This window comes from Tigriopus californicus, chromosome 12 (genome assembly GCF_007210705.1).
Source record: "Tigriopus californicus strain San Diego chromosome 12, Tcal_SD_v2.1, whole genome shotgun sequence".
NCBI lineage: Eukaryota > Metazoa > Arthropoda > Copepoda > Harpacticoida > Harpacticidae > Tigriopus > Tigriopus californicus.
The window spans coordinates 3,588,598-3,728,035 of NC_081451.1; the positions used below are offsets into that span (position 1 = coordinate 3,588,598).

The 139,438-nt window shown below is 40.5% G+C and overlaps 3 protein-coding genes and 1 long non-coding RNA gene across 6 annotated transcripts in view; 2 read left to right on the forward strand and 2 right to left on the reverse strand.

The window, feature by feature from the left end:
* Positions 1–5,779: 5,779 nt before the first annotated feature.
* On the forward strand, positions 5,780–7,272 carry LOC131891606 (uncharacterized). The gene is made up of 4 exons (XR_009374432.1): positions 5,780–5,910; positions 6,475–6,787; positions 6,873–7,043; positions 7,119–7,272. It is a non-coding gene; the product is annotated as an uncharacterized LOC131891606 (long non-coding RNA).
* Positions 7,273–8,680: 1,408 nt separating this feature from the next.
* On the forward strand, positions 8,681–12,094 carry LOC131891582 (venom allergen 5-like). The gene is made up of 6 exons (XM_059241196.1): positions 8,681–8,856; positions 9,175–9,312; positions 10,552–10,686; positions 11,250–11,564; positions 11,649–11,819; positions 11,895–12,094. Exons 1-6 carry the CDS (start codon positions 8,701–8,703, stop codon positions 12,018–12,020), a joined length of 1,041 nt encoding a protein of 346 aa, XP_059097179.1. The 5' UTR covers positions 8,681–8,700; the 3' UTR covers positions 12,021–12,094.
* Positions 12,095–23,629: 11,535 nt separating this feature from the next.
* Positions 23,630–74,241, reverse strand: LOC131891730 (uncharacterized). Of its 3 annotated transcripts, none has more exons than XM_059241365.1 (5): positions 72,996–74,241; positions 25,375–25,578; positions 25,071–25,305; positions 24,919–25,000; positions 23,630–24,844 (listed from the first exon to the last, which is right to left on the reverse strand). In XM_059241365.1, exons 1-5 carry the CDS (start codon positions 73,864–73,866, stop codon positions 24,626–24,628), a joined length of 1,611 nt encoding a protein of 536 aa, XP_059097348.1. In that variant the 5' UTR covers positions 73,867–74,241; the 3' UTR covers positions 23,630–24,625. The 3 variants fall into 3 exon arrangements, with proteins under 3 accessions (XP_059097348.1, XP_059097349.1, XP_059097350.1); XM_059241366.1 differs by lacking the exon at positions 72,996–74,241 and adding an exon at positions 49,576–50,522; XM_059241367.1 differs by lacking the exon at positions 72,996–74,241 and adding an exon at positions 26,821–27,885.
* A 13,526-nt stretch (positions 74,242–87,767) lies between these two features.
* Positions 87,768–139,438, reverse strand: part of LOC131891732 (uncharacterized) — a 54,496-nt gene continuing 2,825 nt past the window's right edge. The window contains exons 2-7 of the mRNA XM_059241368.1: positions 121,260–121,379; positions 110,379–110,459; positions 103,593–103,774; positions 99,420–99,609; positions 90,799–90,905; positions 87,768–89,122 (exon numbers count right to left, since the gene is read on the reverse strand). Coding sequence (XP_059097351.1) covers positions 88,991–89,122; positions 90,799–90,905; positions 99,420–99,609; positions 103,593–103,774; positions 110,379–110,459; positions 121,260–121,314 — 747 coding nt within the window. The 5' untranslated portion in view covers positions 121,315–121,379 and the 3' untranslated portion in view covers positions 87,768–88,990. The remainder of the gene's footprint in view (positions 89,123–90,798; positions 90,906–99,419; positions 99,610–103,592; positions 103,775–110,378; positions 110,460–121,259; positions 121,380–139,438) is intronic.

Consider the following 139,438-nt stretch of genomic DNA (forward strand, 5'->3'; position numbering starts at 1 on the left):
TAACGTAAATTACATTCAAGAGCTAACTAAGTGTGCTCCTAATTTGTATTGAGTAGGTTATTGAAAATTTTACTTTTATAATGTTTTTAGGCATGTAAGTTTTTTATGTGGGCTAGAATTTCATAAAACAAGAAAGTCAAAGTTGTTCCTTATGACTTTTTGGGGTAGGAAAATGTCAATTTGTGTTTGGGAATTTCTCTTGAAACTTGATAGGGCTTTTTGAACACCGTGAGTTCTAAGTACTTTCTTTTTCTATTCATCTTTCCCGGTAAATGCGTCCATTTCACAATGGAGTCAAAACGAGAAGAACTCTTTGCGGTCCTTGACGCTCACCAAGGAGATCACAGAGCTCCCCATGACCGTAATAACGTCAAAAAGCGTCGTGAATCCGGCCAGGACGTTGAGCATTACAATGGAAGTGGCAAAAAATTAAAGGTACATCTGACGAGTGTTTGATTTGGAAATGATGTTCTTGCTTTTTTCAAAGAGCGTTAAAGGTTTTGCGAAGTATCAGGAGGCCGCAACTTCCAATCCAAATTCCACAGTCCCGTCCATTGCACAGAATCTGGGGGATGGCAATGCCGACAGCGTCGCTCCGGATAAAACAAGTAACCGGCAAATCCCTTTGGAGAGTTGAAAGGTCTGATGAGAGGAAACTACAATTGACATGCTTAAGGTCCTGGCCACTTCCTTCGCTTTTTGACGTCGTAAACGGTCATGGGGGTCGAACTGGAGGAACTCTGTGATGTCCTTGGTGAGCGTTAAGGACCGCAAAGATTTTCCTTGTGTTGATTCCATTGTGCAAACGGTCGCATTGAGGGGAAAGATGAATAAAAACATAAGTACTTAAAACTGTCACTGCTTTTAGTAGAAGTTCAAAGAATCTCTCTTTTTTTTACCTAAAACTTGAGCCACAAAGCTGTCGGGATATCAGTTTCGACGACTCAGTACCAACATGAGAATGTGAAAAAACATCCAATCTACGACATTTGTTTTGTATGTAAGTAAAAACTGCTATTCTTATGGGAGGTCCTTCTATTGGCACAAACTTTTTTTTGGAATAGTCATATCCTAGTTAGAAAATTGGATCAGACATCCACGCATCAATTTCATTCCGCAAAACATCTCCTTGAACTGGGCCATAACAAAAGAAGATCGTAAGTAAAAATGGTGAGCAAATTTACTGTGATGTTTTCACCTATGCAAAGCATCTTGTAGAAAGTGACATTTGCAATCATGTGTTTTGTCTTTTCTATATATTCTTTTTCCGAGTAGTATTGATAGGTTTTAAACTTAAACAGACCATTTTGCAAGTTTTAAACATTTCATCCAAGTTTTGGATTGTTAACTTGCCACATATTTTTCTCCTTTCTTTGCTTTTTGGCATTGTTTGCATTTTCAATTCCCATGTTTGCTACCTTAAGTTAACCCCTAAGTAAGCCCCTTTGGGGCATAGCAAACCCCTCGCTTCGCTAGAAATTTGCACTCATTCTAGTAGAACTAGCTTGAGTTGTGGAGCAATGAAGACTTTTAATAAGAAAGGTGACTTTTCCAAATTTGCCAATACGTTTCTTACACCTGTTTTTCTCACTTTTCCCATTTTTTACTTTGTCGGACTATTTTTTGAGCGTTGCCTTTGGGATTACAATGCTGAATCCTAAAGTACATCTACAACTGATAAGAGATAGAATTTGGAAACTTTATTAATAAGTGAACATTTTCGAGCATTTTCCGTCTTGCCAAAAAGCCATCAAACCAATTTTTCCATTTTTAAAAACTGTCTCATCTTTACTAATTTCAACTGATTTCATCCTTTCTCATCTTGTTTTAATATTATTTATCTCATCTGATTTCCAACAAAATCAATATTTTATTGAAAGAGTTTTAAAAGTTGTCTTTAGGCGCCTCGTAAATTAGGTTTGGAAAAATAACTTGTTTTGCCGTTGGAGGTGATTTCCAAATGGTTGTAAAACTTGTTTTCCTCTCATCATTATCATGATCTATTTGTACTTGCTCTTTTTAAGCTCTCGTTTTGTCAAACCATGGGTTTGGAACTTGGGGGATTTGGGATCATTGTCCCAACTCAAATCAAGTGAGTAAATTCCAGATCAAATCTTCACCAGGAATGGGAATTACCAGCGTCAAAATGGTTTGCAATGACGCAGGGAGCAAAGAAATCACGAGTTCTGATTCTAGTAAGGATAGTTCTTCACATGAATACTTGACTTGCTCTGAAGGATACACTAAGATTAGAACAAGATGGCAAACGGAAGGAGGCGCATTTGTAGGTGAGTGATCGACTTCTTTTTCCATATAAAGTGTTAGCTACATAACAAAAGATGGTAAACTGAGTTTTGTCTGCAAGTAAAACATAAGTGGATCGAATTTGTGAATATCGCTAGTGTTTTTATGTTTTTTCTATTTTTCTGTATTGTTTATTAGAAGGGAGACTTATTTATTTATTTGTACCTTGGAACAAATAAGTAAGCGATGGGCATGCACCTTATGGATTTAAAATTGTAAAAGACCCGGACCTGCGCTTTAAATTAAAAAAGAAGCAGTTCATCTGCAATTATAATTGAGAACGACCATTAACAGCTAGACACGCGATCTGAAGATGTCTCGACCTCAAAAAGGTGCGGATATTATGTGTTTAAACTCGAACGACTGAACTATGGGATGGTTGGATTAATAATTAAAGTACATCAATAATTTTAACCCTTCATTTAATAGTAAGGGATTGCTTTCCCTTAAGCGGTTAGAAAAGCCCGTGAAAACACAAACCAAATCATAAGAATAAGAATACTGTCATTGCGAATTCCTTCCAATGACAGTTACCTCATTTTTACCTTGAACCACATTTCAATTCCTGTGAAGCCTAATAAAATCACTTAACTTACCTTGAACCCTCTGCTGGTTTGAAACTCTTTTTGAATTACTTCATCCAAAACATCATAATTTTGGCCACGGCGGCACCTTTTGGGACTTTTGCTAAGTAAACTGAAGGAAATCAACTTTCCTCTGAAGGTTAAATTAATCAGAGTATGGATTAGTCCATGAACGGTTTATGTTTCAGAATTGAAACTCAAAGCGATGTCTGCACACTTTGCTTCTATCTCGGAGGAAAAATGTACGCGTATAAACATTAATCAGGATGTAAAGTTACTCACTCAATATGACAAAGGGAATCGTGAAACCTTTTCCAAAGTATTGTAAAATCTTAAATTTGACTTTTCGGCGTTTATTGCTACTTTTAATGGAAAAATGAATTCGCACAGAACATGTTTTGTAAAGGAACAATTCAGAATTGGTCAAAGGTATCGAAGATGGAGGGCAAAAGAGCAATCCATGACGCTCCTTGGGCTACAAATATAATGTCAAGAAGAGAACGAATTGTGGAATAGATCTGAAGAGGAAGCATGGAAGTGGCTTGAATGTCAAGAATAGAATTGTAGGGTTTTTAGAGGGCCTCAGGAAAGCCATTGAGGAGTTACCCATAATAAAGCATTAGGATCCATGCCAAGATTCTTTTGGTCATTGACAAGACCATGAGAAACGCATTAAGTCGTAGGGGGTCTTGTGTTTGGCTCCCAAATGTCGTGTTCCAGACCACCAAAACGATTAGGGTCATCAAGGGTAAGAGGCTGCCTACCTGACTGAAGCGCAAGTACGCAAACCAAATTTCCCTGCTAAAAAGAAAGGTATGTGGATGAATCCAGGAACTACATGAATGACAGGTGACTTCCCTACCACTTAGAAGAGCTGACCCCATTAATGCCACCAAAAACCGACCATCTATTATTATTCTTGGCGTGGTTGTCTCGGACAGAAATCCGTCCCCACTTTGCTTCCCTAATGGCCTCAAAATTGGTACCAAGAGAATACTGTATAGTCTTGGCTCAGACACAAAGTCAAAATCATCAGGTGTGCGGAAATATGGCCAAATTTTGATCATGGTCAATGTGGCCCCCATTCCTCCCAGATTGCAACCCTCTGGACATGGCACTTATGGGGCACGTTCAGAAGAAAGCCTATACCACCACTCAAGTGAATTTAGAGGCCCTTAAGGCCTCCTTCGGATAAGAACGGAGGGGTATGCTTATCAGAAAAACCGGCAGGCCGATCAGGCCGAGGATCGAGTCCATTCTGGAGACCAATAATATGGTCAATCACCAAACACATATTCATACATATTTTTTCTATTTTTTCTGAGGTTATCGGGCTCAGATATATATTTTTATTATAAGCAGGAATTAGAAGGCTAGTAGCAGGAACCGATCCAGATATCTAAGAAATGTTTTCACGATTCCCTTTCTCATACAATACAAGCAGGTGTTCGTTTTAGAACATGAACTTGGCCAGACAAAGTTTCTGGCTGGTCTTACACTACCACCCACCGCATTTACGAAAAACACATGAACATACTTGATCATACCCGGCATTTTGTCGTTCATTTTATGTTTTTGGTTGCAGACGACAATGGATTGACGTGCTTTGAGATGTTCTGTTCAAGCATCAAACTGTGGCAAACCCCATTTTGCGAGGATACTAATATTAGCCCACTGGAAATCCGAACATCAGTTTGTCCGGGTGGCCAAACTGTATGTGGAATTCAAACCAGATCATTTTACCACATAACTGATAGCGTTGGCATTACCGACGTGAAGGTTCAATGTTGTCGTCTACCACTATTAGGAAACGAAGGACACTAATAAAGACATTGTATTTATAGTGCAAGTTTTGACCTGGATGTCCGGCAAGGATGCATTCAGGACAATCCCACACTTGGTTGTGGCTTTGTTTGGTAGAATCACTGGATGACTGGTCAGTACGTAAGTAGGGCGGTCTGTACGAGAATGCTGATGTTGTGAAACCAATTCAAAGAAACCGTTTTCGTGAAATTCATTGTATGCTTCTGTTACCATTTCCACGTGTTCCGGTTTTATATTTTTTATTATATTTCGCCACATGGCCACAGCCCTGCCTAGATTAGAGTTTAGGGTTCGTCCCTCTGGCGTTGAGTCTTTCCACGGTAATTCAATGGCCCAAAACTTTTCCGCTTCATCGTGTTTGGCGCTTAACTGCTGATGAAATTCCGCTTTTAACTCTGAAGCCGTTTTGTCCACAATGTGGGACTCATTGGGAGATATTCCTACATTTTCCTCCGACCAGAATTTCCCAAAGTCAAAACATTCGACCGTTTTTTTTTGGGTTTGGTTTTTCACGGGCTTTTCTAACCGCTACAGGGAATATAATCCCCAGTACTATTAAAATGAAAGATTATAATTCGTCTATTTATTACCTTTCAATTTTTATATGATATTTGGTCTACCAACGAATTTGAGTTGGCAGACCGAGCTAATTTATACAATGTATAGTTCTCTGTTGATCCCTATTTGGACGTCAAAGTTGTCTGTAATTATACCCTAATAGGATCTGACAGGTCTCTTAGAAGGGTGATGGTGTAAGTATCCAGGGTGTTAGAATCGATCAGCAATAAGTTGTTCAGCGAAAAATACCGCATCATGGACCGCATTCTTGAATTTGTTTTTGCGTTAAAACCGTCAAATTGATATGTGCTTGTACGACAGAAAACGAAGCTTTGATTAGCCTACGTATGTAGTTGAATGATCACACGCGGTAGTTTGGAGTCGACTACCCAGCAACAGGAAGGAGCTCTAAAAGAGAGAAAGGCTGGCAGCACTGGCTTCTTTTTGTTTTTTACCCATTTGCATATTACTTTATTACTTTATTTCCAATGCCTACCATTTTTTAGACTGATACTTGCTCATCCGATACTGAATTCTACACCAAACGTACCCATCTACTACTAACCACACTATGGTCAAGTACGGGTGTGAAGCGGGAGGAAAATGTCAAGACGCCTGCAGCTATGGATTTTCCTCACAGGTAACTAATCCGGAGCAAAATGGGTCCAAAATTTCCCCTTTTCCAGCATTTCAAATTTCAACTTCGGCTGTATAGAGCATTTATGAGTACATAAAACTCATGGCAATTTACATTTTCATGGTCGATTGCAATTGTTTGATAATTGAAATGGCCTTGAAGGATATGATTATGTAAGAGAGTCTTACGGAGGCCATCTACTTCACGTTTCTGTTTTAGATGAATAGGGTACAGAGATAAGTTCGGTTTTGAGACATAAGTTTGAATGCAGACAAGTCCAAGAGCCAAATAACTATTTTTAAACAATTTCAAACCTAAACAGATATCATAAATCCACTTAATCAGAAAGTTGTTTTCTTCCCAATTTTGTTTTTCAATTCACTATGCCCTTGAAAATAGCCTTGCAAAAGCCATTCAATGCTTGTTTCAATTGTGGATTAATAACAACCAGAGCATATTCATTTTTTCAAAGTTGGAAATGACAATATGCTCGCCAAATATGTGTGGTAGTCAAAAGGGAGTTGAAATGTTGGCTGAAACTAGTGCTTTTTGAACTTTTTCCAAAAGGCCGAAATTGATTTCATCGTGGACAAGCACAACGAGTTACGAGCCAAAGTAGCCAATTGTGAAGAGGATCAAGCTTTTAATAGCACCAAAGGGCAACCTGCGCCAAGAACATGAAGAAACTGAAATGGAGTGATGAGCTGGCCAAAGTGGCTCAAAGATGGGCTCAAGCTTGTGATGGCTATCATGACGAGGACGGTGACAGGTAGTGCCCGACTTTCCTGACGTGGGACAAAATTGGGCTCGCTATGAGGTGCCAGGTATCGAATATCTTCAGGGATCACATGACCTTCTAATTCAAATTTGGTACAACGAGGTGAGGAGACAATATTTCTGCGGCCTGAGCTTGAATTTCACATTTTTGGGATTATCAGCGTTCATTTGCGTGATCTCCATTTCAGGTCAACGATTTGAACCCTGAGGCTGTTTCATCCTTCCACAAGGCTGGGACTTCTCGTCCAGGCAAGCCTACTGGTCATTACACCCAAATGGTTTGGGCTGCTACCACCCACGTGGGTTGTGGTTCCATCTTCTACAAGTACCCCAAAGACGACAGCACATGGTTTGGAAAGGTCTGCTGCCGTTTACATATACATAAGAAATCATGACAAAACCGAAGTGTGAAAAAAAAACTTTTTATCATATAGGTGCTTGTGTGCAACTATGGACCTGCCGGGAATTTTTTGGGAGATTCAATCTATGATATTGCATCCGATCCAAGTGAAGTTGGCACAGGCTGCACGGGAGAAGTAGAGAATGGGCTTGTTGTCTAAGTGATCGGACGCCAGTTTCATATTTCTACGCTGTTTGTCTTTTCATTTATGTCTAATAAAGTATCGAGCAAAGCATTACAGATAACAGTCAAACTTCTAGGTCGCGCAAATGAAAGTTGAGCGAAGCCAGGATTGATATTTAGGAATCTTGAAACGCGTTTCTAAGGGCATTGGTTGCATATTTATTTACTCACAGAATCATAATTCCTAGAACATTTACACTCACACTTGTGTTTATAGAAACATATGCAATGCTGTAGGATGTACTAGGAGTTACGTTCAATGAAAAACAATGGTCACTATTAGGCCCTTATATCATTTATAGCTCTATTACTTTTGGACTCATTCCAAATACATTTTTTGTTGCAGTGTTTTGCTTTGGATTTTCAAAATATGGAAAACATAATTAGGCAACTTTTGCCTCAAAACTAATATAATACATGAATAACCAAGCAAATAAAAACCTTTTTCCAACTTTTGATAACTTGTTTTTACATTTTCGAAAGTTATTTTGGCTGAGTTTCATAACTTAAAAACAACTACTCTGATCGGATATGGGCTAGCTCGGATTTGGCTCAGCTCGAACTTGACTCAAAATATGTACCCGATCAACCCAGCTCAGCTCAAAACCTCGTTTTTTTTTGGCCCAGCCCACCTCGTGATCTGAAAACTGTCTACCCAGCTCAGCTCGAAATAAGCAACTTTCCTCCTAGCCGAGCCCAGACCGAAAATTCTTGGCTCATTACACCTCTATTTAAAATACGTGTTTACAAATAAAAATTGCATCCTAAGTGGACGTCCCTCTCTTCTAACTTAGACTTCCAAGCGTCATTATAATCCAAGTGTTGGTATTGCTCTTACAATTCAATAGCAGGTTTGTTCTCTTTAAGGTCGCCATTTACCTTTGCATTTAACAGGAAGGATTCAAGCACAAGTTTTTTGCCCCATAAATATTAACTCTTCCTTTTTTGGACAAGTCACCTGGAACGGAGTAGTATGGAATGTATTTTTTCAAGTTTTTTTCGTCGAAGTGTCATCAAATAATGAAAAGGGGGAAAGATGGACGAAAGATGACAAAATGTGGGCTGGTTTGATCTTATGGCTAAATACTTCAAAGTGGATACCTCTAAAAGCAAAAATGATTCTCGTGGGTGATACTTTTTGATCATCACCTAATGTTATATTTACAATATTTTTTACCTGTCCACGTATTTCATACTACTCTACGACTTTTGACTATTATCTTGTGCCTCTTTTGTACATGTGGTACAACCTAGGTAGGAGAGATGTCCAACACAATATGGCATTATTAGCTCTCACTGATGTTATCACCATACCTAAAAAATAATATTACAAAGAAGGCCAAAATTTTATCTACTACATTTAGCGGCGCTCTCAATGATATAAAAGGAGACCACCTTTCGCATAAGTCATTCACTATCGAAATCGTGACAAAATGAAGGTCTTTGGATTATTTTTCGTCTTGCTCTCGATTTTGACACCCAAAGCTGTCAACGCCGATTGCTCGGATTGTTTGAAACTCGAGACATTTTGGAATATATATGGCTCCAGGATCAACGATGGGCCCTGCTTTATTAACGGAAACAACAAGGTAAAATAAGTCATCTAGTTAATAGCGAAAAAGCGCTAAATGTCGAGTGAAGGTGCTGTTTGCAAGGATCGAATGCTTCAAAGAAACCCGACCTATTCTCAATCTCAGTCAGTCTTCTCTAATACCGGATCAAATTTTATTGGCTTCAGTCCTATGATATTGACAAACATTGTACGAGGCTTCACGAGCCTGCTTCTGAAACTTGCCTACATATATACTATATATACCTTATAATGATTTAGGGGTCCATACTTTCGTTACCCTTTGTACTTGGTTATTTGGTTTGTAATCCATTTTTCTCATGTCTTTATATCATAGGTATGTTACAAAAAAGGTGGCGGAAATATGTATTGCAATGAAAAAGATCCAAAGTGCAATATATCTGATGATGGAAAGCCTCAATACCCTCCCAATAGCGGAACCCCTGAACAATGTGATTCAGTCCCAACAGTTGATGTAAGTAATGAGCAAACCAGGCCAAATGATAAGATTTGGCAAATCTATACGATTTCACTCACCTCTTGGCTGATTCTGAACTATTGACTTATCAAACTTTGGCTTGTTTAAGATTTTCGTACCTAATATTTCGATCTACGTACAACGTATAATTCAAAAGTATATTTTTCTTCTTTTGGGGGACCGTACATTTGACGACTGATGTGCTCAACTTGAAGAAAAAATGACAAAGAATTATTTAGCTGGAACTCTAGAAATATGGCCAAAATTGATGTTGAGATCGTATACAGCATGTGGATATGACGACTATGGATTCTCGAGATTTAACCACAACAAAAACAAGGATGCCCCTAGCGTAGGTTGAGAACAAAAAGTGCGTCCTCTAGAGCCCGACTTCAAAGGAGGACGCTCTATCTTTGTCGTTAAACCGGAGTTTGACAAGTCAATAGTCCTTTTCATTGAGCGGATGTAGCGCCCTCTGTTTCAAGTAGGTGCGGACAAACAAACGTAGAAGCGAGAAAATATGCTCTAAGATGCCAGACTTTATCAAGAGATTATGAAATGAACAATGTATTGCCCAAGTACTGTGACACAATGAATAAGCCATCAGCTCTTCTGGGAGACGTTTCAAATTCTCTAAGGGTAAATTCCTTACAATAATGACTTTGTAATAATCATTTTACAGGAGTTTGGACACTGTATGATTGATAGCATTTTTTAGCGACTAACTTTAAATACGTCACTTTTTCTACACTTACTATTAGCTTTTGCAACACAAATTAACGGAAGAATATGATGACAAAAAGTCGCTGGTATGTTGCATTTATACAATGTATAGTTCTCTGTTGATCCCTATTTGGACGTCAAAGTTGTCTGTAATTATACCCTAATAGGATCTGACAGGTCTCTTAGAAGGGTTGATGGTGTAAGTATCCAGGGTGTTAGAATCGATCAGCAATAAGTTGTTCAGCGAAAAATACCGCATCATGGACCGCATTCTTGAATTTGTTTTTGCGTTAAAACCCGTCAAATTGATATGTGCTTGTACGACAGAAAACGAAGCTTTGATTAGCCTACGTATGTAGTTGAATGATCACACGCGGTAGTTTGGAGTCGACTACCTAGCAACAGGAAGGAGCTCTAAAAGAGAGAAAGGCTGGCAGCACTGGCTTCTTTTTGTTTTTGTACCCATTTGCATATTACTTTATTACTTTATTTCCAATGCCTACCATTTTTTAGACTGATACTTGCTCATCCGATACTGAATTCTACAAGCAAACGTACCCATCTACTACTAACCACACTATGGTCAAGTACGGGTGTGAAGCGGGAGGAAAATGTCAAGACGCCTGCAGCTATGGATTTTCCTCACAGGTAACTAATCCGGAGCAAAATGGGTCCAAAATTTCCCCTTTTCCAGCATTTCAAATTTCAACTTCGGCTGTATAGAGCATTTATGAGTACATAAAACTCATGGCAATTTACATTTTCATGGTCGATTGCAATTGTTTGATAATTGAAATGGCCTTGAAGGATATGATTATGTAAGAGAGTCTTACGGAGGCCATCTACTTCACGTTTCTGTTTTAGATGAATAGGGTACAGAGATAAGTTCGGTTTTGAGACATAAGTTTGAATGCAGACAAGTCCAAGAGCCAAATAACTATTTTTAAACAATTTCAAACCTAAACAGATATCATAAATCCACTTAATCAGAAAGTTGTTCTTCCCAATTTTGTTTTTCAATTCACTATGCCCTTGAAAATAGCCTTGCAAAAGCCATTCAATGCTTGTTTCAATTGTGGATTAATAACAACCAGAGCATATTCATTTTTTCAAAGTTGGAAATGACAATATGCTCGCCAAATATTGTGTGGTAGTCAAAAGGGAGTTGAAATGTTGGCTGAAACTAGTGCTTTTTGAACTTCTTCCAAAAGGCCGAAATTGATTTCATCGTGGACAAGCACAACGAGTTACGAGCCAAAGTAGCCAATTGTGAAGAGGATCAAGCTTTTAATAGCACCAAAGGGCAACCCTGCGCCAAGAACATGAAGAAACTGAAATGGAGTGATGAGCTGGCCAAAGTGGCTCAAAGATGGGCTCAAGCTTGTGATGGCTATCATGACGAGGACGGTGACAGGGTAGTGCCCGACTTTCCTGACGTGGGACAAAATTGGGCTCGCTATGAGGTGCCAGGTATCGAATATCTTCAGGGATCACATGACCTTCTAATTCAAATTTGGTACAACGAGGTGAGGAGACAATATTCTGCGGCCTGAGCTTGAATTTCACATTTTTGGGATTATCAGCGTTCATTTGCGTGATCTCCATTTCAGGTCAACGATTTGAACCCTGAGGCTGTTTCATCCTTCCACAAGGCTGGGACTTCTCGTCCAGGCAAGCCTACTGGTCATTACACCCAAATGGTTTGGGCTGCTACCACCCACGTGGGTTGTGGTTCCATCTTCTACAAGTACCCCAAAGACGACAGCACATGGTTTGGAAAGGTCTGCTGCCGTTTACATATACATAAGAAATCATGACAAAACCGAAGTGTGAAAAAAAAACTTTTTATCATATAGGTGCTTGTGTGCAACTATGGACCTGCCGGGAATTTTTTGGGAGATTCAATCTATGATATTGCATCCGATCCAAGTGAAGTTGGCACAGGCTGCACGGGAGAAGTAGAGAATGGGCTTTGTGTCTAAGTGATCGGACGCCAGTTTCATATTCTACGCTGTTTGTCTTTTCATTTATGTCTAATAAAGTATCGAGCAAAGCATTACAGATAACAGTCAAACTTCTAGGTCGCGCAAATGAAAGTTGAGCGAAGCCAGGATTGATATTTAGGAATCTTGAAACGCGTTTCTAAGGGCATTGGTTGCATATTTATTTACTCACGAAATCATAATTCCTAGAACATTTACACTCACACTTGTGTTTATAGAAACATATGCAATGCTGTAGGATGTACTAGGAGTTACGTTCAATGAAAAACAATGGTCACTATTAGGCCCTTATATCATTTATAGCTCTATTACTTTGGGACTCATTCCAAATACATTTTTTGTTGCAGTGTTTTGCTTTGGATTTTCAGGGCTTTTCAAGGCAACAGGAAATGTAATCCCCAGTACTATTAAAGTGAAATGTTATAATTCGTCTATTTATTACCTTTCAATTTTTATATGATATTTGGTCTACCAACGAATTTGAGTTGGCAGACCGAGCTAATCCTTGAATGTAGGGTTGATCTGGAATGCTATCTAAAAATTTGTCCAAGTCTGACTTGAAAGATGCAACCGGATCAACAAGGCCTACGTATTCCCTACGAATATCAGAGGGAAGCAAATTAAACAATGAAGGAGCCCAAGAAAGAAGACATGTGGACTTCATTGTTCGAAATAGCCTGGATTCTCGAGGGCTTGATGGTGCTCTCAAAACGCAAAATGAAACCCTGTATATGACTCAACATAACTGATCTGCTTTCATCGCTTAATAAATCAGTTACCATTGGAGGTTTATGCTGTTCACTTCACTTTGCGCCGCTTACTGCAAGTCAGGACTAAGGATCTCGAAATTATGCACAAAAAAGGAAACTGAAGATGCAAATACACAAGCCCAGGATGCAAATTGGAATTGGAAAACAGGATGGAATTATTCTTCAAAGATTGTTCTTCATTTTTAAAACATATTAAGCAATTTTAAGCAATTTGTCAAGGTGGACACATGTATTTTTATTACAGTAAGCTCTGATTCAAAAGACACTTACGAGCACTTCAAATTTCGTGAATGGTGTCAGGGTGTCGGTAATAGGTACTGTGATCATTGGATGGACAGGAAAATTCAAGTCTCGCCCGGAGATGACCAGGTTTTATAACTGAGGAAATCTCCTTATTTCTTAAGAAATCCACTTAAAGCAACGTCATTCTTTGAAAGTTCTCAATGGTTTGCCTTTTGTGGGATTTTGTTTGATGAAATAGGCTAATTCACCATTTCTAGTGTGTTGTAGGCAGGGCTTGAATAACGGGTTACTTTTTGAGTAACACTGCCGGTAACGTGTTGCTTTTCTGAAAACGTAACGGTAACGGAACGGGTTTTAGCCCTCCCGCTATCGTTACTTTTTTATTTTATAAACGAGGGAAAGAAAAATGCGTAAAGGTTTCCTACCCAATTTGTTCATTTATTTTTTAATGCAATAACTTACTTGCCACTGATGGGATCAAATAAATAATTACCGGAGTCGTTTGTTGCACGTCATATTTACCAAAGGTAAAAAAGTGCATATGCGCACTTTTTGTAGTTTTAGGCTCTCTTTTTTGCAAAAATAACGGGCAAGGGTAACATTAACGCGTTACCTTTTTCGGTAACGGTTCATGCCCAGGTTGTAGGATCAAATGTGTGTCCCAGGCAAGAGATTGCAAGCGTCACCTCGAATTGTCAAGTGTAGACATGTGTCAGGGGTGCCAATTTTATATCAAAATAGTGAAAATCCATTTTTTCGACCTACACAAAATCAGCCAAAAGAAACCTTAAATGGATAGAAATGTGAAAACAGGCCCACGATGCAAAAGATGCAAATAGGTCTAGGATGCAAGAAGATGCGAATAATTGTGCAAGATGTATGTAAATCTTATTTGTATCAGCTTGATAACATTAGTCATAACGTAACTATTAGGAAAAAAATAGGTCCTTCTTTCACAAAATAGTTGGTCCTAAGTAAGTTCTAAAAGTACTCCAACGATGAAAATGGGTTCCCAATTGGATCAGATATGGAGAAGACTTTGGTAGGAGTATGTTATATATCTTCACATCTGTTGTGTCCTCCACTATCCCAATAAATGAAATATGCACTCATCAAGAACTAGAGTACGGCTGGCAGAGCTCAGTGCTTCATTTAAACTCCACAACAATGGGATTATTTCCCATCTCCCCAAGACGAATACATGCATTCACAAATATCGATGTTATCATGGATTTTGCTATATTACATCATTTGGCAAGCGGCGCTCATGGAACTGACATATCACGGATGATTTTGTCGTTTGGGGACCAGCCAGCCTCTTCGTCGGTTGTCAGCTCCACCAGCCGAGAAGGCATCGGATGAAGGGCTCGACAGGACCTGTTGTGGTGGGCGTGGGCCCCTACATGGGCCAGATTCGCCATGTCTTATGGCGATCAAGAAACTCCCAGAAAAAAGGAATCTCCAAATGGCAGCATCGGGAATGATCTGCCCGCCCGCCTCCTTTCAAAGAGGCTACTGCTGATCATTTCCGACCATTATGCATCAGTTTTAACTTATTGATCTGTTTATATTTCAAGATTATTGATGTTGGAATTCAAGGAGTGTGAAACTGTTGGCACTTTTCTTCTCAGTCGCAGTTATAACACCTTTGATTCACTTTCCAGGAATGCTTGGGTGCTTTTGGCAACCACCAACATAAAAAAAATATATTTGGAGCTTTTCACGAATTCATCTTACTCGCAATTTTTATTCGCGCAAGTCAAATGTCTTTGTTCGTCCATGTTGCATCAACCGTTTAGCTAAAAACTTCAATCATAGAAAAAATACAGGGTTGGCGAGAATTATTCTATATACAACACTTCAACTTGCCATGCTCTATTCTACGAATTTGAAGGTATGCGTGGCATGGATAGCCTGACTAAGATTTTTCAATTTCTGGCGGTCAGGTTCATTTCAATGGCTTCTAAATTTTCTATGATACTTTTGGGGTACGAAGAGTCGCGACATTTACTACGGCAATGGAACAAGATACTGGTCGATTGGACATCGCTTTGCCTGACCGACAAAATCTCGAAAGATTAGTATCAAGAGAAACGTCAGACCATGACGAGATCCATTAGGGAAGATCCAGGAGTGGATCTCAAATACCCGTGATCGAGTGGTAAACCCAAGTGATAGTATGTTGGTCGCAAGCAGTCGTCATTCAGGTTCATCAAAATGCTCCCAAGCATCATCAAGCGCCAGGTTGGAATTGTCGAAAAGACGCGCCGAGCTTCAGGCTCAAGGAGAGTTGAACGACCAGGTCCAGAAAATCCGCGAGGAAAAGCGGAGAGCTCAACGACGAAGGGAAGACGAAGAGCTGAAGATTAAGAGAGCTGCTGAGGAGGAGGAAGATCGATTTCAAACCATGGAACGAGAAGCACGATCATCTGCAGCCGCCAAAGAGCTCGGAGCCGTCAAAAAGGTATTAGATCAGTATGACGGGATTTGTGATAATGCTGACGCACCAGCGCCTAGCCGTGGAGCAAAAGCTTTAGCCTCAGTTCATCTCACCGGAGAGCAAAATAAAGCTCATGACCAAGATATCAACCGTCAGATCAACTTTCTTGCGGAANTTGTGATAATGCTGACGCACCAGCGCCTAGCCGTGGAGCAAAAGCTTTAGCCTCAGTTCATCTCACCGGAGAGCAAAATAAAGCTCATGACCAAGATATCAACCGTCAGATCAACTTTCTTGCGGAAATATCCCAAGGGTCGTATCTCCCGAAGTCGGAGCCCAAAACTCTCGATGGTCAAGACCTGACGGCGTACAAGACATTTGTCTTGTCTTTCGAGCGACTGATCGAGAGCAAAATCAAATCCGATTCAGACAAGCTCTACTACCTTGAAAAATATACGAGCGGAAACCCAAATGAGTTGGTTCAGAGCTGTTTTTACTTAAGCTCAGAGGATGGATATCGAGTGGCGCGGAAATTGTTGCATGAAAAGTATGGGAATGAATTTTTGGTCACCAACGCTTTCCTCCAAAAGCTTCGCGATTGGCCAGCAATTCGACATGATGACCGTCAGGGCCTTGAGAAGTTTAGCACCTACCTTCAGTCATGCCGTAACTTCGTCGTGCAGGATATTAGTGTGCTTACTCAACTCAATGGCCCCAATCAGATTCAAGAGATCGTCAGAAAGCTTCCTTACCAAAGGAGGATAGGCTGGCGGCATCAAGCATTCAATATGTTAGAAGCAAGAAGATCTGTTGGATTTGATGATCTCGCAGCTTTCGTTTCTCAGCAATCAAGATTAATATTGTTACCAATTTTTGGTGAAATCGTCGATGGGACTCAAGCCAAGGAAAAGAAGTTAGTGCATGGTTCTACTCCGGTGAACAAAAAGTCTTTGTCAATGGCAACTGGAGCTATCCAAGAATCCACAAATCAAGAATCTTGACCTGCTTGTAAGAAATCAAATCATGCTTTGGAGGATTGTTTTTCCTTGCTAAGAGATCCGTGGAAGATAAGCTAACGTTCATACAGGAGAAAGGACTGTGTTTTAGTTGTCTTCGCCATGGCCATATGGCTAGAAGTTGTAAAAATCGACTAGTATGTAAGAAATGCAAGAGGAGACATCCAACCTGTCTTCACCGAGCTGGAAGCGGAGATGATACGTCTTGCAATCAACCTCCGCCTGTTGTTTGAAAAAGATGAGTTGCCAAACAAGGGCCGTTCAATCGAATAAAGTAGCTCTTGCTCTGATTCCTGTCCAGGTACGAGCCGAGGGCAGCTCGAAAACTGTTATTACGTACGCCGGCTTAGATAACTTTCCGACTGATTGTTTCATTGCAGATCAAGTCAAGTGTTGCAGGAATTGGGAATTTCTGGACCCGCGACCAATATCAATCTATCAACGATGGAGTGTAAGAATAAGTCGGTACCGACACGGGCTATCAGTGGACTCGAAATATTTGATCTAAGTCGTCTACCAGTTGTGTTTTCAAAACCATATTTGCCAATATCTAAAAAACGATGTGACCACTCGAGATGAATGCGAGCAATTTGATCATCTCGCTGATATTCCTTTGGACTACGTGGATACTGATGTTGGGTTAATGCTTGGAGCAAATGTGCCAGAAGCCCTCAAAAAAAGTGGTTAGTGGATCGGTATCTGAGCCTTATGCATCCAAACATAGGATGGGATGGGCAGTGAATGGTGCGATTGGAAAACAAATGGACACTCGAACCAGGGTCAAAGTGAATTTCATCCAAGTTGAATCCCAAGCCATCAAGAACGAACTCCAAATGATGTACAGTATTCAGCCGATTTCAAAGATTGCGGAGAATATGGTTATGGACCGTCCATAAACGACCAGAATTGGTTGAAAAAGGTAGAGAATTCTATTCATAAAAATTCAGAGGGCCATTACTGTATAGCTCTACCCTTTAAAGAAGACGAGCCAAAATCCCTGACCATCGGACACAAGCTCTCAATCGATTGAGAGGAATCAAAAGGAAGCTGGAAAGAGATCTTAAATTTCGTTCAGATTACGTGGAGTTCATGACCATGATGACGGATAAAGGATACTCCCAAAAAGTGCCAGTGGATGAATTGGATGTGAGCAGGTGTGAAAGGTGGTAGGTACATTGTTCATCATGGTGCATATCATAAGCAAAAACGCAAATTGCGAGTGATGTTCAATTGCTCCTTAAAATACGGAGGGTACATCGCTGAATGACAAGCTATTTTCCGGGCCTGATTTGACGACCAATCTTGTAGAAGTACTTCTTCGTTTCCGCCAAGGTGCCATTGCGATCATGGGTGATGTAGAAAAAAATGTTTTACTAGGTTCGAGTGTCCCAGAAAGATCGAGATTTTCAGAGATATTTCTGGTATCCTGAAGGCGATCCTGATCAAGACCCGCTGGAATATCGTCTCAAAGTACATGTTTTCGGTGCAATTTCATCCCCATGCGACAGGCTGCCATGGATTTTGGAACTAGATCGAAGGCGAAAGCCGCATATGTAATCAGGAGTGATTTTTATGTGGATGATCTGCTCACATCTGTGGATGGAGAAGAACAGGCTCGCGAACTTATTCGAGATGTTCGCATGATTTGCGCCTCTGGAAAATTCAATTTAACTCAGATGATATCTAACAACCGGTCCGTTTTAGATTCGGTTCCCGTCAATGACCTCACTATTGGAACACAGTCATTGGATTTCGAAAAGGATGATCTTCCAATTGAACGAGCCCTAGGGATCATGTGGATTGTTCAGGACGATGTTTTAGGATATGAAATCAAGATCAAAGAGAACCCTAAGAGGAGGAGTTTTGTCGACTATCCACTCGGTTTAGAATCCCTTGGGTTGCGTGGGTCCAGTCATTTTACCGGCTAAGCACATCCTTCAGGAGCTGTGCCGACAAGAATGCGGTTGGGATCAGGATCTACCACAACCATTGAGAGCGTCTTGGCATCGATGGTTAGAACAACTCCCTCATTTGAATCAATTTTCAATACCCAGGTGGTATGGATCAATCTCAAACTCTTGCGGTCAGCTACATGTCTTTTGTGACGGCAGTGAGACAGGATATGGAGCAATTGTCTATCTTGTCACACATACGCCCGGTGGTGGATTAAGAAGCGCCTTCGTTGTGGCAAAGTCTAGATTAGCACCCCTTCGGAAGGTGTCTATCCCACGCCTTGAATGAACGACAGACAAATTAGCTGTGACATTAATGGTGACCGTCAAGAAAGAGATCCAATCATGTGTCAGTAGCTGCCATTTATGGACTGACAGTGAAACCGCACTCAAATACATCAGAAATGAGAAGAAAAGGTTCCAACGATTCGTCTCTAATCGGATTTCATTCATCCGAGAGAGAGCACAAGTGGATCAGTGGAAACACGTCCCTGGTCATTTGAACCCAGCCGACCTGCCAAGCCGGGGGACCACCACTACCGAGTTTATGGATTTCAAACTCTGGAAAGAGGGACCATCCTTTCTCAGTTCCAAGGAAGAGACGTGGCCCAAAAGCGTGGACATTTTGGACTTGGATGACGACGATTTAAAAATCAAGAAGCCGCCCGTGATTTTCGCCACGACCAAAGTTGAGCTCAATGTCGTTTCTGTATTACTGGAGAGCATTTCCGATTGGAATGTACTTCTATGTACAGTTGTTGAACTTCTTAAGTTCCAATCCAAGGTTCGAGGAAGGTTTCCAACCCCGAATTCCATATGAACGATATGAATGAATCCGTGGCATCCACCATTCGATTTGAACTTGTTCAAAGAATTTTGGGGAAGAAATCAAACTGTTTAACAATTCTCGGTCTTTGCTCAAAAAATCCAAACGAAGAAGATTTTTACCGTTCGTGGATGATAGAGGAATATTGCGAGTTGGTGGAAGACTGACCAGAGCTGAGAATATGATTTACGATCAGCGCCACCCAATCATCTTGGCGAAGGGCCATGTTTCAATCCTGCTGATCCGAAAAACCCATGACTTGGTCGGACACATGAGAAAAGCGTGTGTTATTACGAAGTTGCGAGAAAAATATCGAATTTTTTGGAGAGGGTGCATAAGTGAAAAAGGTTGTACGAGCGTGCATACATTGTCGGAGATGTCAAGGAAGAGTTGAGGAACAGATCATGGCCGACCTTCCAGAAAATAGAGTTTTGGGGGGCGAACCTCCCTTTACCAACACTGGAGCTGACCTTTTTGGCCCCTTCAAAACTACTCGAGGAAGAGCCCTTCAAGATCGCTATGGTCTCATTTTTACTTGTCTGGCAAGTCGAGCGGCTCACATTGAAATAGTTTTCAACAAATAAACCGACTCCTTCATCCAGGCTTTGAGACGTTTTATTGCCAGAAGAGGTCAAGTGAAGCGTTTGAGGTCGGATAACGGGACAAATTTTACTGGTGCTGAACGAGAATTACGTGAAAATCATCTGGATCAACTGAATCAGGATCAAATCAAGGATGACATGATAACCCAAATCATAGAATGGTAGTTTAACCCTCCTTACAGCCATCACTTCGGGGGACTTTGGGAGCGTGAGATTCGCACTATTCGGAAGATAATTTCTGGTCTGATGGATAGGAATCACAGAAGGTTAAGCGACGAGTCATTAAAAACGCTGATATGCGAAGTGGAAGCTATTTTTTTAACAGTCGTCCGCTGACAACCCTCTCCGACAATCCCAATGATGTCACCCCTTTAACACCCAATCATCTACTATAACAAGAGATCGGACCAACTCAACCTCCGGGTGTATTTCCAGAGTCAGATAATTATGCCCAACACTGTTGCCGCCAAGTCCAACACTTGGCCGATTTATTCTAACGGCAGTGGTCCAAAGAATATGTAAGTGATCTTATTAGGGAGAAGAAGTGGTCCCAGAAACGCCGAGATGTGGCTGTTGATGACCCTGTTCTTCTCGTGGTGGAAAATTCCCCAAGATATCAGTGGCTGTTGAAACCTATCCGGATTCAGATGGACACGTGAGAGTGGCATAGATCAAGATAGCCAAGAATGAACATCGTCGACCGATTGGCCAGTTTGTGTTGCTACATCGGAGTGAGGATAATTAACTATGATTGTAAATGTCAATGACCATTTAAAGGGCCGGTGTTAAGGTCATCAGTCACCTCGGTTTCTTTTTCTTCGTCCGTTGTGGTCACCCCTTTTCTGACTCGCAAAAGCTCGCCCACAATTGGGAGGCAGGCATCGGAGAGAAGTAATTGTGATCGCCATTTTGAGACTAAGTGCCCAATATGTTTGTAAGTTTTTTAGTTTATTGTGTTTGATTTCGTGTCTTTATTTGTGTCTTTTACTTTTCAAATACATGAAACCGTTACATAAGAAAAAAGCGTATTCGACATTGGGGGCGATCTTTATACCATGCCCTTACCAAATAGTACAGACGTCGGGGATTAAAGGTGGCGTGGGTGGAGAGTACTTGAAACCCAGGATGACCCAATGATCAGCTCGTGAAAGCCCCAGGCTCGGGAATTATTTGAGCTAAAAGAAGCTAGATTGCCAATCTAAAAAGCCATTCTCATTATTGATATATTCCTTACCTTATTCGTTAATAACATCCATTGTTAACATCAGTATTAGCCACTCGACTTGATCAATATTTTCAATGAATTAATAACTTTATTTGTAGAAGCATAGAGTAACAAAGCTGTCTGCAGTGTGTAGAAGCAAAATTAAGACTAATATTTCTTTGACTTTCGTGCCAAAGCCTGACAATTTCAACCAGCCATAATAATATCAGCTCAATACCGGAATAAAAACGAACATATTTTGTCATGGAGGTGGTAAGGCTATTCTTCGTGCGGCTCTTGAGGTCGTCCCAGATGTCATCAGTCCGCTTTTTCTTGAGGCCATTACTGCTTTAAACCACTGACACCGAAAATCTTGGCGGCTGCCCATGGAGGAGATATGACAACCACCTTCGTTTTGCTTCAGGCTCAATCATGGTTCACTTCTTTGAGAAACCCATTTTACGAAATATGTTAGTTTTTCTTCCAAAATTGAGGTGATACGCATCATGATGGCTGATAGAAATTGCCAGGCTTTGGCACCCACCTTGGTCGAAACTTTGGTTCCACGCCCTGTATGTTCTAAAATCACGAGATTTTATGGGCGGTGGGAACACCAGCTCTTGATGCCCTCTTTTGGATTTCTCCGGATTCCACAAGCAGATCCACCCTTGGCACTCTTGGCCGAAACTTGCCTTGAATTTCTTTGATCATGCCTCCACGAAGACCTCACGAAGGTAGTAAATATCCCATCCCAATGATTTGCAAGCCAAAAATCTAGCAAGCTTGTTTTTGAGGGGACAGGATTGCCGTTTTGACTGTCAAAAGACGAGTGAGGATCTTTCGAGTACATAAAACTTTTTTACATTTCCACTATGCTTGCGTTTTCGGTTCTGGCCTGGATTACTCGAGTATACTTAAGTATACTCAAGTATAGCTATGTAGTGAGACCATACTTTCGATTTTTTTCACTCTTAATGAGCTTGACATTCCACTTAAAGTTTACATTTCAAGTTGTTCATGAGTGATGGGTGCTTCGTAAAGAATAAGAATTTGGAACCAAGAAGTATGAAATGCTTACATCTCTGCCAAGAATGACCCCGATATGGTCGAAATTTCATTTGAAAGCTCTTGGGTAATTAGTCAACTTAAGATATAAATCAGCCCTGCTCTTGGTGTTCATTTTTGTCTTCAGATGATGACGTAACACAGAACAATTGTTGAGGCTGAATAGGGCGTTGAAGCCCCTTAAGGTGTGAATGAGTTTGACCATCAGAGAGACGGAATTCTTTCTCATACCAGACAGGGTTGGACGGCTCCTTTGCTGGTTCTAGGATCCCAAATAAAGCCGTTGGATGCAATCACAAAGGCATATTGACCCAGCTTTATTCCCGCTCTTTTCTGGGGACTAAAAGCGGATTTTCCTGAAATTCTGAGGGTTGTAACTGGTTGTAACCTCAATCAAAGGCAAATGTCTTTTGGTCTCAGTGAAAAATGATTGTGCCAGCATCCAAGCCTTTAATTGTGAATAGGATGACCTTGGTGGGCAAGATTAGCGCTTCACAGTTATTCATCAATCAGAGGCTTTCCCTCTTCCTAAAACTTGACCAGCTGACGGATTTGATGATTTGTCCAATGGCAAATTTTAGCATTTCGATTTGAGCCCCAACCGCTCAGGAAATTAATTCTGGATTTCCTTCCAGACGTTTTTCCATTCCTCTTGTGAATCAAAAAGTCTGTAAGAACCCATTCTTTGAGTCAACACACATCTTTCACAAGCTTCTTCATGCCAAAAATGCACTCCAGCTTACCCCAATTACCTTAAAAGCCTCGGATGCGGGTAGGTCTGCACGGAACAGGGCACCAAAGGCTTCCTGTTTGGCATTTGCCGTGGTTAAAATCAAGTTTTTGAAGTTTTACTTTTGTTCATTTAGCTTCCGTCTAACGCACATCTGTCCATTTGTTTTTGGTTTCGTCTCGCTAACTCATTTAATTCCGGAAGTAGAACAGAAAGAGTGGAAGTTGTTCTTTAAAACGCACTGGGTATAATAAAACATGCATCAATTGTTTAAAAACAAGACTTTTATCGTAACCACTACTTGAAATATCGTTTCTAGTACTGTTGAACAACTAATAATCTTTCTTTACTTACTTACAGTTTGCTTTGCATCCAAAATTACTTCATAAAAACGACCATTGCTTGGAAATGTAATTTCAATTTCGTAACCATCACTTTCTCAGAGATCTTCCAACTCACGGCAATGTTCAAAACTTTATTCGCTTTATTAAGTTTTAAACCCAAACCCAAACTTAAGAATAGGTTCTTCACTTACACAAGATGAAGAGTGGAGCCTTTATTTTTGGATCTTTCAACGACTTGACCACAATCAGGTTCGGAGAAGCGGGTAAAAGCCCAATAACTGTTTTGATCATCGTTACATTCGTTGCCTTGTTGGAGACCTGGTTTGTTAACCGAGTGATGACCATTCAAAGAGAAAGTCCGGATAAGGTTCGATTTTATTTATTTATTTGTTCGAGTTGTATACAAATTGGAACAATACTAAGACGAATTAGCGGGGGAGGGCTTACGGAGTAGTATAGTAGTAAAATAGAAGTTGGCATGATCAGGAAAGTAGGATGATTGCAAGAGAGAAAGAACTCTCATCCCTTTATCATGACACCAATAATAATACTGAGTTTCCATTGATTATTATTGCACATTGATTCAGTGGATCAGTTACGTTACATTCTTTACTTAAAGCGTTGGTCCCAGAATACTGTCTGAACACATTTCGGTTGCATGTGAGGAGCTGGTATTCGTATTGCACAGATTTAGTAAGTGAAGAGGAGATGATGGCATAATACTGATTAGATCACAGATGTACCAAAAAGAAGGAGAGGAAATGGTTTTGTATGGCGAAGGGTTACAAATTGAAAATACGCAGAGTATCAAAAATTAAAGAATTGGAAAAAACCTAACGGGGGCATTCTATAAGGTATGGAATTAGAATTACTATGCTTGACATTATTTTTCACAGATGAGTTTTCTTTTAGCTGCTCATTGATATGTTGTGGATCCTTATCGTCAGGGATAATGATCACTTTTTTACATTTATATGGAAAAAGGAAGAGGCTGAGGCGTTTGTAAAACATGTAGCTGCACAGAAAATACATGTGAGATTCACATATTATGGTTGTTGTTTTTCCAGGAACAAGGACGTCAACCATCGAAGTAGTAGGTGCGTGCTTTTCCAGGAAAAAGTCAACTTGGCTAGATATGTCATCTTTCATTTTTTTTAGGAATTGGGGGTTTTGTGTTCCAGGCCCTCCAATGGAAGTTTAAGTCTTGGGAGAATACAAATCTCTCCCACGAATCCATTTGCAAACCATACCAAAGGTAAGGCTTCATAACAAGAGATAAAGAGTATGATGAAGAGAATGGGAGAAGATCGAAAAGAGTCAACAGACAGACACATGATGGGAAAGTCGGCGTTTCCATGGCAATCGGGGGTTCTTCGTTTGGAACGAGACGATCTAGATTTCATTGTTGTCGAGGGAGGCTTGAACCTCAGGACTGTACTGCTCAGAGCCGTCGCTTGTGTCCTGGTTCTCCACCAGCTCGGGATTGACAATGAGGCGTTGCTTGTTGGTGTGCTCATCAGCGAACTCGGAACCGGCGTCCAACTCCATGCGGAGGGCCTCGTAGCTCATGCATTCCTCTTGAGCGTTCAAGCATCTCTTGACACGACGAGCCTGTTGAAGGAGCAGAAATTGCGTGAGTGGAAACGGGTCATACATGAGTATTAAAGAAGTTGTTGTCTTGTTACCTCTGGGATAGTCATGAGAGCGTTCCAGACATTGCCGAATCCACCGTGGAAAGCCATACGGAACATGGTCTTTTGGAAAGCACTGGAAAGAGATTTAACGGTTGATAGGGGTGTGTGGGCTCCCAAAAGAGGGCGGTTATTGTGTGTCTTACCCGGAGATACCGCCGGGTTCTTGCATGTAGTGGATGGAGCCCTTGGCGACCTTGCCGACGCATCTCCAGAACTTGGTGCGGCACTTGGCATCTCCAGAGAGGCTCTTGACAAACTCATCGTCTTCGGCGGTTTCCTCCAAGAATTCGGCATCCTCATCTTCCAATGCGCGCTTAGAAATGGAGTGCTCAGTGACGTTGGAGGCCACGGTGGAGTTGTCAACGGTCAAAGTAGAGTCTATAGAATGGGAAGCGCACACTTTGTTAGGGTGATGTTTGGACCACATATGAGGTTGAATCTACGTACTGTTCTCGGAGAAAAGGGTATGAACATCGCCCAGACCCCACTTGTCGTCAAGGATTGGGGGCTCCAGACCGTCTTGCTCGATGGTGTTGCCCTCCACGCCCATGAAAGATCCCTTGAACTTGTGGTAGAGGTTGCCAATCCATGAGTTCTCATCTCCTTGGCCATGGGCGAGCTTGTCAACTTTGTCTTCGAACTCCTCAAGACCTGGAATAGTGCAAGAATGGCCTGCGATCAGTATCGGGTCATCATAAGTATATAAGGTCGGTGAAGATCACACGGGACCTTGACACCCCACCATCCGAGAGGAAATAGTTTGTGGGACAGTGTTCTCAAGACGATTTCAAACCAGGTGAGCAAAGTTGTTGTTTGTTTCATTGCCTGGTCAGCAACAGCAGCAGCAGCAGCAGCATGTGTGCCGTGTGAAAATGTGAGTTTTGTGATTGAAAGATGAACTTCAATCAACAGCAACGTACCAATCCAGAATAGTTTGTTTAGACCAATATTAGCCATGTCCTCTTCCTCGTCCTCGTCGACTTCAGTGCCATTAACCTTTTTGGTTGCCTTTCCAAATGATCGTCGGCGCTTATTTGTGCCCATAGTCAATTGCACAAAGATAAAGTAAAAAGCCAAGACCGCAGCGGCGGCAGTGGCAAAGGCCACCACAAGGTTAATGCCAGTGTAGCACGACGACTTGGACTTATACACATATTGGACCTCGGGTTCATTGTAAGCCACCTCAGAACCCGTCACCCCAATGCGAGAAGTGTCATCCCCGTAATCATAATCGGACGTAGCCGCCGCTCGGAGAGCCTCAATCTGCTGAAGCCGCAAGAGTTGTTGGCGCCTCAATCGACGCTTCAACAAGAGCTTCTGGCGCATGGTCAGCCCAGCCCTTGGAGCTGCCTGGGTCTCCTCGACCTCGGGATAATCCAACTCCTCTTGACGGTAGTCGTCATAGTCCTGAGTCGAGGTGGCCAATGAGCTCTTGCCCAAGGACGACCCTTGAAGACTGGCCGCTCCCAATCGAGCCCGATAGTTTTGCCTCCGGCTCCGCAACATGCTGTCGTATGCAGCGGTCATGTCCGAGGACTCGGTGGGCATCTCCAAGCTACTGTAGCGATGTTGAGCTTGGAGAGATGATGATGGGGACGCTGATAGAGATAACGATGAGGACGACATGCTGGAGGGTTACGGCCTTTGTTTTCACTGTGACAACACTTAACCAAGTAAATAATCTTCTTCATACATAGAGTTGGTACCTACATACAACAAGATCTTGCTCGACAACATCTTCCAGAGTTGATAATAGTTGGTTGAAGAGACAGTTTTAAGAAGAAGAGTATCTACTTGAGTTAAGTGAAGTCGGTTTTAGTATGGAAGAGGGATTCGACGAAAAGTTTAAGAATGAGGAACGATTAGAGAGAGCAGAAGTGTGGATGTGTTTACCCCCATTGACAATATCTGTGAACTTGTCCAACAACGTGTACACGTCAAAGTCAGATTCCTCTTCCAAACCAGCCGGGCTGCTCGTCAAGCTCCTCTTCTTCCTTCTGCCCATTGTGATTTTGGTAAAGAGAGCGAAAAACATCACTCCAATCCCCAAAAGGGTGGTGAGGAGCAAGCCCAGACTGATGCCATTGTCACACTTGTCATGGTAACCCCCGGAATAGCTGCCAAAGAGACTCGAAAACGAGCCCAGCATGTCCGAGCTTGAGGAGACGGGTTTCTTGATTGCTTTACTGGGCAGCTTGCGCTTTCCTACGTACAACTGACGTCTAGCCACGGCTGGAGCCGCAAAACGCCCGTAGTCATAGTCGTAGTAGTCGAGACTACGGCCATGATCAACAGACTCGCTGGCCATGAGGTCATCGGTTGCTCCAGTCATCTTCCCTTGAGCCGACATGATCAACAACTATGTACACAAATTGGACTTGGTTTTCACTGTGACAGACCTGCTTTGAATCTTTTTTCCTTTCTGTTTGTAAGTCCCGCCTTCTCATCTAATCTAACATGTGACTTTAATCGCACGTGGGGATAGGATTAGAAAGAGGTGAGTAAGCATTCGGAAGATCCAGCAAGTCTGTTAGCATTCGGAAAATTCAGTTAGGGCCAAAATATCTCCCTTAAAAATACTCTTAACGGTAAAGTAATTAGAAATGAAAATGAAGTCAGCATACCCCCAAGAACCAGGTCCGGAAAGTGACCCAAAATTAGAGACAACGGTTCGCTGTCCAAGGTGTCTTGAAGACTACGCTTCTTTCGCCGCATAACGGCCATAGTGATCTTAGTGAAGAGGGTGAAGAACATCACACCGATTCCCAAGAGAGTGGTGAGGAGTAAGCCAATGCTGATGCCATTATCACACTTATCGTGCGGGTTATAGCCACTCGCATAGCTTCCGTAGTTAGAGTTAAAGGACCCCAAAAGAGAAGTTTTGGCGGGGGTGGCCGCCTTGCCAACGCCTAAACCAGCCTTGGAAGTGAAGAGTTGTCGACGACCCACCGAACTACGCACAGAAGGCTGCTGGTAGTCATAGTAGTCGTAGTAATCGACCCCACTTTGGCTACCCAAAAGATCGTGGTGCTTGCTTTTCGATTGAGCCGAAGAGCGTCGTGCTTGGGATTTATGAGTGGAGGGCATGATGGTTCTATTCGTTTAGATTGGGTTTAGATGGACCTGAATTTGGTACGTTGTTGATGATCTTTAACTGTGACGTTTCGTGTTTGCAAATGCTGATTGATTGCACTGTCATAGAATGAAATGGTCAAAATGGATTGGTGCCAACTATGTTCACGTGATTCAGTTCAGCAAGTATCAAACACTTTTCACAGTCACATGGTCATTCTGTACAACAATGATATCTATATATAGTGAACTCTCTCTCTCTCTCTCTCGCTCGCTCAATTTATCTCGCACTCTCTTTCTCGCAACAGAAATTGAGTTTGGTTTTGTCTCGTCTCGTTACACACGCCTTACACGTTGTTATGAGTTATGGTTTTAGTTGGAAAGGGAAACATGTTTGCACCATGGAAATTTCGTGCTGAGAAGGAGACAGATTTCGAAGACCATCCTACCCGAGAAAAGAATATCAGACAGAACGACAGAGATGGAAGGAGGAGGAATGTCTAGGATGTCTTGAGCTCCCACGGTAGCTCGCAAGTCTCGTCGACGTCTTCTTGGCAGCATGGTCAAGGCCATATACAGAGCCAAAGTCAGTGCGGCCCCGATTGCGCCAAAGGCCGCCACTAGGAGGTCCGGACAGATGGGAACTTCGAAGCAGTTCTCGTCTTGGGTCGAGGGTATGATCCCGTACTTGACGTCAGTGTTGCTATTGTCACCAAAGTTATGTATATATACAGGCGTTGTTAGTGCAAGAAAATATGGAGTTAGTCTCATTGGGTTAACAATTATGTACACAAGTAACACAGGATAAAGGCTGAAGATCTGGGAAGCAAGAACCTAGCGGACAGGAATCCTAGAAGGCGATGGAAACCCTGCAGGAGCATCAGAGCTTACATGTTCGTTGTCATGGGTGTGACAAATGTGTCAGCCTGTTATCTACAGATCGTTGTGGTGTGGTGGCTGGACTTTGCAAGGTTACTAAGGGCAAATTACCATACCAATGACTATTGCAGGATGCAGGCGGTCTATAATCCAGTCAGTAAGTGTTGCTTTCGAATCAACGCTTCGTTTCCGCCGCCTTTTCATGGCCATTGCGGTCACGGCTTGATAAAGGGCTAGGAAGGCAACGGCAGCAAAAGTGGCCAATGCACCCAGGAGAATGTCTGGACAAATATCAGCGGTGAAGCATGAGTCCATGGCTGGATGAATCTTGCCCATCTTGACTGAAGATTGGCTTGCACTGTGGTCTACTTTAAGAGCTCGACTGCTAATGACCGGGGTTCTTTAAATCAAGGAGGGGTTATAAACATGCAAGAAAACCGCCTTAGATAAGGTTAATTGGCCATGGGCGAGATGATTTGATCCATAGATAACTGGCACTCAACACATAAACCTGAAAGCCTGAAAGCTCCGCCCTTGACAAATGACGACTAAAAGAGTGGCAGCCTACCCAAGTAAGTTCCCCCCAACGACTGGGTTAGTTATGATTTTTAATAGGATCCCTTCGGCTACAGATGAGCTAAGGTAGTTAGACGGATGAGTAGTAGTTAATGACCAAGACAGATGCCCTTCCAGGATGAGGAGGAGATCAAAACGTAAACAACCAAATACCTATCCAATAGAGGTCTTTAAATGAGTTCCATGTTCGCTCAGATGATGGCAGTTCCATACTACTTCTCTTTCGTCGCCTGCCCTTCATGGTAATGGCAGTGAACAGGGCCACAAAGGCGGCAGCACCAAACAAGGCCAGACCAGCAATAATGAGGTCCGGGCAAATCTCGAGGTCAAACCCGTCGCAATTGTCGTCAACGATACCAAACTTGACGTCTTTGTTGTCACTCCCTGCACTGGCTACAAGTGTCTCATATCTTTTGACAGCACGAGCAAATGAATGGGCGTTTTGTTGCAAGAAAATGGTTGATTCTTTTTCAGATATTAGGTGGAATGACAGAGCAAGAGGACTTCAAATCCCGTGGGTAGAACCATGAAGCGAGATGTGGTGGAATGGCAAATTCATTGCATTAGACCTATTATGAATCAATTCTTGGCACCAAAGCATGTGGGCTGCGAGTGACTTATTTTGAAGGAAAATAATGATAAAATGGTGCATTGCAATTTTGCCGGAATGATAGAAACGAAGACCCACCGATCCCTCCGGTGGAAACAGGAACATGAAGATTAGTTTGAAAAATACCTAAATGAAACAAGTCCTGGAAGCTATCCCAAGACGGCTTGGGTTCGTTCAAAGCAGATCGCCTTCTCCTTTTACGGCCTTTCATTGTGATGGCTGTGTACAGGGCAGCAAAGGCTGCTGCACCGAAGGCAGCCAGACCGGCTAAGAGGAGGTCAGGGCAGATCTCTACATCAAACCCGTCGCAATTGTCGTCAACAATGCCAAACTTAACATCTTTCTTGTCACCACTGCCAGCACTGGCTACCATAATTTCATTACTAATAAGCACCAAGTAAGATTGAAGTGGCAAAACAGATTGCAAGAAAATGTTAAACGTATCCTGTCCTCCTACCTAAGTATGCCAGATCAAGTCCCCACGAGAGGGGGCTCATGCTACGTTTCCTCCTTTTTCTTTTCCGCCGTGCGTTGGTAACGGCAACGAATAACGCGGCAAAGGCGCCCACAGTTATGAATGCCAGACCTTGGAGTAAAGTGTCCGGATGAATATCTACAGCCACACCTTCGCAATGGTCGTTCACAATCCCATATTTGACATCCTTGCCTCCTCCATAGCTTCCTCTAATTTGGTGAGGGGGAGGCCGGAACCTCCTTGAGTTTTGACCACTCTGTTGAGGCACTATCGAACTCCTTTGCAAGAAAATGCTATGTTCAAGCTCATATGTACTGTATGTAAAAAACACCTTAGATCCCTACTGTCTCTTTCACTGTGGATAAAGAGGGAGCCCTCGCAAAAGGTCGCCTGGCAAGCAACTGTACACCGAATACACCGCAAGGCTATAAAACAGAGGCAAGCTTTTTTTTCATTAAGTTCAAAAAGTAATAAGTAGGAGCATGCCATGCCGTCAAGTACCTAGCCAAAGAAGGTTCTGGCCGAACTCGTACAGTTGAACAGGTCCGCTGGCTGACACGCTTCGCTTCTTTCGGGCCATGGCCGTTATTGCCATGAAGAGGGCCAAGAAGGCTCCAGCCGAAAACACGGCAATGCCGGCTAACAACAGATCGGGGCAAATTTCCAAAGTAAACCCGTCACAATTGTCCTCGACAATACCGAACTTGACCGTCTTGGTGTTGGTGAAGGCCTCGCTCCCTACCAAGGGGGCGTAATTTTGCTTTTTCTTATACCCCGTTCTCCTAAATTCAATCATGTTAGGAGCAAGAAAATGCCAATTGTTCAATATTACGGATAGTGAAGGAAGAGGTTCCAAAATGCTCTAAAACTCTAAGGTACTGTTTTGTGTGAGAAAAGTTAACTGTGACAACGTCTATCTCCTTTCAAGTTCGGACTAATGTTTCCTTTTGGGACTATAAAGTCCCTGTGCTTGCTCTACAAAGCTATAAACTACAAATCAATATCAACATTTTCTTGCACTTGGTTATAACTCCCTTTGAGAGCCAGAGGCAATCATTGAGGCTGATGAACCCAGCTTCTTCCTGAGACTGGAGCCACCCTTCTTGATTCGGCCTCCTCGTGAATAATAGCCTCGAGCCTCAGAGGCCGAGGCCATCATGTCAGAGGGCCCATCGGTCTCGCTAAGTAGCTGAGTGGCTGAATTGATAACGTTGTAGAGAGTGTTCATTTTGGCTGTTTGTCAATGAGTATCACTAATTCGGATCGAGACAAGTTCAGGTGTCTGCACGGGAAAAAGAGAGACAAGGGATTGTAGAGATATCTTTCAGTTACCAGCAAAGTTGAGTTTTGAAGTACAAGACATAAAAAAAACTGCGTTCAATCTGAAGCCTTTAAATGGTATAATCATCCCAAATTAAGAATCCGTTTAACTTAATATTTACAGAATGCATCATAGATCACTGCCACCACCATTGTTAGTGGTTCCATCCATCAAGCCATCTATATCACAACCAAGAAAGGGAATGGGGGATGCTAAGTTCCTACCAGTCGTCAAATAGTCCAACAGGAACGATCCAGACGTCATTATGGGTGAGGAAGAAAAACTAATGAGGGAGTCATTTTGACGCTTCCGCCGAGCGCCAGCAGCCGTCAGGGTTTGGAAAAGGGCCAGGAAAGCCGCAGCCCCAAAAGCGGCAGCCAAGGCCAGGACCAAGTCCGGACACACCTCTACCGTTCCAAGTCCCATGTTCATATAGCTACTTTTGCTGGAGCTTCCCCCATGAGAATCGTATCCAAAGTGGTGCTCATAGTCATAGTGGCCACCGTGGTGATCCCCGCCCTCGTAGTAGTAGTCTTGATAGTCATAATGAGGGTAGTGTGCTTCTCCTTTCGAGGGGGTTTTATGGTCATGGTCTTTGTGATCATGTCTTTCAATTGGGTTTCCTTCTTTGTTCACTGGACCATTGAACTTATTGGCTAACAACTCTTCATAGTAGTAGTAGTAATCGTCGTCGTAAAGGCTGATGGGGTCAGCCTTGGCCTCGATTATGTCAACGTCGTTACTATTCGGGGTCATTGTAGGAGAGGGAAGCTCCTCAACTTGAATGGGTAGCCCTTGCTCCTGAACATGACCTCTTTCTTGCATCACAACCACTCGTGGGTAATACAAAGGTGTCTTGGTCGAGCGAGGGTTGCCGGACACTAAGGTTGTTTGTTTATAATTACGTTGGTGTAAGTGCCTATCATCTTGTCGAATATTGGGGGATCGTTGTTTTGCGTTCAAAAGATCAACCTCAGACGGTTGGAAATGGCTTGGTTTCTGCCTAGATCGAGTGGTGTACTTCAAGGGTCTTCCCTGGGGCCTTGGAGTTACTGGAATAGGCCCAATTTTTGTACTGGCCTTGAACTTTTCGAGGCTGAGCTTGTATATGTTTGAGTCAGTTATCGCATCATTGGTCGTGATAGGGGAAGTCGTGGTCGAAACTTGTGTGGTGATCCGTGCCAGATCCAGAGTGTCAAGATAAAGATCGGGCAAGGTTGCCATGCCTTTGGAAGTAGTTTTTAGTGGTCGGAGTCAAAAGTCCGTCAAAGTAGTCATGGAAAAGTGGTGAGTGAGAAAATTCTTGTGAGGGGATAGAAAGAGAAATCTTTCACCTGGACAAAGTCTTTTTGGCTTGGTTGTGTTAACTATTCTTAGATTGACTGTTTGAAGCGTGAGACGTTGAACGTGTTTTCTTTCGAGAGAGTGAGAGTAAAAAGGAGGAGGAGGAGGGTTTGCAAACATCATCAACAACAAAAAAAAACAATACCTAGGACAAGATTTGGAACCAAAGGTTCCAATTCAACGTCGCGTCGCTTCCGTCGTCGTCGTTTGCCGTTGTTCATGATGGCATCGTTTAGAGCTAAGGCAATGAACAGACCTGCCAAGGCGAGGCCATTGATGAGGGCCTCGCCGTCTATCCAGATCTGTCCGCAGTTATCACTGCCACCTTTGCCACTCCTCCGTTTAGTCCTGTTCAGAATTGACCGATCCATCCTGGTTTTATCTGTACAACACTTGCGGGTCAAATTTACAGAGCGATCTTCCACCCGTGACAATCCTGTACAAAATTTGTGGTCCGACCCGTATTCGTCGTCGTCACCTACCCCACCACATCAAGTCTGCTGCTTTGACTTGCAGATCCTCTATAAAGTTGGTGCTGACATAGAGAGCTGATCCTTGTCTCGTCGAGGAACGACCTCCACCGGGTGGAGGGGGGTCTGTGATCATGGTAACAGCACGAAATAAAAAGCCGAAAGAGGCTGCAAAGGCTGCAAGAAGGCCGAAGAGCGCCTGTTCAATGGGGATGCCTTCTGGGCAGTACTCCCCATAACCAGAGGAATATCCGCCAACAGAGTCGATAGCTCGAATGCTACGAGACAAGGTGGCATTCTCGAAGAGGTGGTGGTAATAAAATTCAGAGCCACCGGACATTATGATTTTATTGCTTCGCCTGAGACGATTTGCCGATATTTTGCCCAAAAGTTGGCTAACAAAAAAGGCATTGAGAAAGATCTTTCACCGCTACTACCAATCATGAACAACACACTGGCTATCAAGTTTGACTTGTGGCTTGTGAAGGAGGTAAAACAAACAGGAGAAGAAGACAAGAAATCGTAGTATATACATGGTTGTGATTCACCTACCCCACCAGACAAGATCATGGGCTTGCAATTCCAGCTCCTCCGTCCAAGAGAGCTGGGGTTGGCCGGCCAAGGATCGACGCTTCCTTCTGGCTGTCGCCAGAGTCACAGCTCTGAACAGAAACCCGAAGGCAGCGGCAAAAGCGGCCAAAATGGCAAAGAGTGCTTGCTCGACCGGAATGCCTTCGGGGCAATACTCGGCATAGCCATGGCCAGACAAGGCTCCCGAGAGGTCCGAGGCACGGACTTGCCTGGATAAGGCTTGACTATTTACAGGCTGACGAGGCAAGAGAGCTTGCTGGAACGCACCCATATTTACAACTTCCCAGAGGAGACTCTATGCACACAGGGAGGGACTTGGGGGGGAGTTCTATACAAATTGGTAGTAGCAGAGTAGATCTTTCACCAGTCGTTTTAAGATATTTAGAAACACAATGGTTCTAGGTTTACACTTTAGTTGCCATCTTTACACTTTAAGAGGGTTCAATGAGAGTAAAACAAAAACAGTAGAGGAGGAAAGAGACCCCTGAAGACTACCACAAACATCCCACTTTACCTGGTTAGTCCCCTGTATCAGATCCCTATTGAAAACGGCAAAGAGAACGACCAAATTTAAGGGCTTCACTGATGTGGAGAGGGTTTAGTACTCACTTGCCGACACCAAATCAGAGCTCCAAACGGTCCAATCGACTGCTTCACTACTAACACCCAGGGCAGCTCCACGCTTGCGCCGCCGCCCTTGCCGCATTGTCACGGCAGTATACAGAAAGCCAAATGCGGCTGCGAAAGTGGCTAGGATTGCGAACAAAGCCTGCTCCACTGGGATCCCTTCGGGACAGTACTCCGGGTATCCATGATGGTGTGCATCAGCTCTTTTCGTTCTCTCAAGGGGGGAAAGCCTTTCGGCCACTTCAACTGAATGCTCTAAGTGTTGTTTCAAGGATGACATGACGTCTCTAAGATGGACAGAAGACTGAAGAGACAACACTGCTTCCCTTCTGATCATACAGATGAGAATGATTTCCCAAGCCCCCAGTCATCTGTGGTTAATTCTTACTGTTTCAATGATGAGAGTTAGAAAGTTCCTCCCTGCCTGAGGCGGAGGAAAGTGTGTTTACCTGCCATTACATGTTGCCGATTCCCAGGGTATATTTGAACGATGCTTCGTCGCTTTCTCCTCCTCTTTTGAATGTTATCGACGACAAATTGTTTGAAAACCAAAGTGACCACAACCACTGTTGCCATGGAGGCAAGCAAACTGAAGGCGTTCACCTTGCCAAGACAGCACTGACCGTTATTTTGCCCATCCTCAGAAGCTACCACTGTTTCAGGTAAGCCTTGGGATTCCGCGGCCATCAAATCCTGCTCAAAGTCTAGTCTATAGCGTTGCGGGGCCATTCTTCTCACCCAATTGATGCCTCTGGTCTACTTGAACAGATATCAGATACTGACAATTGACTTGAGGAAACTCCGTTACTCTTGAGCAAAGGGAATCATTGACTCGTGCTTTGAGGCTTGAAGTGGCAACAATTACGACTCTCTCTTTTGTTCCAACCATAGAGCAAAACAACCTACCTCTTAAAGAGTCCAAGATGGAGAACAACATCTCCGCGCTTCGCTTCCTTCTACCAGGGATGCTATCAATAACCACTTGTCGGAGACCAACTGTCACGGCGGCAATGGCCCCCAAGACAGTTAACAAAGTAAGTGGATCGATCACTGGAGGGCAACACTCTTGATCCTTGGACACGTAAGCATATCCCCCACCATGTCCACCTCCACCACCACCACCTCCATGTCCGGATCGGGCAATGTTGGCAGCGGTGTACACTTGGGTGACAGCAGACATGTTGATGAGAATGAGTTGACTAGATCTGAGGAGGTCAGATGTGATACTGATCCTTTTGGATATGTTGGGTCATAACGATAAGTGTGAAGGCTGGCCCGGGTTCACACCTGAGGGCTCAATCCGCGAGCAATTATTGCAAGGATGAGCACAATCAAGCAATCGAGCAGAAACTGCATTCTCGAAAGTCGGACAAATAAGCGGTGGTGAAAGGGTGCTTTGGATCAATAACCTTGGTGATTGCACTTTCACCCCGCAATTACGTAATTGACACGGAGGTCTTTTACAGTGACCATTTGTGGATATTTGATACCGTAGAGTCGAAGTTCTCATCACAGATTTGATCCCCGTGAGAATACAGGTAAAATGTTGCCTATCAAGGCTTGAGAAAGCTGTCACCTCAAATTGAGTTGCATTTTCAGAGGAAGGAAAAAACGGTTTTTGCTTCGGAATATCCACACAGCAATTTGTCAATTTTGCACTACAAATTGCATTCCACCTTCACTTGGATTTCCCTTTCCACATTGGTGTTTTTACCCAGCCCATCACTCTCCATAAGCTATCTTTTACGTGTATCATCTTTAGCCCATCTAGCTGATATAAATGTGGCGATGAAGATTGTCACTGACTTTCTTTCCAAACATCGCCCGGTACAATCTTTTTGCGACATTTTTGAACCTACCTCTGATTGAGTTCAAGATGGAGGTGAGCATATCAGTGCTTCGCTTCCTTCTACCGGGGATGTTGTCAATGGCGACTTGTCTGAGACCTACGGTCACGGCAGCGATGGCTCCAAGAACAGTGAGCAAGGTCAAAGGATCAATCACTGGAGGACAGCACTCCGTATCTTTGGAGACGTAGGCGTAACCTCCCCCATGGCCAGATAAGGCCGCAGATGAATCAAGGGTAGCAATTGTACGAGACATCTTAAGGTGTTATAGTAACAGCACTTGAAGAAGTGATCCTGATTATAACTAGACTGGTCTACAGAGCAGTAAGAGATCGAAAGGCACTGAAGGAGTTGGCTTGAATATCACCAGAGAATGAATGAACTGTGTGATCAATTCGCGATCGAGGATTGAACTGAGGACAAACAATGCGAGATGCAGGCAAGAAGGCCGCCGTCACTTATATGTACGGCGATGAAAAGCGTGGAAAATTGCGACTAAATTGTTCACATTATCTTGTGGCGCAAGCCGAAGCGTTTTTTGGTAATGACTCTCTTCCATCACTCTCATTTAAAGTGCACACACCGCGGGAAAGGATGGACAAAAAAGTCAAAAAGGCATTTATGTTGTGGTCCAACCACTGCTACCAAAGGTACTAGTGAGGGGGGAAAGTTTTCAAAATGTCCATCAGAATGGCGGTGGTTATTGCAAGTTTTGTATGGTAATGCATGTTTATTGGTGGTAGCTTAAAACACTCGCCGTTTTAGTTTTAACTGTAAGTTGGTTAATGAAATCTAATAAATCTCAAATCTGGCAAGGATAGGGTCCAGAGAGAGGTTGCGGGATTTTATGGAAATGAGTTACTTTTTCCGAGAGAGGTTGCGCTATTTTGTGGAAATATGGCAATACTTCCGAGAGAGGCTGTGTGAATGAGATTTAAAAAACTCTCAAATAATGAATGTCCGAGCCAAGAAGCACTGGATACAATAAATTTCACGCACTCAATAATCTGTTACTTTGGAGTCTACACTTAACACAAAAAAGCATACTTTTTTCATGGCACCAAAACTTTTCATCTGAACAGGACGTGAATAAATCCAGCTCCCTACCTCGAGGTTGACTTCTCGTGACACTGCCTCCGCTAAGAAGAGCGGCAATCAAGGCATTCTTGTTTGGGGCGTTCGTCAAAAAACCAACTGCGATCTGATTCACATTATCGATGACGGCTTGCCTCAATATGGCCGCAATAGCAGCGATAAAACCGAGGATAGTTAGAAATGTGAGGGGGTCAACCACCCCGTTACAACATTCTTCCTCATGAGCACTAATGTAGATAACACGAGCACTACTTTCTCCGACTAAATCGTAATCACTTTCAGCCATCTTCCCCCATTTAGCTTCCAAACCTCACTGCCTCAAAAGTGATTTGCCCATCATCAGTCATATCCCAAAGTGAAATTATTGCCTATTCATTGTCAATTCAAAAGTCTTTAGGACATATGGCACAAAATGGTACTTACTGTACATCTGTACACGGCCCACGACAAAGGCGATATTGCCAAAGCCCAGCGCGTCCTACCATTCTCAATCATTTTGGGCCAGCTTGTTCGGGCATTGGGGCCTATAACTTCTGTGAGGGGAACTCGGAGGGATCTCTTTTTTCGCATCATGATATTCATAGTGATCACGGTGTTCAAGAAGGCCGTTGCTGCCCCTACAAAACCGAGGAGGGCAACAAACGTGAGGGGATCCACCACGAGAGGGCAGCACTCCAAACCACCACCGCCCCCTCCACTCATGTATCCTCCTCCACCACTGGGGCTTGCATAGCCTCTAATTTTTGAATACCAGCCAATGGATTACCAATCCAGGATCCGCAAGCCAAACAGTAATACGTACGTTTAAGAAAGGATTCTGGATTGGTAAATGGGAACTGGGGATCACTGAACGTACTGCATTTCGTAGTCCATGCTAGTCCGCCTACTTAGGGCACCTTGAGATCCGGTTGTGTCGTAGAACTGATCGTATATGGAATTGGGCAAGAAGTTGCTCTTAGCTTGAGCTTTCTGACTTTTCCAACGCTTGGCCATGATTTTACAAGATTTGCGACTAAGACAGGGAGATGCTCACAAGTGGAGTGTTTGTACTAGACTGAATTATGATCGATTAGGTTTGGCGTCTTTGGAGAGGCGAAAGAAGGCAACAAAGGATCTATTGTTGTTGGTTGGAATCAATGGAAAAGAAGCGTCCATCTGGCAGGCAATGTATGTGTGTCAAAAATGCTCTCGTTACCTGTTTCAATCTGATCTACAACATCTGACAAGAGATCCCCAAAGAAGGATGGACTTTTAATTGTTTGATTGAATGGGGTCAGTTGTCCAAAATCTCGTCTCCGCTTCCGTCGACGTCCCAGAAACATTATGATCTGCCCATTGAGGAAGAACACAACAATGGGAATGGCAGCCAAGAAGGTGAGGAGGGTCTTGGGCCACACCACATGGGGGCAACAATGTGGATCATGGTAGCCACTACCCCCACCGGGGGCCAGGGCTTGATCAGTATACACCCCTTGGCGCCTTTGAAGTAAGGGTTGTATGGAGTGGGATTGATAGTAGTCCCTGTAGTATGGATGCCGCTCAATCTCCTGAGGAGCCAGACCTTCTTCCGGGTCGTATGGTTCATAAGGATCCAGACGGTCCCGAACTCTGTACTGTCTTCTGGATTTGCTCATGACTCTCTCGAATTTTACTCCAAGCTCAGTGTTTGTTCATTTGAAGAGAATAATTACAGCTTTTTATAGGGAGATGCTGGTTTGCACGTGTTTCAAAAAAGAGGAGACAGGAATAAGACTACCAAGACCCAACAAACGAACAAACACAATTCAGAGTTTAAAATGGCGAGCATTCTACTAATACTACAGATTAAACAGAACCAAGAAGAACGACTAATAACAAACCCTTTTCTTTTTTACCACAAGTCACTCTCCATGTGGGCAACCAGACCCCCGAAAAAAATCTCGGGCAAGTAGGTCTAAAGTGAATTTTAATTGATACCGCAATTGGCGTTGTTAGTGGTTTGTATTTGATTCCCTTGTTCCTACCCTCAAAAGCGACTTGTTGGAAGGGGTCTCCGAATGTTGATCGTTTTTTGCGCATGAGATTCATAATGACCAGGTTATTTAAAAAAGCAGTCGCAGCAGCTATGGCTCCCAGTATTGCAACTACAAGGAGAATGTCCACAGTCAATGGACAACAACCTGTTTTGTGGCCTCCCCCACTGCCATAGTCTATTTCATCTCCATATCCAGATGCAGATGCGTAATGATTTGACCCATAAGCACTCTTGGGATCTTGATACTGACTAGGATAATAATCACTGTAATCGTTGCTCGTAATGCCGTATCTTCGTTTCACTGCCAAGGTATCCATAGTGGTTGTATATGTTTTGTGAGGTACTGTACTGCACAAGCAACTTGAATTGGAGATGTGAACAGCTCAGGTGCCCAATGTACACTGACAGTCCTTTCGTGGAAATGGGTGTTGGGGATATGGGTAAAGAAAGTTTCAATTGAGGATTGTAAATTCTTATCGCTTCGAATGCCGCTCTAGGCAACCAAAAGGACCAACTCAACTCGAGATAAAGATAAGATATTGGAAGAGAAATGGGGAACCGCTATATTATACTGGTCAGGCTAGACTCGCTGACAAGATATCACTACCCTGAAGTCGTAGATGAGATACAGCTAATGAATTCCCCACCTACACTGCGTTGTTTCTGCGGAATAAGGTCAGAGATAGATTGATGCATATCTTTCTCCATCTTGGATGATGTAAATTCCGTGAAGAAGAAGAGGCTAATGAAAAATGAAAACACGGTAAAAACCAAAAGAGCGTTTTCTACTCTCTACTTTACAGCCCACAAAGGCAACGGGAAGTTGAGGTTCAATCTGCATCTCATTGAGTGACAGTGGAAAACCCTGATTTTACTCAACCTCAATTCAAGCTTAATGTCTTGAGACAGCAATAATTCACATGAAAAAAAGAAAGTGCGACCATAACGGCAAATCTCTTACATTTCCCTGATTCACACCCTTCGCGATGACGTCAAATGAAGCTCTATGGACAATTGCAATTAGATCTCCTCTGCAAGCAAGCCAATTCCAGATGTTCTTTGTACAGCTCGGTCTCCAAGAGATCGAGAGGACTCTTCTTACCCTGAGAAAACCATTCGAAATATGATAGAGTGCCATTACTGTGGCGATCTTCTGACGTAATTAACTGTGTTCGGAGAGACCTTCTTTTTCTAGCCTCTACGTTCATTGTGATCAAGGTGTTGAGGAAAGCCGTGGCCGCACCAATGAACCCTAGTAAGGCAGTGAAGGTTAAAGGATCCACCACGATTGGACAACACTCCAACTTGCCGTGGCCACTCCCATGGCCACTCCCATGGCCACTGCCGTACCCTCCATGGCCACCATGACCACCATGACCTCCATAGGCACCCAAAGCATTGGCTTCATAGGCTGTATTGGGATATCCAGATGAAGCAGCTGCCACCATTTCAGATCCAGATTTGGATTGGGGCTTAACTATGAATTTGGAAAGACCGCTATCACTCGAAGAGTGGGAAGCGGGTTCCTTATTGGCAAATAACTTCTTTAAGTATTCAGCCATGTTGGTAAGAAGCACTGTTGAGGTTTGGAATTGAAACTAAGTTGACTGACTCTTACTGTAGGACTATTCACTTTTGACTAGTTGGAACTAAGAGCGACAAAGGCAAAGTGAATAATGTGGAGGAGAGTGGTCACTGGTCAAGTAGAATGTGTGAACTGACCAATTCCTGGCTATGGCACACGCATGACATCTCACAATGGCAAATCATAGTGAGCAAAAATCATTTTTGGAACATGATGTAGCCGTTTTGTGACGTGTTGTGAGTGTCATTGTCCACTTTCTTCAACCAAAGACAAGACAAATCCATATCTGTGTCAGTGCACAGACACACCTGGTTGGATGTCATCTCCCTAGTCATCATCTTCATCAGTGCCAGCAATATTACAATCATCATCATCATCATTTTTTTTCGATGTTCTTCTAAGCCTCCCTCCCACCGTCAAGTGAAAGTGAATCGTTATTCCTCGTGCTCGACCGTCACTATTCTGCTCAATCTGAGGTGCACACGGATCGGAAGCACGTTAAAATCAAATCACGCAACCTTTGAGTAGTAATTGGAAAAGGTTTGTTTTGCCGTTCCATAGTTCGTTCAGTCTTTTGAAAAATAAGCGTACGTTATGAAAAGATTTGGTGATACGTAGCCTGATGCAAATATAGAGACAGGAAAGAGGGGAAGAACATACCTCTGTGAAAGAGTTCCATAAATCGCCAATTGAGGCTACTTCCCATTGTGAGTGCACTGTCTTGTGAGGAGTCATTGTCTGCGTCTGAGTTGTCCAAGACATCTCGTCTCCTTCGCTTTCTGCGCAAGTTCATCGTTATGGCGGTATTGAGAAAAAAGGTCGCCCCAGCCAAGGCTCCTAATATGGCAGCTAAACACAACACATCGATGACCAAAGGACAACACTTTTCCTTGTGACCGTAGCCACCACCGCTATGACCGTGTCCGTAACCTGAATGGCCGTAGCCATGACCACTGTAGCCCCCATAATTGCCCTCACTTCCCGTGATTTCTGAATTTCTGCGGGATAAGGACCCCGGGGATGGCACTGCGTATGAAAAGTAATTGCTAGCTAAAGCCTTCATAGTCAGAGCTGACTCAGCCATGTTGCAGTCCACCTGAACTTGCCCAATCCTTTGGATATGTTGGGGGTATGTGCTATCTATGTGAAGGTTTCGACAAGACTGAAGAGCAATTACGGCGACTAGCGGAAAACTCCGTGCCAAAAAGAACTCTCCATCCAGCATCACAACATCAAAGGAAAGAAAGAGAGCGAGAGAGTCGTCATTGGTGGGAAAACCGATCCCACTTAGAGCAATCTATTGGTGCTACAAGAGCAGCTACTCTCCAGGCAATAATTTGTCTCGCCATATCTAACGTAGAGAGGAAAGACCGTAGTGTCTGCCAGTCTCCAGATTGATTTCAGGCACCGATGCTCAAGTGCACAAATCAGTTCCTGTCAACTGGAGAACTAGGCTACTCGGAGTTAATTGTGATCATTAATCGAATTTTGCCATTTTGTGACATCTTGCCAATCTATCGATAAATATCAATCCAGCCTTTGGATAGAGGGACGGATCAATCTCTATGAAAATAGAAATTTTCACGAATCTAGAGTAAGGCACCTGTTTTCCTCCTCTCACACATTTTTGTTTGAACTCTAAATATATAGGTTAGGTGCTGAGATTTGTTTAGTGCTGCCCTCTACCGAGTTTAGTTGTAGGTGTTGTTGGGGTGAAGCGGGGAAGCCATTGATAACTTGGGCTTGATTCATTGCTTGGAAGCAAATAGCTGGCCCATAACTCAAACAATATCAAGCCGCCTCAAGTTTTTTTTGCCGCAAACCATTTTGTGTATGTTTGGCCATCCTTACAACGTACCTGGAAAGAACAACAAAAAACATGTTATAGTCGATGAAAAACAGCAACAGATAGATGATTATTAGAAAAGAATAGATCATCGAGATATAGAATCTGGAGCACAAATCCACCCTAAGTTATTGTCCAAACAACTCCACCCGTCAAGGAATTGTTTAACTTTTTGGGCCTTTTTTTCTCCAATCCAACAGCTGTCATATTTGAAAATGCACACATCTTCAACTTGTAGTTTCACAACCCAAGACTAATGTTTTTTTCATGTGCAATGATGGGTAACCATCAGGGAGTGCAGGCATGAATGAGCGAACGGATTGGCACATTACATAAAAAACAAGCATCACAATATGCACTGATTTGGAAGCACTAGGCGACCATATCTTTGACAACCTCCAATTTCGTCATGACTTGCGATTCCTTTCAACCATCCAAACTAAGCACTAACCATTCAAAGAGGAAGCAATGGTCGTATCCCGTTTCCTTCGTCGTCGTCCCACGTTTCGGAGACAATCAAAAAAACTGTTGTTATCAGCAATGTCCCTACAAATCGAGTTAAACAGAAAGAGGGATCCTAAGGCTGTTATGCCTAAAACGGTCTTCAAACTTAGCACATCCACTACCAGAGGGCAGCAATCGTCGTAGCTATTGCCCTTATGGCCACTATGGCCATAACTCCCATAACCACTAGAGTAAGAGGACATTCTGCTCAAGAACACTAGAGACCTTCCCACAACGGATCACGATCAAGAACTGAGTGGAATATGCAAATCGATCGATAAAGAAAGATGGGGGAATTGGAAACAAATCCGTAATTGTTGCCAAAATTGGGGGGTAATTGTAGGCAGGAAATTTGGTCGCCCATCCTTTTTTTCTATTTCACCATGCATGAAACATGGAAAATTTTTGCTTGCCAAAAATGCATCTTGCGTGTAAATCTAGACCACTAAAATTATGTTTTGCTTCGACCAAATTCTGATGGATATTTTAAGTTCAAGTGCCATTCGTCAAAGACAGCCTACGGGAACCGCAAAATTGCCAGATTTGCAAAACACATTACGAGATGTTTTTGCCATCACGTCTTGAGTATCAACCACAATGACCAGCCATTAACAACTCCCTACATGTAATATGGCCAAAATGAAACGGTTAATGAATCCGTTTGATTCGTGTGAGAAAGAAAAGCGAAAATTTCCTCTAGGATCTACTAAATAACAAAAGGTGACTCCAATTCGTGATTAAACCACCCCTCCCAGTAGGCACTTTTTTCAAACTTTGTCTTCCAACGGTCTTGAGTTTACCTATGGAAATGATTTGCCACACTCGCACCATATTGAACGGCTCAATCACATTCAAATCTCGCCTCTTTCTCCTTCGGAGACTCATGGCAATCAGATTGGCCAAAAAGATTGTGGCTCCGGCCAAAGCACCCAAAATGGCAGCCAAACACAACGCATCAATCACAAGAGGGCAACACTTGTTGCCGTGCCCGTGCCCGTGGCCATGACCGTGGCCGTAGCCGCTGAAACTACCGTCCGAATTGGCACCGTATCCGTCCGCTCGAACGGCCGTGGTGTCTCTGTAGGAATTTCTGCTGTTTGTCCTTTTGGCCAAGGCCGTTGTGTAAGGGCTGTTGTAGTCTGTGTCATAGTAGTCGTAGCCTTGAGTGGGAGCACTGTATGTGTCTCTTCGTGAAGTGTCAGCCTTCCCGGGGGGTTTATGCCCGGAATAGAAGGTTGACATGGCTGCTATACGTAGTAGGTTTTGTTGTCACTTTGAAAACGGCAAACACCAACACCACTTACAGGAGACACAAATCCAACCGGACAGACAGACGACTGACTGGGCTGAGATTTTCGCAAGATGCTGTGGATAGGCTCTAGTTAGCTTGCCAAGAATGATTGCTCTTTTGCTACTGAAGACCAACCGAAAGGTATCACTCTCCCACCAACCAAGTGGAAACGAGTGCCTATCAGCAAAGTACAAGAACGAAAAGCTCGCCCAGATTCTCAAGAGAGATCAATTTCCTGTCGGCGAAGTTATCAATTATTTCTGGTGACAAAACAAGTTAACCGTAAAACGATTCCGCAGACACGGGCTTCAGCGGTTGTGCCACCAGAGAACTCATCGACGCATGTGCGCCCGGGCAATTACAAGTGTGGAAAACACCGCGGGAAACGCAAGACGCTGAAGTGGGACACAGGAATCAAAATGAACCCAATCTCCCATTCACCAATGAACATATTTTGCAATGCATCTTTACATCAATGCTTGTATTGCAGGGTGGCTGTAGTTCGTAACTGGGCTTTTTCCTTAACCCAAAGGGATATCAAACGATCTCTCCAACGGGTATTGGATGTAGAATGACACCTTGAAGAACATCAACCTTTTCTCAAACCAAGATTAACCTTTACCTTCTACAACTAACTCAGTCAGGCCAGCCAGAGCGGACCGCTTTTTCCGAGGAATGGTGGTCATCAGAATGACTGCATTCAAGAACACTGCAGCACCAATAATAGATCCCAGGATAACTAATAAACACAAGTAATCCAACACCAATGGACAACATTCTTCTTTGTAGCCTCCATGTTTTGTACTGTGTCCATAGCCAGAATGGCCGTACCCGGAGTGGCCATAACCGCTCAAGGCCGCGGATGTGTCGGATTTTCTTGTGGCCAACTCGTCACGGAGTTTGTCCAACTCGTTTAAACTGAGGTCACTAAGGTCATCCAAGTTACTATGACCAACATTGCCATACGAATCCAAGTCGTCATAGGAAGCATAGGACTCGTACCGACTGGAGCCAGCACTAAGGAAACTCATGGCGAATATTTTTATCTGAACTTGAGTAAACGAAGCAAACTATCCTGATCGAGGACAGAGATGTGACTGATCTGCGATTCGACTTTCTCTCGTCGGCAAATTATGTTGGAAAACGACGAAAAGAATCACCCACAGACCAGTACCAGCCACAAGCAAAATAAAACTCCCAGGTATGAAGAGAGGACACACCTAGGATATACTGGCTTCACACGTTCAATTGTTGCACTCGCCAACGTGCTTACTTTCTCCACTACTTTCACTTAAACAAGTAAGAAAAAATGTCAAAACAATCAATTATCAATCACTTGGAACCTTTCAAATTCTGTTTTTTTAATCCATTATCTTGCATTCACCTCCGTTCCTTCTTCGCCTTAAACTTGATTACGGTTTGACAAATGTGGATATTCACCACAAATAGTTTAGGTTAGGTATGATTGATGTTTTCTGTTGGTGTGTCAAGCTAGCGAGCATCAACCAGGCATTTTGCATCTCCATCAAACACCAAGATATCAAGATTAGCTTTTTTTGATATGGCTGCTTCCATTTCCTGCATGATTTCCACATTTGATCACTAATTCCAATGATGACGTGAAAATTTACGAGCCGACCGCATGCATTCTCGAATCAAATATGCAATTTTCAAAACCTCAAGACTCGCCTTTCAAGGAGAAAGATGCCTCCCATTGAGGAGAAAGCGTCTTGCTAGAACAAGTGTTTGTAAGCATCACTCACCCAGAACAAACGGCACATTTAACCAAGGCTTGGGGGAAAATGGAATGGTTGCAGAGCGTTTGCGTCGTCTCCTGACAGTTATGGTTAGGGCAATCAAATTGCCCAAGAACAATGAGGCCGCAGCCACCGACCCCAAAATCAAAATGAAGCACAGCGGATCAACCACTAACGGACAACAACGCTCTCCATAACCGTAACCACTGAAGCCTCCAGAAGAGTCCAAAGCACCATTTAAACTCTGAGTTTTAGGTACGAGGTATTGCTGATTAAAGTTAGAAGGAGATTCAGCCAGGAACATGCCTTCATTGTGATAAGAGATGCTCACACTTTGATGCCATCCAAACGACTGAGATCTAGCAAAGCTCTCCTAACCTCATTCAAAATTTGTGACATGTGAAAAAATGTGTCAAGTCTCGACAGATATCTAATAATATTTGCCACTCACTGCTTCTAAGGTTCAGAAACGTGAACTCACATGAAATAGAACAAGTAATCATGAATGCACGAGTTTTTGGAAGTCTCAACAGTACATAGCAATCCTCTTTTCAATCAACTAAAATTTTCTTTTTGCTGTATTTGGTTTGACCTTTTTTTAAGTGCTAAATAAGCAACCGACTGCAACAAAAAAAAAATAGAACTCAAACCAATTGAAATATTCTGCACCATGTCTCTCATTTCCTTTTGTCTTCAAATTAGTCCCTGAGAATCGGTGCGTTTAAAAAAGGTGCATCGGATGCAAAAAGAATCATCACGTACAAACTTCAATGGCTAATGGAGAACACTCCCAAGAACTTTAACATCACGTTCTAGCTCAGTAAAAGGATTAAACGCCATTTTTGGTAAATGCCACCTCCCAGACTTGTGCTGATATGATTAATGGGAACTAGCACCTCGCCCATTGTTGCAACCAGGCCCCAATGAGCCGATATAACTGTACTTTTAGCTTAGAATATCGGTTCTCTTGCCTGAAGGAAAACATTTGAGAGATGAGCTCCATCCCTTTGAATTCATAAACGCCCCCAGGCACATTGTTCCAGATAGATGACAATACTCAGTAGAAGCAGAGCAACGGGACTTGGAATAAGAAATTAGCTCTCACCTTCAAAAAGGAATGAAGCATATTCTCTCCTTTTCCTTCTCCGTCGTTTCCTAATATTCATCATTATGAGTTGTTGTAGAAATAGAAAGGCCCCAAGTATGGAGGCCAATATGGCGATCACACATAACGTGTCAATGACTAGAGGACAACACTTTTCCTTATAAACACCTCCTCCACCACCATGCCCTGAATGGCCATATCCGGAGTGGCCATATCCATAACCACTTAACGCTCCATAGACGTCCGATTTAGCAACACCACTATTGTAGTCGTCCTCATAACCTCCAGACACTTCTGAAGGGTATGAAACGTATCGCTTGTGTAGATTGGATGCCAATTGGTTTATGGTATCCATTTTTGTCAGAGGTTTCACTTGGAAGTGTTGACTAGTGGAGCGCACAAACTGTTCTGTTGGTACTCCCCCCAAATTTGCAAGCAAACCTCATTGAGAAAACGGTATTTGTAGAACAGCCTCTGTTGCCCTTTGTGCCTGGACTCAACCAAATGCACTTTTTGAGGCCTGAAGGCAGAATGAACAACCTGAACGTGGTTCAAAGACGAACACGAAATGAGTTTGTATGCTACTTTTTTAAATGAGACTCATTAAAAGTGATCTTCATATGATTGCTGCCAATAGATGACCTACATTAGCAACACGACGAAATATTATCCACCCGGCATTATTAGTAATGACATTTCGAGTTCCCTGCAAATGCACGCAGTTTCCGAAAAAGTTGAGTGTCAAGTCTTGGGCTCTAGGCAACTTGAAAATTAAGTATTTGGTATCCAGTTGCATACATCAACCTACTTGCAATATTCCAATTCCAGGAACAAATACTTAACAGCTAGAGAGTATCTTTTTAACAAGTCTAAAGTGCTATTCTATGTTAATGCAAAGTCTCACCGCTAAAAATAAAGGACAGTACAGCTCTCTTTTTCCTGATGGTTCTGAAGGTTGTCCTGAGAACCACATGGTTAAGAAATGCCGTGGCTGCAATGGTTGAACCCAAAATGGCAATCAAGCACAATGGGTCTATGACAATTGGACAACACTCCTCTTTGTAAGAGTCACCATATCCGGAATGTCCATATCCGGAGTGCCCACTATCATAGCCGTAACCGCTTAATGCACCAACAGTGTCGGCTCTGTTTGAGGATTGATATGGCACGAAAGATTGCAATGAATCTGTTGTGTAGTCACTGGATAAAGATACTTTTGGCAACGACATGTTTGCTTGTCAGGTTAGCGTTTAGAACTAGACGACGTCAAAAGGACTTTGGCTGGACAAAGATACTTTGAGGTTTTACAACATTGAAGGGATGTCATATTTCCACTTTCTCTAGACTTGAATAGTTCTCCCAATACCTCAGAGGGAGAGACATCCCAGATTGTGGTGAAACAATCGTGATTATATGGCCATGTCTGCATGTAATGAATACCAAAAAATGATCGTGACGAGAATCTGGGATCAATTTTCCTGGAAGGGGAAGTAAAACCGCTGACAACTTATCGTGTTGTTCTCCATTCCTCTCACATCATAGCATTAAAACTGTCCCCTGCGCACGCAATGGACAATTATACAGGAAGATTAGATTTTTGGAGCCTGGAGAGAAGTACATCCTATCGGTTTCCATTTACCTGAAAGAACGTATTCTGAGAGGGAGAAATCACAGCCCTCAAGGCACCAATCAAATGTGAAGAAGGATCGCTTCCTCCTCAGATTAGCTGCTATGGCACGGCCCACTAGGATAGTTCCCACCCCAATCACGGCCAATAATGCTAGAAACCACTCAGTTTCAAATACTTTGGGGCAACAATGCTTGCTCTTATGTCCTGATCCAAACTGTCCATAGTGACCGGAATCCAACCGTCGATTACCACCATTTAGGGGCCTCCTGGAGTAACCTCGCAATGGTCTGTGGAATCTATCACGTTTCGATCCTGGTCGAGGTCGAGGAAACCCATTTGGCTTTGGTTGATAGTAAGTATTGGATGGCGGTGGTTGACGAGGCCTTTTGGGAGGATAATAGTCAGACACAGGCCTCCAATAGTCCTTGTTATCTTGACGCCGTTTGCTAGTATCATAGTGCCACGTCTGTTTATGGCCTTTGATCTTGGGCTCCGGGTCCTCAACTAAATATGAGTATCCCCGATGACCGGATGGATTCACTCGAGATTCGATTGAGTCCTCTTTGGCACCTTTGTTCCCATACCCATGATGTTGGTATGTCCAAAAAGTATCTTTTTCACTGAGACTTAAAGAATTACTCTTGAAGTCACTGTTTGCTCGGGGAAAATCAGCTGATTCTGACTCATTGTAAATTGGGTGGTTCTGATACTTGTAACCGGGCCCAGAAAACTCCTGGGAGACTGAGTGACCTGCTTTGGAGGTTGACCGAGGGTAATATGAACCGGGTACACTTTGTTGGATGAAGCTTGTTGGTATGGTTCGCATTATAACTTGGAGAGACACAACAACCTGTCACCTCACATCTCTCACAATTTCTCTTTTCAGCAACGGTGAGCTCTTGCCATGAAGGCTTCCGCCACGCTTCTACGACTCTCCAAAATTCACTCACGAGCAAGCCCCTCTCAATCTCAACTACTATCAAACAGTAAATTGTCAAGCCATGGATGAAAACTACTCCCCGCCATCCATCATAGCGGTGCACATGATATTTGCGCGTTCGTTGGAAGATCAATGTGGTTTGTGGAGAGGAATCTTGAGCAGCGCAAGTGCGTCGTCATGGCTCGAAAAGCGGAGATTCACCGTCGTGAACGATAACACTTCAATGCCTATCGCGAGCATCTTTGAGTGTGGCTTCAGGTTGCCTTAGACCCATTTGTTGCCACAATTGGCAATGGTACAAACTAACTGTTCATCTCATCATTCATCAGCCAATGAAAATCGTTAATGAGGGGCAATTAAAGAACAAAAAATAAGGTTCATTTTTCCCTACCTGACCACACAAAGGAGGAAAAAGTCAGTAAAGACGGTTGGAAGACTTCGCGTCGTCTCCGACGTCTACGAGGCAGGTTCATAGTTATGAGAAGGTTCAAAAAATAGGCAGCGGCAGCCATAACAGCAAATATGGCAAATATGGATTTGGTCCCAACCACGGCTGGGCAACACTTTAATTGTGCATAACTAGTGCTTTGGAAGTCTTCATAGTCATAATCGATCCGTCTATTTGTTGGTTCATGTCGAGGGTGATTGTTTGCTTTTGGTGCAATTGGCTGGAAGGGGACCGCCACAGGATACTTTGAGTGGACGTCGTAGGTGTCAAAGTAGTAATCTGCGTAATCTTCGGATTCCCATTGGTCACCATAATGTATTTGTGCACTACTAAGAGTCGAGGCTAAATCTTGGGCCTTTAAGGCCGGGGAACCCTTGATCACAGATTCAATGTTCGTCCCTGACACCTCACTAAAGTTAGAGACGTTCAATTCAACGTTGTCTACACGACCAAGCCCCCTGATATCCGATGCTTTTTCGAAGTATTCGTAAATGGTTCCATTTTTCATTGCTCTCACATTGGCAACGATGTTATGTTTAGTTGAGATCAGAATTGGACTGATTTGAATTTTGGTCTATCAGTACGATCCCATCATTTCTGACAACCTAATCAAGCATATCTGACTATTTCTCATGATCCGTACTTTACTGATGCAATTATTACGGAGCATTTATGCCCCGTGCACCATTCAAAACTAAGACACTTCATGCACCGAGGTTGCATGACCAACAAACCCTGCTAAATAATTGCGTTAAGTCCAAGGTTACGTAGCCACTATTAGATATTCCAAGAAGGTTCAATTACAAAACTGTTTCTTGACCGATAAAACTTGTGAAACCTCAGTTAATTGAAAAAACCAGGTTCAGTGTGCGAACAAATTTCTCGAAGGGTTTGTCCTAGGTTGCGTGACTGACAAAATTTGAAATAGAGTGCGATTGTCTGGATTTCGGAAATGGTTTTTCAAGCGGCGTTATAACGCGCAATCTACGGGTAGACGGAGGGACCGACAAGGTGAACACATTGCGCCCCACCAAGCAAGGTTGCGNGACCGACAAGGTGAACAAGGTTGCGTGACCGATAAAATGTGAGATCGAGGGCGATTATCTGGATTTCGGAAACGGTTCTTTAACGGTCGTCTTACGCGTGATCTCCGCTTAGATGGAGGGACCGACAAGGTGAACACATTGCGCCCCACCAAGCAAGGTTGCGTGACCGATAAAATGTAAGATCGAGTGCAATTGTCTGGATTTGGGTAAAGGTTCTTCAGAGAAACGTCTCAGGCTCGAATTCACGGTAGGTTGAGTGACCGAAACATCGCCGAAAAAACATTGCGGCGAAACCACGGAAGGTTGTGTGACCGACAAAACCAAGGTTTGTTGCGTTGGAAATATCAAGGGTTACATTAATTGGCCCGTGTAATGTTGTAAGAGCGATTACTCTGAAGATTTTGAATAAATAAAAGCATCGATTATGTAGTGAAATGTTAAGGTTGTGTCGCCAAAAAAATATTACGTTTTTAGCAATCGTTAATGCAAATAAGAAATAACCAAGTCTATGACTTGGCACTTTCCTTTGTGCGGCAACGATTCCCCCAATTGAGTGTCATGTGGTGTAATGTTCTAATGTTTGGGTGAACGACGTCTCACCTTAGAGTGCCAATTTAGAAAAAGAGAAACTTGTTTTCCGATGATTCCCTCAAAAGCCTCAAGAGGCAATGTATGCTAAGAAGAAAGCGATCTAGCAACGGTACTTTAATCAGAAGGTTCTCGCAGACGCAATCGAACCTGCCGAGCAAACACGTCAGCAAGCTATCTTTTTGAATACATATCGCCAGTCTTCCTTGAATTCCAGACTGGAGCGCCTTTTGTTTGTAACGGGACTTGGAGAAAGAATTTCATCCCAATTTAATCGTCATTCATCCTTGGCGGAAGGAAGCATTTTGGAGTTAAATCGAACGAAAGCATAATTTCATATCTATTTATCCTTAAATAGTCCTAGTCAAGCCCCCATTGAGCCATGTATGAACACAACGCCCTTGTAATCCGAAGGGACAAAAACATGGACACTTTAAAGCAATAATGACTGAATTAAGGCCGCATCTTCAGATACGAAATCTCACCGTTCCAAATAATGTCCGTTAAAATGCTTCGTTTCCGCCTCGTGAAAGTTGTCATGAGGATAACTTGATTTAGGAACAAGGATGCTCCAATCACACCAAATATGATGGCAAACAAACACAGTTGGTCTATGACGATTGGGCAGCACTCTTCTTTATACGAGCCTCCATATCCGGATTGACCATATCCGGATTGACCCCCACCGTACCCATAACCACTCAATGCTCCTAAAGTATCGTCACTTTTTGACGTCTGATGTGGAACCACAGAGTACGTCGAATCTGTGTCATAGTCACCATAATAAGATCTCTTTGAAAAGGGCATGCTGACTCTTGAGTTTGAGATTCACAACTAAGGCACTAGTGAACAAAGATGCTTTGAGTTGTTCTACAAGGAAAGGATGCCCAACTATACTTTCACTTTCTCTTCAAGCTTGACTCTCTGCTCAGAAACCCAAATGTTGGTCGCAGTCACGAAAGTTGTTTTCTGTTTGGACATTTAGGGAACTGGAAATGATCAATCAATAGCGGAGGCTTTTGGGACAACCAATGGACTGGATGAAAACTAGACTCACGTCACTTGTTGTTTCTAGTGAACACTGTCGCTCAATTTCTCTCAAGATGAGGCCACATATCATGTGAGGGGGAAATCATTGCCCTGTGGCATAAATTAGATAATGATAAGAAAGCATCTTCCACACATGGAACGCTACAATTAAGTTACCATCGGCAACCACAACCCTCAGAATATTTAATCTAACTGTTTATCGCCCTTTGCCCTAATGACTTTGAGTAACCTATTCAATTTCTGTCATGTGAAACGCATTTGAAATACGTCAATGAACAAAATGAAGTTTCAGCTTCTACATGCTGTGAGGTTGAGTGACCGACTTGTGCAACAACCACACTTCGTTTTAAATATGAAGGTTGCGTGACCGACAGTCAAGGTACTTAATCAAGAGTAGATTGCGCTTTCTATCGAAAGGTTGAGTGACCGACTCTTTTGCCTGACCGTTCCGTTGTTAAAGATTTAAGTTGCGTGACCGACGATCTTGCAAAGTGGCCGAGTAGTTTCAAATTCAAATTCAAATGATGTATATATAGAGTGGCTGTCATTTTGTGTTAGGAAATGTTATTGCATGTTCATCTAATACACCATTACATACCCAATCACTAAATATGACTCAATCTTGGAAGATCTCTTCTGCTACACCATCTATAGTTTAGATCAGCTTCCCTAATTGCTACGTACATAAAAACATATCGTAAACTTATTCGACACATGCATGAAAGTTCAATCAGGCAAATACAGCTGAGAGATTTCTCTGCATTTCCTTTTCTAAGCATATTTCAATCGTCTCTTGATGTTCAATGATGTATTTCGTTTGAATTGATAAAATGTGTATCTATTTGTCTTTCTGTCACCTTGATTTGCCTCTTGATAAGATTTTCAGTTGTTCTCTACTCTTAGATTTTATAGAATTAACTATTGATTGCCATGACAAAACCTGTCTCGTTTGAAACGTTTTTAAATTTGCTTTGTGAAAAAATTACGCCTATCTTAATTCAGTTAATGAACATTAGCGCCCGAGGCATAGGAAATGATGAAATGAACCAAATAATGTATTGCTTTTCTCTTTAAAGTTATTGGGGGAAAAGTTACAAACATATCAGAGGATTCGAGCGTCTCAAAATGTATCTTGTGTCTGTACTAGTCCTGGGGCGAGTCCAGCAAAAGTCGGCCTCGTACGAATACTGTGATTTTTCTGACTTCTTGCAGGACTCGCCGAGCCCGGACTCGAGCATTTTATAAGAGCCATGTCAAGCAAAAAGACTCATCTTGTGACATATAAAGAAAAAAAAATCAATAATTTGATTATGAGGAGCCCGGCCAATTCCTCCAAAACTAAGTAAAAGGCTCGAGTGCACTCGGACTCGAGTCGGACCCGCCAGAATACTAATATGTACGCTGGAAGAAAAAACTACCAAGAGAGTGCGTTTTAAATAAGAGTTATTACGGTCTGTTCCACGTACTAGGTTTGCTTTCATTAGAACTAAAGGTTGCTTGTTCCATCCAAAAGATTACCTTCTTACCTTCGTCAAAGTCAATTCTAAAGAAGCTTTCATCATCGAAAAGGTGGTCTGATTCCCCAAAACTTCTTTCAGAAAAGTTGGCCGGGAATGTCCGATTGAGCACCACCGCCCCCAAGAGTATGGCCCCAAAAAGGGTGGCCACAGCCCAAGGGTCCACCACAACCGGACAACAATCGACCACTTGAGTAGACACACCCGTTTCGTATTGATGATAGTCAAAGCCTTTTTGAGTCTTGGACGGGTCAAAGTCATGATAGTTGTAGCTATAGTCGGCATAATTGACAGAGGATGATGATGACCCAACGCTAAGGTCCTGAGGTCCAAGCTTGGACTTCATGACAGCTAACCGCTCCTGTTCTTGTCCAAGTCCAAAGCACATTGTTGTTGATTGGGGTATTCTAATACAACTGAAGGTCTGAAAGGGTTGGAGTGGCCCAAGATGACTAGACTGGCCGCTTCTGACGGTGCTCATTAACGAGGGAAAGCAGCTTTAGACAACGGGTGCACATCTACCGTGCGGCATTAACCTGTTATGGCAGGGTGCCCAAATTGAACAGTTACCACTTTCCAACAAACAAGACGGACAAGTTCGGGTTCATCAGGATATCTCTCTAGCTGTGCAGATTTTATGGACCGGGTAACCCGTTGGTTTGTTTTCGCTTCATAGGTAGGCCAGAAAGCGGCAGGATTGACGAAGAAATCGACCTTTTATAACAACACATCTTGTTTATCGAGCTCAGTTCCGTTGTTTTGCCATGATCGAACACGTTTGAATGGAAATTAGAAATCTGCGTTAAAATAACAATGTTAGAGCTTCAAATCAATGATGATTGTGTTGGGGAACTAGCATAAAATAGCACACAATCAAGAAGATTCTGCATCGTTTTCTCTATTTCTTTTTTTTAGTAAAGCGGTGAGACGGGAAAACGAGTTTCATGGAACAGTTAGTTACATGAATAAAACTTTTAAAAAAATAACTTTCTAACAAAAAAACAACAACAGAGTTTTTGCACAAGTCTGAAGTTATAAAAACCATTTTGTTTTCCAAATTTGCGTTACAGTTGGTGGGCTTATCATATTTGACCACGACCATTTGAGAATGGTTTTGTCAAACTCCTCTTTACTAAATTTCCAAGCTCTATTCTTTCACCTGACTTTGGTGTCGATATTTTGAATGATAATCTCAATTACAAACGATTTTGGGCCCTGCTAAAATACTCTATAAACCAAAGTATCGTAATTAGGACGATCAATAAGGCGGCCATGGAATGGTAATCTAAAAAGCTGTTATTTTTATTGAATGAATTATCGTCTATGATTTGCTTGCTTCACTCTCAATGTGGATTTTCGTTATTTGGTCAAGGTTTCGTATCTCGAAATGAGCCCTGTACATTTGCTCTCCCAAAATGGGATTAATGTTGGGCATCAAAATTTAATACGTCAGCTTCAAGATTTTGAACTGAGTGAAAGGACGTTTCACTGAGATCCAATTAAGTCGATGCGAATAACGATTGAATTTCCTGGTTTAGTCCTCGTACATTTGTTAATGTAGTTAATTAAATTGATTCTCACCATGGATCAGATTGAGATTGGCCTCAGAATTATGAGCTCCCAAACTTTTACTGGTGTTTTTTTTCAGTCTCATCTGTCGCATAGGGCATCAAGGGACCATATTGTTATCAATCTGAGATTGAAAACCAATCCACATTAACATTTTGAGGGAGCGTCAATAAGAACACCTAACGAGCTCCAATTCAAATTTCCCGCCAATAGATGAAGACGAAATATGGCAAACTTTAGGGTTGCACATTATCAAAATAAAACATTTTCAATACGAAACATTTTACTTCTACTTTTTCCCATCCTGAAATTTCAAGATATTTGCGATCGGAAAAATCGTAATAATGCACACTCCCTCTTATCTTTGGATATTTCTCTACCCTGCCCGTTTCTGACTGACTTCGGAAGAGGTTAAAAAACGGGAAAATAAAGGGATGAATACCCTCATACCTCTGCCGAATCTGAAGAATCCTCCTGGAGCCGCAGCCCCACCCCCGCCCATTGCCAGCGCTGGGGTGATGGTTGTGTTCAGAAAAAAGGCCGCACCCACCACCGACCCAATGAGGGCGACCAAGGACAAAGGGTCCACCACTAACGGACAACACATATTGGAATGATGCGAATAGCTCGTGTCATAATCAAGATCACTACTCTGCCCCAATCGGGAATTATCCACGTAGTTATAGTTCACATTATAGTCTGGATAATCGAAATAGGGCACTGGGGTGGTCGTGGTGGTCGTGGGGTAAGACCGGAGTCTGTACGACGAGTATCTGGGTCTTTGTCGGGCAAACTTCTCCGTTTTGGGCCAGAGGTAGAAATCCATTGCTGATACTCTGGGTATTCAGATTCAACTGGTGCGATATGAGGCATTGGATCCAAGATTTGCCCACTCACGGCCGATTGGCCCAAAAATCAAATCTACCATATGTCACCTTCATTCAGTTGGACGGGATGAACGACAATGCATGGACACTTTCGCCCATTTCAATCCTCGTCACAAAAAAAGAACCTTCAAGCTCTTCGGGTTTAGTTCGTGGGGGTACTTGCTAAACTTTCCCGCTCTAACGGGAGATCTGAATACAATGGTATTGTACAGTAAATGTGTGAGTGAAAGTCGAACCTAAGACTGTGATGTCTCTTTTCCGTCGTTTTCTAATCATGATATTCATGGTGATAAGTTGATTGGAGAAGAATGTGGCGGCCAAAATCCCGCCTACAAGAGCGATGTAAGTTAACGGATCCACGACTAGAGGGCAGCACTCCAAATGGCCGTGGTGACCTTGTCCGTAACTGGACCCTCCACCACTCCCATAGTTGGAAAAGTCCTGACCAATTTGGCTAAAATGCGACATGTTCGCTCAGAATGGGCTTCAATGCAACTGAAAGGGACCCCTCAAAATTCTTGGGGTTCTTTGTTCGTGAGGTGGCTCCAATTTGCAGCTAATCCCTGTTCATTAGCCTTGGATTAAGATTAAATTTCCAAACCATACTACCACAATTTGGCCGCGTTGCAATAATTGCACTTCAATCGCCATAAAATGTGTTGCAAAGACAGAGAAAACAAGCACACCTTTTTGTGGCTCTTTGTGTGGCTGATGCAAGAGGAAAACCTGATCAATTTTTTTCGTGCATAGATCTCCTAACAAGATCTGGATATCGTTTTTCCATACAAAACCATTCTTTCTCACTCACCCTCCCCCAACATCATGACCAATGTTGTACGTGAGGCACTTACCTAGAAGAGAGAAATAAGTCGTTAGATCGTGTGCCTCGTCTCAGATCCCAATCCCAATGCTCTAATGGCGCCTATTAGCCCTTCAATCTCTCTCCCAAATTCGGACGCTTTGATGGGAAAAAAGCCACTCGCTAGCTAGCCCCATTACACAACAGAGCAGAAGAAGTGGCTTCTTCTAAGAAAACGTGGACATGTAACGGTGTGAGAGAATCATCTTGCTTCCCTCTTGTCGCATCAAGTACAGTTGCTAGTGTAACTGGTACACCACCACCAACAACAACAGCAACGAGCTAGTACTACACTGGAAAAAAATCCATGTTCATTCGTCTCCATTGTGCTGAGAACCATCTAGGATCTACACACGGTCTTATTTCAAGCCAGCAACACCAGATGACAACAAAGTCGAGGCATCTATCAGGAGGATCGGGAATGAATAAGATATTTGTTTCAATGACAGCTTAAGAAATACAAAGCTAAATCGGAGTGTCTCCATTTTTCGCCAAGCAGAAAGTGACCAAATCACGGTGACAATTTTTCTGTTCTCCTGTTTTCGAGGGAAACTTTTATTCCATATGTGTGTGTGTGTGTGTCTTGGCAGGAGATGTGATCATCATTGGAGAAATGTATCAATCTCTCTCTCATTCTTTTTATTTGCACCACACTTTCCACGTCTCGTAATAAGTGCACTTGGGAGTTTGTTCAAGTGGAGCGAAGTGAAATCTATCGCACATTGCAAAACATGACTTGAAAGTTGAACCAAAATGTCATTGACCACGTGATTGATATAATTATCATCATCATCTACCTGCAAAGGCCCACTGACTTCGATGCCAAGAGCGGAAGGTTCGGTAGTAAGGTACAGGTTCGTACCCGAGCTCATACAAGTACGCTACCAATTGGTTGTTCACCCAAATCGTGATCATGAACATGACAGCAATAATTGATAAGTAGGTCAATGGACTCATGACCAAACCGGTTCCCAAGGCTCGACCCAAGGCTCGAAGGTCGAAAAAAGGTGGGGATGGACCCACATTGGGATTGTCGAGCAAATCCGGAGCAAAATTCCTCCGAGGAGCTGCCAACATTCCCGGATAGCTTTGATATGAAATGCGGGGAGGATATTGTGGTGGATTGTAAGGGTAGTAAGAGCCTCTGTCTGAACGAGAGTGAAAAGTGGCCTTTGATTGCGAAGGCTGCCAATTCGAAGGATCTTCGTCATAAATGTATTCAATCACTTCCATTGGAGGCTCTACTTCCTCGTCGGTATACGAGTAAATTGTTTCAGAGACACTGGGCTCTGCAAATTTTGAACTTGACACTTTGGAAACACTGTATGACGGCTTGGGCCGAATCTGAATCGGTAGGAACAAGATGTGCCTTGGAGATGGAGACATGGTCACCATTGGTCGCTAACTAAACAACTATAGGAAGATTTGTCTTGGGCATTGTACCAGAAACAGGAGAAGTTCCCAATCAGTCAGTCAAGTCATTTTGAACAGCCCTTCCTGGATTTTGCCTTGTCACTCTGGGAATCGCAAGACCCCAACGGTTGTATCGTAACCATATCTAAAGTCCTTGGACAGCTAAGTACTGTGGATACTGGATAGGATGCGAACTTACCAGAAAAGAAAAAATCGCCAATATGGTCGAGCGGGGATCTTCGCTTCCGACGACCCTGTTGAATGGTGACCTGCCGAAACACGATATAGGCTCCAGCCGCAATGGCCGCAGCCGTGATCAGCAGGGCCAGATCCTCGTCGATCCCTTCGGGACACTCCTCCTCCTGGATGTAGCCGTAGCCACCTCCATGGCCACCATAGCCGGAGGAGAGCGCCCCGACCAGGTTCGAGCCCGCTCCGGCCGCATCAACGGTATTGTCGGGCTCAGGCCCAGCGGCCACACCGGCCCTGCCCACACGATCCAGGGCAGCAGGGCTGGCGGCAGCTTCGGAAGAGGCAGCGGAATGGTAATGTTGTTGGCTTTTAGCGGCGAAGTTACCCATGGCTAAAAATTGGGGGTGGGTCTGGTTATGTACACTGGGGCGTTTACTTTCGGGGGGGGGGGGGGTTGGCTGGGTCGTCGAGTTAGTGACAAATATACACGTTAGGTGGTGTTAGTGAACTACTATTTGCAGAGTTAGAGATCACCCGTACCGATTCGTTTGCCAAGCAAGATGGACTGAAGGCGAAGTTTTTGCAAACATATTCCTTTCCTCCCTCTTTAACACTCATGTTCCTCTTCCTCGAGGTGGTTTTTGCTGGCTTTTTTACCGCACATGAAGATGGTTGTCAGGTGGTTGAGTAGTGCTAGTCACAGCTAGACTTGAAGAGATTGGTCGGAGAAGCCAAAGCTGGCCCTCCTATACGTTTGAGATTGTTCATCTTCATAAAACCATCACAGGTCCAGGGAAAAAGCCACTCGCGGAGGAGTGAAATGTTCCGAGACGACTGTGGACTCTCTTCAAAGCCAACTTGTATCCACCAATGCTATTTCCAACCACTTTCAACATGCATGGACAAGATTGGAAACGAGCCAAAATCTTGGACCACCGCAGACAAAAGAGGGTCATTGAGGGTTGGATTGGTGCGAATGGAATGTTGGTTTTTGGTCAGCTTGCTCGGCAATTACAGAATTACAAATCGGGAGGGATGAATTCGGAAAGGAAATAATGTACAAAGGAAACAAGTCCACCGCCCATTTCAAAACAGTGTTAACTCAAAAATGAAATTTGGTTGTTGGCATTTCGAGTTTTCAGGAAAACAAAATGAGAAGGAATGGAAACAAGCGATTTCTATTCCGGATGAGTATAGTAAGTTAAACGGAATCTTAACGGTTTCACCACCAACTAAAGGGGAGGCGGGGCGCCCTCTAGAACGGGACACGCCCCCTCCTATTCCTTTAATTGGATGGCGAGGAAATAGTGGAAAAAAGAAAACTGGAAAAGGTTGTTCTCAAATCGAAAATGGGAATAAACTTTGGTTTCTTTTCTTCAAACAAAAAAAAGAACTAAAAAAAATGATGCTGTCACAGTGAAAGATCTCTCTATAAAAACCTGTAGTTGGCGCTTTAGTTGTAAATGCGAAAAAACTTAATCTCGCAAGAGCGTATGTGTGAATGAGTGAGGTCGTTTTAGCCGGGAACTAAAACAACGCAACAAGGGATGGATCAAACACTATCGAGTCCAAAAGCAACAAAGCTGGATGATGATGAGCACTAGGTCAAATGGGAAAACTGGGATCAGTAGAGCTCTACCAAGTCGGGAGGATCACTAAAAGTCCGGATGGAGACTGGTCAATGACTGAGGGAGTCACTTCCAAAGTTGGGTTCAGTGGGGGATGAGAGATAGAGCACTACTGAAGAACCTCTCTGGCCATACACCAGATATTACGGTCCTCCACAAAACGAAACGGACGGCTAGGAAAAATCGCTCTCATAAGAGCAGAAAGTACTGTTGTTCAGCATCATCAAATCGAATCGTCCAACCCTGTGAGCGAGTAGTGCTCGGGCCAAAAGGCGCCACACGTTCAACCACGCTATGCCGCTCCCAATGCTGTCTGGATTGACTCTGCAGCTCCCTCTCCCTCTCCCTCTCTCTCTCTCTCCTCATGTTCAGTTCACGAATCCAGAGGAGACGGACGATTGTCAAATAGCGGTAATATCTCTTTTTCCCTGGATCTCGCGGTGGTTATAAGATTGGAAAGAGAAAGGCAACGAGCGGCGCTTCCAGCTTTTCAACGGTGAATGGGCAAGTTGCAATGGAAGGAGGTGCGGCCACTAAAGCACTAACAAGATGAAGACAACTTTTTCAACGATTTTTTCCGAGGGTTTATTGATTACATTGCAATCTCATATGGCCTCCAGGTATGACAAGGATTCATCAGTATTCGACCAGCTTTTTATGGGGTTTTTCTTCATCAGACTAGACTTATCCATTTCAATCTATTATCAAATTGCGTGGCCTTTTAATTAGCTTTTTTTTTTCAATGCTCGTTTTGAAACAAATTTAATCGAGTTTAAATCCCACGCTTTTAATTTTATTGGTTGGTTTTAAATTGATCGAGAAAATATAATTTTTCATATTTTTCTTTTTTGAAATGATGCCGTTAAAAATGATGCAGTTGAAAATCCCCTTGCACAAGGAATTCTTGTACTGGATAAAAAAAAATCCATTAGTTTTGTCATCTATTTAAAACAAAAAAAAACACGGTTTTTGACAGCGACAATTGATTTTCAGGCATGTGAAATAAAGGAGATACATGTATTGTAGTATGAGGTGAACAAAACTACACTACTGGTTACATGTAAGGCGACTTTATAACCAGGACTTGAGAAATGGAAAGAACGACGGTTCTCTTGGTAAATAAAGAGCTTCATAAAGTACGTGCTAACTACATCACTGGCAATCATCTCGCTTTAAAAGCCACATACCATCCTTTTGAAGGAAGCAGAAAACACACATCCTAAAGAAACCTATTCCTATTGGTCCATCATCCAACCAACAAACAGACACTTTCTTTCACGTTAAAGACCCAATTGATTGCCCGCACATCTGGGCCTCAAATAAAATGGCAAAGTTTGGTCAATGAGCTTTCAGCTTTAACAACGTACGTCAAAGGTAGTAGAAAGAAGAAGTGAAACGGAAGATGACAGGGACTCCTGCGGTCATGATTAGCCAAAAAACAAGGCTGACAAAACACTTTCACAATCCCAGAAACGATCAAGACAAGGACTATCTGTCCTCTCCAGCATTGGCACGAGGGTAAAAGACACACTAGTATATATCCAAAGAACTCTCCAAGCTTGCTAGCTTGCTCAGGTGTACTTTTAGTGGAGGACGTGTGCCCCCGTCCATCAACTATGTATGGGGGTGGACGTGACTTGCAAGCCCGATCAGTGGCAGTTAGAAGTAAGTTAAAAAGTGAAATTTTTGGCTAATTTCTGCAATGACTGGTCCAGCTCAGTATCCATAGCGACGACGCCATTGCCATCAGCATGATCATGATCATCATCATCATGAAGATAAAGAGGATCACAAGTGATTCGACGAGTTCAATGACTGTATGTTCTGGGATTGCTTGCTCGGATCAACTTCCTCACGTTCCACTTCATCATGGTTGTCTTTGTCGGGATTACCACCAATATTGGTTGCCAATCAAGAAGCAGCCAGTCAGTATCTTGGACAGTGAATGAAAAGCCCATTTTCAGCTGTTCCCACAATATTTGAAGAACGATGCAAATAGATTAGGGGAAATAGCCTCTCCAGCAGTACGGTACAACTAATCCCTTGGAACTCTTGGTTGACTTTCATTATATTGGAAATCTAGAGTAGCGGTTCTCAATCCATACCTGCTTACCTCAGACACTTATTTGATAAGAAATGCAATAAACCAGGTCCACCCCAAATTCTTGGTCAAGTCATTAAATGAACGAGACCGTTGCAGGTAAATTAAGTGTTCAGGTGCAGAAGTAAAAGAAGTGCCTTAACAGAACGTGAAAGTGGCAAAGGTCCCGTTCGGAATTCTAGGCCAAAGTGCAACCTGAGCCCTGATTTTCCTCACAATTAGCCCGCCAAATCCTGTAGAACCGAACCCGAGAAAGGCTTTACTACGAGGTATTTAGTAAAATCAAAGATTATGTGCACGTACAAATGTCCAAGCAGTTATTTTCCCATAAATAGAGAGACCCGGATTTGATCGGGAATGCATGGTACGTCTGAGATCTTCAAGGGATTGAGGGCATGTAGGAAAGATAAAACTGGATGAGATTACAATGTGCTGCAACTCAGTTTTGGTGCTAATTAAAGCTCTTAATAGAACTCCTAATAGAAGGCACGATGCACAATCAGGTGTAATAAATCGGTAATAACGCATCGAAAATGGTTTTTTTAAAAGCGTGTAGCCATGAATTGAAAAGAGGAGAACAAAGTTGCAAACAAAAAAGATGGAAAATGAAACTTTTATAATCGCTGCAGGGGTTATACTGTCTGCAAAGGGGGAGAAAGTTCTTTGGAAGACAGGATTTGAACCAAGTCACTGTTCGGCCAGAATCTTTAGAAAAAAACATAACTTGCACAACAATAAAAAGATAAATAAATAAGTAATTAATAGGTTTCCATGTTTAGTATTTCAGAGCCTTTCGAATAATCATAAGCGAACAGATTATCAGGGATAATCAATTTTGTGATTGTTTCAAAAGTTTCCTCTCCTCCATCCAGCATACATTGAAAGTCACAAAATAGAAGATAAATTCTCTATAGGAGGGCTTCTTTCCAGCGTCACATTTGTTAGTTAAGCGGCTTAACCTTACAAAAAGGAAGAGTCACACTAAATTGCGAAGTAAATTGCTTGTGACATGCCGTGAATCAAGTAAAAAGCAATTTGGCCATTATGCTGGCGGGGACACTAATCAAACATGATATTTAATGATTTTGCCACAGACAGCTCAAGCACAGTATCAATTAACAAGGAGCAATTTGCCCTGTTGGTCATCCATTTGCTGGGAGCTTGCAGACAGAAGCTAAGGAAGCGCCCTCTGACGGGATTAGAGTGAACCATGTTGTCCGCATCGTAAAAAAGAAATTAACATTATCTTTCAGGCCAGTGGATGACTTTCATTTGCTGTACATGCTTTTCCTTTGAATTCGGACTTATTAACAACTATTGCTTTTATCATTCGTAGTTTCTCATAAGGTTGCTTTTCGACAAAGCCACGAACATCTACAGACATGGACTTACAACAAAAGTAAAAACTTCGTTTCCCCAGAAAAACTGGGTCTTATCAAAAACTCAACTTTTGTTATGATTAAAACATCAGGCACAATAACGTAACTGGGTAAAATTTGGGTTGAAAATATGTCTTGGGAACTCAGGAGAGGTAATCAAAGTGATGTAGTAGTGACAACATTTAATTTGAATTTTTGACCTCGAGCCAATCAGCTACATAAGTTTGAAAAGAATAGCTTAACAATGACATGTTATAAAAGTGACCAGCCTTTGAATTGTAACGATCAACAATTCTTATTCTATAGATATATCAAAAAAAGGGGGCGCACCTCTGACCCAAACCCGTTCTCAGTCCATATTTCTAGATGTCCGTGGATCGGTCTATGTTACGTGGACGATATTCTGGGACTTATCCTCTGAAAACGATTATTTCATATCATAAAGGGAGAACAATATAAGAATATTTTTCAATGTGTAATAGGCTATAGTGAAGTTAAGAAATGATAGGTTCAAAAGCAAAGGGGGTGCTTAGAAACTCCTTGCATTAGGACTCAATCGACTGCTTGCTTAACAAAATTAGATCAGAAGATCAAGGTACCTAAATAACATGTCCAAACATCTCTCGTGCTTCCTCATCATCCGTAATTGATGCCCAAATCCGACCACACAAGCCATTAATCTCAAATGTCAGGTTCTCAAAAAAGTCAAAACTAGCTACAGATCCATGGATGCTTAAGATCATATCAATGAATTCAAAAAAGGCTAAGCTATGGTTCCCTCTAGAATACAAAGGTGTTGATTGAGGAAGATTTTTTTTGGACTTGCTCAACTATTGAGAACACAGAATCCACAACAATTAAAAACAATTTACTTTTGATCCCACGACACCTGTCGAGAAAAATCTTCTTCCCGTTTAGAATTATCTCTTAGACCGCTACATCATAATCATAATTATTCGTGTTTTTTATGCCTATACTCTTTCTTACACATAATGCTTTCGAGTGGCAGCAACAATAAACAATAATAATAAAACAATAAGGGCTAATTTTGGTATAAGGGGAATCAATCCTTGCATTACTCGCGCTGACTTGTAAACCACTTGGCTTCACTTGCTCCTTTTATTGCGCTTCTTATAGTAACATCTGATGTATCAACCAAAAAGAGTTCTTTTCTTGCAAATTTACTCGAGAAATATTATTGTCCAAGCCTGATGCCTGATTAAAAATCAGGGGCCGATGTTAAACTGCAATTGTCCAAAAGCATTTTTGCAGGTGTAGGTCAGTCTATTGCATACTTTACAAATCCCCGTACATATGGTTAACAACATTGAGACTCCTTCAATTCATGTAGTTGTTTAGTTTCTGTCGTTTTCTAGTTGAAATCGGACAACGTCAAACATATAGAAAAGCTCAAGTCTCCAAGCTTGTCTGAATATAGTTCATGCATAAGTAGAAACACCCTTGAGTCTGTTCAGGAGCCCTTTTAAAACTAGTTCATGGCATTTCTTCGTTTTCAAGAGAGTTAGTCAGATCGTGAAACTGGAAACAAGATCAATCTAGAAATCCGATAAACCATCGCTTTTCAGACACTTGTAGTGGACAAAAGGTGTGGGAAGAGTTGCCGACAAGCATTCATCTGGATTGAATGGAAATCTTGTCAAGACTGTCACCATTGATGTTCAAATTTCGCTAAGATCATTTCTGTCCAAATGAAATTTGGGAATTCCCAAATGTGCAAACACTTCATAACACGTAGAAAGTCACCCTTCATATAAAGTACACGCTCTTTCAATCTCAATCCATCGGCTAATGGATCAATCAGACGTTTGGATTGAACCGACCAGGATCAGACACGTCGAAAATTGGATAGCAAGCATATCAAAAGATAGAGGCATTTAGATTTTTGATATCCATGTGCTAAAAACAAATATTTTTACCTCGGCAACACAAAGGATCCCGTTCAACTACTGGAAGATTTAAAAAAAGCAAGCTTGTAAGCAATTCGCCACTCTTAAAAAATAAGTTAACCACTTTCCTATCCCATCGTCAAATGCAAATCGACGACACATAACCTGTAAATTTCTGTATGATCTACAACAATGATAAGTATGAACAAGCCATATATAGGCTGTTGTTTTTTATTGTTGTTAAAATCGGTCCGCCATCAAACTTTTAACTGAAGCAGGCCGCATTTGATTGCGGAAAGAATCAGAAGCCGACACGGTGACTTTCAGACTTTGTAAGACCACAGAAAATAAGTAGTGATTTGTATTGAACCGGGATGTCAGCTTTTTAGCTTCAAAGACCTCGGTTATGGCTACCATTATGAGCGAAGGAGGGTGCACAAGCAAAATCAAAACCGCTTAAATTCTTGCCTATCTAGGTCTGGCAACAGGGGCTGCTTTAAAACTCCTTCTTGATCTTTGATGTTCACTTCTGCACCCTTATTCGATTGAATTGGGAGCCCTAAGAGAAGCTCAATTGCTGATTTTCCGGTTCGAAACCCATCACTAGTAAAAAGCAATCTCATAAAAACTTAAAATCTTCGGAACTGGAAATATGCTCACTCTTTGCAACCTCGCTCAATGAAATCGAGGTTGCGATTAAATTCCCGTCTCCTTGGCGAAGAATTTGGAGGAACCACTTGCAACGAATAGAAATCGCACTTACCTAGAATAAAGGAAACAATAGATTAAGCATCTCGACTGTGGTTTGAAGAGTAACTCATTTTTTTTATCTGCCAGTGTTTGCTCCCTGAAATCCAATGAATTTACCTGACCAACCAAGATCCATGAGCCAATCCCAAATCTTAATATTTGCATCCCCTAGCTGCTCCAAAGCCTGGACGTCTCGTTTTCGTCTGCGGCTGGAAGATAGCATTTGAATGGCAAAGAAGGCCGCCATGGCTGCCAACGCAAATAGGTTCATATCCATGCCTTGCATAGAGCAACTGAGTCCACTTGCTGCAGCTTGCATGCCTGACCTTCGATTAGCCGGCAGCCCACCGCCCACCCCTCCCAAACCGCCTCCCGTGTTATAGGGGCCACCATACGATGCCTGAGCATTGTTGTACCCGCTCAAGTAGCCATCATAGTAGGAGGCGTAGGCCGGACTACGGCGATAGGCGGTGTCATAGGACGACCGACTGGTGCCGCTGTCTTTCCGGTAGACCTGGTTCACTATTGGGGAGTCATAACCGTCCTCATCAGTCTCAGTGTCAGAGTATTGATGATTAGCAAGGTTACCAAAGTCTTTGCCATAGGGGTGTCGCGCACTAAACGGGGCGAGACTAGGTCGATACACCGGAGGGTTGGGTCCGTAAGGCGACGCAGGGAATCTTGTTATGGAATGGATTCCCTGGGCACTGGGGTCTAGGTCTTCTGGCTTATCCTGAGTGGGTCGTGGGGCCATTTTATTATAACTTAACTAGGTTTTCTACAGCAGAAACAGAACCAACACCAAATGATCAATCAGCTGCCGAAAGTCTTTCTTCAAGATGGTACTGGAAGTTGATGACTGAATTAAAACTGCTGACATCACTCTGAACAGTTCATTCCCAGATAAAGGCATATCGTGATCAATAGTGAGAAATCATTGGCTATTGTTGCCAATTCAAGTGTCGCCCTCGCCCTCCTACACGTTCAAAGAACGACTAACGAGAAACCACGCGCTTGGTCGGTCAGACTTTCGTTGTTACCTTGGTCGAGAATCTCTTTGAACTCGGTCTGATAATCCGGGGCGTTCTCCTCGGCGATCGACCTCAGCCTCCGAAGCAAAGAGCTCATGTTTTGAGGCTCCTTGGGCCGGATCACGAGAGGGTCCTCAGCCCGGGACAATGTTTGGGTCGAGGACAGAGGAGTGGGAACAGTAGCAGAAAAGTAGTCGAGGATGTATCGCTCTGTTGTGGTGGCGGACGATGCCACAAACGACGATCTAATCGAACCATCCGCCATAATTTTTTGGTCCATCATGTTGTTATAGCGGGCGAATATCATATCCATGATCCCTATATTGTCCTCTTCCATGATTAAGTCGCCTGGGACAGTTTCAAATATTCACGACTTCATCTCAATTGGTCTTGCATGTACTTTTAGAAGAAAACAATTCAATCAAGAGGGCACTTTCCGAAGCTAATTGCTTTTTAAAACCACATTTTTAAGTACAAACACACAACCACAGCAGTGACATCTGTCATTGTTTGGAAAAAAGGCACTTTACCGCTTGGCTTTTCAATAGCATACCCTTGATATTTTGATTGAAATTGTACGTCCCTTTAATCCTTTTTTTACTCTTGCAGTTATAAATAATATTTTAAAAAAAATTGACACCAAGGCAAAAATATAAATTCAATTATCTTCAAAGAAACAAGACCACAAGAGATGAAGTTCTATCAACTAAGCCTTTGCCTGAGTCAACTAGTGATCCACTCCGTCTCCTTCTGGTCATCATTAAGGCTTGGAACATGGCGAACATGGCCATCCCCAAGGCCATCATTTCCAGCAGACTCACTTGAGTAGCTGGAGCTGCTGGACACATGGCAGCACCATGACCATATCCCGAGGTCAGGGCCCCATAGACCTGACGCCCGGCGCCCATTTGCTCCTCGTTCAAATACATGTCAAGTCTCTAATTTGTAATGAGAATGCTATTGAGGCCAGTCAAAACCAAACCCTCTCAAAGCCTTGCATGCAAATGGTTGAAATTAGTGCTGGGACGACTTTTTCGCGGACTCGAGTCTTTTTCTAGAGTCATCTCAAGCAAAAAGACTCGTCTTGTAAAATTCTAAGAAAGGATGAATATTTTTTCTCGCCAAGTCCAGATCTGAGCCGTGTCTAATAGACTGGGGCCCAACTAATTTCTCCAAAATAGAGTGACTTGCCCCAGCACTAGATGAAATGCTTCAAAGAGAGCCTCAAAGAAGTGTTGCGTTTACGGAAATGATGAGCCGTTTCCAAAGATTAGGTTTGCCATTTCGGCATATTTTGCCATATTATTCGGCCAAATCAACGATAACCGTTCAAGTATCTCATGAAAACAATCATGATTGAAATGCTCACTAGGTGCACCAAATGCAAGCAAACATTTGCGGTCTTCAAATTAGAGTGGCAAACTTTTGACGGTAGAGCTTTGTGGTTGAGGTTAAAACTGGGCAATGACGTCCAGCTTTCAAATATGCAACGAAATCTTCTTGAGATGACAACATACTTTGGCCTGGGGCTGCATCATTTCAAGAGCCATTCCTACTTTCACTCAAATTCTATTTCTACTTTACAGCTGACTTTGTGCCTCAACAGCAGACTTGAATAAACGGTTGGTCGTGATTAAGAGCTATCTAAGGGGATGAAACACCCTGAGGCTAATTAATCAAACAATAACGGACGAAAAAGACACGTTACGCGTTGTCCTAGTTCTTTCTATCACTTGGGAATAACCGTTCACACACGTGGGAAACACGGATCGTCACGAGATTTCACTGGATATATTCACAAAGCTACCACGAAAGATGGAACCAAATCGGACTGAACTTGCCTAAACCAATTGACTGGTCAAAATAATAACAAGATCGTTGCTGGACCGGGCCCGTGAAGTCAATCAAGTGCAAAAGATGCCTCATCATGATTCTGCTCTTTGGAAGCCTCTCCTCTAAGAATGAACTAACAATGACACATCTGATTGATTGGCTTGAAGCAAAGAATCGTGAGCAAACGGAAACCACCACCCCTATTCTCAGAGGTGGTAACTAGTAGCAATCGTCACTTGATTGAGATACCAAAAACATTCTGTTTAGAACGACAATATTCCGATTCTAAGTTAGGTGTTTGCCAATCAATGTGAAATCCTTGTGCGACACGAAATAATTAATTATAGTTCGAGGATACCTTAAAACAACTCGAAAACTTTTCGTTCTCGAACAATCGAGCCATAAAATAATCGTTAGATTCGCTGATCTATTCAGTGCCCGTGACTACTCTCTAGAACTTTAAATATCAGTAGCTATCTTGGCCCTAAGATTGATTTGAGAAGATGCCAGGAGTACATTAAAAGCAAATAAGGTGGATATTAGTGCGGGTGTTTTGTTTTTGTGACTTTTTGCCGGACTCGCCGAGTCACTCGAGTCTTTTAATGGACTCAAGTGAAACGAAAGACTCATCTTATTTGCTAAGCTAGATAAGGCTAATAAAATCATCACTTAAGGGCTGCTTTCTTTTATGGTCAAATTATATGGGCTGCCAACTCGAATTCGTTGGTAGACCAAATATTACATAAAGTTTGAAAGGTAATAAATAGACGAGTTATAACCTTTCATTTGTATAGTACTGGGGATTACATTCCCTGCAACGGTTAGAAAAGCCCGTAAAACAAAAAACAAAAAAATAAATCCTTATGGAATAAAGTCAATTTCCTGACGAAATTCAAGGAATAAAAATGAATCTCCCGACTCGAGTCAAGTCAATTTCTCCGAAATCCAGTAAAAGACTCGAGTGCACTCGGACTCGTCTTAGCACTCGTGGAATTATTCAAAAACTATTATTAGCAACTCTGTTCAAAGTTAAGCTCAAGGGTGAAAAAAAAACTTTTGAAAGATTCGCATATACTTTGGCTCTCACCAAAAACAAAACGATTACATGGGCTTTGTAGTTTTTAGAACGATATCAAAGACTGCGGTAAAACATTCAAAATTGTTCACCACCGAGTTATGAAATATTGTCAGAAGCAATGATCTACATATGAGTTATGGAATGAACCTTTAGCATTTGATCAAAAACCATGAAGCTCAGTTCGTTTGCAGATCATTTGCAAGGGTCTTGCTCTCCTTTCAGCCCTTTCTATACTTCTACCTGCTCCCCTAAAGAAATATGTGAAGGTACTTATAGATATTTCAACTTTAATATTCCTATTTACGATCCATTCAAAATCACTTTGTTGTTCAGTGTCACGTTATACATTTACTGTAGGTGCAGTTGAAACCATCAAATTGCAAGAACTTCCGAACTCAGCATACTATTCATATACAAAGCTTTACTGCTAAATTTGAATGCCAACAGATGATGTAACGCTGAATTTCCAGCTTAATTTTGTGGATGCAGGATGACAAACATTGCTAATTTTCTATGGTCTTGTAACATCATGCTTACCAGGGGCCCACAGAGAGTGCAAAAATTAAAGGGCAAATTCCCATATTTCTGTACATTTATGGACAACGCAAATAGGTATAAAACTTAAGACAACAAATTGGGACACGAAGAAGGTGTTTATTTCGTGACCTCTTTATGCAACGCTCCTATGATCGAAGAGATTTAAAAAGAAAATATTTTCGCAAACTTCGCAATTTTCTTATACCACTGGGAATGTTAGGCACAGTTTTACCATAGTTGATAAACGCATTAGAGCCTGGATGTTCCTTTTGGCCTTTAACTAGGCCCATAGGCTAAAAAACGCCCATTCTCATTTTTAAGGCTTATTTACTCGGTAGGATCCATGTTTTAATGAAAAATGAAGGAAACACTGACCAGCGGTCATGACTAGTTGCTTTCAAATATATTTCTGTGTTTCCATTTATAGCCTAAGATTTACCCCTCTTCATGAGTTCAAGTGTCCAACCTCAAAAGAGTCAGTCAGTATTTGCCTCAACATTAAGGTGTCAACATTAAAGTTTGTCAACTTCTATCAACATCGAATTTAAACACAATCATTTGCATCCAGATATCATCCTCATGGAATGTGTAGTTTTTAGTTCTCATTTGGTACATTACTTATCATTTTTTGGATATACATACAAATTTCAACACCAAAACAATGATTAGGTCTTACCTTTTCCAGCCAAAAAGTGAATATTATCCAGAAATTCTTGAACAAACGTATTAGGAGGTCGCCACTCGTCCTGTTCAGACACATCTCTCTTTCTGCGTCTTCTCGCCATAGCAGCCATCAAGGCCATGATTGCTATGCCTAAGGCCAACAACTCGATCAAGTTATCATCCTTGCAGCAATGTCCTCCGCCGTAACCGTGACCGGAAAAGCTGCCGTACATGCCTCCAAACTGTCGTCCACTGTAGCCTCCATACATGTTCTGGTTGGGTGAATACGATTGGGTCGAGTATTGTGGAGGGGGGGCCACATAAGTGCCGGGGTAGCCCGTTGAATACCCCCCTCTCGAGGAGTATGTGGATGGGTAGGTGTTATAAGACGATGAGTAGGAGTTGTAACTCGGGTAGTAAGAGTTGTATGGATACCCGGAGGATGCAAAATTCCGGGCAGAGGCCACCTCATTGGAGGACGAGGCTGCCAAGTCGTCGGATTCACTTTGATTCACCTTCAAGGGTCTATAGGTGAATCCCCCGAGTTCTGGAGATCCAGTTGGCGGAGGAGGGTGTTCTTCAGGGTCATTGGCTCCCTTCCTTGGCACAATCGGGCTCTGTGGGCTGGTTATTTTGGCGCCTGGGTGGGCCTTCATCAAGTCCTCCGCTTCAGATTGGTTCATTTTGTGCACCGTCGAGCCGTAGACTATGGTATAATCCTCGGATTGGGGTGTGCTGGATTCGGATGGGGTATCAAAGATCAAGTCTCCTGACAAACGGGTTGAGTTGTCACAGTCAAACAATTGGCCTTCACTATCACATTTGGGCTTTTGACCGAACACTCGGGCCAATTCGTCACTGATCACATTGAACACACGGGCCATCTTAAAGCCAACTTAAAGCTAGACCGCGACTAGAGGAAACAGATGTAAAAAACTATCCGGCCATTGACACGTTTCGGGTCTCAAATGAAGCTCTCAAATTTTACACTTTCCCGTACAAATCGTGGAATAAACCGAATCGGCTCCAGCACTTTTTTGTTCGTTCAGACCTCAAGAAATGGATCCCTCTCACAGTTTGGCCGAAATGGGATGGGAAGGGATGCAATGCGATGCTTGGGAAGGAGAGTATCTTATCATTTTTTTTGCGTTTGCTAACAATTTCTCGAGAGAGCGCAACGTGCCCGGGATCGCCCCGTGAAACCAGAGCCTCTCCGTTAATGTGGCGCTCTGCACTACATTCGACGGTACGGTTGTTCGGATCCGACGAATCGCACTTGATACTTCGTTGAAGTACACATCCAGCCGTAGCATTTCAACAGGAAAGTTTCATGACGTGACAACGCTAACCTATACAGGATCACAAGTACCTCAGGCACCGTCAATGTCGTCATACTTTAGCCCAGCGCTTCTAGAACAGTAGCTACAAGGAAATCGTAAATCTGGATGTACATAGAGGTCTTAGCGTGGACTTGGGATGAGCAAATCGGTTTGATCGAACCAAACCTGTCCGACGACTTCAGAAGGGTACAATGCTAAGGTGAGGTTTATTGTGACAGATTGACGGTTTTCCTCGGAACAGAGAGAGAAAGAGATCGATCATTACAGTTGGCCGCAATCCAATCATTCTAGCCAGGTTATTCGTGGCTCTCATTGATCAGAATCTCGACGCTCGTGGCACTAGATGCTGGTCACGGAGATTTAGCCAAATCCAGGCTTGAATGGTTGATTAGGGTCCATAAACAGTGAATAATTGCTTTGAGTGTAGTAGTACTTTTGGGCTTTTCCGTTTTGAAAGTGATGATGCTAAGAGCGACGAGCAATTGCCGGGAGAACAACAGTGAGGGGAGTGGGGAGCGACCAAATGACGCCCTGGTTTTAAAATTGGAGGCAATCTCGCCCTGCTCCCGTAATGTCTATACTTGATGGAAAGGAAAGTGGTCGAAACTAGTGCGAAAGCTTAAGAACCATGGAATGTAAGTGAGGAATAATTGAAAAATGATTGAGGAATTAGGTCGCAGTAAGCTGATTGTCGTTGGTGCAAATTCCCCTCTCCCCCACCTTCAGATGAATTGCAGCTTCATCAAGGCCTTACCTGTGTAAAAAACGTCTAAAGCCATGCCGGCGGAATTTTCCCAAGACACCAGATCTTGACTGGGAGAGTTTCGGCGACGCCGACGACGTCGGGTGGCAGCCAAATTCATGGTGATTTGAGTGAATAAAAAAAAGCCAGCCAAGGCCCCGAGGCCTAAGAGGGCTCCAAACTGATCCAAACCATTGCCATCGTCATCCTTGCCTTTCTTGCCCTTTCCACTGCAATGGCAGTGTCCATGACCATGGCCCTTGTGGTGACCGTAACTACCGGCCATGTTAGAAGCCGAAGGGCTCAGGAGGATACCCTCTTGGGAAGCTTTACCGCCCAGGGTGTTGCTAGCCAACGTGGCGAGAAGGGTCTCATATTTCTCTTTGTAAGAGTGACTTCCCTTCTTAGGATAGCTACGGCTGTAACCCTCGGCCGCATAGCCCGCCGGGGCTTGGTAAGCTGGCGAGTATCCATGATAGGAATAGTCCTCACTTGGATGTTGATAGTCATAATTGGTATAGCTATCACTGCCTATGGTGTCCTCAGCATTGGCCCCATTGGCCTTAGTGGCCTTGGTGGGCAGGGCAATAAAGGTCTTGATCGACGCATTTTGTTTCATTTTCAGTTGATACACCTTCTTAGCCTTCTTCACACTAAGACTCATGATTCGCTATTAGGACCTTAATATATCAAATCAGTCTGGATGTGTCAATAATAGGTTGCGAGAAAAATCTGCCCTATTCTCTCGTCAATTATCCCCGGGGACACCCAAAGTCATAATTGTAAACGCCTACCTGCTTGGATGGTCTCCCACAGTGGGTCCAACATCGGGGGCCAGATGGCATCGTCTACATTCACATTCACGAGTGCTTCATTAGGGGTGCTACGCTTGCGTCTCCGTCGAGTTGCTGCAGCCATTGTAATAGCCATATTCAAGAAAAGAACTGCAGCCGCACCCAGACCCAAGAGAGCCAAGAACTCTTGATCATCTAGAAGTCCGCCATCGTCGTCCTCTTTTTTATCGCAGCAACAACAGCCGTAACCAGAATGGTGGCCTCCGTGACCGTAGCCAGAGGCATAGGATCCGCCCACTGACGAGGTTACGTGATTACTATCTGCCGTATCTTGACGACTGGCTGCAGCCCCAAAAGCACGGAGTCCCTTTCTGATGGAGTTCATATTCTCACACTGTCCTTGCTCTTGGTTTTGAAGTGTGGATTAAAATGTTCCTGGGCCCAATTACTAAAGCGTACTCGTCTCTCAATTGCAAATGTACAGTACTATTTTTGACACATCCAAAGAACTTGGCAAGTCAATTTGTAACCTTGTTTTCGGATGCAGACTGGGCTTTAAAGTTGGTGGCACCAATGAGAGTGTCTTTTCAAACAGAGAGAGACAGGAGGAGGCTCCTGGATGAAGGAAGAACTAATACTGACAATTGTGATGCCCGAATTGAGAAGTAATTTCATAAGCCATTTCGGGCAATGCGGAGTATCGCCCCAGAATCTTTTAGGTGTGACCATAGAGAGTAGAACGACGAAAGTAACTCCACCGTGAACAGAGGTTGTCGCAAAAAAAACAGTCTAGAGGTCTTGGAATACGTGTTGACACTTTTGGAGCTTTTACTGAAAACATATCTAGGAAGTGTCTTTTTGTCTGCTTTTGTGCTTGTTTTTGGATGGTGAACTCTCGATATGCTTCTCGAGATGTTGTCTCCCGTCTTTGCAACATTCCATGGCCCCCAGAACGAGATCGCCCATCAAGCACATCCATCGTTTGCAATCCTCTCGATTTCTTTCCTTCTCGGATGCTGTAAACACATCTTCATAACCTTTTCTTTCGTATTCTCGTCATATTTCTAGTCAAAGTCATTTCAAATAAAGGGATGGTTTGAGAGCTGAGATCCTCAAACATTAACATCACACTTTGTCTCGTTAAAGTCAATCATAGTTTGCTATATAAAGCCTATTGCATGCCTCGAAAATGCCAACAGAATTTCGGCAAAGGTACAAATCCAATTATCTGAGCAATAATTTCGCGTGTTCATTGGATCCATGGGTGGAAGCAACACACCACCCACTGCCAACGGTGGCGTTCTAATTTAGTTTCCTCGCCTGAGTTTCCCCTAAATCAGTGATTTATTACATAGATCGCACTCTCAGTTTTGATCAGAAAATGGCAATTGAGATACGCCCCTGATGAACAAGACACACGAAGTAGATAACCTTCACGATATACGTTCGTTTCCGCTTCATTTGTTAAGCTTTTTTTCTTTTGTCATTGACAAATACCAGCAACAACAATTATTCTTTGAGTGTATTGGGGTTTGGGTGGGGACCTAGACAATGTGCGAGTTGAGGTACCTTACCTTTGAAAATGACATCATGGATCAGTTCTTGATTTGAACTGACAATGTCCACGCCCTCTTCGAGAGGAACATCTCGCTTCTTTCTCCGTGCCATCATTGTGATAGCTGTGTAGAGAGCTAAGAAAGCCACACTTCCTGCAGCTAGGAGGCCCAAGTCAAAACTTCCTAGTCCTAGCCCACTGTTACTGCAACCACAACCGTAACCTCCTCCACTGGAATGGCCATAACCGGAATCAGATCCCAATCCAAGTAGGTCGACGGCGCCTTGTCTGGCCATTTTACTTTGTTTAACAATATAGCTCAACTTTGCTTTAGCACCTAGCGCCCCCTTTGAAAATTGTTGTGCAGTCAAGGGATATCAATCATAAAGTCTTTACCCACTTTGGCCCTCTTGCTCACGAAACCTAATGTTGAAACAGTGACAAAACCTACCTTCAAAAACGGTGTCATAAGCAATATCTCCCAATCGATCCATCAAAGTTAAATCAACAGTAGTGTCTCTTTTCTTGCGGCGTGCCATCATTGTAATAGCTGTGTAGAGGGCGAAGAAGGCTGCTCCAGCGGCGGCCAAAAGTCCAAGATCAAGATTGTCATTTTGACAACCACAACCGTATCCTCCACCTCCATATCCACCGCCACCCCCATAACCAGACCCGGATCCTAATCCAAGGAGGTCAGAGGCGGTACTTCTGGACATTGTGTTACTGCTGGAAACGTCCTGGGTAGCAATCTTGACTGGAAACATTTTTGGGTGCACCAAGAGGCTTGCTTTAGCACTACTTTGCAATGAATGAGGTCTTGGTTTGAGCAGCCTTGAGTGGAAAAAGCAGTGTACAGACAGGAGCTGGAAGGCAGTCACAAATACTTGAAGAGTGAGGGCCTACCTGGCAAAATAATGTCCTCCACAATTTCTCCAAGTTGCTCAAACCCATAACTCTCTGTCAAAACGGGCGGCTCCAGCGCCCTCTTTCGTTTGGTCATCATGGTAATTGCGGTGAAGAGTAAATAGAATGCAGTTGCCCCTGCCGCCAGGAGCCCTAAATTCAGCTGACTATTGTCCCCACATCCACCTCCGTAGCCATCCTGATGATCTTGGCAACAACAACCACCTCCATGGCCACCACCCCCATGACCCCCTTTGCTGCCTTTGCCACCCCCTGAATAGGAACCATACTCCCCAGCATAAGCTTGTCTTGGAGCAAATCCTAAGGCTCTTGGTTTGGAATTTTTGCCTCTGGGTGGAAGATAATAAGTACTTGGAAAGTGGTTAGGCTCAACTGCATTACTAGTGGATTCATGCACATAGTCAGCATACTCTAGGGTGTCACTGCTCTCCCTTGACATTGTTCTTTTTTTCTGCTCTTCTCGATAGGGGCGCTGTAGGTCGATTACTAAGTGCTAAAGCAAAGCTCTGGATGCCTTACACTGAGATGGAGACTAAGTTGGAAATTTAAAAGTCAACAGATCTGTTTCGCATGGATCACACCACTTCGATAAGCAAAGACTAACTGATCAGAATAATCACGCTCGCATGTATTTAAAATTAAAGCAAGACGGGCGAAACCAGGTTAAAGGGCCATCACAATGAGGGAGACAAAGGATGATAGGTGTCGATTTAGCGCTTTTCCAAAATAACGAAACTCGGAAGAGGACCCGGCCTCACTGGAAAAAAACATATGGCACAAACACACGCCATTTGATCAGGAGGAGATATATATATCTGTTCAATGCAATGGACCACTTCCATTTTCTGATCAATCTTTCAGTGACTCTATGCAGTCTGTTGTGGAAAGGGTCATATTGCTTTTCAGATTTTTCTCAGTGTTTTTTGTGATTGGAATCAACCCCGTTACGCAGTAAGATACAAATTTGAATAGTCATGAATTCTCCAATAGTGCAAGAGGAGAGTTGGTTAGGTGGGTTTTTGCCTGATCTCTTTGTGATGTACGAGGCATTGTTCCTCCCTGCACACGAATGAATCCATCCAGAGGAGATTAGAAGAAGATACAGGTAGTCTAGAAGAGTGACCAATCTCTGGATCCACTTTTGGCGAATCATGGTGAAAATGTTGGTTGCTTTCCATCCCATCCATTTACTACAAACACCTTACTTTCTGCATATTGACGTACACGGCCACACTGAGTGTGTCCAGTGTTTCCAAGTCACGTAGCTTTTCTAAATTGATCCCGAGCCCAGGTTTAAAAGTACACTTCCAGTTGAAATTGAATGGTTGGTATACCTAGGTCAAAATACCATTTGGTGACGTATGAAATTGAAATAGATTGATTACGTTACAGAGACAGAACGATTTTGAACGCCCTAGAATTACAAATGAGCAATTTGTAAAAAAAAATTGAGCTCACTCAAAGCAAGAGTTTTTGGAGACTCAATGCTTTTCAACGTGTAGGAACGGCTCCAATAATTTTTCGGTTTTCTTTTCTTCCTGAGCTCATTTAAACTCGACTGCTATTCGAATTTTTGTTCTCAAAGGCCAGAGATACATTCAATTGCCCTTAAATCGTTAATCACTATAAAGAGGCCTATTTGACCATAAAGCACTTTTGCGCCTAGAAAGAAAATGATCCACTTACTCCGTGAGTCATTGCAATAAGCAAACTAATAAGAATAATAAGAAGCAATCGGTACTGATTCATACTGATGTAATATTTGACCCAACAACAAATCCTTCTAGCCCCTGAATACAAGTGTGGCATGAAAATATTGGTCTTAAGAAATTAACATCAACATTCTGAATTCGCATCAAATTATTTTACTATGAACCTTGTCTTTTATGATGTAGCCCTTTATGTGATAGGAATTTTGCTTATTTGATTGTTGGTTAACAAAGACATGGCAAATTTAGACAAAAATGTGCTACAATCACAACTTTCGCATTAAAGTTCAATTTTTAGCTCGTTTGACAATGACCAACAAGGGTTAGAGCTTGTGGCTTAATGTGATTGTGCAAAGATAGAATTGTCAAAGTTCACGAAGAATTCATGATAAGAGGTGCATACCCACGATTTCAAACTATTTGGGAATTTTGTAAACCAAGAACCATATTACCATATTGCAATCAGACCTACCCATACAAGGGGCATACAATTCTTAACATTTCGTTTTAAATATTATGATTGATTTTTTGTTACTTAGGAGTTCTGGGCGACCCAGAGCCCCCGTACTAAGCCTCTGGATTACAAAATCAGGTGATATGTTGTGAATAAGATAAATGCTACGTGCAGCAAAAGTGCAAATGTCCTTTAAACCTCCATCGCCAATATCTGGAGAGCTTTGCTCAGGTACTACATGGCAAATGAATGAATGCAAGGACTTTCTGTCCCATTTAGCTAGACCAAGCTCATCTTGATGCAAAAATCTCTTCATATGTTGTAGTAAGAAAAGAACTCCATTTTCATCTTAAACAGTTGTTTTGCAATGATATGTATCCAGTTAGGCCTGGAGTGGAATTTTTTTCGAAAATGTCAAGACTTGCTAGATAACGTTTCAGCTCTTTATTACCTCCTTGTCACATGTTGTGCTTAATCATGTCTATGCTCACGTTCGTGTTCATCTAGTAGGTTTAGTAGGTTTTTAAAAAAGCTTACCTTTCCTGTCTCGATGGACTCCACGGAGAAGTACACAAAATGTTTCAGGACGTCACGAACGCCCGTTATAAGGACAGGATGTATATTCTTCAACTATGATTTCTTTGCAAACTTCGTTAAGTTTGTCATACATGACAACTTTTTGACACCATTGAAAATACGAAACAGAACGTCAGAATTTCAGGAAGTTTCATGTTTCTATTATCTATGAAAACCGAACGTTAAATCAACATTTGGGCCATTAAACCACCAAACCACTTGAAGTACCAATCAAATCACAAGATTCTTCCACTTTTAAGTACCTAATATTCTGACCCCTCATCCTACGCAGAATCCAATATCATATTCACTTGACATATTTTTACGAAGTATTCAACTTTTCTTTCTCTTCTCCATTTCTTCTATCATTTTATCGTTTGATCTGCATCCTTTACACTATATACATTTAATGTCTTGAGTGGATCCTTTAATAATAATGATAATAATGATAATGTTCCTTGGATAAGAGTTACATAATGAATGAAAAAGAAAACACTCCTCTCTAGGGTAATTTGTTGATATACTAGCTCAAAGTTGCTAGAGAGCAAAAAAAGACGTATCTCTTCATTAACAAAAATAGGAGACCATTTTTTTTGCTTTACTCTCTAGCAAAAATGAACCTGATAAAGGCCCACGATTATAAAAAAAAATGACTTGGCTGCAGTATTATATGTCAATAGTTAAATTTTTACTAGTCGCAGGAGTGGCAACTGACAACAGCAATAATCATATAAAATCTCCTTGGACAGTTTTAGTATCTGGCTTTATCCCTAATGGGATCGGTTAGAGCACGCATTTCTAGAGATATGGAGTTCTAATTGAAGCGAATATTTTGCATCGCCTGTACGATTCATATAATCCAAAATTGGCATCATTATACCATAATCAAGCGAGATAATTGATATGTAACATTTTCACTTTTACACAATTAATTACACGGAAAAGCGTCAAACACAACATCAGATTTTTGGAACTATTTCGACGATGCTAAAACGCAACATTAGAAGCGTACAGGGTTGGCATAAAGTACGTGGTCACACAAAGTTCATAATATTTCTGCAAAAAGGTATCATAAAATGAAGATTCTTCTTTAAGAAATGCAGAAAATGTCAATGAGAAAGAGACTTTACAATGCTGTAATTTGATGTGACCACTTTTTGCACGTGCAATTTTCTGGAGAGGTCTGGAACCAGCATCTATAACGGTGCGGACTGTTTCCATGGGGGATGTCCTCCGATGCTGACTTCACCACAAGCGTCCGTTTTAACCTTACAAGGCTCATGTCTCATTGAATTTGTGTTAACATTCTTGGACACAAAGAAAACTTTATGGCTTGATTTCAATGTTGGATTTGCCCTGGTTGTGAAGGCCAGTAACAAGGTTTCGGGCAGCTTTATAATCAATATTCTTCAGAACATTTCAAAACTTAAAAGTAAAGAAGACCGGCATATGCCTCAATAATTTAGAGACAAAAAAGTGGCCCGAAATTTAAGTGCATGATTTCTAATTGACTAAAAACATATTATCTCTGAATAAGTCATCAAAATGACTGATTATCAGGCACCCTAAAATTACTCACGGCAAGACTTTCATGAACAGGCTGGAAAGGCGGGACAGCGAACATTCGCGGCAAAAGCTTTGCCAAAAAAGGCTAGCTGCACGGCATCATTCGTGAAAGTCCGTCCTAATAGGACGTGAGTGTGACAACCTACACCCGCCGTCCCACTGGTTGTCCCAATTTCACGATATGCCTCATCCATTATCTCCCCTTAAGTATTACGGTAGGTGCGGCACCACTGAGAGCATAAACACATTCACTTCTTTTAGAGAGATTTCACTTGCAGCATGCATGCTACCAGCAAAATTAAAGAACAGTATCCGTCTATCATTCAAGATAACAAAATGCCTCTGGCAATTTTTTCTTGATGAATTTTCAACTACTTCATGATTCGCGACCAAAAACCGGTGCAGTACCTTCTGTACAGAATGACCTTCGTCATTGAGATGACTCAGGTAAGAGAAATATGTATTTCTTATGAATTAAGGAATATGAAACAACACATTTACTCTCAAACTTGCGCCACCCCTGTAACTGTTATTAGTTATGCAGTTCGCTCAGTTCAACGAAAAATCATTCGATCTCGTCGAAAATTGACTAGTAGTTTTCAAATCATCAAGCCCGAAGTAGGATGGAAGATAAGATCATTGATTTTCCTTAAACTAGAAAGAACGTCAATATATACATTCAGGAACAACACCATTATCACCGGGCAGAGAGGGTAGAGAGGAAATTGATAATCAACTTTTCCCCCGATTAATCAAATGATATTCCCTCAAATCTGTTAGGCTGAAAACATGTCAACCAATTTTGAGTTCACTCGAACGTCTCTGACGAAAATCATGAACATTCAAAACTCATTTTAACGAAGGGATAAAACAAATAAGCCAACATCACATAACTTGTTCATATTTTTGCCCTCATTGATTGGGTTGAGTTTTTAATTTGCAAAACTTTTGACACGTTTGACCAATAGAGCTCTAATTCGCTTTTGCGCAGACAAAATAAAGAGCGATCGTACGGGGAGTTATAGAGTTGCTATTTGCCCTGTCGTGCCATTTAGGAATGACTGGAAGGTTAAAGCAATTCCATTGTTTTCTTAGCGCCACCTGCGAAAATCGTTTCAGGGTCGTTTGGGCTGTCTTGGGCGGCTGAGGCCACCTTAAGCCGATATTGTTGCTTTTACTTTTTAACCCTACCGATGCCTGAGTCATGAATTTTATAATCTTCAATCCAAACATAAACACCAAAGCACATTTATCATTAAAAAGAAACATCAATTACTTGCCCGCCAGCCAAATCTCTTGATTTCAATTAGTTCAATCTAAAGATTCTGAGAGGAAAGACGCGCCATCTCGATCCTAGCGACAAAGACAATGCGACGGTGAGATGATGAACCCGAAAAAACATCAAGAAGCAGTGTTTCTCCTTCGAACGAATCAAGTTATCTGCATGTTTTGTAACAATTCAGTCAAACCCTACATTCAAAATGACGAAAGATGCCTCGATTAAATTCAAATCTCAATTTTACTTGTGTTTTAACAAATTGAATGGTGGTCAAAAACTATTTTCAAGCAATTGAAATCGTGTGAAAAATCCCTCAATGCACCCACTTGTCCTCAATGACCAACACTTGCCTAGCCGAGACGTTATGCCCAAGAAGAATCAACTCTGACACGTCCAATAAGCATTTTGTTGGCTGAAAGACCACCCCAGCATCTTGGAGAGCTTACAAAACTTGTACTTGTAGTAGAAAACATCTGAGAGTGAGAGAGGTCAATCAGATAACGTTCCTTCATATCTACAGCACGGTTATTTAACACCAAGAAGTCTGAGCACAAGCCAAGCTGACAAACATTGGCCAAATACGTGTTTTCTAGTGACAGTATCGATAAGCAATACAAGAAACGAAATGATTCTGTTTAGTCTACCACAGTGGTAAAAATACCCTTTAAAGTTTTGATGGAAATTCCCAAACACATATTGGCATTTTTCTCCCTCAGAAAATTATGGGAAACAATTTTGATTTCATTGGTTTATGAAATTCTAGCCCACATCAAAACTTACATACCTAAAAACATTATAAAAACTAAAATTTTCAAAAACCTACTCAATGTAAGTTGGGAGCACATTTAGTTAGCTCTTGAATATAAATTTTGATATCATCTGTTTCCCCGCTTCTTAGATACATGGAATTTAGTGGCCCAAATTTCATCGTTTTTAGCCCCAAAATGCCCCGGTTATATGTTAATTCAATTTCCCAAAGAATTACTATCGATTTTCACTATCGCAAAAATGAAAGATTATTTTTTCCATTTCTTGCATAATTTATAGTATATAATATATTATATATTTATTATCTTTATATATATTATATCTTTGGGAAATTGAATTAGCATATAACCGGGGCATTTTGGGGCTAAAAACGATGAAATTTGGACCACTAAATCCGATGTAACTAAGTAGCGGTGAAATAGATGATATCGTAAATTACATTCAAGAGCTAACTAAGTGTGCTTCTAATTTACATTGAGTAGGTTTTTGAAAATCTAAATTGTAATGTTTTTAGGTATGTAAGTTTTTATGTGGACTAGAATTCCATAAAACAATAGAATTTAAGTTGTTCCCTATGACTTTTTGGGGTAGAAAAATGCCAATTTGTGTTTGGGAATTTCTCTGGAAACTTGATAGGGCTTTTTGAACACCGTGCTACATCAACCAGAAATAATGTGATGGATTATGTTCCTAATGTACGGATTCCATATCCATAAACGGTGAGGAGTGAGTGTTTGGGCATCAAAACCAGACAAAGCGAGATGACGCGTCTTTTACATGAGTGTCATTAGTTCAATTAACTGACCGGATCATCTCTGGTTTGTATCATCTGAAGCGTCAAAATTCACCAATTCAGCCTATTTACCATGCTTAAAGCATTTGAAGCAATTTTGTTTTGGAAAAGTATTTGCCATTTCCCTTCTTCTTAAGACAAATGATTGATATTTTTTTGAATGAAATGTTCACCTACATAGGCGACTATGTTGTGATTCAAAACTATATTATTTATGATTCAGGCCATCGTAGTGTTAAAAAAGGGCAAAAAAACATATGTAAAGGCCCAAACCAGTTCCACTCGCCCAAGACAGCCCAAACGGCCCGTGATATGTTAAAGGCAAGAAGATAATGGAATCAACTAAACCTTCACAACCAGTTCTTATTGTGATGGAGTTTGTTTAGAGGCTATGATGATCGCAAATGCAGGCCATATCGAATGACCCATTTCGAGTTTCTTTTTGGATATTTTGTTTCATCCTATAAAAGTATAAAATCTGAATTGTTGCCAGCTTTTATCTTTGGGTATCAAATTAATGTGTTGCCGCAGTTTCCGACCTCCCTGTGGTTGATTTCATTTGGTTTTTGCCAAGTCCATAACGTTTTCCTACCTGTGTAAAGCATGTCCAGCACTGAGTCCATTACACTTCTCTCCGGGACGTCATCTTCCTGTACAAGCACATACTCCAAATCACCCCCATCCTCACTGTCCTCCACCACAAGATAAACTTCATCGTCTCCATCGGCTTCAGGTCCAGACCTGATCTTCTTGGCCTTCAAGGATCGTTTACGCCTCTTTCGCTTCCTCATATTCATGGTAACCGCAGTATAAAGAAGGCCAAAAGCTGCGCCTGAAAGGGCCAGCATCCCAAAGTCCAATTGACTGCACGCAGACTGAAGGAATCCGGACATGAACCCGTTATTGCTGTTACAACAGCAGTTATTAGCCGTGCCTCCAAAGCCTGGTCCTGCTCCACTGCCCCCACCACCTCCACCATAACTTCCCCCATGACGACCCCCTGATCCTCCAGAGTATGATCCATATCCTGACGCATAAGCTGCAGGGGGATTGCTGCCAAGGCTCCGGGCTCTCAGGTTCCATCGGTGTGAGCGTTGGTGGGCATTGGCAGCCTTGGGCGTGCTCTTGTAGGCGTGATCGACGTCATAGTCAGTGGCCTCGGAGGCGTATTCATCCAGAGCCATTTTTAGTGCACTTGAATAATTAGATATGTAGTTCAATGAGGTTCACAATGGGTGCGAGCAACTCCAAGTTTTGAAGACTACTGAGGGATTCCAAGGGGTAGAGGAAGTACGTAATCTTGATGAGCAGGAAAGAATGACCGACCAAATTGAAATGCCAATGTCTTCCGTTCAATTCAAGAAAGCAGAAATTTGGGAAACAAGATGCAAGCGTGCTTTTGCGCTTGATTACTCTAAATTTGCTTCTTTGCTTTCACCGTAAAAAAAGATCGATGGTTTAAAGGATGAACATCAACGGTATCTCCAGAATTGTCCAATTTGTGAAGATCAAATATGCTGCTTTTTGGCTGTTGTCACATTTGAAAATTTTATACATAGGGGGCCAAGGTAGATAATTAGAAGGTTCGATCCTCCTAACTAGCCGTTCTCTAGAAACTTTTTGATATTAATTCCACACCCTTAGACTGACAATCAACCTGATTTGATAATTTTCGAAGTCTTGTCACGATTTTTATCCAAAAACCATTGTACTGATAACTCATATTTATCAATCTTTCAAAGCATTATATTTCATTTAGTTAGAAAGTCAAAAGATTTGCAAAACTATTTGAAAATGGAATTAATTAGTGGTTTAGTTAAATTGATTATATACTCTTGTCTACTTTTCAAAGAAATCATTTTCGTATCATAATCATATTAGCATTATTGAATAAATATAGGTAATATGTAATTGACATTATCTATCGATTATAACAGTACCTATTGCGTTTTTTTCAAGTGTTTTCCTTCTTTTTGCAAGTCCACCCAAATAAAAAAGGCTAATTCCTTATTTATCTCAGTGTTGCTGAAAAGACGAGTAAAGCCGAGATGTGATGACGTTGCTTTTCTTCAGTTTTTGGTGCGGGGGATTCTATGTATGTACACCTCTTTAATGAGTGTAAAGCGGAATCTCACTTACCCTTCAGTTAATTGCCAATGATATGGCAAACTCACCGTCTTCAATTCCACCGGATGTCTCTGGTCTGAGTTTTCCACGGGAATTGGTCCACTCAGCAAGAACGTTTCAATCTCCGTCTCAGAATAAAAGGGATGCAAACTTTGTTATATTGTGACACATATGGAGTATATTTCGGCATATTTTAGTTCACAGATGGTTCTTGGCAAAAACAACATTCAACGTACGACAGCAATTCTATCTCGAGGCCATCCATTTATATGGGTTATCATTGGGTAATCTACATTTCTACCAAAGGGTACAAGGGGTGAAATAGTGTTTTAATGATAGCGAAATGACAGCACACAAGGTTGAACAAGGTTGAATTCAATTTGAAAGTACCGTTGGCAGTGAAGTTTGAATGAAAAAAAGAAATGGAAGGCAGAAATTTAGTTGCGGCTATAATAAAATGAAAATAATGGCAATATTTATCAATGGTTTCCGATGCAATAAACAAAAGCCAATTCCTGCCATCAATCTGAAATTTTATGATTTTCTTTGCACGGCTCTTATGAGTTTGTCAAGCACGTTTTAAAAGTCCAATCAAACGTTCCAGTTCCAAAGGTAAGCTTCTAAATGACCTTATTTACCTTCAAACATGATTCAATCTAACAAACTTGAATGTTATCATTTATCGCCGAAGGACATACGGAAACGTTTGAATGATAATTTTTCTTTCAATCCAACGACTACAGATCTCAGTATTCAACAACGATATAAGGATTTAAAGAAACACGGAATTCAAACTGACCACAACCATGTGTACGCTACAATGTTTGACAAAAAATCTTTCAAACGCCATTTGAGCAGAAATGTTCTTTTCTTTCATGCACAGTTGCTTCAAGTCCCTTTTGCTTGATAGGACATTTTTAGGAAAATATGAAAAATATTGAAATTTCTTCAATTACCTGAGGGCGGGGGTGAGGTGTTAAATAAATGTACTTTTTAGTATATTCGGAAATGATTTAAAGCGGAGAGGGTTCTTAAATGTTGAGAAAAATCCAAGATTTCACGTTACGTGTTAGGCCAAATTGTGAACTACAGTCTTTACACCAAACATATCGAAGCATAATGATACTAATTCAAATTGTGTTTAAACCATTTTGTTGAGACTCAAATATTAGAGATCTCAAAAAAATGAGTTGGAGAAAACAAAGAAATTATTTGAAAAATAAAACCTCATCAAGTTCGTTGAAGCAACCGTGTCTAACTTAATCACATCGTTCTCTAGGTTAAAAGAGGCTTGTCAATGACTACCACATCTGAAGTCACAAGAAAATTGGGTTCAGATAAATTCGATCCACCAATTGCAATATTTCGAAGCCAACGAAAGTTAGTCTGGTTGAACTCTAGATTCGTGGCGATGTTCCATGTAATCCGGATGATGGGTAACCTCTTTGATCATATCCTTTAGGAGGTTATAACGGGGGAACATTGGATACAATTTGCTGTCGGCATACTCATTCTGAAAAGATAAAAAAGTGTGGAAAATCAATTTGACAACTTGTCAAGTTAGGTCAGCAGTTTGCGTTTTTACACGTTGATATCAGCAACTTTAAAGAGCACCAGTCGACCAGCCCAAATATTTCAGAACAATTATAGCAGGTTAAACCGAAACCAAATAGGTCGGGAAAAAAATTGCAACTTTATTGTTTTCCCTCATGTTTCTTCAAATCAGTAACTAGTTCCAAAGGTGTGTGAAATTGTTAGCGTTTTTTCTTCATTTTTAAAAAGTTCCTCGGTTTTTCATATTATTTGGCAGCTTCAGACTTCTTATTTGCTATTTATAAGCTTATTTGCCACTTTGTTGGTCGTTTTTTTAAATATATTTGCGAGTTTCACATTTTTTTTGTTAATTCATTCGCCATTTTGGCTATATGCCTTATCAGTACCTCCAGTGATGGCTTTTGAATCATAGTTTATATGGCACCATAAAAGACGTGCAACATGTTGTTGGTTTATTTTGTCACAGCTTTCATTTTCATTTATGTGTATTGCTTGGAATGAAAATCAAAATCAGCCTTTGCCACCCTCCCCAAATTGGTTATACCAGTACCCTGACAAGCTTATTTGCATTTCTTTCATAAATTACCCAATTTTTGTGTCTGTAAAGACCACCTAAAAGTGCCAGCTTTTTGCAGATCGAAATGAGTAAATATAGAAACACTTCTTTTTGAATACATAGAGGAACAAGTTTGCTCGAGGTGGCAATTCAAAGGGTGTTAAGAAGGCATATGAGGTAACTGAAAACCCACTTTTAAGAAATAACAAATATTGATTGAATTATTATTGTCTAAAACTGGCTTGACGAAGCCAAATCGGAAGGGAATTTTTTGAAAGGTTATCAACAAAGCCAGCTTGCAGTATTTTCTTTACGCAAATGAAATTGTTAATAAAGGTCTTCCCTTCGTGAATCCATCCTGTCCGTTAAGCATGAATGAATACAATCTTCACTAATCTCTGTTCCATAATGTATTTTCGGGGCTTTTCTATTTTCTTCCATATTTTAATTTACTGTATTTCTTTAATAAAGGAGGCAAACAAACTTGTTGGCATTTCGTAATTTGACGAATAAAAGACTCCGTCAGTCAGCTCTCAACTTTATGGGTGGGCACTGAAACCAGTCTGAAAAAGTCTCTTTGAATAAAAAACTAATTTCCTTTCGGAAGGAAAGTACATATTTTGAATTTGCCTGAAACGTTGACACAATATTTAATGAGAGCTCGCAAAGATTGACCTTTCTTGACTAAAGTGACGACGTCATTGGCCTTTAAAGGCGAACATTCCCCCCATCATCGTCATCTCAATCCAGAACCAAGGATGCCATGTTGAGGGCCTTAACGGCCTTGAAGGTCTTTTCTTTTTCGACCACTGTCCTTGGATCTTATGGGAAAAAGACGTGGAAGCTAAACTGTCATGAACATATCTTGTAAGCATGTCATTACCATGAGAAAAAAGCGTGGGGAATAGAACCTCTTGCCAGCAATCCATTGCATATGTTTGACGAATATCTGCACTGAACATACCGTAATTTTTCACTCAAAAATACCGCCTAATGGCCTTCTCGGGTTGTTCAAAACCATCTTTGAGTAAAGCATTAGCTCCATAAAGCATACCATATTTGCAATAGGCGTGACTTACACTAAGTGTTTTGATGATTTGACGAATGGCGACGTATTTCTTGAGGAGGCGATAGAGGTTGTTAAATAGCACCACGTTTTCCTCTTGCAGCTGCATGGATGTCATTTCTGAAAGGAGAACACAAACAAGGCCTTTTAAGCATTACATTTGCAGACCGATCTACATCGTATGCAAGGCCTTATAAAGCGGCTCAAATAAAATTGGGAAGAAACCAAGCTAGATGAAAAAATAAACCTTTTGCCACACGCTATAAGTTATGAATCGATTATGGTGATTTGACATTAGAATCTACACAAGATGTTAAAAATCATCATGAGCAAAGATGGAATCCTACTGTCTGTCCAGCTTCCGAAAGCAAAGGATTACAAAAAGTAGTTTGACATGAATGACCTCTATCAAATGTAATCAACGTTATAACGCTACATAAAAATTGGGTTGGCTGCAACGATTCCGAATTCAAATCAAAGTATTCATGTCCAGGAAAAAACTCCTCTTCAAATTGTGTATTGAATAACAACTCAAAACACTTCCTGAAAGTCCAAACACGACTAAATGGGCTAAAAGGTAGGTACCTTTCTCTGTAATACAGATCTTTGATTATCAGAGTAGTCAAACCAGTCAGCCAAGATTATCTTATGTTTCATAACTATCTCCATTGGGTTTGGTGTCGCATTGAAAATAATTTAGTTCTCCATGAGTGAGCATAGACTGTTTGCTTTAAAATATTTGTTTGAGGACCCTATAAACCAACATTAGGAAAACAGTACCCAGCAGTTTTATTTATCAGGCAGGACTGTACGAGGAATCTTCGATTCCACCCAATCAATGCCAATTGATCTTAAATTTAGATTTGAATCTATTTTAGATTCTGAAGAATGAGTCTCAATTGTCCATATCGATTTTCGACAAGCATTCTTTACTTCAATTTACTTACAACCCAAAAACATTTAGGATTGCGTGATGTCTTAATCGTCTTTAAATTGGGCAATCTTTTTGCTCATTGATTTTCAATAAAGTTTCAGGAACCTCTCCCAAGATTTGTTGTGAGCTGCCTCAAAGTTTTCCCAGTTGCAAAGCGCATCTTGACGAAGGTTTGTGTGAGTTCAAACTTAGATTCCGAGTCTTTTGTTTACGCTCGTTCTTGACATCTCCCTGGGGCTTTCAGGAAAGTAAGTTTTCGACTAGGAGGATAAGAACCGCTTTCCGTGAAAGTTTGAGACTGACTTGACTTCCAGTTGAAAACGAGACTTAGAGCAAACAGATTGACCACGAGGTTCTTGGGTGCAAACACCGACACGAAGGGACCCCTCCAATCCTGGACGGTGATTATTTCAGAGTTCAACAAAAAAATGACTTCTTTAAATTACATTTTACAATATTTTTTTTAAGAGATCAGGGGTAGCTCTTAATGGTCTGATGGGTCTGAAATCAAAGTGGCAAAGTATCAAGACTTATATGTGTCATAGGGGGAGTTAGATTAATCTTTGGGTTTGCAACTTTTTAATAGATCGTGGAATACGCCTCTTTTTTATGCAACCTAATTATAGGTCGGTCCAGACTTCAGGAAGTCTTCAACCACTTGCTCAGACTTTCCCGCGTTTTATTGGACTCAGATTTGTTTTTCAGATATGCAGGCCTCTTTGGTAAGTTTTACTTCAGGTGGTTTTAACTACTCGCAATCAAATCTCTGGGTTTGCTCCTGGACGACAAAACAAGTCATTTTTCCGAGTTTTACTTATTAGTATTAGAATTTTTGGGAAGGGCAAATTCAAGACATAACATAAAAGTCTCATAAAAAAGTATGTTTGCAATGGCTTGTAATTTTTTTTTTTTTGGAATGGGTTTTTGTAATGCATGTCATAAATTGGGACTGAAAAGTTTATGTTTGATCCAATCTAAAATTCTCTGCCCAGAATGGATGATGTTTAAATTCCTAGATTCAATCCTCAGTCCAATATATCTTGCTTATGCCGTTGAATATGCAAACATATTTAACACGTTTGAAAGACTGCAATATGACCTACAATGATGGCATATCTGCCCTGTGTGTGGAATATATAGGTTTACTTTAGACCTGGAACAAACTCATTTGCATTTGGGTTCCATTGTCAGAAGCTATTAATCATCGCACGTTCTCGTTTGAAAGTGAGTAGGTATAAGGCTCAATGCTATGCTCTTTCTCATGGAGATTAGCATTAAAACACTTAAACGACGTCTGCCAAATTACCTGGGAATTATTCCTGGCATAAATCAACGCTTTAAAAAGATGATCTCAAAGGGCCGTGCTTTAATGTAAGCCTCTCACGCCTGGCCCTGATTCCAAATAAGGTATATGATGCTTTCAACTAACGGCATTAGTTAGTTGATTAGGAAGGGTGGGCCTACGTGCTCACAAAATACAAAGTTCCTCTACGAATCAAAAATTTCGGCTTTTCAGTAATTTGGTTAATGTGGATGAATACCTTTTATCCTTGAGAAGGTCTTTTAGGTTGGCAAAAAACCTAGCTTACTTCATAACGAAGGATGGTGATATAATCTCAATCGCCAACATCAAAAGTCCAATGAAAAACAATCTGGCTCGTTTGTAGCTAATGTGGTTATACAAATATGTAGACAGTACATTTTTTAGCAACATTTTGCCGTTGTTTTTAACTTAACACTCATCTGCGCATTTTTTGTGTGTCCCAATGAGGACATATCACGGCTCCCTGAAACAACGTATGATAAACTAGTTTTTCTGAAATGGACGGACATTCTTAATCTAGTGGACAAGTACTTGTGCTATTTCGCATTCTTGAGTCTTGTGGTGAAATAGATACCATTTTGGGAGCTTCAATCACTTCGTTAATGGTATTGTTGTCTGTTTGCAATACTCTATCAACAACACCTAGTCCGAAACCCTCACCAAATACGAAAGCTAAAGACGTCAAATTTAATCAAATTTGATGAGACAAATAAATGCGGAAGTGATAGTGTACCTTATCAAAGAAAAAATACATTGAAAGTTCAAGGTCAAAATGTATATCATCAACGATCAATGTGTGTCAAGTCCCTGAAGTATTCCAAGTGGCCTTTCATTGTTCAAGGAGGTGCCGAGAGTGTTTTCGAACATGTGGGCCGTTATTTCAAAGATGTGACAGATTTTCAATTCATAGCCTTTCCGGAATAGGACATCAACTTTACGTGATGCTTCGTGGAGTTCTAGTTCGTCCCTATATGCACACACGCACAATCTCAACGCATCATCAATTCGTCGTCAACAAGAACTGTTTCAAGAAAGAAGTATGCATATTATTGTGCAAGTGTATGGGTCAATCGAAACTTCCAAAGCTACCAATCATTGATATTTGTGCGCCTATCAACGATATTGAGTTCCACGCTTTAAAGCCAGCCTGGAATATCGAGATATGAAGCATGCAATAATAAAACCCCAATTGTCCTTAGACTTACCAAGATTAGCGCAAAAGATTGCCTGTAATGTCTGATAAATTATGGGGCGTGTCAATTACCTAACATCCCAGGTTTTTCATATTGTGCAATATCTTTCCTGAGTTGCTATTGATGTCTCTTAAAGTCAAAAAAACTAGTTATTCTTTGTCAAACAATTCCATGTATGATTTGTCATTTTGGAGTCTGCCACCGTTGGTAAATATATGTAAATGCTGCAAGCAATAGGCGAAGTTTTTTTTTTACAAGTAGTTTTTCTGCAAGTTTCTGGTCAAACCGAAATCTCATTTCCCATTTCAAAACACGGCAAGGGAGAATCAGTTTGTTCAGGGAGCCCGAACGAGCTTTTACAGTGGGACAAAATGGTGTGCAATTAGGTGGTTAGATTAATAAAATGGCAAACTTTTCAAAATTGACCGCAGTGTCGGAACATATTCAATGTCAAATGTGCTTAAACACATTTTTTAGACTTGTATCATCGGTAGCTGTTTGCATCTTTAAAGCATAGGCAAGTTTTCGCCAACCTGAAAAAAATCCTGGGGGGATAAAAAGTATTCAGCCATATTAACCAAAGCACTAAAAAGTCGAAAATGTTGAGTCGTAGAGGAACTTGATATTTCGTCAGCACGTAGGCCCACCTTTCCTTAACAAGGAAAGCCTAATGCCGTTCGTTGAAAACATCATATACCTATGGAATCAGGGTCAGGCGTGAGCTCTTTTACTTCATAGGGTTGCCGAGCTCTAAAACTATCCTTACTTCAATGGAACTTGCAAAGCGCAAGTGATGTCTCTATCAAAACTTTTTTTGCATCCTTCACACTCACCTGAAGGTTTTAAGAGTTTGATTTAATAACTCCAACCTACGAAATGGCAACCTAGATATGAACCCGTTGAAATATTGGCACATTAAATGTTTAAAAATGGGCCTGAAATGCACTTGTTTTTTAAGGGAAAATCTCAAATTGAAGTGGTAGAAATGGGACGCCGTAAACACAAGCAGCGGCATCTTGAAATTGCAGGGACTTCCCATTCCTTTTCATGTCTATTTGCTGTTAAATGGCTTCAAAAAACCTCTAGAGCTATGACAGGCAGGGTGGGCATTTCATTTTTGGACACTTTTGTCCACCCCTGTCCAAAAGTGTCCAAAAGTGTCCAAAAATAAGGGTGGACAAAAGTGGACAAAAGTGTCCAAAAATGTCCAAAAATACGAACCTTTAAAACTACAAATATAAAGGATATTCTGTATGAAACCTATCCTCTACTTCAAAAATTGCTCATTGATGGTTCCAAGAGCAAGATAAGTCTTTAAAACCTTTGCCATATACCTCTAACATACCCAAAAAAGGTATTTGAAAGACAGGTTCTTAACTCTTTTTTTCTTACATTAGATTAGATAGGCAAGCAGGGAACAAAGTCTCCCTCTAGTAGAATGCAGCTGTTGCAAAGGATTCAAAAAACTGAAATAGCAAAACATTATATTCTGGTTATCTGGCTTCATTTATTCAACATTATTAACTTTTTGCAAAAATGTTTTACTTAAAATCATTAGTCATTTGGATTTCTTCTTAAAAAGTACTAATATTAAAAATTGAATTTCTTACGAATTGCTTAAATCTAATAATGACATATTTTCCTATACTTATGGTTTTTCTTCCATAAGTAAGTTAATTGAGACATTGTTAGGCAATTTCTAACTTTTAAAGATGCGCTTGATGTCAGGAAATGAGATTCCCAATGTTTCTTAAAGAAACATAATATCTTAGTTTTTAGATGTATTATAAAAAGAGTAATTCATGCACTCCTTATAAATATGTTATGTATATTCAAAATATGAGAAGTATTATTGTATATTTGATATTCAGCTCCTAAGCTTTTTTAAATTCAATTTTTTTAAATCTTTGTTAAATCATCCAGCCACCAAATGCCCTGATTATAGTTGGGGCTTCGACTTATTAACATTCAAAAGATATTAAAGATTTTGTTTTGACTTATAAAAGCTGTATTGTATCAAGATAATGAATTTCGTTAAGTGTATATCTTGGAAATTAAAAACGTTAGTGAAAAGGCTAGTTGTTACTTCATATTTATGTGTTTGAAGAAAGCTTAGATTTTATTGATTACTGATTCTATTTGCTGGTTCACATCTAGATTTGGTAAAGAAATAACATGATTTAGGGTTTAAAAGTGTTTGCTTGTCAATCCCCTTTTGCAACAATTGTACTTAATTTTGGACACATTCTGCCACTTATTGTCCACTCTTTTCCACTTTTGTCCACTTTGGACACCCTTTTGTCCACTTTTGGACAACTTTTCGTCCACTTTTGGTGACACCTTTGACCACTTTGACACTTATGGACACTTTTGTCCACTTTTGGACACTTTTGTCCACTTTTGGACACTTTTGTCCACTTTTGGACACTTTTGTCCACTTGGTGTCCAAAAGTCACGCTAATTCTCAAAATTGCCCACCCTGATGACAGGGCTTGCAATGTTGAGGTAAAAGTTCGTTCTGTTTCGTGACTGATAACTCTACACTGCATTAGTTCAATAAATGAGGACTAAAATAGCATCAACGAAACATGAAGTGAAAGGCTCTAAGCATGACCATTTTGGAGGTTAATGAATCAGAATTAACACTTTTTTGGAAGGTTAAAACATATATTTTGAAAATTGTTGAAAAGTAAGACTTCACAAAAACGGCACAAATTTATGAACAATGGAACCATCATGTAGATTATATGTTTTGGAGTTTAAAGAAGGTAAATAAAAGGCAATCACCCTCCTTCCAAAATCAATATGATTGTGGCTTTGAAAAAAAATATATATATTATGTTTAAAATCTTGAACGTTTCAGATTGTTTTTTGAAAGTTAGCTTCTTTGATAAAAACAAAGACTTTGAAATGGGCTCAGGGAAAAAGGGCGTTTTTGAGAGTGAAGGGGGCCTACTGATCACGGATTATGGTCTCAAAATTAAATATGAAGCTTCATCAGGATGTTTGCAGAAAACGTTGCTAAAAAAAATTGAACACGCAGCAGTTTATTTGACAATTGCTTTCGCAACAATTTCTTATTTAACATGAGATGACTCAATTCTTAATAACACATCACAATTTGGAAAGCAATTACTTAATTTCCAAGTTGTTTGTATGATGGTACTAAAAGGGGTCCAATACATTACGTTTAATCCAACAGGCATATCGGAATGCATTTGCTCCAATTGACAAAGTCTCCATTTAAAAAATGGAGCTAAATCATCCTCTATAATGGGCGTTGTGAGGAAAAGCTCTAGATTTAATTCAAAAGAAGTGGGGATCTAGAGTTGATTGTTAATTGGATTACCGAAATAAAATTCAAGAATTACATCAATGTTTGAAAAAAATGAATCAATGTCCGTAGCCAATATTATTTTTGAATAATTGGTTAATTTTTTGGGGGGGGGCTTTCTTAATAAAAAAAATGAAAATGAGCGATTGCGGGAGAATTTAAGGTTCAACACAATTTGCTAAGCATTTGAGAATTTTCCGACGTATGGAACAAATCGGCCTAGATTTGTCAATAAAAACAGATGTTGCCTCCCTAACTTGAAGAGATCCTGGCCATTACTCTTTCCTTGGTGTGAAAGTATCCGAGATTTTTCATAAGCGGACCAAACTGGCCATAAATATCTCCCATTTAAAGAGGCCCCCAAAAGTTTGCAGTGCCTCCAAGTTAGTGCATGAGCTACAATTTCCGTTTTCCATAGCAGAACCTTATTATGAAAATGCTTCAAAGCCACCATGTTTTCATCTAAAGAATCCAGGATATGAATAACATTGTTCTTTCGCTCACAACATTTTTGTTTGGTCCTTGAATAAGGAGAATGCCATGTCGAGATTGTTACAGTTTCGAAAGGTCAGCGATGAATGTCATAACCAATACGGAGAATACATGGCAAACAATCGAAACGATCAAAATTGTTTTCATTGAGCTATCCATTAGTGGCAAAAGACCATTGAGAGAGCCTTTTACAGTCTATGAAAAAGGCCAGTGGAAACCTTCCATTACACATCGACACCAAAAAGTACATGCGACTAGCTTTGAGTACCTTCCGTACAATATAACGCTCAAAAAGGGTGATCTTTTCACTTTTTCAAGAAACGTCTGTCTGCTGTTGCAGTGCCAAACTTCAAGGGAACTATTGGAATTGTAGACTCGTTTCTTTGATATGCGAAGAACGTAGAATCCAATAAAAGCACTGAGAGTTAGTTTTGGGGCATTTTCTCGAAAACGTTAAAAGGAAACGGTCTAGTCAGTCAAACTGCACCACGAAAACATTTCAAAGGAATTGACTTGGAGAACTCTTTTTTGGCCATAACACCTTGAGACAATCAGACAGTCAAGAGGAATTGTCAAAAGCCTCCTCAAAGGCAATTCCTTCGTTCGGTACATTATCAAAAATATTCTAGAGGAGAGAGGGGTAATCAAAGACAAACTGGAACCCTAATAATACACATTTGTGAAATAAATCAGGACAAGTGGGCAAAATTCCAACCATCCTCGGTTAGCAAAGCTTTTACCCACGACGTTTGACGTCAAACATTTATTATTCAATCTGGCTGAGGGGGAACATTTTCAAGCTCGTTCTTTTAATTGGTATTTTCCGTAACTCTTTACTTATGGGCTAGCCTGTTGACCATACCCAACTTTCAGTGGACTGGAAATATGGTGATCAATAGGACCTTAAAATCAACGTGTATAATATGTGAAGAAAATAAAAATATTTTCTTTTATGATAATGCTAACTCTGTACAGGTCGATGGTCCAGCCGCATCTTGAATATGCCTCGCCCATTTCCGTAAAACGGCCTTGAAACCTGAATTTTATGTTGCAACAGTCGCGCGACTGTAAGTCACCCTGTATTGGCGATTTCGTGAGAATACTTTTTCACTCCCTGTTTAGCAAATGGTTTACGGCAGCAATTCAAATCAGGGTTCAATTCCAATGGAAATGGTCAAATGGTCCAATGGAAACATTGACCTCCAATGGTTGGAGGATATGTACGTAATAATGCGATTGAAGCGGGAGAATCCCAACCATCTAAGAGCTCAGTGATTGACGTCCTTGACTGTCCATCATAGTATTTCTTTTCATTGTGAGCGTGATGGGAACATGATGTTTCTTTCTTTGTTCTTACCATTGACCTTCTCCAACCTGGCCTCTTTTTCTTTCTCGGATTCCTGGAATCCTCCACTGGCATCGAAGGGCATCCTGAGTGTTTCCAAGACTGAGCACACCCGAAGCACGTAATCCTGGATGGATTCAGCCCGATTCTGTTTGGGCAGCTCTGCCACCGCCCACCAAGACGATTCCAATTTGACCGCATCCTAACAACACGAAAGAGATCGATCAACTTGGGACAACGGCCTAAAGGTCAAAAAGGCCAATGAGAACACTAATTCGATAATATGTTTGTATTCGCCTCGAAGAAGGTGCATGCGGAAATGAAGGAGCCAACTCATTTGTCAGAACGGAAATGGGCCATTTCTTCTAATCGCCAGAGATGGGATCAAACATGTTTTTGAAAGCAAGGCTGCCAGAACACTTGGCAAAGCAAAAGCTCCAGTCAAATCCAAACGTAACGTTAGAATTTATGTTTAAGCCAAGAAACAACCCTGGTGTAAGGTAAGAAAAATCAGAAATATATGTTCAAGCTAACATGTGGGTTTCTGGATTGAAAAGGGTAAGAAGTTCTAATGTAATCATTTTGCCTTGTGCCGTCAGATTGCCATCCAGTATTGCTGAAATTGTTCCCTGGTTTGGTTTTTGGGTCAGAAAGTGCAACAAGATCTGACCCAAATAAAAGCAATCTTTGATCAAGCTCAGCAGTACTGGATTGGAAATTTGTGTCGCAGTTAGATTGAAGTTAGGTTTGAGCCAAGAATCAACCCTGTTTTGACGTAAGGAACATCAGGGTTACAATTTGAGGCTAATTAACGGGTTTGTGTATTGGAAATGTAAATTGGGAACCCTACTCTTAACCTCTTATGATTATTGACACTTTTAAGTAGCAGTTGTTAGATGATGTCAGCACAAATTTCGGGAGGTCACTTGGGTAAATAACCAAAATACAAAGCGTAATATTAGACAAAACACGTTTCAACGGTTTTAAAACGTCTTTTGTAAAAATAGAAAGTGTTAAAAGAGGAATAAAAAGTCCAAAAATGGCTTTTTCCACCTAAAAAGTATTTTTTCAAACATATGAATGTGTAAAACTGACAATCTATAAATTTCAATAGTACACCATACATTTCTTTGATGAATCAATGAATTGGAACTCTAATTTAATCCCTTGGCACTGAACTATTAAGCGTCAAAAGCGCTAGTGATATCTCAAAATAGGCTAGTGAAGGCATTTTCCTTTAGAGATAGAAAGATAGAAAGCACAATATCAGACAAAAAACGTTTATAAGATTTTCAAACGTCTTTTGTAAAAAAAAGAAGTGCTAAATGAGGAATAGTAAGTCCAAAAAATGGCTTTGTTTCAGCTAAAAAGTATTTTTGAGCATATTAATGAGTAATACACTTTATTAAAATGCAATGCTAAATGAATCATTCCTTTTAGACGTAGATAGATGAACTGAAAATCTAATTTAATCCCTTCACAAAGAACTGTAGAGCCTCAAAAGAGCAAGCAACTTCCTCAAATTGGATCATCTTCCTTTCCTGCTTCAATATCCCAATATATTTTATCCCATATGAAGTAACACCTGACCTTTCAGATGTCTTTTTTTCAAAAGTTCAAAGAGGGATTTCTATCGGTTAGTGCAACTGAAAACCAGCCCGATACATCAGCAATCAATTCTTTATTGATCGGGGGTTTCTGAAACATATAGGGATGAGAGATTATCTTGTGACCCTGGGGAATATCCGCTCTCATCTAAAAAGCATGGCTTTTGTGATGAGAAAGAGCATAAAGCTCAAACTATGAATTACTCTCATATTGCACCAAACATGTTGTATTTGCAAGACATTTTGAAATGCATAAGTTTCTTGCTCAATCAAGTCTTCAGAAAGTTTTGAGCACTCACAATACGTATCTAAAAGTAGGCAACGTGACCAAAACTTCCTCTCTTTGCCCTTATCAAAAAACCGATATGTTTAACTTTTCCGATAGTTCTCTCGATGAGAAGCAAAAGCTTCTGACTTTTAATCTCGATATCAATTGCATTTTAAGACCACTCATCCACTTGTCGTGTATAAAAAAAAGAAGCAGATTTTATTCTTAAAACCGCGTCTCAAAAACAAACCCAATAATTGCACTAAGATATTAATCAATTTCATCATCTTTTATTTAGTGACCCGACCGAAAATCGTAACAAAAACATTTGTTATCTACGTTTCAGAACCAGTACAAAATGCAATTTTTGAGGCATGATTGACACTCTAAGTAAATCCAATGGATGAAAAAGCTCCCCATTTATAATAAAATGCTTTCTTTCAAGGACTTCGTTCCTGCTTCATCATCCATTTATGATACAAAAAGGGCAATTTCGGTGGCCGGAATTCACGGAATTCTGCAAATCGGACTAAAAGGACAGGTTTCCAATCAACGCTATCGGTATTTGTGTCGATCATTGAAATATGGGGAATGCCTTAGGTAAAGATCATCGATTCCTTGCCTTGTACAGTACTTGTGGGGCCCCTTTCCGAATGTGGTGGGTTTTCCAATACTCTTAATCCTTACAGCTTTGAGCACTCAATATTCAAGATACATTTGAATACAAATCCCTTGGGAGATCAAAGCAAAGCCGAAGGTCTCCGTTTCCACGAAAGGCCACAAGAGGTTATTCTTACTATGCCGCTTAGCCTAATGAAGTTCAGCGTAATCTGTCAATTTCAAATCAAAAACGATCCAAAATTGAGGGTAAAATGCAACAGTCAACATCCTGCAAGGCAAATGAGCAAGGCAAAATTTTCAAATGAGCTTTTATAGAGTGTAAAGAAGAAAAGAGGGGAGACCTTGCAACAATCTACTTATTGCAACCGGTGTCAAATATCTTTTTATTTTGGTCTTTATAAGCAATGTTGTAGCCATGGATTACATGCAAACACGCCAAATATTGCTGATTAGCTTATCTCCCGATGTGTTTTTCCAGATTACTTAAAGTGCTCCTTGCCTTTGAAGAAACCTTCTAATTTGAAAAAAGGCTTAATATGTCATGACTTTAAAAAAATCTGCTTCTTACTTGATATTTCAAAAATCTCAACGAAGTATACAAGTGTTCGACGCTACATTTTTACCGATATTAGGCATGTTAAAGACAAACGGTTTCAGCTGGTCTTGGAACTATCTATTGGCTTACCTAAGTAACAAAAAAATCTACGTACAAAAAGCAGTAATTTTTAAGGGTTGTCTCTTTCGAATCTCAGATAACTCGACTTTTAGTGGACAGGTCGACATTGAACATTTCGACTCAGTACAAAGAATAAGCACAACATTTGTGCCAGAAAATGGAATTGAATGAGCGTGTTTGCGACGATGAAAAAATCAAAATGAATGATAAAAATAAAATGATAAAAAAATGATGATAAATCGACGAGTTATAACCTTTCATTTTAATAGCACTGGCAATTACATTACCTGCAGCGTTTAGAAAAGCCCGTGAAAAAACAAACCAAAAAAATGTTACACAATTCATAATTCGATTTATTGATTATGATGGTCGTGCCTGAATTTAATACCGCAGTACTTGGAAAAAGTGAATGAAAGGAAAAAGAAAAAAATATATTTTTGCCAAAAAATAGAAAAGAACATTTTTTCCGGAAACTAGAAAAAAAATTGATTTTGCCCTTGTTTGGTTATAGGTCCTTCCTCCGGTAAAATCAACAATCAATACAGCGTTTAAACTCGGAAAAAGTTATAATTCATAAGTAAGAAGGTGAAGTATTTGAAACGACATGTAATTGTGTCAAAACATGGAAATCAGTTTAAAATCAATCAACCTCTTTCCAATGCATGGGCTGGTTCATTCCTGTAAGTTTGATCCCTTGGATTCACGGACCAATGCCGTAATTTTAAATGTACGGTTTCCCGTGCATAACACCGAAAAGCTTACGGTTAGCTCAAAGAGTAATATAAATCGGTTTAGGGCCAATTCAAGTCAAAAGTCCCAACGGCTTGAGCGAAATTAAAAGTGAGCAAACCTGAAGTGTGACTGACAGACAAATTCCAAAATCTCTTCCAAAAGCCTCCGTCCTCCTCACTTTGGTCCCCTAAGCCCTCCCTTCAATTCACAATAATACTCACTACTCATGTGTACTGATCAGATCGGAGCTTTGCGTCAAGAGCTTGACAGAGCTCACTCACCTTGATCATGTCTCTGAGAAGCGTGTAACGGTTGAACAGATTCTTGACTTCCTTTGAGCGCATGTAGTTGTTGTGGAGAGTCACCAAATTGGAGATGGAGATCTGGTAGGTCTCTTCCAAGAGCCTCGTGGCGTACGTGGCGCGGTTGTAACGGTCAACTAAGGTATCGCGTGACTCTGAAACTAATGGAAGTAATTCGATTTACTCCCCAGTCAAGCAGACAGACAGGGATCATGGCCTCAAAATAGCCACGTGGTTGGTCTGGCCAGGGGCAATAAAAACCATGATGAAAATGGGAGCGAAAAAAGTGTGTATTGCTTCTTCTTCTTTCAGGTACGACTTTGATTAGATTAGACCTAATCAAGATCGATTTTACTACCTACATGCAATAAAAAATGATGACATACTTTTTCCCACTCTAAAGTAAACCATTTTGTTATTTGTCCAGGTTATATCAGACTATAGTTGCCAAATTGTCTTTTCGATTGGTGAGCAAACCATTTTTAAGTTGAAAATCTTCACTTATTTTTTGTTTGAATCGGGTTCGGCTTTGGGATACAGGGTAGTCCTATATTATCTTCTCCTAAATTTCAACCTCATATCTGGCTACGTTTGCGGAAAACTTGTAGTCAAACGATGTGCATCATAGATCAACTTTCCTCCATTAATATAAGGCGCAAATGGTTTTCGCTAAGTTTTAGCAAACACACTTCCTGAAATTATTCAGAAATTTTTTCGTTCAAATGATATTTTCGATAAAAAAACATTCTTACGTTGAGTTCAGGGCGACATTAAAAACTTATCATTTAAGAAAAAACCACACCAAGCTTATTAGAGGTCGCATTTGCTCATTCGACCCTTTACCTTAAAAACTTCCATTTAAAAATATGAACTTTTTTCATACTTATCAAATTATACTTACTGTGTTATTAATTTTGTTTCAGTTCGTTTTTGCTACTGCTTCTACCTTACATATCTAGCTGAAGTCGTGGACCATTTCGTTCCAAATTAAGCCCCAGAAAGCGTAGAAGAGCATGAATAAAGGCCTTGCAATATTCGAACACCTTGACTTCTGGCAAGGGTAGCCACGGCCTAAGTGGGCCCACTGGGATTAAGATATACCTTCCACAAGGGAGACCCAATCGGAGATTGAAAAATGAGAGATCGAGAGTGATCGCGACAGGTCCACCATTTCCACCTTGGAGCTTCCCAATGTTCAACCTTTTTTGTTGCTGTCAGGAGATCCGTCCAACTTTTCCTATTTAAGATCCTTTGGAGGCTCAAATAAGAAATCGATCTTAGTCTCGTCAAGGCACAATTGGAACTCTTCTCTCTCTCGCTTTCTTTCTCTCTCTAGGGGAAATAGTAGGTAAACGACTTTTTTGAGGAGGATAGGGGCTTAGCATCGCATGGATGGACTTCACAAAGGCCATGGACGGGACCCGTTACAAATATTTCGTGTCCTTTGTGCCTTGGTGATCAAATTATACTTAATGAAAACACAATAATTGCGCTTTGAGTACAGTTTAAATCACAGCTTTCTTGAAAAATAGTATAGATATTTTTTATAAATCGGTAACTTGGATTTAATGTTGCTATTTCATATACAATTATTTTTTCATCCAGTTTTGGAGGATGCTTGTACAAGTCCCATGCTTAGAACAGAAAGAATGAAGCTTGAAATTCCAGTTGTTACTACTCCAACTATGAACATGCTTCCTCTGGTACCTTAGTTTTAAAACGCATTGTGATTTTGCCCAGTTATATCTTCCGCAATACTGAAACAACGAGAGTTTTTGCATTTGATGATCAAGATCAATCAACTTGAAGATGTAGAATGAACACATTTTTTAATGTTCTGATCAGATCGTTTAATGTTAATTGGCTGGGCCAATGACCACACACGTCCTTACGTAGAGTGGTCCCCCAAAAGTTCCAGAGATAGTCTCAACATTGGATGGGAATCTGCGTATAGGCAGCTATGCATGTTCCACATATTTGGGGAAAAGAGACGAGCATTGAGAATTTGGAGAAAGGTATCTGAGGAATTGAAAAAAAAAATCCTGAAGAAATATTGAAAAATCCCGTCGCCTGAAATCTGATTTACTGCGAAGGCAATTTGGATCCCATCTTCTTGGAACCCTGAACTTATTCACAAAAACGAGCAGAAAAGTCGAATTCTACTGCGAAATTCGACATTCGCTTTGGAACAACACATGGGGAACAAGATGAAGTTCATTCCCAAAACAATGTGCCACACGAGGTTTTATCCGTTTTTATTGATTTAAAAAATGGGGGGAAAGGCCTTCCTCCATTCACTATACAAATTGAAATCTATGGCAATCCAAATAGAGCAAAAGCCCTTTAAGTTCCACCATTCCAAACGCAATCTAAAGGTTGCAAGCAAAACAAATCTCCCTTTTTTATTTGAGAAAAGGCATATTTGAATGGAAAATAGCGGGAATATTTTGAGCGAGGAGTGACAAAGATATCGGGCGCCAATCAAGTCTTTATGTAGAAGGTGGATCCAAAACAGAACCTTGTTGGGATCCGAGCTCGTTCTCATCTTCGAATGAATAGTTTCCAATCACCCTGAAGCCTATGGAACACTTTGCTCAAAAGTTGACTCACACCAAAGGCGAAGAAGGGCTTGTGCCTAAAATCACTTCCAAATCAAGATGGATTCAGTTGTCGACATAAAAAAAAAAGATGAAATCTCCTTCATCTCGCTTTGAAAGACACTTGAGCTTTATCATTCCCCTTAAATGTCATTTCAAAGCGAGAATTACCAAGAAATCTTTATCAAATGGATGAGGCATATAGGCACATTTGACTCAGGTTTTCAAAATTGAGGTCACTAAAAAGTAGACCTAAAAGGAAGGAGAGATTCTAGTTTTGTCAGGCCATAAATGACAGTGCGCCCTCTGTTCTACTAGATGTACCAATTTGAAGCCTCTTAATTTGAATATTTTTGTTTAACAAAGGAGTTTCTAAGGGAGGAAGTTCAAATTCGTAAATCACGCAACCTTCAACAAGCAGAATACTGATGATTTTACTAAACATCCAAAACGGAGCAAAACGTTTTTCACAAGTGTCTATTAAAGTGGCGTAAAAGAGGTAAATATGCAAGCCATTTTTATGAGCCATGCTAAAAGTGAAAAGCTTTTGGGGGGCTTTAGGCTAAAAAAGGTATCATAGGACCTTTTCCACACATAACTTTTCTTGCAAAGGGTGAATTTATTGACAGTACTGCCAACATTAATGGTCATATTGACCTTTTAGTTCTCACATCTCCGGACCTCCATCGGTGTGAAAACAAAACAAAATACCTTTGTCATCCCCTCACAAATCTTTTTTGGCTTACGTAAGTCGAAGTCGATTTTTGTTTGATGGAAATAATCACATTAAAAATGGTGGCAGTTAAAGCCTCTAAACTTTCAGACTCTTCTATTGGAAGCTCTCGAATTGCCAAGGCTTGGCGAGTAGAGGGCGGATTTGAAAGTGATGTCATTTTTTATGTTCTGAAAATAAGCATAAAAAGTGAAGAAATGGTCCAAATTGTGAAGGAAAAAGTGAAAAACATATCCCCATTTCAGGTTGTAACAATTCATCTCAGATACTCGTAATTTCATACGCATTGTTTCTTAACCTGCATATCTGAGTACATTTGATTCCTCGATTCCTACGTAAATAAAAAGTATTGGACGATTGTAAAATAAAATATTTTCCATGTTCTTAACTTATTGTACTTTTTTCTCTTATTATGATTGACTGGAACATTGTTATGACAAATGCTCTATTTTATACGTTTGATACAATATTTACTTTGCGATAAGAGATATTTTGGATCTACTTGAAATCTACGTCTTTGTTTTTTTCTCGGATACAAAGTCGAAAATGTCTAACTCGAAACTATACTCTGGAGGCGCTTTCCAATCCCCACGGTGTGTAAATAACTTATTTTATATTTCTTTTGATAAAAGCTACAGATTATTCAATGAATGTATTGCCTTCCAGCTATGTTTTCGATATATTGAAAAAACGACACGTTTTTTTCAATTTTTAAGAGTAGCAAGCTCCAAATAGTGGGCTTCAAGGTCAAAATTGAGGAAAAAGTGGCTTCATAACAAAATGTCTCTAAAAAGCGTTTTCAACAAAACCTCAAAATATCTGATAAAAAGTAATACCATATGAAAACTTTCTGATCCACCCTGTTCTGATGAGTTTTCAGATTAAATTGAAATATGTCCGAAAGAGTTAAAGAATGAGCTTTGAAGCTTAAATTGGACTTGATTTAGAAGACCTCTAGAAGTCTATGGCCAACTTCGTTGCGAAACAAACGTATCGGTCGGTAGTGGGTCTGAGTGCGATGGTATTCCTCATCTAGTCTTTAAAAAATGGCACTCTAAAAGTAACAACCCGGACTAGTACCTTCTTTTCAGCATAAAGCAATTCATTAATGGAAAATATGCACAATGCAATAACCCAAGCCAAAATTCAAGGGCTAACTCAATACGCGTATTCTCTTATCAAATGGGTAGATCAGTGTGGCAAAATAAAGGGAGCATCATTTTTCAGTTACAAAATATGCACTTAGAAAGTACATCTATAAATCGATGAAAATAGAAATGAGTGCTTTTTTTTAGGGAAATTTGTGTTTCTTCTTATTCCACATTTTTCCACATCTGCAGGCTTGATTACCAAGAACCGGTTTATTGGCCTTCAGGGACCTTTCTGTACATCAGGTACAATGATACAAAATCCGATCCTTGAATGTAATTTGTATTGTTAGACTCTAATGTTGTTTCATTTGTCTATTCCACAAAAATATTTAAAGGAACGAAATTTGTCCAAAAAAATTATCGAAATTTGCATACCATTTGTTTTTGCTTTCAAGTACGGGGAATATATTCATTTGTCCGCCCTCCTCAAAAATACTTGTAGACTTATATTTTGGAAAAAATATTAATATTTGACATGGATGACAGTCCTCTCATTCATGAAGGGGCTTTACATTGACAGGCAAATGGAGCAGTGGAAAATAGGGCCCAGTTTACGTTCCTTGTAAGAACAGGAAATGTTTTTGTGCCTCAGCAGCCACAGAAGATCGGGTTCCATTTCCCCATGGCTTCTTGGCCCTCTTAAAAAAGGATTATTGGGTTCTATTTCAAGCAGAATGCTTGATTGTGTGGAAAGCGAGCATTGAAGAAATGAAATGAAGAAGACACATCCTTCGAACAAGTCCGGGAGATTGTGGAAGTTATTTATGAATTAAAAAAGTTTTCTCCGCGCCAATTTATCACGCTAACAAAGTTTTAATTCCTTTAAATCTTCGAGAGAAACTTCAGCCGGGCGAAAGGCATTATTTAAAGTGAGCTTTTTCAATGCTCCTTGATTTTGATTCAAAATGTTCGCTTGACTTGGTATGGACAAAAACTTTGAGCACTTCATCAGTTCGAAATTGATTGCACTTTCTTTTGGTTAGGTTGAGTCCTTTGATTTGTCACTTCTTGCTCGACTCCAGCAAAAAAAAAAGGTCTGCTGTTTTTGCCTACCTAGACAAAGCTAATGGAAACGTCTTTCAATCCTGGTTTCTTACATTGCCAAATCATGACAGAATAAGGTTCGTTTTCTGGAGAACCCAATAAAAAATGAGAATTTAACCAGACGAATCATTGCTTTCAAAAAGACTTGAGTTGGTCCAAATTCTCGAAATTTGAATAAAAGACTCGAGAAAACTCGGACTCGACAGCACTACACATCATGGAAAAGATGGAGAAAATTGGACCCAAATTACTTCCTCTCATGCTTTTTCCAGTCTGATCCATATCGAAGGTTGCTAAAATTTTAGCTGGGCCTTGACTTTTATTTCACTCAAAAAAAACATTTTTAAGCTTCAGCAATGATTGGTAATAACTTGCCTTCGTCAAAAGCATTGTTGATGAAACGTTAGGGGCCAGTAAGTGAGAAGCTCAGGCGGAACTATTTTCAAAGGGAATGGGACAAAACGATCTACAAGCATCACTTTGTTCCATTTTATTTGGCTCATTTTGCAATATTAACAAAACAGGCCAATGGACGAAAAACGTGAACGATAGCAAATAAGCAGGCAAAAAGCAAGAGCCGACCTTTTTTACAGCTTAAAATATGGTTTTGGACGTATATGCTTCTGCAAATTTGGGGCTGATTTCTTCCACAATTACGGTGTAGAAAAGAGTACGTTTTAGGGTCGAAAACTATAAGCCATTAGTTAACATTGTTTCACAAACAGCATTAAACAGATGCAAAATGGTCTTCTCTCGAAGATCTCATGAAAGATGCTTAGGAATACCGAAAAATAAAACTTTACCCTTGCTGAATTGCTTGCGAATGTCAATTTATGAAATGATACTAATTGTCAGAAAAGGGAAATGAAGTGGCGCAGTTGAACAACGCGTCACACCCAAATTAACCATGTTCAATTTCATGGGTTCAATCCCAAGTCTCGCCTAGCCAATATTTCTAGTGGGCATTTTTGACGCCTTGAATGGCGGCCCACCATTGGAATTAAGATCTTAAGTAATTTCATCATCAATTATCGATTAACAGCCATGTAATCCATGGCCTGTGTTCATGGCATGTCTTCTTGCAAATAAACATTTCTTTAATAATAATAGAGAATCTGGATGGATTTGCCCACACCATTGTGTGTTTCAACAAGAAGGGTCAAAACTGAGTCGTTCTTTTGACTTTTCTATTCCGTTCGTTGGTGTTGATGCTACCGTAGAATGGTCTTGGCTCACTTACCATTACTCTCTTCTTTGACCTCTCTGACGACTCTTTTGATGCTTTGTCCAAATCTTCGAAGACCCTTGGTGGCTCCAGCAGCTGTAAGGAAATGATAGGGCTTAAGAAAAGGTGCCAAAGGCCAACAGACGAAACCACTGATTGTTTCTGAGGTCAACTTGAAACGGGGTTCTGGACGGGTTCCAAATTGTTACGCTCTAATTGCTTTCCAACTTTAGGCCTCGTGAGATGATGCCATAAGCAGGCACCACAGAATAGTTGGTCATATTTTGTGGCACCCACTCTTTCAATTTTTTGCTTTTTGGTTTGGTTTTTCACGGGTTTTTCTAACCGCTACAGAGAATGTAATCCCCAGTACTATTAAAATTAACGGTTCTAATTCGTCTATTCGTTACCTTTCAATCTTTATATGATATTTGGTCTACCTACAAATTTGAGTTGCCACACCGAACTAGTCCTTGATCCTTGATCTGGAATGCTGCTTTAAATTTGTCCAAGTCTGACTTGAAAGATGCAATCGGTTCAATTCCCTACGAATATTAGAGGAAGCCAAATGAAACAGTGAAGAAGATTTGACTTGCTGTTCTTTTTAAATCATTGGGAAAATAACGAGGCTGTTCGAAGTCGGGTCATTTACGATTGAGGCCGAAAAAAAGCATGTGAAAGAGGTCCGACAACCTTCAAGATAGACATTCTCGAAGTTTGTTGAAAATACATGTAAGTGCAGGCAACCAGACTTGAAGAGGAAACTGTGACATAAGAGCCATGTTTTGTACCATGTAATCCCTTCAAGCCCTTCAACATATGTTTTTCGGAGAATGTTTTCAACCTTGGGAGAGAGCACTTTATTAGAGTGACAAAGGAAAGGAAATATTGCGGAAGTCGGTTTGCAAGAAGTGGCAGAAAAAGAGCAAGCCATGAAAAGGAGGTTTTATGAATCATTGTGGATTGGCACTTTTGAAGTCTATCAAAAATTCGATACTAACAATCATCGAATCATTAAGAATTAGGGAATAATGGGACACCTATTCAGTAACACGAGAAGTTTGATAAATACCATAAATATTTTATTTTGGGTCTAGTGAGACACGTACCTGCGAAAGAAAATAAAGTTGACAAATTATAGGAAAGAGATTAATCTCCAAACGTGGGAGTACCCTTTCCAATATATTGGGCAACTAGAATAGTTTAAAAAGAAGCAGTTGTCCCATGCTTCTAAACATTTATGTTCTACGTTCCTTTCAACACAATCCTTAAAAAAAATGCGTGTCACAAAATGGAATTTTTTCTTGTTCAGGGAATGTCAAAATTTAACTTCTTTAGTAATTTACCCCTTGGTGTTTCCTTCCTAATTTGGACAGACCTGAGTTTGAAAGGTGTTCAGAACTGCCATGATTTCCGAAGAGGCCTACTTGCTTCAAATATCCATAGTGGAATGCCTTCATTTTTGTTTGCTATTGTGGCTGAAAAAACGACCTATTAGACCCACTTCTTAATTAATGTTGAAGAGGGAGAAAAGGTCAAGGACAAGGACCTTTGGCACAATACGAGTAATTCTACAGTTGATCAAAAGGTACGAACACCTTTTTATCGCACCTGCTATACTCATTGTAATGTTGCTGACATTCCTCAATCAAACAAAGTTTCCAATGAGACTGTAGGGATCTATGTTATTGAGAGCCCGAACAAGAGGAAGACAGCAGAGGTACTAAACTGAATGTTTTACTCTCTGGAAGTATGTCTACTTCTAAAGGGTGCTGCAGGACACCTGTATCAGGGTGGCTGGTAAGTCACTACAAAAAAATATAATTTTGATTCAATTTGGAAGCACATCTTACCCTAAGTAGTATTGATTTTTCAAAGTTGTATTCCTCAAGGTTGCTACAATCAAGATTTCTTCCGTCCTCATTCATCAACTCAATAGTCTTGGCAGCCCGGATGGTTCTGAGCTTTGATCGGAAATTGCCCGTTCCAGTTGACCCTTTGGTCTTATGAATTGGTAATAGCAGGTACTCCAGCAAGAATTTAACACAAAAAAAGTCCTACAAGCAAGTCAAGTACACCAGCTTTTAGAATGCAAGTTGTGTGTTGGGTGCGGTTTCTCATTGTAGAGGGCGCTGCCATTAATTGGCTCGTTGTATTGAAAAATAACTTCCATGGAGGACTCCCATTTTTACACAGAGATCTGGCATCGAAAAAATTAACATATTGGTTCGTTCTACCTTAAGTATGTATTTGATAGTCGGTTTTAGCCCTAAATCATTGGTTACGTCTGCTTTCATTGCCTATCAATAAGTGCTTCCGAGTGTGGTTTGGTGTTATTTTTGTAACCAAAACTGCTTTCACGTACTGTGCGCAAAATGAAATTTTACTAAAATTAGCACAAGCTTTTTAAAGCAACAAAAAGGTTGACAGAAATGTAAGAGATAGAGAGAAAATCTGCAAGCAATTTACTGTAGATCAGCATGTCTCTAGACTTGGAAACCTTAACAAGAAATTCCAAAGACAATCTTTCAAGGCAGGTCACAAAAAACATTCTGTCTAACCATTGGAATACAGAAGGTTTCAGAATCTTTGGAAAATACTCCATCTTCACTTTGAAACAGTTATTTGCACAATGCTGTGACTTTTTTGTGCTCTTCAACAATAACAAAACTACTATCTATATCATCCTTGAAAACTGACTGCACTGTTCAATATGGTTTCCCATTGTAGATGGAGTTGCGATCAATCAGTTGCATTAGAAAATAACAGCCAACGCAATTCCCCTCTTCTTCCTTTTCTGTCCCTCTTGCTTTTACAGAATCAAATTAAAAACGTCTATTTTTTTATCCCTCTATGGTCCTGGAATTAGCTCGTCCGATGTGAATTGATTAGAATTCAACGACATTGCAACACTTTAGAGACTAAAGAATTGCCATGCATGCCTCGTGTCATGCAGTCCTTCCAAATTTGTGAGCAATTATTGACGATACATGCCCAACAAGGCTATTGTTTAACCATGACTTTCCGTTTTTTTGCGTCATTATTTCTTGTTAGCACGATCTCTAGTCTCGTGAGGTTTGCCAGATACCAAGCATGTCATACAATCTGGCTTAATACATAATTAATTTGAGTTTCCCGGAAAGCAAGAAATGTATGTCTAACAGATGGGAATTGTTTGAAAGAGATTACAATTGACATAAGAACAAGAAAAATTGATTCCCTGAGGTAAAACCATCGATCTGCACACAGCTTCACAGCCTCAATCATTCGTCCAAAGGCCTTGGCCATTCCACTTCATCATTGGAGCAAACACTTCATCCCAAGTGAACTCATGCTCTGTATTGTGATACAGAGACACTGAGTCACATTGGGGGAAAATCTCTCTGAACGAAGATCCAAACTAAGCTGATTTGACAAGGAAGTCAGGGAATTTAGAAGTCAATAAGCCGACTCCTGATGCTCTGAGGCATTGAATTGAAAAATGAAAAGACTGAAAAATTCAAGGTAATATCAGAAAACTAAGCTTGGAACACACAGCGGATCTATTATGTAGGAATTTCATTTTCTTCTTACTCGCTGCAGGGAATGTAAGATGTAAAACATGTGAAATACCCAATTCAATTCTTAATCATTCAAAATAACTGGTTATTAAAATTTCTTTGTGATTAAGTTTTTAAGTATTTGGCTTTCTCTTATTTTCTTGTCACTTCACGTCAGAAAACGATCCACAAGAACGGGTTAAAGTACAGAATATTTTGATAAGCATTTTAAAAAAAATTGTTCGAAATAAATCATCCTCCTGATTTACATTATCCACTTTGGACATATCTATCAGATCAATTTGGAAGGTGAAAGTTGAGAATTATGTGTTAAAAGGGTAAATTGAATTTAAAGAAACATTTTCTAGTTGACACCCTCATTTTCAGCTAGTCGATGATTTCTCATTTTGCATTCATTGGTAAATAATCTTGCTTTTTGCATTATCCTTTAGATGAGCTACAGTTAGTTAAATGAACTCTTTTCAACTCGAGACTTTATTTTTTCGTGTAAAACACCGAAGTTATTCCATTTCTTTATCGTGATTGTATCTATGTGTCGAAAAATAAGGGATTATTATTTACATTAATAATATGTTTTTTGTTCACTTTCAGGTCTCTTTTTTGGTTTTATAATTTCACAAGCACATTTGTACGAAAAGATGAGATCCCAAATTATTCTAATTTTTTATGGACAATTTCTTATGATATAGACAAGAGAAACTTGTAAAAACTCTTGTAAAATCAAGCAACCCCCTGCTCAAGGCTATTCATGTTTTGAATACCTTTTTTACCTTTGCTTTATAATGAAGGACCAACAAATCGTAATTAGTTATTCATGTGCCAATCTACACCAAAGAAGTTCCAAGACTTGGTTCAAGTTCAATTAAGATGCTTGGCTTCTTGTCTTTGATGAAAGAAGCCTTTCTAGCTTTCCAGTAAACAACTCATCTATAATCGACACAAAAAGGTGGTCAATCGGTGTACTCCCACAATATTTAGCCCCTGAATTTCATGGATAACTATTCCCAAGTTTTTAAGGACGATGAAAGGAAAAGCCAACTTTGTTCCGCATTCTTGACGCCCCAGATTTTGTTATTTTATGCTGTTGGAACAATGACAAAAATGCAACATGTCAAGTTGAATAATGGTCTGATGTCACTGTGCGAGATTACAACAAAGCATCTTGCTGTCCTCTTAATAGTGCTAAGAAAATCTGGTATTCGTCTGAAGTATGATTTGAATCCCGAGGCGTTCGTTGCTTTATCTTAAATATCAAAATGATATTATGGATCTTCTTTCCTCTTTCGACCAAGAAAAGGGGTTCTCGCGTACTGTTGAAAATCTAGCTTCAATTCCAAAACCCATTCCCTTCAAACTTCAGCATTCAGTTTCCGGGGAAGAATTTTTCGGTAGCAAAAAACATCCTTTGAATCTTTTAAATCCTCAATGGAATTTAGTTTATGGTGAGAACTGAAGGCATTTGCTATCCAGAAACAAATATGCCCATCATGATTGGAAAGAAACCCCTTTCTTAAATGAGTGTCTCACCAATAAACAATACGCATAATTGATATGTCATCTGTAGACCTCGAAAAATATCTTTTTGAGTAAAAACAGAAAAAAGCGACAAAAAGTTGTAAAAAATGAGCTCATTTGCTTACTTTTATTTTTATCAAGTGTTTGGCACGTAATTGCATTTTGAAACTTATCGATAAAACTTATTCGTTGTTGAGACTAGACTGCAAGTAGTTTGAAAATTTCCACTTGTCTGCCAAAAATTATGCGAATACTCTAGAATGTTGCCAATTTGTAGGCAAGGCCAAAAAGCCATGTGAAGGAAAAAAAATTGACGAAAAAAGTGACGAGGCACCCTGCTTTTGAGCATTTCGTGGAGGGAGAATTTAGACTAACATGACAGCCAACCTGCACCAGGCACAGATAAGATTTGCTATTTATTCCTATGTGCCGGCTTGCTCAAGCAAACAATACTCTAATGTTGAGCCATGTACAGTGACGGAATACACCAAAAATGTCATATTTTGGGTTTTGTAGTACAACTTTACTCAATAATTGGTGAAAATTCAATTGGATCATACTGCGAGTTGGGTGTGATGTTCGTCTAAATTCTTTTTACTTTAAGTGCCTAAAATTAGTGTGCAACATAAAACTTTTTCTCGAATTTCCTTTAATTCACATGGCTAATAGGACGAACCTTACATCCTAAATATTGTTCCAAACTTAAATTTCGGTAGTATTGGCTTGCCAATTGTCACTTTAATTCCATCCGTACATGTACGCTTGTTTAGGACTTCCATTGTCCCCACACTCTGTCTCCCTGAAAACTCTTGGTTTGGGCTATGTGAATGTACACTGAATCGCCCTGGCGGCCTGAGTACCTCTTACACAGAGTTCTAGGCCTGCCCTGCCCAGGCATTTCCCATTTATCTATCTTAGAGGGCTAGTCAGAAAAACGACACCCACGAGACTTCTGAGATTTTTTTGCCTGGTGTGTGCGATGGGGATCGGCTTTGAACACATTTAGTTACGTGATACTCAAAATCAAGTTCCCAATTCAGGGAGCCAGTGACTTGATGGCTCGTTTGTTTGCTTTGGTCGAAACTGAGTAACGCAAGAGAAGTTGATCAGCCCGACACCCTGGTGCCCAACTACCAAAATGTGTGCAAAGCAAAGTCTCCAGTGGCTTGGCTGGAGTGACTTTTCTTTGACAAGCCCTCTAATGTACCTCTATGAGTTTCCCAGGTTTGCTGAGTTGGATAATCAGCACCAAAACAACCTTGTACAGTCCTTTTGTATTCATCTCTCTCCTACCATTGCGGACAAATATAGAAACACAATAGTACACGCTAGGACGTCTGACTTTAAGTAGGCATTATTCATACAACAACTTTTGCTGATCTATTCCAGCACTATAAAATTCACCAGCAACCCTCCTGAGCGACCTTTCAAGACATGCAAGGGTAAAATTACCAACACTTTTGACATCCAAATAGGAATAAACGAAGAACCGTATAGGGAAATTGTAGCACACCAGCGACTTTTCACCATCATCTTTTTCCATTAAATTTGCAATAAAAGCTAAAGGCAAGTTTAGCAAAAACGATGTTTGTTAAGTTAGTCACCAAAAAACTTGCAAAACGGTACTTTTTTAGTACAATTTCATCAGAAATGATGATTGCAAAGTATCGGAGAGTTATCAATCATACAGTATACATCCTCTTGTAAAATGATTTTTCCTTGTCATAATTGTTCAGAAATGTACCCATAGAGGATTTGAAACGTCTCCCAGAAGAATTGGTGACTTATTCATTCTGCCACAGTACATGGGCAATTAATTGCTCACTGAATAATCTCTTGATAAAGTCTGGCATCTTAGAGTGTACTCAGCAGAGGGCGCTGCATCCGCTCAATGAAAAGGACTAGACATTAATATCATTCCTGGACAATAGCCATCCTTTCTGCCATGAGGAAATCAAGAGTAATCATTTTTTTTTATCTAAGTGAGCATATCAACATGGAAATAACTCCTAGTGATATATGGATGAATTCTCAAGTTCTCATTTATTTCATCTATGCTGTCGATTGTTTTGCTCTCCATGTCTGATCTCGCCTTGTAGTAGATCTAAGAACTAGTCAAGAAATGTTATTTATCTGATTTGTTGATCACAAAAAATCAAGCCTCGCAACATTTTTAAAGATTGTGATTGTCAAATGTTTACTGAATCAGATTTAAAAACTTTTGGCCTACAGCAATATCAACCTGGTGAAATTGCTTTTCGTCAGAGACTTACCGGTTACCCTGCACGATTTGTTTCAAAACAGGCGATTTTCAATTTGACTTCAGATTTACAGAAATCGACTAAATTTGAGTTTTAGCGTTGAAAAACCATTAAGACAAAGTAATAGTACTCTTAAACCTTTGACTTGGTTGTTAGGCTAAAATTTACACTCAGTGAGATTATTTCAAAGACAATTGCAAGGGTCCCGAAGACACAATTGTTCAAGATCATCTTAGGTAATAAACTGCACGTTATCTCTTGCTTAAAAGTCTGCCCACAATTGATTTCCAAATCAATTGAAGTGCCTGTTTTCCGGGAAGTACGCTGAATTTGATTGTGACTCAATTAAGAGACTTCCTTGCTTCGAGACTATCTGCTTCTGATTGGTTTTGTACAGAAATGTTGCAAGACCATAACGAGGCTTTCCAAGAAAAAAGACAGATCAAAAGCCCTTGAAATCTCAAGTATGATAATGGTATGACGATATCCAGACTGAAAACAAGTTGAATCCGGTTTAAACCATTCCTTTTCATATCGTCACTGGCATTTCAGCAATTCCCTGTTGGTCTCTCAAAGCCTCAAAAACCTTTGGAAACCTTTTGGAAATTCAAAACCTAATGGAAACATCAACAGCTCAGTTACATCTTTTATACACTGTGTCTTGAAAGTTTGAAGCACCTTCATGTACATAATCTGCGTTTCATATCACAAGAAAATCAAAGATAGTCTTGTCAAAGCAAGTGTGATTGAGGTGCGAGAACGCCACACCAATATCTGAATTTTAAAAATATTTTATTCACTGCATGATTTTGGTTAGATTCAATCTTTACTTGTTTCGCCATTTTTGGGCTATTCAACCTTTCACAACTTTTTACCCTAAATAAAAACGATGACATGTGTCGAAAATCGAAAGATTTTTGTCATTTTTGAAGATCAAAAATATCTCAAGACAGAAAAAACTGACACAAATATTTGCACTGTCATGTTTGTCAGTTTCTCCACTTTTCAGCAAGTTCCTTTAACTTATAAAGATTACCCTTGGATTTCGTGGGTTACCTAATATCAAACATGCAAATGAAGTGGGATTGTTCCTTTTTGATTTCCAACTAAACCGTTAGTTATTTGCATACGATTGTGATAATTGGTTTGCATAACATTGAATACATTCAATTAGTCCTAGATGGTGATTTGAGCATATTTCAAAAATTCAAATTTCATTTGTGAAAAAGTGTCACGGCAAGAATGAAAGCGCATTTTTTTCTTCGCTCAATGATCAAGTAGTCATTTAAAATAAAACATTCGTTAGTCTTTTGTCCTGTAAAACATCAAAATAGTTGGTTGAATAAGCAAACAATTTATTCTTTATTCACCTACTTTTACCTTCCATATAACGCATTTTGGCCGAAACTCTCAACCATTCTGGCGAAAATTATAACATAATCTTCAGACTCTCAGGTTTCATAAACTATTATTTCAATGTGTGCATACTGTACTATGGTACCTTTTGTGTACTATTGTTTGCCATGAGTTACTAACTTGTACGAAGAAAGCAGAGAATTATTCATCCATAATACTTCATTCATCGTTGTTCTGGTAGGGAATATCCAGAAACTTATAGCCCCCGTACCCTCCTAAAAGCACAAACCAGAGTGAAAGAGGCTTTTGGGGCTTTGACTGTTCCTTCCGATGTGAGGTAAGCTGTGTCCGTGCTTACAGTTGTGTTATTACGTTGTGATTAGTACGATGGAAAAAAAACCGCGTTAGTGGCGAGTCTTCTGTCAATTAATTGATGGATTCTCTGACACGATCTCACCACTCTATCGAGGTCCCTTTTTCTCTTCTCTCTTTCCAGTTGAGTGGGAAAGCCGTGTGATACAAAGGAAAAGAAAACGTAGTCAAAACTAGAGGCTATACGAAGAGAAAAGTCATTGATACAAAACACGCATCTAGCGTTGATCAGTGTCTTTCAAGGGCCGTAGAAAAGTTTTTGCACACACAAATATGATAATGTACTTTTTGTAATCACGGGTCCAAGAGGGGCAATTCACATGTTAATGTGTATGTAGTTCATATAAGTACATTAGTGCGTCACCCTGAGAATGACCGTAGGTTCGCCCATTTATGATTTAAGTAATTGAAATATGTTATTCAGAGACCTTAGAGACCCTCTAGTAAGAGACCCGCGAGGTTGAGTTTACGTCATCAAATTCGACTGATCTGATTGGCTAGAAATTTTTGACGAACATTTAAAGGTGTCCAAGTAAAGTACAGCAGGGAGTCAGTCATTTCTACATTGCCCCCACACATTCATTTTGCATAAGACGTTGAAGGTTTAGATGATTTATGACAGATATGAATGTCATATGCCATTAGGATTACATTAGAATAATATGACCAATCAAATGTAGTTGTCACACTGTTCTTTCTCTGTCTGTCTGTGACAAGTTGGTCTAAAGCGCTTCAAAGAGAGGAGCATGGACAAATTTAACAATTTACACGGTCTAGAAAATAGTGACATGTTTCTTGAGAAGTCCAAGTAAGCCACCTGTGAAAATGTTAATTTAAATCCCTAATGATATATTTCAGTGATCCGATCGTCTGAAAAGTTGGATTAAAAAAGAAATTAAAAGGGAACAAGTATATCAGTACTAATGTAAGATGCCTCTATCTATGATTCAACTAAATTGCTGGCCTTTAAGGCAAAATTACTACTCTCCATGAAGTAAATATTCATTGGTGTTTCTCTGGATAGCACTCTTTCTTATACGGGAATTAATTGAAATTGTGTTGGAAACTTCATAGTTCTTCTGAACGTTTATTTTCTCAAGTGGGGCCACTTCTCAAAGCTCGCTCGTCTCTGCATCCAGGGTCCCTAAGATACCCCAGAAAGCTCAAACTCTGCTAGCCGTGGATAAAATCAAGGGTAGCATAATGGAAAGTGCACACTCTACTAATACACTATGTCTGTTAGGCCTCACAAGTCTCATTCTTCTCTTGCTATTTTTAAGTTGAAAATGGTCCACTTTCATCAAATTTAACGAACATTAGATATAGAGGCGAATGGCATATCACACCCTCGTAAATTAACTGGGTCGGAATCTGTGGAGTGTATATGGAGCAAAAGAAAAGCAATCATCATCATTTATTTGTTAATGCATAAAAATGCAAAAAAAAAATACATAAGTTTTGAAAAGTTTTTCTTTCCGACTAATTCAGTGGTCAAAAATTAGATACTGAATAGATCTTAGACATGAAAGGGGTGAATATTTATCTGTCTGAACATTTTTCCTTTCTTTGTCACCCTTTGGAGTGATTCCGATAGAGATATTTGGCTCTTCATCGTTCCTCTTCAAAGCGATCTCTATTTCATTTCAAACACGAAAGAATGACGTTTCTTGACTAGCTGTCACAATATGTCTTTTGTGTGAGGGCCAACAATGGGGATTAAGGATCGACTTTTGGAACAGTTCGGGCCTCTGTTCCAGTTTACCAAGGTATGATTGGGAGTTTGGGAGCTTGGAGACGGAATGGGAAAAGTACATAATACACCTCAAGTTTACCTTCGCTGAAGCTCTTGAGACTGCCCGTGCGACTATTGGACTTTGAATTGGCCATGACTCGATTGGATCCCACGTTCCTGGAGGTTGATTAATGGTTCATTTCAGGCTAGGAAATCACACCTGGAAAAGACGGAAAGATTGATAATAGGTTCGCGTAACTTACGAGTCGTTAGCCATGTCTGAGCTTTATTCAACCATAGATTTCTAGGCTTCTAGAAATTCATGATTCAAGCCATCAAAAGCGATCTATATATAGAGATTGACTTATTATGTTCAAAACTTGTGGATATTTTTGTTTTTGTCTCATCTTCATTTTGACCAGGAATACCATTGCTCGCCAATGTAAGATAATATTAAGGAGTATAATGGAGTAGAACAGCATTAAAAGAGCTCAAATAGACTTGGAAAAGGACCCAAGCGTGAGAGTATTTACCAGGGTTCGATTTTTCAATAATCTTACATGTTGATTGTTGGAAGTTTAACCACAACCTAACTGGCAAAAGAGTTCCGAACTATTGAGATCGATTTAACGACTGAAAGGTGGCGAGGGGAAAAGAAGTCCTTCATATCAATGCTTAGATATTGTACGTTTTTACAATCCTCACATAGACTGCATTGGTTATGGGTTTTTAATGCGGCACAAAATCAAAGCCATGAAGCATTAAGGCGACGCGGTTGTAAGTATAGCATAACATAATGAAAGAATTCTCGCTCAATATTTTGATTTTTATTATCATTCGGAGAAACCAGGATTACTGGTACTCAGTTCATATATTATATGATAATTCAGATATTACAAAATGGTCATGAGGCATTGAAAGATCTTTTTGTATGGCAACATTTTATATTTTCAAAAAGAAACAAAAATCAGCGGATTACCTGTAAATTTGAAGTTTTTTAGGGTATTCAGCCTACCCCTTACGGTAGTACCGCGAAACAAAAGGGAATCAACATGCAACAATGAAATCTTTTGGAAAATCGGGCAAAACTTCGACGGAATGCTTCAAATTTTTACAAGAGGCCCTTTGGAGAAGCTGCACTTTCACTTAATCGGGGTTTTTCATGGTATCGCAAATTTCATCAGTTTCGGTCTCAAAATGAGCTGGAATTGGCCATACAGGGGGTGTTAAGATAGCTCTCAAAGAATGGCCTCTTGTTTGTATTTGAGAGTTGGGTTAAAAAATGTAATAAGTGTATTTGAATTGGAGGTGACTGTGTCAAAAAATCATAAAAATAAAGTTTGCTCTATCTTGTACATATTAAGAGCTATTCCTGGAGTACCGGTATAAGTGACATATCCCTCGTATATCCAGTTTCTCGTACAAATATCAAGCCAAATTCCGCCTATGAACTCTTGAACCTATAAAAGTAAAAACTCTTAATATTCAAGCAAAAAACTCGTTTTCGATCTTTGAACCCCATTTGAGACACTGACCTTGATTTATATTTACTTTCTTGAAAGTCATATGACGGAAAAACAATCAAACATCAAGACGTAAAACTTCAAAAAGTTTATTCTTTCAAGACAGACCACCAGTGTTACCATGAAAGCGTCTGACAAGTCTTACGGAGCACGTAGACAGGTCTTTTTGTCTTTTGGGGATAGGTACTGGGCTGAAAATGGCACAAACTTCTATTCATTAGCACTGCTCTATGCACTCTCACTTTATCAAGAGTTGACGGAAGACCTTTCATGCCACGGTGAATACCCTTATCGTTGTCCCAACTCACATTTTTTCCTTCTTCTTCAATTATTCATCGTACAAGAGTTGCTACTTTCGGTACTTCTTGTTCACATTGATATAAATAGACATGGGGTACAGGGTGACCGGAAGTAAAAGCAATGCATAAGTTTGGCATTTAAGGACCCCTTGGGTGCGAAGGCAGCTTGAGGGCCTTCACTGACGATCACGGCCAAACCACGACGAAATCCATCACGATTTTTTACGTTATAACATACCTTATTTTTCTTTTTTTATGCTGACTTCCTTACTGCTACTGGGATTTGAACCCCAGCAGTTCAAGACGAGAAATTTACTCAATTTACTTAACAAAATATTATTCATTTCTCATTATTCATGCACAAACATGGAATAAACTTGATTCATTTCGTCACATTTTTTTCGATCAATATTACTTATTATACCATGACAAGTTTTTATTTTACAATAGGTATTTATTGTTGCACAAGCAATTCATATTTCTTATATTTGCCATCTACCATATTATACAAACTGTATATCATGTATGCGTGTACATAAAAACGCCATCTTTTTTCAGGAAATTTTCAATCTCTACACAATACATATTTGAATTGAAATCCCACTCTATGCGTAAAACCTCTCTGAGTAAATAAGACGTGAGGAGTGGAGATGTTGGAAGCATTACAAATCTTGTTGATTCAAAGGCCTCGTGGGCAAATGTCAAAGAAACCTGCATCTATGCAAACAAGCGCGACAAGGATTTGAAGGTCGACACTGAGATGCGGGCGCTGAATTAGCCGTTCGCAAAGGTCGGTGTTTTTCGACTTTAGCTAGTCTCGAATTGGACTTCAATGTCAGATTTCTGGCCAAATAAAAGTTCGAAACGCTCGGTATGAAGTTCGGATCACGGAGTTTCATCCGCTTGACATGAATTGCGAGACAAAGGACGCCAGATTTGGGACTTTTGTGCGAAGGTTTTTTGTTTTGTTTCAAAGCAATACAACCTGGAAAGGCCTTGGCTGGAGACGAACTTTGTGCTGAGAATATTTCTCCAACGGCCAGACATCCCAAGTCTCACATGACAGTTTGCTGCCCGCACATTTCCCATCAACATACATTCTACTACGGTGAACATGTAGTAGTAGTAGTATACTACACCGCAGCTTTCTCGAGCACTGCAAGTTTAAGAACTTTCAAAGGGGAGAAAGTTGAGCCTCACACTTTCAGCGTATGACATTGTCAACAAAAAAGATCTCCCAAATTTTGACCCGGCACGCACTCGACCACGAAAAAAAAAATCCAGAATATCGGAAAATAGCGGAAAGACAGCTCGACCCACTCAGTTTCAAAATGAGAGCATGTGTGTGTGTCTCCAGCCAATATGCAATATTGTGTTGAAATCTGACTTTGAAAAGGTTGGTCCCTCCGTCAATGGCAAAACGAATAACTATGTGTTAAAAAACAAGGAAGGAGATTTTCCTCTAATTACATGGTGAAAGATATCAATTGGTTAGTGGTTTCTTTCACTTTTCTGGACGTGAAATGCGTGGTTGGAATTTAGAGCTCGTCCAGATCACGCTGAAATATTTTTCCATTGCCAATTCGTTGCTTCCTAACAATTTCTTGATTCATCTTGGAGTAAACCTTGAACCACTGCATTATGGAGGGGAAGGCTAGAGCTGAGAATTAACATGTTGGAATCAAGTGAACGGAAAGCGTGCTTTGTTAAATGTCGCTGCAACAATGAATTTCAATTTTCAGGTGCACACAATCACTGGAACAAAAATTGTGCCTTCTCTAAGCTTACTAAATCACTCTACAAAGAAAGAATAAGTTAGCTCTGATGTGGTAATTGATTACCAGAAGTACTTTTTTCAACTTTCGTGCACCTTTTTTGAGGGAGCATAGCTTTTAATACAGTTCTTTGATTGGACTGAAGTTTGGAAAATGTGGTTGTAGTGCAAAGGGACTGGATTCGATTGAAGAAAAATACAATGCAATCATGAGCAAACATAACCAAATCCTTTTTTTAAATGTTTCCAAACTCCCTTTTACTTGCCAGGCAAAATATGTAGACATACCTATGGTTCAAAATCCAACGCACAAAACGTAAAAAATGAAAAAATGGAGATTCTAATCGATATTTCAAGTAACATCGAAAAACACCGATACGAAATTTAAATTGTTTTAAAAAATTTCCTAGATGTGAAATATCTTAGTATCTTTCATGTGTCGTCTTTTGGCTCATGACAAGGCTTTGCTTTCACGAGAGACAATATTAGTTCCGTCAGAGCTCAACCATACATTTTTGTCAAAAGCCTTAATTTCTATTACAAATAGTGTTCAATTGTAGGGTATCTTCCAAATTAATGCACAAGTTCAAGGTGTGTATGGATGTGTTTGCAAATTGAAGTGTGATATTTCCAAACTCTCAAGTCATTTATCGTGATGGTAATTATTGGGCATGACAATAGTTTCAAATCTAATTATCATGTTGGGCTGTTTCTTGACATTGTATCATCTTGCCAAAGTTAGAGAAATTAAGCAAAAAGTAAGGTGGCAAAGTAGAAATCATTAAAATCCACATCCAAAGACAATATAAAATAAATTTTAAGATGTCTCATTTATAAACACGTGCCTTTGGGATTTTAATCATCATTACTTTTCGAAAATTCAATCTTTGAAGCTCGTCAAAAATTAGACTTCATTCATGCCACCTGTGTTTAGTTCAGAATTTTTATAACCTTTTGGCGACTGCTCCTTGACAAGATTGGAGAGGTATTAAAAAAGAAAAATAATGTGGTCATATGCAGCTCACTTAAAACTGAGGGGTGATTTGTTAAAATAAAAAGATCAATAGGGCAAGTTTTCTCTAAATGCATTCCTCCTCGAATAGTCAAGGAACGTCTGACGTATTTTCTTTCATAAAACCAGGCTCTCATGGGTATAATGTGGACTCTCACCAAAGCAAAGGCAACCAAATGCCACTGTAAAAACTTTATGCCTTTGGTTTGGTGTTTACAAACGGCTGAAAAGTAAATTTTCAGTCGCAAGTAAATAGAATGTAGATTTCCAGTGGTCACAGCTTTGGCTTTTGACTGCTTTGAGTCGAAAAATTACCTTGAGAACCTGCTTTCACGAAACAAAACTACGTATTCAATGAACGTCGCCCTGTTTGCTGGAAATTAATTCAATTTTAGACTTCAAAAACTTGACTTACACTCGTTTGAAGAGGAGCTCACGTAACCAAACAATAAAGTCTATGAAATGAAAATCCAAACCTACCAAAGGTCAATACTTTTTCCAGACTCAATTTTGTGAACTTTACGCAAAAAAGCAACGGCCATTGAATACCTAACTATTCTTCTCCATTGAAAAAATAAAGTCTATGAAATGAAAATCCAAACCCACCAAAGGTCAATATTTTTTCCAGACTCAATTTTGTGAACTTTATGCAAAAAAGCAACGGCCATTGAATAAATAGCTATTCTTCTCCATTGAAAAATTGCCCAGTTAGGGAAATACAATTTCCTTCCATTGTGTCGGTCGGTCTGGAAATAGCTCGAGTTCGCCCTGTCCTCACCCAGAATTCTGCCAGTGGATTGGCGGTCGTTTCAAACTGACGGAGACGAAGGCCTTGCTTGACAAGGAGACAAGGCGTCACGCTCTCAGAGGCTTCATCATCAACATTTGGGCATCCTGTTGGGCGAGAGGCTCGCTCAAGAATATGCTCTTCTTTTATAGTGTATAGAATCTGGCGGAAGGGGAGAACCAGTCAAGGATGTAGTCGTAGTATGCCATTCACTTTGGAGCTCAGCAAATTTCTACGCTTGTCAAGGTCCGCTTTAAAGTGGGTCCAATTGGAAGAAAGGGAACTTTTGAAAGGCTTTTGAGAGAAGGCACACAGACTCACCTGAATGGAGACACCAGCAGCTCTCCTATGAGACGTTTAAGTAACATGTATGTTCCATTGTAAAAAAAAGGGTTGGGGTTTTTATGTTATCAATAAAGAAGATTGCCGGGGTGTCGAGAACAAAGGCAGTCTTGGCTATTTTAATGACACAAAAGAAGGCCGTGGATCTGATTGTGGTCTGAAAATTGCTCTCGCAAGAGACTTGAAGAGACCCTTGATGAGCTAGGAGGAGGTATTTTCTCAAAAATGCCAACTTTCTGGGCAATTAGTATTGAGAGAGAAAGTTTATTTGTGGATTGTGATTCCGTGAGCGAAATGTCTCGAAACTTTCTGGCCGGAAATCAAATAACCCATTTTGAAACGGACTAGAATGCATCTTTTCAACAGTAACCAAAGACAAATAAGCTATCAATTTCTCCAAATTTGAGAGTGCAACATTTTGATATTTTTCGATGTATCCTCAAAAATTCGCAACGAAGGGTACAAGGTAATGTGAAACATGGCCTTATTGGATCAAAAAGAAAAATAAGGGCACACATACATAACGCAAAATGAACAAATTCATAACCGAATGTATGTGTCAATATATCGGATTTCCCACCACCAAGTTGCAGTTTTATCGTTTTATCTGTTTGTTGTAGTTTTTCATTGTAGGGCAAAAATTGCTTTTTTGCACCCTGACGCTGTTAGTGCGAGAAAATGTTGTGATTAAACTGCAAACATTTGCAGATTTGTAAATAGCGTAACAGCTAAGTTGTTTGTAACATTCAAAAGGGCATTTTGAGCACAACAATTCTTTTTTTCATTTGGAATGAGGAACAATGTTATTGCGAGTCCAGTTTCCTATGAGTAGAGACGTGGCTGGTTCGATTCCCGTTCCTGACATTTCCCCAGGAAACTTGGAGACACTATTTCACACCAGAATTTAAAGTCATGCCTGACTTGGCAAGGGTTGACCCCAGAATGGTAATTTTAAAAGATGTTATAAAGCAAGTAATGGAAAAAATGGCCATTTACAGTACCCAGTGAGTTATATTTAGGCTTTCATTGACTCGTCTACTCGCAGTCTAAATTTGAGTTTCTAATTTTTGTGACACATGCTTACCTTCGTCTAAAGTACTTTACTCATGACCTCGTGAAATGGAGAAAGGGCACAAATTCTCGAGTTTAATCCAAATGGAAATTCTAAGCCCCGGGTTGAAAACCTCCCGCCATATATGTCAAAACTTCTTCAACGAAACTTTTCCTGAGGCGTGTTCTGATAGCCTGCAATTCTATGACAATTATGTAAGGTTCTTCAATCGTCGTTTTAGTGCCCCTTTTGTCTGGCCCTGCTTCATTCTCATGCATATCTTTGACCTCAAATTTTCCCACCTCCAATACGTATGTCTAAGCTGAAGAAAGAACCATTAATGATTGGTGGCCTTCGTTTAAATTAGGATAACTTGCGCAAGATCCCAAGGGAGCCTCACAAGAAGGATGGGTGGATAATTCATGCAGAAACTCTGCACCTTAGCCTAATCTCCAAAGATTTGGAGCGTATCGTCGAGATTGCATTACGTGAGCTGGATCCTCGTATCCTCGTACTCTGATATCCTTCGAGTTCATCTTCATATTTTGTTCGCTCTTTCTCATCTAGAGTTCTAGAGGGAATCGAAACGTCGTTAAAAAGAACTTTAATCTTAAGCTCGACTGATCCCGAGAGGAACTTGAGTAAATTATTCCACAGATCAATCCTGGCAAACTTTCCTTAGAGGGATCATCACGATATGAAACTTTGTCGAACAAATTGTAAAGCGCTTCCTATATGAAAGTGTCATATTTTCATGCTGATCAATGAAAAAACCTAAAACGTGCACTATTTTGTATTAGTTGCAAGAAATATATTTCTAGATTTTCAAACATCATGCAGCAAGAGGGGCAAGTGGAAGTCACGCGTAAATGCAAAATCAGTGTGTAAATTTTGACATTTTTTATTTCCATGTGATAGACTCCTAAAATCAAAAACAATATCTAGCGTCTCAAGCCATATTGAAAAATTTTTTTTTTTTGAGTACGTAATGCATAACCTTTTTTAAGAACAGAAAAAGTACTTTTTGCTGTAAATTAATTCTACGAGTATTTCCTTTTGTCCCTGTAAAAGTTTTGCATTAGCAGAAACTTGCATTTAAATTTTTATCCAAGAAATGAATTTGTCCTCTTAGAAAAGAATTTGAAAAGAATGGACTTGATCTATTAGTGTTACAATGCCATTTATAACTTTAAGGATATACAAAAGTATGGCTCAAACAAATGCACAAGCACATTATTGCAACAGCGTTATTTTGCATGCATAAAGCGCTTCATTTAATGCATCAATTATTTAAACTGGCAAGGTTAGGGACGAAAAAAAATCGAGTGCACAGAGTCCCACGTGGTTTATGGATCTCATCGGGTGTTCGTTGCACCTTCGTGTAAGAATATACTACATAGCTTCGTCCATGATCGAACAATTTGTTCACTTGGCGATTATGAGCATTTGCACTCTATTGACTTGAACAATGGTTCCGATGGGTTTTGTTCTTGTTCTTCGCATCGACTTTGTAGAACACCATCATCAAGCGTCAACAAGGTTTTCGAGAGATGGTTTTGACTCGTCACATTAGGAGAGATTGGATTATTAAATATTAATATTTTTGCACCAGTCTAGCACATGCGGTAAATTTTCTTCCTCGTTATCAACAGCTGATAGGGAAACTGTGGTGATAATGTTTTTTTTTTAGCCTTATACACGCTGAGTTAAAAGTATTGGCACCACTAATTTGATAATAAAAATAAATATGGTATCTCGTAACAGCCAGACTTATGGTAATCACCGTCGAAATGAAATGAACCACAATGTCATTGATTGCAAAACTTTTCAATTAAAATTATTTTTTCTTCAAAACTAACTAATTAAAATCGCAATTGTTTTCAAATTGTCATTCAATTACTTCTTTTTTCTTTGGCTTATTGGTGACCCTTTCTTGTTTGAGACACGTTTTGGACCAAATTTCTAAGCCCATATACAAAAAATTTGAGAGGTATAACATTTAGTAAATTCGTTGGTAAATGATATTCAACTATATCATACCTAGATTGAAATTGAAAATGCGTTTGCACCGCAAAAAAAAGTGAAATTACACTTTCAATAGCAATAAAGCACATCACTTCCTCGCCACATTACGGTAGTCCGGCACATATAATTTCTGGTGTTATTGGAAAACCCCATTTTTGAGGTCTGTCTGAAATTTGTTCCAAAGATCGCTTCTTTTACAACAAACTTGCTTACTCTAATGAAACTGGTATTTCAGCCAAACTCATTAATACTTCTGGAAATTTGAAAAACAGCTCTGTCTCACAAGAAATGATTGATTATGTTGTTAGCAGAGTGTTGATAATTTAGTAAAGTAAGAGTTCAAGAGCTTTAACACGTCAGGGGGTTGAAAAAGATCATTTGATAATAGTATTGACACCTGAACGATATTTAGAAATAGTCTAATAACACCAGTTTACAACTGAATTGCATGAATGTTACACAGCTATTGTATTTAAAATACGAGAAAAACGTATAGTATGGATTGGATCCTTGTAACTTGAAACAATTTCTGGAGCTTTACTGACTCACTTTGATCACTAAATTACATTAAGAATTAGGTTTTATGTCAGTAGTTTCACCTTTAGTCTATAACGCTGTGTATGCTCACAGAGACCCTCTTTCAATCTTTTTGTTACCTCCGTCAAAAATCGTTAGTGTCTTGTTTATCTTTGTTTACCCCTGGGTCAGGTGATAGAAGATCAGGCCAAAGATCGTCGGTCATTTTTTCGATCTCCTCCAAAAAAACCGTATCCAAAATCCCCTAAGATCGACTTTTGGCTTAGAGGTTGTGAAAGCGGGGGTTAGGGCCAAGTGTTTTTTAATTATTGAGTTATCAAGTTCTCGCAGTTCTTTGCACTATTTGTTTTTTTCGGAGAACAATATGCCGAACAACAGAAGCCCAGTTTTTCAAATATTAATCGATAAAACGACGGGAATCCTATTTCGACATTGTTCCATTACTAATAAGGAAAGATGAAAAGCACCGCTTTTCAAACCTGTACAACAAGGTACATTTTTGGTTTTTTTTCTTCTTTTTTTGCGGACTTCCTAACCGCTACTGGGATTGGAATACCAGCACTTCAAGACGAAAAATGAATTGATTTTACATAGCTTTTATGTTCATATATGATTCGATCGACCAACGAATTAGATTCGGCTGAGTTGGCTAACCCCTGAATATAAGGTTGATCGGGAATTTTCGTAAAAAACTTGTCCAAATCTGACTTAAATCCTGCTATTGCATTAACTCCTACATACGCCTATACATTACTTTTTTTCTGGGGGGGTGGTCATTAACTTTTATTAGTGAAAAAAGTCGGGTTTTCAATTTTTTAAGACGGATGAACATAATCAAACTCTTTCATATTTCTGGAAAATAATTCATGTCAATTTTTAATAAAAGCGCTCGTTTCTATAATTTCATGTTTCTGCTTTTTTCAAAAAAAAGAAGACACCAAACATCAACTCATCAACTGGTTATAAGAAATGACACGACCGACATCGATTATATCACCTTATACAAAATAAAAGCTGAAGTAGTTTTCCTTTCTGTCCGCTACGTAAATGAAAAAAGAGTGTTCGTGGACAAAGTTTCATGTTATTATTCATTAAAAATGTAAGACATTCACCACCATGTGCACCACCGTGTTCCAAGTAGCAATTCACATGCGAATGTATCTTGAGACTTATCTGGGGACGATCTATAGAACCGGAACAACGCTTGTAGCCTTTCCTCAAGTCTCGACTTGCCTTCTCTCCACTTCAAAAGCTTCAATTGAGTTTTGAAGATTAGCTATTGACGGCTTGAACTGATCGAAAGAGGCAATTTCTTGTGCGATCATTTCTTTCAAATCTTGGCAATGTTAGGCATTGAAGTTCCTTCATATGGTTCCCAACTTGGAACCTAGGGAACACTGGAAGGCAAGCTTGCATGCTAGTTTGTTGCTTGAGCTTTTGGTGCACTGATTAAAACTTGAAACCATGGGCAAAGTAAGAAATGAAACGAATAGTTCGACCGGATCCCTCCAGGTGTTTTTTCCGTTCAACTTTTGGCGAGTTGAAATCAGACCACATGTTCTATGCTTGATATGGATACTTGCGTTCTGATTTTTGTCAGTGCAAATGAAGGAGGAAAACAAAAGAGCCACATGGAAAAACAAAAACCAATAAACCACAATCCGTCAATGCCATCAGATCGACTCTCCCACTCTCAAAACACTCGATCACTCGTGGAGAGAAACGACAATGACTGCACTGCATTGCACTGAATTGAAGTGCAATCTGCTTGGAAGGGCAAGAAGGTCATTTGTTGTTCTAAAAGGCTTGTTTACGATTTTTCCAGAAAATCTTTATCGATTCGGAAAATCATTTGCACAAATTGATTGGTTAAGGTTTGCCCTTACACCTAAGTGTTTTAAACTCATGGCATGGGGTATCAAGTCAATTTGGTTAGGTTTGTAAAACTTATATGACAAGGATTGACATTGAAATCTTGAGGATTGTAAAAACAAGGAAATGTTCAAGAATGGACATTCAATTGAAGAAAAAGAAAAACAAAAGAGAGGAAACATCTAAAACAGTCCGGATAGTCATAGATAACAGAGTGTAAAACAATCCTATTCCTCATTAAACTCAGGCTGTGGTATATAGTTAGGAGCATGCTTATTCCGCTCACACTTTTGTCTATCATGTGCGTGATTGTTTCCAAAAACACAACCTCATTTAAAAAGTTTGTTTGGATCCTTTCCGTACATCCAAAATCAAGTAACAAGTATCCGGAAGGAACTTTGACACACATCATGTAAATGTGTCGTCAAAAACGCTCCCAAAGTGTATGGAAAGCCTTACTCAAGGACTTGTTTTCATTTTGAAAAGCATACCCGAGACATGCATGTGGTTACTTGTCTCCTCTTTGGAACATGGCAACAATGGGTTGTGTAACTCAGAGGTCTGTTTTCCAATTGACTGCCTTCCTTGGGATGGCAGACTAAGTATTGTATTGTTACCTTGACTATTGGAGAATGACAATGAAGAACATCTGATTGATAATCAAGAATGAGTACAAAGCAGGTGTGTCTAGTGTAACATATTTAAAGCGTAACCGAGTCATGCTGTTCTTTCCCAAAGTTGTGTTTTTGCAGACTTTGTTGGAGGTTCATGTGCATGAGTTGATCCAAACATGTATTGAGAAGTCATTGGTTTATTAGTAAGTGTGTTTGTTATGTCTACTTTCAATTTGGTTTTCATACCCTTCACTATATTTGTACCAGTAAGTGCAAAAGCTAGTCAATTGAAATGCCAAGGAGTTTCTTTTGATTGATATCAATTAAATTTGATGCAGCAATATTTAGTGACACAGTTAATCATTTAAGGCTCATTGAAGTGTTCTAAACCAAATCCTAGCAACTAAATTCCATAACACAAAATAGATGACTATTGAATATCTTTTACAGTCTCATCCTTGAAGTCCAAGAGCAAGGAAAAGTTGTAGTTCCTTTCTTATCTTCAGAGTAATGAAATTGCAAATAGATTTAGATTCTAACAATTAGGAAACTCTTAAGCTTTTATTCTTTGCATCAATTTCCAATTTCCACAAATCCTTAACCACTTCAAAAAAATGTTTTTGGCATTCGTTCTCTCTACTTGAGCACTGACAACCTTCACTTTCTTTTCTTTGGTAGCCATATCGAGCACTGTCCTTGCTAAACTAGAAGTTACCAACGTTTGGAATCCCAATCAGACTTTTTGCTTTCAATATCCCGAGGTTCTTACTTGGTCAGAAAATATAAATGCCACCGAATCAAGACATCATTGGAACAAAGGTTCGTTCCAAAGCTTTGATCACTGATAAGCGGATCGTAGTGGTGGTCATTCATTTATTGACGATCCATTGCGGTAAAGAGGCCAGCCAGGATCTACATTCCTAACAATGAAGGATCTTCCACTTCTTGAGGCAAAAAAATGGTGAGTAAGTAAGTTGCATCTTCTGGCACTTCTTGAGGCAAAAAAATGGTGAGTAAGTAAGTTGCATCTTCTGGGATTCTGTCACGAACACATTCGATTGTTTTCGCTCTTCTTTGACAAAATCAAGTCCACAGATATCTTTCCCTCTTCCACTTCCTGTTCCTGTTCCTCATTCTCACGGTCGGAAGTGGAAAAGTATATTGGTCCAAGATCCCTCTCTGAATGAGGAACACTGACCAAAATAGCCGGAGATCATATCCAACAGATGTTAATCTTGAAAAGAATTTGGATGAGCTTCGAGAGGCTTCCTCCATTTCCACTTAAGATTGACTATTGATTCTTTAGAGGCATGAAGGCTCTTTTGAGGGAAAAAACGTGAAGAGCCTTGGGAGCACCAAAGGTCATCTACAAAAGCTCACCCACTGATCATGTTTATGGCGAAAAAAGCTTTTAACAGATCAGCGAAACTGACACTGAGCAGGGAGAGGAGCCTTTACTGAAAAATGTGTAACCAAAACTTTTGAGTTGTCAAAGTTTGGGGGCATCTCATCTATTTGTCGTGTTCCAAGCTCGATCTTTTCTTCATAGCGTCAGCCTTGTTCTTTGCTTCAAAGTGAGCTATATTGGAAGGCGACGCCCTCTCATTGTGGAACTATTGATAATCAAATATGTTTCATGTTTCAAGTCCGACTTGGAAGATGCCACCGGATTAACACTTTCATATTCATTACGAATTTGGGAGGGAAGCAAATTAAGCAATGAAGGAGCCCGAGAAAGAAGAGAGGTGGACTTCATTGTTCGAACTAGCCTGGATTCTCGAGGGCATGAAGGTGCTCTCAGAACGCACGTTAAGCCTCTACGGTCACTACAACTGACCCTAAATCCTGGGGTTGGGACAAAGTTCATGGCTGTTTTTGGAGACGTACAGTGTCAGATACCTTTCGTACCTTCTCTGAGTACTGTACAATCCCAACCTTTCTAACCTCTCCCAATACGAGGTTTGGTCCTAACTTGTTTTTTTAACGAGTAGGTTTTAGCTTAAAAAAGGCGTTGTAAGGCATTTGTTTTCACTTTAAATATCTTATCCCTCATGTTCGGTTTCCAAATGTTTCAAGGTTTTGTGGGCCTCTTATAGCTTTACATTTCAGCATCTTATCTTTACGAAATTTGCAAATTTGTTTGTTAGGCAGCAAGCATAAAACGTGTTCCAAAACTAATAGTAAGTATATAGATTTATGATCTCCTAACTTGCTTAAACAGGCAATGAAGCGATCAATGAAATTGTTATTATGGTACGGAACAAGAAGTCGTTATGACTTATTATCATTAGTTCTATAGAAATAACCACTTTTTAGTCTCAGCTCCGTCTTAAGAAGATTGGTCAAAAACCTGTCTGAGGTAGTTGATCACTTGATCAACACTCTTCGAAAGGCCAAAGACGTTGCAAATGAATGGTTCATTCGACATTCACTTTCAAATGCGGAGGTCTGAATGCTTTTCATTGCTAAAAATTCGACGTTTTGAAAAATAGCTTGAAATATATGTTTTTAAGTTCATGTGTACATGTAGTACAAACAGGTTAACTCGAGGTTCAGAACAATTTTTAGATGTTGTGAACTGAAATTCGAAATAAAATATAATAATTTTCTACTACGATTGGAAATACAAAGCACATTGGTCAATTATTTGTGATACACCTCATATTTTTATAGGATTCTGCATTGTTCGGGTGTTGGGGCGAGTCCTAGTTCACTGGAGTCTTTTACTCGATTTTGGAGAAATTGGCCGGTCTCGAGTGTTTTAGAAAAGACTCGAGGCCGGACTGATCAAAAAAAAAAAAAATCACCTTTTTCTTTAAAAATGAATTGATCATGAAAGGAAGCAGCTCCTGAATGAGTATTTCATTTGCCTTGCTTAGCTTAGTGAAAACAAGATGAGTCGAATGAAAAACACAAGTCCGACAGAAAGTCAGAAAATCAAAGGACTTGCCCGAGTCCGACTTTTGCCGGACTCGACCCAACACTACTTCATACCACAATTGATTATTAAGATCAAGTTCATTTGAGGTGAAAACGTTTAAAAATGTTTTTTACACCACCTTATAGGCAAAGGATCACCCCACAATTCTTCGATGTCTGGGTATCTCCAATTGTATTTCAGGCTATATCAAAATAAATGGCTTTCCGCATTCCAACGAGAAAACGATTTTCCTCGTAATTCCCCCTCACAAACTTGTTCAGAATCTTTTTCGAGTCGATTTACAGAGAGCGGGAATTTTTGGGATGCTTGTTCTTTATTAGAACCAAATCGAGACTCTCTGATTGGGATACCACAAAATCGTCCAAGGGATAGTGTAAAGGCCATAATTTCCAAATCGCCCTCTCTCACTTCCTAATCTCGAATGGTATGAAATCATAGGCATCGCTTCGTCCCTATCTCACGCGAATGGGATTCTCAGAGAAAGATATATATACACCACGTATAATTTGGATCAAAAAAAAAACCTCCTCGGTGACGCCAAATTCAGAGCAATTACACGGCCTATTGATTACCCGCCTAGAGCATTATCTTTTGTCATGGACAGATGATCCAAATTGCCGCCTTGATAAGGCTGTTAACCAAGAGCGACAAACAATACCGCACAATACTCAAGTCAATCAGTACGAAATATTGTGAGCTATGGCCATCTTTTTGAACCTCAAATAATAACAAAAGAAGGAGGCAGCACGAATGTCCTTCAACATCTAATAAGTCATTTGCAAAATGTGAAATATACCATCCAGGAGACTCACAGTTATTACCACAGTAAGTACTCTAAAGTGTATAAAGTGTTTAAAATGCATTTAGGTAGCTTTCAACAAGTTCTTTTTTTATTTTCAGAGACTTTTTGATATTAGGAAATCTAGAGTAACATGTTGCCTTAATCAAAAAGTACAATGGCTTTTGAAACACATGAAATAGCATCTCAGACAAAAATGAAAATGATTTATCGTGTTGCTGCAATTTGAGTTCAAAGTGTTCAAGCAAACTTTAAGCAGAAGCTTGGTTATTAAACGTTGAACGATTCTGCTTTTGCCAAAATTGACCTTTAGTGCACGATAACACAACGCATTTCTGATAACTTATTAACTTTTTAAAAACATTCGTTTTCTAATGGTCTTAGAAAACTTATTTTGGGCGTTTGTGTGATTCTGCCTAAAAGCGTACAAGATTTATATCATGTTCTCAAATTACTTCGCAGTTGAGTTTGTTACAAGTTCTTGAAAATCAATGTCATTTTAAACAAGGTCTTTTAATCCAGTTTTCAGACAATCCTCATATACGAGAACTTAACAACAGAATAGAAATATAGTCAAATTACAGACCAATAAAAATACTGAACATTTTACTCCAAAATGTCCATTCTTAATATTTTTTGAGTGGCCATTAATACCATTTTGAGTTAATATAACAACACATAAACCTACAAGAACAATTAATCTGACCTTATGAGATAGAAAATATCAATGATTTCCTTTTAAATTGCCCCAATGTATAGCTCGCAATTAAGACTTCAATTAATCTTTACTGTCTACATATTCGTCTGATTTGCCCCCGAAAAAACTATTTCAAGGAGTATGTTAAAGTGTTTCTTAAAGGCACTCTGGATTTGCTGACGTCAAAAACGCGCTTGAAAAGCCTTGAGAACCTTGTTACACAACATTTTAGCAACGTGTGCAGCACCTTCCATTAAGACACTCTAAGGCAATCTAATGCAGCTATGAAACCTCCTCAGACATTGAATTACAGTCCAAAATAAAAGTTCTTGTAAGCAAGATTCAGCGGTTATGGATCAATGGCAAAAGTACGTACGACGCTCTGATCGGGAGTTGTCGAGTTGATGTTAAAAAGCCCCATTCCAATGTGCTGCAGGCCTTAAATGGTCTGAAGTCTGCGCTCTTGAAACCAATGATCAAAGTCACCAACAATCGCTTAATGGCCTCTTGCGTTCAAAGAGTCGTCGGTCTTTTTGGCCTTAAGCTGGAGTCAAACTATAAAAGCCTCTAGGGAGGGATTGGAAACGACATATAAATGTCAGCTATTCATCTCTCTTTCTCTCTCTCGTTCCTTGGACGCATTGAGACTGGGAGTGCAGTACCCGTAAAGGCTTGTTGATTTGGGTGTACTCCCTTCCTCGGGTATTAGGTGGCCTTCAAGGTTTGAAGAATTACACGTACTTCCTCAAAACGGTGAGAAGTGCTCAATGGAGCTCGATGTGAAAATGGGGAAATGCAAATTTCAGTCGAATGCACTTCACTACAATGGGACCCCAAGGAACAACAAAGCCTGGACCGTGAGGCCGATTGTCAACCAGCTGAGGTATGAAATTGGATTTTTCCTCGCAACTATTGGCCTTTTCTATTACTCAACTTCAATTTGCATCGCTCAAGAACCTTTGAAGCCTGCATGGAGAGGGGTTGATGTAATTTCCTTCAATTTACGTCAGACAATATGGATCAATCCCAAAACGAAGTCGACAACCTGCCGAAGGTGATTGGTATGAAGAATTATTCACCAATTTATTGTGCAACGTTCTACAAATAACTCTGGGAGGGGAAGAATCAAAAGTTTAGCTGATATCAACATTATCACCCCTGGAGAGGATCTTTCTATCTGCTTAAAATGTAGAAGAATATCTTGCCATTTTATCATCATGCAAAATTAGACACATGCTTTTTAACCGGTTTGCAAGGAGCTTATGGCAGAGCTTTATATTGTTGCAGTAATATGACCAACAATTTTGAAATCCAATATAGATTCACATTGCTACCTTCCGAGGCTATAGAAAATAGTCCTAGCAAATAGCTCATTAACTGATTTATATAATACTGTCTTTCCATTCTCATAACTAAAACCACGAATCGCCATTTCAAATTCGAGTTAAAATATAAGTGGGTAAGTGCATTGGCAAGGTCACAGAGGGTGACTCTTACCTAGATGAGATGCCCAGATGTCAAGTCCCGTAGAATTTTAGCTCATAAGCTTACTCAAAGGTTCTTAAAGTGGCCAATTTGACCCAAATGCTCACAACATTGTATTATGCTCATTAGCAAAAGTTTGTTTCTGATTTGTAAAAGGGCATTTTTTGAGTCTTGAGGCTCATTTTATCTCCGTAAAATCCTGATTTTCAAATAAATGCCTTGTTTTTAGAAAGGCCCTAGTACCTCCGTTACGTATTGAGGGTTACCTAGTACCGCACTTGCAGTTGGATATCGCAATGGTGAAAGGATCTTCAATTGGGCCATGGGGCGACTGAAGGCCGACAAGGCTCAAATAATAATGTATGTTCTAATTCGAGCTCTGGCCTGAAATGTCCGGTCCTACTATGTTGATGAAATCCTAGTGAGTTCTTTGTTGGCAGTGCTCAATAGAAATCAAGAAAATGGTTCTCTAGTGCAAAATTGTTGCCGAACAAGTCTGAAGCTGTTTTCCAACGAAACGG

Bases quoted from the DNA above. Each gene is read 5' to 3' on its own strand.
- LOC131891582 (XM_059241196.1), top strand. From the start codon at position 8,701: ATGAAGGTCTTTGGATTATTTTTCGTCTTGCTCTCGATTTTGACACCC. The intron at 8,857-9,174 runs GTAAAATAAGTC...TTTATATCATAG, and splicing joins TTATTAACGGAAACAACAAG to GTATGTTACAAAAAAGGTGG. The intron at 10,687-11,249 runs GTAACTAATCCG...TTCTTCCAAAAG, and splicing joins GCTATGGATTTTCCTCACAG to GCCGAAATTGATTTCATCGT.
- LOC131891730 (XM_059241365.1), bottom strand. From the start codon at position 73,866: ATGGCCCGTGTGTTCAATGTGATCAGTGACGAATTGGCCCGAGTGTTC. The intron at 25,579-72,995 runs GTAAGACCTAAT...GCACTATTCCAG, and splicing joins TCACTTTTTGGCTGGAAAAG to GTCTTGAGGAGTTCGAAGAC. The intron at 24,845-24,918 runs GTAACAAGACAA...CTCCTTCAACAG, and splicing joins CTCTCATGACTATCCCAGAG to GCTCGTCGTGTCAAGAGATG.